At 46.6% G+C, this 121,896-nt stretch overlaps 1 protein-coding gene and 4 long non-coding RNA genes across 11 annotated transcripts; 3 read left to right on the top strand and 2 right to left on the bottom strand.

Moving 5' to 3' along the window:
- Positions 1–429: 429 nt before the first annotated feature.
- Positions 430–59,097, bottom strand: CRK (CRK proto-oncogene, adaptor protein). 5 transcript variants are annotated; one of them, XR_003996894.1, is made up of 4 exons: positions 58,011–58,367; positions 26,728–27,263; positions 4,290–4,607; positions 430–514 (listed from the first exon to the last, which is right to left on the bottom strand). XR_003996894.1 is itself a non-coding variant. In XM_030536358.1 (3 exons), exons 1-3 carry the CDS (start codon positions 58,456–58,458, stop codon positions 4,470–4,472), a joined length of 759 nt encoding a protein of 252 aa, XP_030392218.1. In that variant the 5' UTR covers positions 58,459–59,097; the 3' UTR covers positions 1,221–4,469. The 5 variants fall into 5 exon arrangements, 4 of the variants coding, with proteins under 4 accessions (XP_030392218.1, XP_030392216.1, XP_030392219.1 ...); XM_030536358.1 differs by lacking the exons at positions 430–514; positions 58,011–58,367 and adding an exon at positions 58,374–59,097 and having other exon boundaries at positions 1,221–4,607; XM_030536356.1 differs by lacking the exon at positions 430–514 and having other exon boundaries at positions 1,221–4,607.
- Positions 58,769–85,034, top strand: LOC115636370. Of its 3 annotated transcripts, none has more exons than XR_003996897.1 (6): positions 58,769–58,851; positions 66,462–66,637; positions 73,753–73,879; positions 74,182–74,529; positions 76,949–77,085; positions 77,385–80,725. It is a non-coding gene; the product is annotated as an uncharacterized LOC115636370 (long non-coding RNA). The 3 variants fall into 3 exon arrangements; XR_003996896.1 differs by lacking the exons at positions 58,769–58,851; positions 66,462–66,637 and adding exons at positions 72,468–72,628; positions 84,910–85,034 and having other exon boundaries at positions 77,385–79,966; XR_003996895.1 differs by lacking the exons at positions 58,769–58,851; positions 66,462–66,637 and adding an exon at positions 72,466–72,628.
- LOC115636371 lies at positions 66,521–72,453 on the bottom strand. The gene is made up of 3 exons (XR_003996898.1): positions 72,374–72,453; positions 70,080–70,122; positions 66,521–66,566 (listed from the first exon to the last, which is right to left on the bottom strand). It is a non-coding gene; the product is annotated as an uncharacterized LOC115636371 (long non-coding RNA).
- An 18,820-nt stretch (positions 85,035–103,854) lies between the features above and the next one.
- Positions 103,855–105,338, top strand: LOC115636600. The gene is made up of 3 exons (XR_003996999.1): positions 103,855–104,017; positions 104,399–104,535; positions 104,835–105,338. It is a non-coding gene; the product is annotated as an uncharacterized LOC115636600 (long non-coding RNA).
- Position 105,339: 1 nt separating this feature from the next.
- LOC115636601 lies at positions 105,340–112,430 on the top strand. Its single transcript, XR_003997000.1, has 3 exons — positions 105,340–105,628; positions 106,333–107,409; positions 112,352–112,430. It is a non-coding gene; the product is annotated as an uncharacterized LOC115636601 (long non-coding RNA).
- Positions 112,431–121,896: the final 9,466 nt, after the last annotated feature.

Genomic DNA, 121,896 nt, shown 5'->3' with positions numbered 1-121,896 from the left:
CAACAAACCAGCTTTGTACTCACAACTTGGAAACAGAAGATTAGAAAGCAGGAAATAGAAAAAATCCTTCTCATAGCTGAGAGAGCATACAGGCAGAAAACCAAGAACAAAGGACTCCCACACAAACTTCCCTCCACCCAGAGTTGAAAAAATCCTGTTTCCTGATTGGTCCTCTGGTCAGGTGTTTCAGATACTTCTTTCCAGGTGAAAGAGACGTTAACCCTTAGCTATCTGTTTATGACAGTGATTATGATGGAATGGCCACATCTAACCCATGAGTATACTCTCCGGAACAGTGGATGCCCACTATGAACTATATGGCCACAGAAATTCCCACAAACTTAGCTTGTAGACTTTAAAATTTAATTAAGAAAAATTTCTCTCACTAATTACCGTGGCTGTGAAAATAATCTTGAAACTGTGTGCAGACTCATGGTCTCAGGATGATGCATTGTGTTCAGGAGCTCATAGGTACAAGACTGCCCATTAATCTCTGAGGTTTTAACTGTGACACCTAAAAATAATTTAAATGTGAATATTGTAAAATGTAATTGACAATCATTCTAGTAGAAACATTCAGCTAAAACGTCTCCCATAATCCACCATTGACCTTTACCCAGATTCCCCATACAACTTTGATAGTTTTAAAAGTCTGAAGATGAAAGCATGGGACCAAGGTAGAATTAAATTTAATATGCAAAAAACCAAGGACTACACTGTACTGCCTATATTTGTTTCACAATTTCTAAAAGTAAATTAAAGGGTCTGAATTTTCCTAGTGATCCTATTCAGATTGCTAAATTATTTATTTGCAAGACTGAGAATTATTGCTAGAATATTATATCTAAGAATTGTAAAAGTGTTTTTATTATGGGGGAAATTTTGTATGTGATTTTAATTTCTGCATGGAAAATAAGCATTCATATTTTTCAGTAAGAGTTAAGACTACATTCATGGTTTTTTAAATGATTCAAATCACCATTTTTTCAGAGGCCTAAGTATTACTTTTCTTGTTAGTTAAGTTTACTCAAAGCTGACATTTATCAACTTCTCCCAAATGTAATGTTTAATAGCCTCTTTTGGGTGAGGACATAACTGAGTAAACCATTACTGTAGAGACAATCATATTGCGCCCTTGCAAATTTATATTTACACATTAGAAAATAAATGAAAAACTTCCAAAGACAGCTGCTCCAAAATTATACCAACCCAATATTTTGACTATATTTTTTATTTATTTCACATACTATGAACATATACATTACATGCTACAAAAAATAAAAAAGTAGATTTTAACTGTCAAGAAAGTGTATAGTGTTATAATACAATGGCACGTTCATATATTTTTACTTCAAATTGGTTTGTTTAGCATCTTTCCCCCCAAACCATTAAGAACATGAAGTGTTTTTACTCAAATGATTAGAAATATTTGCATTAACAAATACAATTGAAACAGATTAACCAGGTCATATATTAGTATAAAAGTCTGGGTTTTACAGAAATGAAATATACATTAAAAAAACATAGCAGCCAAGTTGTACTTCGTTTAGTGTGATATAACATGTAAATGCACTAGGAGAACACGGTGTAGTTGAGCGTACTACTTTTCATGGTGTATTTCTAGAAACCATTAGTATTCTCGTTCTAGCACCTGCCTATGCACAATAAACCCAAACACTGACAAAACAACTAAAACTTGTATGACTTCTAACATTCTTACTAATGAGTCTGGGTTTTTGGAGAGTAGGGGGGTGTGCAAAAGAGGGAACAAAGGCCACAAGACGATTCCATCTACATATTTATGAATTATTTAGTTTTATCTATCCTGCTTTAAGACATTGATGAGATAGGTTGAATCAGTATCTTGTACAAATGCCGTCGTATCCTGTAGGCCTATATCTGATGAACAAACATATTTCATCTGAAAATTTAGTAATTAGTATAGTGGGGGCTGAGAAAATCTGTTTCACAAGAACTTATGCTTCTAGAATAACAGCAGGTATTAAGACTTTTGTAGGGATGATTGTTTTTCTGCTCTGTCAAAGTCTATAATAAAAGTAAAGTATTTGCAATTATATGGTCTTCACAAAAACACAGCTACATAATAATACATTTGTATTTTTAGTTTAAATGAGTGTATAGGGCATTTATTTAGCAATTAAAATTTCCTTATATCCCCTCCATATTAAAAAATAACTTGCATACCAAAAATCACATTTTCTTAAAGGAACCTTACCTACAAAAGTTGGGGAATGGAATCTTGTAGACATGACTATGGATATGCAGGATGATTTAATTACGATTGGAAGAATCAGCTGAAGTTGACTAAATTGTATTGCCTTACTGAGAATATTGAACATGTCTCTCCTTTATTTATGCTTCTTTTGCGATATGTGAAGAAAAATATATGCATCTATCAGCAATTAATCTATATGTATAGATATCGTATTTAGAGACTACTTGTATCAAGTATTCAATTCCTTTAGGTAGCAAGGTCCGGGAAAAAAGTATGAATTAGCTGTAAAGAAACTAACATTTTACCAGCCCATTATTAGTTTATCTTTAAGCATTTTTAAGCACATTCAGCACTAACTTAGAAGCACAGTATCAATTCAAATTAGATTAGAAATGCAGTCACTTAATTACTTCTGTCCGTCAAGTAATTAGCACAAAAATAGATGAGTTGTAAGTTTTCTACAGAGGGTTTAGTAGTACTTTTTAAAAAAATCATTGTTAGGATTTCTCTATGGTAATCTGTCCCCACTACCTGAAAATTGAACAGACATACTGATCAATTAGTTCTAACATAAAGCAACTATGTAACCGATAAAGGAAAAGTATTACTGTTTCCAGTATGTAATAGTTTTGAGGTAAAATTTAATAATATCCTATTTTATGGAAACCATGCCTCTCAGCAGTAGCCTGTGTGGTGGAAACTAGCCCTTGAAGCATTTACAACTGTTCAGAGACATTCTAGTGGTATTTAACTACTTGTACATGTCCAAGATGTTTCAATTTTATACCATTTAGAAAAATCCTGTTTACAATGTAGCCACAAATGATACAAAATAACTTTGAATATATTGGTCACAAGACTGCTGTATTTGGAGAACTGAATTTAAGATACAGTCAAGGGATAGTTACATCACTGTTTTAATTTACAAACCTTACTGTATCCATTCTGATTTTAATGTTAAAGACAATCAGATAAGGATTAGTAGAAAAAGTTGAACATTCAAATAGTGCATAATATAACCTAGCCAATGCACTGATTTTTATCATTTGCTATGAAGTAGTATACTCTATTATGCCTTTTTATAATCAGTCCAGAAGCACACAAGTATTTCTATTAGTTTATTACAAATAAAATCTTCTCATTAATTCACTATCAAATGCTTTACAGATGGAAACAAGCAGAGCAGTCCCAAAAGTTATTTTAAAATAAAGGTAATGTTTAGTTTTGTTCGTTCAAGATATTTGACACTGATTTACTTTAGCCAATGACTAAGATTATTCACTAAGGATAAAGGAGTTATGAAACTGTCCCAATGTAATTTAATTTTCTCTTTTACAACTGGCTAATGTGCTCTGTGTCACTTTTTCAGAGCAATGCTGCATATTTTATTACACTTATGAATCAAATACTACCTTGAAGCTATGAATTAATGAAAAAAGTGCTATGCACACATTTGTCAGCACTGGTATGGGGGTCTACAATTCCTTAAAACACGTATTTGTGGGTAAAAAATATCAGGATGTGTTAATATAACATCTCAACTTGAAGTTAAATTAGCTACTAGCAAAGTTTGAAGCAACAGTACTGAAGAAACCAATCTCTAGTGTCCTCAAACTCATCTGAAGACGTGGAGGAGGATCTGATTTCTTATTTACTATTGAAGTGTTAGATATCTGTAAGTCATAAAGCTATCCCAATGTATATTCTACATCTAAAAAGATTATTTGCATGGTGCAAAACATTATGTAGACTTGTTAGGGCAAAGAAAGTTAGAACGAAAACAAAGGCAAAAGCTCCAGAATTAACTGTTTGTGAAATTCCTACCCATATGTTGAATTTTCTAAGGTTGATTTGCATTGCCCGTGGAAGCAGCAACATAAGCAATGAGACTGGAGAAACCTAAAAACTCTAATCAACAGATGTATTGCTGCTTTCTCCACCTGCTGCTGCAGGTAAGGTACGGTATGCTTTGCACATGAACATATGCAGGCATTACAACCTACAGTCATGTACTAGTTCTGCCACTTGACACACAGGTTATCTAGTTTCGTACCCTGAATAACACGAGTCTTGATTAAGGAAAGGTGGTGTTCAGTCCCAGGGGGTTGCAGGTATCAGAATGCTTGTATAAGCAATACTCCTTTCGACATCTGTAGGAACACAGTCTAAATGGCAGCTGCAGTGAAACACAGACAGACTGTTCCCATCTGTAAGCAAAACTGTTGAGCCACACTCAGCTGAAGTCCTCATCAGGATTCTGTTGGTCCAGCAGGCGGACATGCGTGAATGGAAAGTGACCACGTTTACCATTACACTCTCCTTCCCATTGACCACTCACATTAATCTTTGTGACCTTGACCAGCTCACCGACCTGCAGGACAGGAACAAGTAAATGGTTATTACATAGTGCAGAAGAGTATTTAATTCCTTGTTAGCCTCATTTTGTTAATGTTTACACTTGTACTTTTCAATTAAAAATGCTTACTTGCTGTCTCAAATAGTCAGTCTTTGGTAGAACAGCCTAATCCAAATTATTAAACTCTGGAAGAAAGCGGAAGAGCAGAGAGAGAAATGCAGCAATGTGTGGATAGAAGACTACCTACAATATAGAGTCTGCAACCCTGCACCAGTCTCTTTCAGTGTGTTCTTGTGGCTTGACAAAGAAGCCCTTCTCTTGTGGTAAATTAATTATGGCTGAACTAACACTAGATGCTTGTGTTTCTCCTGGGTGGGACCAATAACTGAACATAAGAGGGAAGACAGTTTGCAGGTGCATAAAGGAAATACATTACTATGTTGGAAACATAACAGCTGTTTAAAAGAGAGACATCTCAAATACAACTGAAAGGTTGAGCAAAATATTTAAAGAAATAATAGGTCAGATACAACAGCCCTGCTCAGCGTCAACAATTCTTCAAAGGAGTGTTGCAAGACCCTGAGCACAGAAATAGGTGATAATGGTAGCTATAAGAGTATAGTAGTGAAATTCTCTGGTTTGGGAGAGCAAGTTAAAGGTATTACATGTTAGTAATAGTAGTGATAAACAGCAGCATTTAGAGCATCTTCCATATGACTAAGCATTTCACAAACATTAAGACTTGATCAGTTGTATGGCAAGCATTATCCCCATTTGACAGACAGGAAAAATACTGAGACCTATTAGGTGACTTGCCCAAAGTCATACAGTAAGTTGGTATAAATGTCAGACTACATTCTAGGTCTATATTTTACCACATTCCAAAATTAATCACACTTTAAAAAGTTCAGTTTCTGAACAAGTTATTTCCTTAGTATTTTACTTTAAGTGTTGCTCAATTAATATTAGAGAGAAAAGGTGAGTGAGATAATATCTTTTACTGAACCAACTTCTTTGTGACCTTTACCAGCTCACCAACCTGCAGGACAAGAACAAGTAAATTGTTATCACATAGTGCAGAAAAGTATCTGATTCCTTGTTACGCTCGTTTTGGTACTGTTCATGTTGGTACTTTTCTATTAAAAGTACTTACTTGCAGTCTCAAACAGCTCTAAAGCGTGTCTTTCTCACCAACAGAAGTTGTTCTTTGTGTCTCTAATATCCCGGGAGCGACACGGTTACACCTACACTGCTGATCAATTAATATAGCAGATACTTGATTACATAGAAAAATCTATAATTAGAAGAACGTTGGTTGCAAAGTCAAACCCTCAAGAGTTAGGTAACGCCAAATGTAAGGCTGCTTGTGGAACTTTATTTCTGTTCACTTGTGCATAGACATTATGACAGTCTTTTAAATTAAATGATTGCCAGCACATAATTTTTTTCTCAGTACTCACCTAATTCAGTACACTGGATGGATGATTCTCAGAGCATGGGGTAGATGTTTAAGACAAGAAGGAACCTTTACAATTATCCAGTCTGACTGCTACATGCGGACCTATGTCCTATTTATTGCATATCATCCAAATGCCACACTGAATATGTTGTTATTAATTGACTCATGGGCTCATATATGGTGCTTATTATCATATCTGAGTGTCACAAACAATAATTAATTTATCTTCATAACTGCTCTGTCAATATTCCCATTTGAGAGACAAGAAATCAAGGTACAGGGAGATAAAGACAAGAATTTGCAAGTCTCCACTAATTTTTTGTGTCCTGGTAATTAGGGACGATTTTTTTAGAGTAATTGGAATTGTTATAATAGCTTATATGTTCAGAACACTGTACGGATATTAACTAATTAATAGGGCTGTCAAGCGATTAAAAAAATAATCTCAATTGCACTGTTAAACAATAATAGAATACCATTTATTTAAATGTTTTTGGATGTTTCTACATTTTCAAATATATTAATTTCAATTACAACACAGAATACAAAGTGTACAGTGCTCACTTTATATTTATTTTTATTACAAATATTTGCACTGTAAAAAACAAAAGAAATAGTACATTTCAATTGATCTGATACAAATACGGTAGTGAAATCTCTTTATCATGGAAGTTGAACTTACAAATGTAGAATTATGTACAAAAAATAAACTGCATTAAAAAAAAAAACAACATAAAACTTTAGAACCTACAAGTCCACTCAGTCCCACTTCAGCAAATAGCTCAGACAAACAGGTTTGGTTACAATTTGCAGGAGATAATGCTGCATACGTCTTGTTTACAATGTCACCTGAAAGTGAGAACAGGTCTTCGCATGGCATTGTTATAGCTGGCAACACAAGATATTTATGTGCCAGATGCGCTATCCCCATTTTACAGATGGGAAAATAGAGAGAAAAAGACAAACAACCTTGACCAAGGTGTCTCAGTGATAATAGTGGCAGAGACAGAGGACCTCCTCTATCTGAGGGGTAGCCGTGTTAGTCTGGATCTGTAAAAGCAGCAAAGAATTCTGTGGCACCTTATAGACTAACAGACGTTTTGGAGCATGAGCTTTCGTGGGTGAATACCCAGTTCATCAGATGCATGTAGTGGAAATTTCCAGGGGCAGGTATATATATGCAGGCAAGCTAGAGATAATGAGGTTAGTTCAATCAGGGAGGATGAGGGCCTCTTCTATCAGTTGAAGTGTGAAAACCAAGGGAGGAGAAACTGGTTTTGTAGTTGGCAAGCCATTCACAGTCTTTGTTTAATCCTGAGCTGATGGTGTCAAATTTGCAGATGAACTGAAGCTCAGCAGTTTCTCTTTGAAGTCTGGTCCTGAAGTTTTTTTGCTGCAGGATGGCCACCTTAAGGTCTGCTATAGTGTGGCCAGGGAGGTTGAAGTGTTCTCCTACAGGTTTTTGTATATTGCCATTCCTAATATCTGATTTGTGTCCGTTTATCCTTTTCCGTAGCGACTGTCCAGTTTGGCCGATGTACATAGCAGAGGGGCATTGCTGGCATATAATGGCGTATATTACATTGGTGGACGTGCAGGTGAATGAACCGGTGATGGTGTGGCTGATCTAGTTAGGTCCTGTGATGGTGTCGCTGGTGTAGATATGTGGGCAGAGTTGGCATCGAGGTTTGTTGCATGGATTGCTTCCTGAGCTAGAGTTACTATGGTGCGGTGTGTAGTCACTGGTGAGAATATGTTTCAGGTTGGCAGGTTGCCTGTGGGCAAGGACTGGCCTGCCACCCAAGGCCTGTGAAAGTGTGGGATCATTGTCCAGGATGGGTTGTAGATCCCTGACGATGCATTGGGGAGGTTTTAGCTTGGGACTGTATGTGATGGCCAGTGGAGTCCTGTTGGTTTCTTTCTTGGGTTTGTCTTGCAGTAGGAGGCTTCTAGGTACACGTCTGGTTCTGTTGATCTGGACGTGTTAGTCTATAAGGTGCCACAGGATTCTTTGCTGCTTTTACAGATCCAGACTAACACGGCTACCCCTCTGATACTTGACACCATGCAAGGCACAACTTTTTTAAGAGCAAGTGAAACTGGGAGCCATGTGCAACAGGCTATACAACTCTACGTAATTACCTCAGCACTGCCCAGACAACCTGAAGTCTGTCATTTCCTAGTAACAGTGCTTGACTTTGCAACCTAAACAATTTTAATCTGATTTTTTGTATGGGATTTCTTAGATTTTGTTTTGGCCATTCTTCTTTTTTTAAAAAAGGGCATAACCAAGTTCTATTATATGCAACTGTCATAAATCCTACCCCCAAATCCCCAAAAAATATCATGCATCAGCAGTAGGGTTTGAGCACAAAGACTTCATCACTGTTGCACATGCTTTACAAATGCTAGATTAGTGCTATTTAACAGTTTAGCCAAGCAATAATATTTGGCACACTGACAGACAGTGTCAGTAAATGGCCGAAATTTGGGTCTGGTTTCTACTTGCACCTGTGTAGTCTGTGGGTATATCTACACAGCATTTTGGAGCCTGCCCACACAACAAAGCCTCCCAACCTGGGTTGACAGATTTGGGTGAGCAGGGCTCATGACAGCACTCTGAAACTAGCTGTATAGACAGCACTTTGAAGTTGCAGCTCAGGCTCTGAACCCTAGGGAGGGAATGGGCTGAAGAGACCAACCCACAATTAAAAAGTGCTGTCTATACAGTTAGTTTTAGAACACTAAGTCAACCCAGACTGAGAGGCTCACTCTCATGGGCAGGGTTCCAGAATCCTATGTAGACATATCCTGTAAGGGTTTGCTCAATAAAAAAAGGTTGTGAAGGACACAGCATTGTTACTGCCAGTTGGTAGAAATTAGATTAGCATTAATGGTCTTCTGATTCCCTGTACAGTTTGTTTTCCCGTGAGCCAGAGGTAATATGACTGTGTAAGTACAGAAGCCATAGCAGTATGTAGACAGACATGGATGATCCACTTGGCTGTGTTCCATCCAGAGTTTTTATTCTGTGTGTGCACTACTAATGTGAAAAACCAGGACAGTGCATCCACAGTGACATGTGAGTTGAAGGAGTTTAGCAGCAAATCAAAAACAAGCTGTACCTTGTGAAGCACAGACAGGCAATGGCCAGTTTTCAACAGTTTATAAGTCTGTCTAATGTGAACAGATTTTCATGAGGCCAGCAAAAGCCATCTCCTTACCCCCAAGACTATCTTCCAGCCAAATTTAAGTTTGCTGCAACCCATGGCTGTATTAGAGTTCTTTAGAGAAAAACTGTAAGATTATTATTTTTACATCATGGAAAGCTTTAGGCACCCTACAAAAAGGGTTGCTGCTGCTTCCCCTATAACCAACCCTGGATATTTTTCTATTTCATATAATTAGTGACAGAATACCTATGTTTGGGAGTTCAAATACTCCTGAACAGCCAAAGGTGGTAAATATTTTTTCCCTTCAATCTTTCATCAATTATATGCTAATAAATTATTAAGCTATGAATACTTAACTAACAGCTTACAAATTTCTTGACCTAGAGGAATATATCTTGGCAAAGTTTACTAGCTCTGTAGGTAAGCCAAAATTCAGTGAGCCAGTCACTCTGAATCTGTGAGAACAGATTTGGATTCATGATATCTGCAAAAGCTGTCTACCATTAAGGCTGATTTAAAGTGATGCTTTGTCATCACAGCCATGACAAAGGAGACTGAATTCTCCATTGAAATTACCTTGCCATAGGTACTTTTTATTTAAGGCAAGTTTATTTAAGCTCTCCTAATGGCAATCCTTATCAAAACTAGTCCCAGGACTAACAGTAAATAGGAAGTTGTTTCTAGACCAAGCCAATTTTGAAATAGTACTTATTAATTTTTTTTTTATACAAGTCAGAAATTAAACTATCCCCTTTTTCAAAGTCCAGCTTCTACAAATTTCCTTGTCTGATTGAACTGTCTACAGGACAACTGAACCATCAAGTAAGTCAGACAAAATTTATTGCTCTTTAGGGAATGCCGAGGGCACAGCAGATGCAACAGTGCTAGATTTTGTATTACTTAACATTGTGCCACATATGCACATGGTGCTTTATAGAAGAGATAAACATGGAATTCCTGCCTCCCGTGGAGATTACAATCTATATTTAAATTAAAATTAGATCAGAGGAAAAGGACTAGAAGTGCATGAACAGAAATAATATGACGATTTGGCCACAGACGCACCTTGAGGATTTTGTTGTTGTTTTATTTTTGTAATGTGACTAATAAAGAAGTTTCTATGAAAAGCACATTTGGAAAAAATCCACTAATCTATTTGCCACAGGCAAACAGGAAGCTTTCCATGACCAATCAGGGCTCCTAACTCAACTGCTGAAGAATTTAAATTTAAGAATTATATATGTCTCTTTGCTGCTTCTATAGTAGTCAAGGCACTAGAACTGTGGTACCTGGACTTGCTGGTGGCCCACCTTCAACTCTTTAGTAGCAGCCTCTTGCTGTTAGGTATCTGATGTTTTTCAAGCGCTAGATGTAATTGTAAGGCTTTAGTTACATTGTCTTGGCTAAGAACACTCAGGTGAATTAAAATGGGCTTAAAAGACTTGACAATGAAAAGCACTGAATTGGGACATGGGAAACAGAAGAGAGTGTGCGTCTAGTGAGACGCCATACTGATCAAAATTAGAATTGGATTTATTTAACTACTTAATTAAATGACCCGGAAGAGGAGGTAAACAGCATACTGCTGCAATTTAAAGATATGAAATTGAAAGGAGTTGAACACCAGAGAGGTCAGAGAATAATAAGGGATCTAGTGATTAGAAACAGGGTAAAAACAAAAAGATTAATTTTGAAAAAATGCAGTTAGGGGAAAAAAATCTGAACCGCTAATTAGCAGAAAACTAGAAAAACAATAATATTGACCAACACCAAGAAATGACAGTGGATAGCAAATTGCACAAGGGTTTACAGTGTAATATGGCTGGGAGAGGGGGGGGAAGAGTCCAGAGGAATGAGCCAAAGATATTGAGCATGTGGAAACATTGATCCAATTTGCTTGCCCTCCACATAGATCAACACAGTTCACTTACAACTTTTGTCAGACGAAGTGCATATGCAGGCAAACAGAGTACTGATACTAAGAAATCCACTTTGAATCCATCCATTAACAGCACAAAGACTTCTCACAATAAAAGTAGAGAACATATTCCTCCATCATCACCACAGCATAAACCATGGCCAGCAGAGCTATCCTGTAGAGTGAATTGCCTAATTACCCAGACTGAATAATCCAAACATCAAAGGAAAGAGCACTGATCCTACTTTACAGAAAAAAGCAACCAAATATGAGAGGAATTCATTATTAAAGAAGAAAACTTTAAACCAAACCAGAGTGTATTAGTCATTTAACCATCTGTGTGGAGTATGATCAAAACCTGAGAAATATGTGAGCCACCAGTATAAAACAGATCCATGTCCTGCACTCCCATTCTGCCTAGTGAATGCAATAAAGAATGCTGCCCACTTCTAATGAAAATCAAAATGCACTTTCCACAGAAAAGCAAGCCTACCAACATTCCTGAAAAATGAAATATTCTGCCTAACCCTCAGGAAGCTAATACTATTAATATGTATTATTTGTATTGCAAAAGTGTCATAAATCACAATCCCATTGTGTTAGGTCATGTAGAAACACTAAGTTTATAATCTAGGTATAAAATGAGACAATAGCTGGTTCCATAATAGTAGATGAAGGAAACCTCTCAATTTCTAGTCAAAATCATGAAGAGATAAGACAACTGAACTCCAACAATATGCAATAAAGTCAACATCCAGGATGCCTTGCACACATGCCATCTCTGGATCCACATGCTGAACCTGATTGTTAGCTTAGAAGTGGGCATGGTACATAAATGGTTTTGCTTTCCTGTTCTTACTGCCAGCATCTCCTAAAAAGGCAAAACAAGGCTGATGAGATACTAGAACAGTATAACAACTTGTTGACCAAAACAGATAATATGTTGGTCCCAATTTGGCAAGCATGAGACAACAGGTGGATGCAACAATGCCAGACACAGAAAATCTCAACTGCTAGTAAAAATCATTGATCGATTAGACACAACCAGACTCCAAGAGCATGCAACATCTGCCAACATCCTGGATTCATTGCAGTTAGGCTTCAGACTAGGATACAGCCCTAATAGCATTAAATTATGACCTATGACAATGAGTACAGGGGGAGATTTTCAAAGGCACAAATGGTGATTGGGGGTCAGATTTACAAAGGTCTTTAGGCACCTAACATTGCAGACAGGCATCTAGTGGGATTTATTGGAGTGTCTAGTCATATTAAGCAACCAACCTCAGTATTCTAAATCCTACTAGATGCCTGTCTGCATTATTAGGTGCCTAAATACCTTTGTAAATCTGGCCTTAGGTGGCCTAACTTCAAATGACTTTGAATAGGAGTTAGGGATCTAACTTTTATGTGTGCCTTTGAAACTCTCCTCCAGAGACCATAGGTCAACATTCATATACTTAGTCTTTAATGCATCTTTCAGGACAGTTGACCATAAGGTGGTAGTGACCACCATGCATGGTGGCAGACAGTACAGAATTACATATTCTCTAACAGGACCCAGAGTAGTAATGCCAAAACCTTCACCTCATGAGGCCCACAAGGATCTTGCCTCTCCTCTCTCCCCAAGGATTTAGCCTCTCTTCCCACCCAATATCTACATAAGAGTTGATGAGGCAAGATATCATGTGCCTCATTACCAGCAATATGCTGGTGACATTCAGCTGTATGTCATTTTCCACAGAAGCAGCCAATGCTATGACTAGGATATCATAACATTTTCAAGAGATCAGTTTACGGTGGTCTTGCCTGAGTTTAGTTTAAGCAATAGTAGTTAGGGAAAGGGGAAAATATTTCAGAGAACTAACCAAGACGCTGATCTTCCCCTTCCACAGAAAGCATCTAACCCCTATTCATCAAAATGGTACAAAGCCTCAAGTCCTCATCAGCTCATCACTAGCTCAAGATACCCATGTGGTATCAGTGGTGAAATATGCCCATTTCTACCTTTTAGCTGGCTAGTAGAACTTCACACTTACCTCCTAGATGATGATCTGGCCAAAATGATCCATGTATTCATCACCTCCAGACTGAAATGCCACAACACACACTGAGGCAGATACAGTGTGTTAACACTGCTTTCATTAGCAAATGACATTTTTCCAGAACAGCTGTTGAGAGCTTTAAAGCTCTTTTGCCATCTAATGCTGCCATTCCATCTAGGAAATTTCAAGTTATTTTATGTATAACTTTGTCTGGGAATAGTGTTCCACCACTTATAAGCCTTGATACCAAACAGTTCTACCAGTCTTTCACCATTCTGATTTTAGAAACCAAGTTCAAGCTTGCCCATTGCTTTATCCACTCTGTCATCATCACCCCAATGTTGTCACTAAAATCCACCATTATTAAGCAAATGTCATGCTTGGGAATATTGTCAAAGTTTGTTGGCAACTGTAGAAATGATCACTGATCATACTGTAGTTGTCTGTTGGTGCATAACTCTGTATAATTGTCATACTCGTATCATGTTTGAAACAATCTGCTGTTAATCAGCTCCCACTCTCTCTGTGATTCTTCTGCTTTGAAAGTCATAGTTAATACTATTCCTGAGCGCTAACCATCTTGCCTTCCTAATTACACTGACATTTTAAAAAATGTTTTTTTTTTATCAGCCCTTGGCCATTGACATTAATTTGCTTCAAGAATTTCAAAATTGCGTCCCCCCATTTCTTTCATCGCCTGCACAGCTTCTGTTGTTTCATCCATTGTTGTAATGTTCCAGAAACCTACTTTGTTTATTTTGCCTTTAATATAACAAAGGTTTTACCAATGTGTTATAACCAAGTTTTTCCATAGATTAAAATATTTTCTCTGATAAGGTTAAATCTTTTGTTTTAGATGTGACAGTGTGTGCAAATTTTGAAAGGGATAATTGGAAATGAAGTGAGAGTGCTGAAGAGGGACAATTCAGAGCCCACCACACAGGAACAGTGGAACAGAGGTGGTTTGCATCTCTTCTATCCTGGGACTGCAGGTTAGGGTAGCCCAGTGGTTCTCAACCAGGAGTAAGCATACCTGGTGGGGTACACAGAGGTATTCCAGGAGAAACATCAACTCTTCTAGATATTTGCCTAGTTTTACAACAGATTACATAAAAAGCACTAGAGAAGACAGTACAAACTAAAATTTCATAAAGAGAAAATGAGAAAGTAAGTAATTTTTCAGTAATGGTGTGCTGTAACCCTTTCATATTGTTATATCTGCTTTTGTAACTCAGCAGGATTTAGGTGAAGTGAAACTTAGCCTATGTCCACACTACAGCTTTAAATCAATATTAGTAAAATCGATTTTATAAAACCTGTTTTATAAAATCGATTTTACGCGTCCATACTAGGGCACATTACTTCGGTGGTGTGCGTCCATGGTCCCAGGGTACCATCGATTTCCGGAGCGGTGCACTCTGGGTAGCTCAGTAAAAGAATAGGACCAATAACTTCGATATCCGTCCACACTAACCCTAAATCGATTTAGTAATATCGATTTTAGGGTTACTCCTTTCGTTTAGCTGGAGTACAGAAATCGATTTTAAGACCCCTTAAAATCGATTTTAAGTGCCTTGTAGTGTGGACGGTTACAGCATTAAATCGATTTAACGCTGTTTAAATCAATTTAACGCTGTAGTGTGGACCTGGCCTTAGGGTGCGCAGGACAAATCAGACTCCTGAAAGGGGTACAGTAGTCTGGAAAGGTTGAGAACCACTGGTGTAGCCTTGAAGACATTGCAGCACCTGGTGGTGAATGAAGGACTAGCAGCACCGGGAAACAGATGGAGCAAAGGGCCACCCTCAGCCATTCCCCCCACTTTGACTTCCTGCCACTACTAGTGCACTCTCTGCACTGGGGGAGGCATGGAGACAACGGAGCCAGCTCTGAGCTTGTCAGAGTCCCACTGCACTGGAAGTATTCTCAAGGGGCTTTATGGCTGCTTTGCAATCCCTCTGTGATGGCATAACCTGAAAAAAGGGGCTGTGGGACACCAGTAAATACGGATCAATAATTAAATTCTAGGTAAAATATACTACAAAACAGATAATTTGGTTTGTAAGTTCTTTTTATATTATAAATCTTGTAGAATAACTAGCAACTTATCTTGGCACTCCCCCAGCCACTCCCAGAAGTCTCCCCTGGCCCATTCCTCCCAAGATTGTACAATACATGAAAATGAAAAAGCCTCTTTAGTGCATTATTATATATTTAAAAAAGCAACCAGAGTCTGTAAAGTAAGAATTATGGTTCCCAAAGCAAATTTAACTTGGAGTACTACTGTACACAGTTAAGAAAAATAGTTGTTCTAGTTTAGAGACCTTCAATGAAGGTTATCAAAAGGGGAGATTTCTATATTTTAGTATTCTTTGTCACTGTTTCACTATCTCCATTTAGTGAATGGAGCTGTCTCTCATTTGGATGTGACCTGTCAGTAATACTTCCAATCTCTTTAGATTGATAAAGCAAAGTAAGATTGAAAAAAATCTTCACCTTATTGGAAAACAGGTATAATCAGTTTCCAAGGTATTACAATAGCTTTTAATTTTTTTTTAAGTTAACAATTTAACTCTCAACCAATCAAAGTTAGAGCTTCTTAAATCAGTTTCAAAACTTGGCATTCCAATGCTTTGTTTCAAACATATGACAGAGTCTGGTAATGCACAAAATAAGACAAGTTAATTTAAATGCTCTGTTTTGCTCAGACGCCCTTAAAGAACGGTTTTACAGAGAGTTTATCTATCCCGTTTGTGGAGAATTGGGAAACATTTATTTTTATGAAAGAATATGTGCAACTCAGTTTTCCCTCTCACCTTGTATTGTTCACTGCTGGGTGTAAAGAGGTTAATTTCCTTCTTGAAACAAGACAATCAATGCAGTAACTGAAGGGAAGCCACTGAACAGGAATGAACTATTAGGAACCTATGTCTCTAAGGGTAATTACTACACATCTCTAGACAGGTAAACAAGTTTGCAGAAGTCCTGCACCTTGGGGGAAACTGCATATACTGGTTTTGACCCAGTTCAAGAGGCCCAGAAGACAAAGAAATGAGAACTGTATTTAGTGGTCAGTCTGCTATGAGTGGGCGGCAGGAGGTATCACTCACTGGATCCGAGATCTAACATGAAACTGTAACCAACTGGGGCAAAGCTTGCTGAAATGGTTTGATGGGTTTTGAAACATACCAGGGTCCCCATGTGGCAGACTGCTAACACCTAGTAAGACTGGAATATATATAAACTGTTTTTTGTTTTCGAGACATGTTTTCTCTAAATAAATACTTTGCTTCATGAAGTCTGGTTGGCCACTGGTTAACCCTGTCACAGCCAATGGGAGGTAGCAGGAAAGTAGTTGCTGAACTTAAGTCAGACTTGCTAAAGCAGTGGTTCTCGAACTTTTATACTGGTGCAAGCCTCTGAGTGCGATGCCCCCTTATAAATTAAAAACACTTTTTAATATATTTATCACCATTATAAATGCTAGAGGCAAAACAGGGTTTGGGGTGGAGGCTGACAGCTTGCGACCTCCCCATGTAATAACCTTGCGATTCCCCTAATGGGTCCCGATCCTCAGTTTGAGAACCACTGTGCTAAAGTGATCATAGTGAGCTGTAGGAGGAAATTGCAGCCTAAATCTCTTGTCTGGAGGGAGAAGAATGCAGATGTCTGCTGCAAAAAAGGTAATGACTAGAGGCCTGAGAATAGTATCCTCAAGGAGGCCACAAGGTCAGAAGTGCAGTTACCCCAGAACTTTAACACCATCTTCATTACACCAGCTGTAGCTGTTACATTTTTACAGCAAAACCCAGGCATTTACCACATAATGATCTCCACTGACCCAAATATAATGAGTTACACAGAGTCCCACTAGTGCCGCATACAGGATCTATACAAGGCACACCCTTTGTAACAAAGTAATGATGAAGAGGGAATGAAGGTATTTCAGGATCATTTACATTCTTAGTGAGATTCTAAACCTTCATTTCCTTAACTATGTTTGAAAGTGAACATTTATGTATATCAACATAGCTTTAATTTTACAACATCTGATACGTATACTAGATCTTTTGTCCAATATTCAGTATATGCTTTGTCAGGGTATCATTTCCTCCGGAAAGCACCTCTTTTCTTGGGCTTTTCTAAAATACATTATTTTTAATCTTATGGAGGCAGTAAAAAAGTGCTACTCATAGTCTGTATCACAAATAGAGGGCTTGAAAAAGCCACTTGCCTGGGGCAAGCAGAAAATTTTCCCAGGCAGCACAGTCAACCTCTGCAGAATCAAAGCTTTCATTAAAAAAATTAGTCTCTTGCCCTTACGGCTATGGGGAATTTTTTTTAAACATTAATTGAATATAAGTCAATGGAGTGCACAGGTAGGTGCATGACCAGGGTAGGGTACAGATGCACAAATAGTGTACAGTGTATACTGTAGAGAAAAGAGAAAGATTTAAGGAAATGAGAGGAATATGGTACTAAAAGACAGAAGGGGGAAGAGATCAAGACAAATATCTGGGAGGAAGTAGAGTGCACAGGGTATAGGGAAAAGAAACACACAGTGGAGACAACTGAGTAAGATACACACTGATCTATTTGAGACAAAAAAACATTGTATGGAGTGAAGCCAGGAAGGGGGCGGGGGAAGATCTACCAGAGCAAAAGAAATGTAAGGGCAATTTTTTAAAAATCTGAATTGCCAATAATAGAGAGGGAACAAGAACCATTACTATTTTTATTTCTTTAAATTGTGAGGGAAATGGCAGAATTGGTATTTTGCACCCTCATTGGTAGGGTCAGCCCTTGGGCTAGTAGATGTTTCACAAAATTTTCAAGCCCTACACACGATAGTTCAAATGTAAATAAAATAAGCAAACTAGATGAAGGTACTATAAAATGGATGCACAACTGGTTGAAAAACCATATTCAAAGAATAGCGATCAATGATTTGCTGTCAAACTGGGAGGTTGCACCTAGTGGGGTCCCACAGGGGTTTGTCCTGGGTCCAATACTATTCAATATCCTCATTAATGACTTGGATAATGAAGTGAGAATATGCTTATAAAATTTGCCAATGACACCAAGCTGGGAGAGGTTGGAACTTGGAAGTACTTTGGAGGACAGGATTATAATTCAAAATGACCATGACAAATTGGAGAATTGGTCTGAAATCAACATGATGATATTCCGTATAGATAAATGCAAAGTACTACACTGAGGAAGTAAAAAATTAATGCACAAATACAAAATGGGGAACAACTGGCTAGTCAACAGTATTGCTGAAAAGGATCTGGAGGTTAAAATGGATTACAAATTGAATATGAGCCAACAATGTGATGAAAATTCTGGGGTGTATTAACAAAAGAGTTGTATATAAGACGTGGGAAGTATTTGTCCTACTACACTCAGCACAGGTGAGGGCTCCGATGGAGTACTGTGTCCAGTTTTAGGTACTATGTTTGAGGAAAGGTGTGCACAAACTGGAGAGAGTCTAGAGGAGAACTTCAAATATAATCAAAGGTTTTAAAAACCTGACCTATGAGGAAAGGATAAAAAACTGGGCATGTGTTAGTCTCGAGAAAAGACAACTGAGAAAGGACACGTCTTCAAATATGTCAAGGGCTGCTCTAATGAGGACAGTGATCAATTGTTTTCCATGTCCACTGAAAGGTAGTAGGACAACAAGTAACAGGCTTAATTTGCAGCAATGAAGATTTAGATCAGATATTAGGAAAAGCTTTCTAAATATAAGGACAGTTAAGCACTGGAATAGGTTACCAAGGGTGGTTGTGCAATTCCCACCATTCAAGGTTTTTAAGAACAGGTTAGAAAAACCCATCAGGGATGGTCTAGGTATACTTAGTCCTGGCTCAGCATGTGCGCAGACTAGATGATCTCTGGAGATCGCTTCCAGCTCTACATTTCTAGGAGTCTATGAAAAAGGGAAAAGGGAATCTAATCTTAATTAAATCCTTAACTTGTTAAGCACAATCAGTGTAATCCCCACCCCCCATTTTAAACAGCTGAGTCTCTATGGGTACCTACTTGAATGGGGTACTCACCCATGCTTGCCTGGAAGGGGTCAATGTAGGATAAAAAGGGGGCCAATTAACCAGACAGGCCACAGCTGAGGGGAATCAGGCGTTTTAGTAATCCCCTGACTCATGGGTGCTGGAACTAGGGGTGTTGGGGGTGCTGCTGCATCCCCTGGCTTGATGTAGTTTTCATTATATACTGGGTTTACAGTTTGGTTCAGTGGCTCTCAGCACTCTCACTATACAAATTGTTCCAACACCCCTACATTGACTGAATAATGAGGGAGCTCAGCTGAGGAGGAATGAGTGGTCTGGGTTTATAAAGTTGGCAGCCGAGGGGGGCTGCAGGGAAGTAGCCTACAGTCACTCCATGGGAGGAAGGAGCTTTGGGGCTGACAAACCCAGAGGAAGGAGAGCCAGAAGGTTAGGAAAGGCCCAGGGAAGAAGCAGTAAGGTCCAGAAAGGAACAGACCTTACCTGGTGATTAGAGGATCTCCGAGCTGGAACTTGGATTAGGGGGGCAGACCCAAGTTCCCCTACCAGCTACTGGGGAAGTGGCACTGGCTGGGCAGTGAATGGGAAGACTGCCTATGCCCATTCACAAGAAGAGACTTTGATAATCCAGAAGGGGAGGGGACATCTGACTTGGCCAGAGGGCTGAGCCATGAACATAAATCATCTTGCCTTGCTGAGAGCCAGGAAGAGAAGGCAGGGTGTGTGGTGAGAGATGGAAAAGAGGCACTGGACCTGGAAATCAGCTAATCCCCAGAGTGACCCAGAGGAGGCACAGTAGCGATGGGCAGACCCTGTAACACTACGACTTCATGGCTTCAGTTAGGAAAGAAGATTGCAGCAGTTCTCAAACTTTAGGTCGGGACTCCAAAGTGGGTTGCCAGGGCTGGTTTTAGACATACTGGCCAAAGCCAAAGCCCAAGCCACACCGCCCAGGGCCAAAGCCCAAGCCCAAAGGCTTCAGCTCCAGGTGGTTGGGCTTAGGTTACATGCCCCCCCCCCCCCGCCTGAGGCCCTTGGGCTTCAGCTTTGCCCCCCGCCCAAGGCAGTGGGGCTCAGGCGAGCTCAGGCTTCAATCCTCTCTTCTGGGGTCATTTAGTAATTTTTGTTGTCAGAAGGGGGTCGCAGTGCAATGAAGTTCGAGAACCCCTGTGCTAGTAGTATTCTCTAAATTCATTTGGAACAGGGGAGAAAAGGTCTCAGCGGAATTTCACTTCCTTACAAACTGTGGCAGACTGACAGGTCATTTATCATGAAGGGATGAGTGTCCAATCCCATGAATTCAACTACTGGAAGACCTGGCCAATGCACCTTCAGATAATTGGCCCCTTATAAATGGACTGCACAAGACAACCTACATTTCCAATGCTTTCTAAGGGAAAATAAATACTTTCAATCCCAGTTTGTATCACCCATCAACACAGCAGCTTTCTGTTAACATACATTTAATTATAACATACATTTTCTTAATTCTTTATAAAGGTTACTTACAAGCTCTAACTTTGCACTGGAATTTTCTGTTAAATGTGAACGAAACCTAAAGAGGGAAGTCAGGAAATGTGTGCCAACTATACCCACTAATAAGGCTGCTAGAGATATTGGAGGATATAGTGTCACTCAATGCATAATTTAAAATTTCACTGAACTTTGGGAAAAAAACCAACAGCTGCTCTTTTTGGTTTGCTAGAGATGCCACAACATCAATATTGGAGCTCGTGTACATCTGGTACCTATGATATCCCATAATGCATCATTCTGGACCATCTCCAGTAAACCTAGAAAAGTAAACAATTTTAGGGCTTTATGAAATTCTAAAGAATAAAAACTATGTGCTGAGTATCCCTCAAAAGCCTGGAAAAAATGTTTGTGTGTTAGTTCTAGGGCACATTTCTTGATTTACTCAAATTTTTATTTTAGCTTTCCATTTCACCTTTAAAGCATAAATGCAATAGCATATATAGTAACAAGTTACGTGTGCACTCTGGTTACAATATCTTTAGGAAACAAAGTTTTGGATTTTCCAGGTTATGCATCTATCATCTGATTAACACTACATTACTTCTGATGTTGCTATGACAGCCTTATTAATAATGTTGTAATTATGTATAGTGTCCACATCACTGAGGTATTTAGGTACATTAAAACAAGATAAAACTAATCATCACAAGAATGGGGAGCGCTTCCTATGTGCCTTCTCACAGAAACTGTCTCAGAGTATGTCTACACTACGGGATTATTCCGATTTTATATAAACCGGTTTTGTAAAACAGATTGTATAAAGTAGAGTGCACGCGGCCACACTAGGCACATTAATTCGGTGGTGTCCGTCCATGGTCCGAGACTAGCGTTGATTTCTGGAGCATTGCACTGTGGGTAGCTATCCCGTAGATATCCCATAGTTCCTGCAGTCTCCCCCACCCCTTGGAATTCTGGATTGAGATCCCAGTGCCTGATGGGGCAAAAATCATTGTCGCAGGTGGTTCTGGGTACAGCCTCACCCCTCCCTCCGAGAAAGCAGCAGACAACCACTTCGCGCCTTTTTTCCTGGCTGAACTGTGCAGATGCCATAGCACAGCAAGCACGGACTCTGCTGAGATCAATACCGCAATTGTGGACGTTGTAAACACCTCGCGCATTCTTGTGCAGTCTATGCTGAACCAGGACCTGCAAAGCCAGGCAAGGAGGCAGCGGCTACGGCAGCACGGTGACAAGAGTGATGAGGACATGGACAGAGAATTCTCTCAAACCGCGGGCCCCTGCGCTTTGGAGATCCTGCTGTTAATAGGACAGGTTCTAGCCATTGAACGCCGATTTTGGGCCTGGGAAACAAGCACAGACTGGTGGGACTGCATAGTTTTGCAGGTGTGGAACGATTCGCAGTGGCTGCGAAACTTTCCCATGCATAAGGGCACTTTCATGGAACTTTGTGACTTGCTTTCCCCTGCCCTGAAATGCCAGAATACCAAGATGAGAGCAGCCCTCACAGTGGAGAAGCAAGCGGCAATAGCCCTCTGGAAGCTTGCAACGCCAGACAGCTACCGGTCAGTCGGGAATCAATTTGGAGTGGGAAAATCTACTGTGGGGGCTGCTGTGATGCAAGTAGCCAAAGCAATCACTAAGCTGCTGCTGTGAAAGTCTGTGACTCTGGGAAATGTGCAGGTCATAGTGGATGACTTTGCTGCAATGAGATTCCCTAACTGTGTGTGTGTGTGGGGGGGCGATAGATGGAACCCATATCCCTATCTTGGCACTGCATCACCCAGTACATAAACCGCAAGGGGTACTTTTCCATGGTGCTGCAAGCACTGGTGGATCACAAGGGACGTTTCATCAACATCCACGTGGGATGGCCAGGAAGGGTTCATGACGCTCGCGTTTTCAGGAACACTACTCTGTTTAAACAGCTGCAGCAAGGGAATTACTTCCCAGACCAGAAAATAACAGTTGGGGATGTTGAAATGCCTGTAGTTATCCTGGGTGACCCAGCCTACCCCTTGATGCCATGGCTCATGAAGCCATACAGAGGAAGCCTGGACAGTAGTCAGGAGTTGTTCAACTACAGGCTGAGCAAATGCAGAATGGTGGTAGAATGTGCATTTGGACGTTTAAAGGCGCGCTGGCGCACATTACTGACTCGCTCAGACCTCAGCCAAACCAATGTCCCCTTTGTTATTGCTGCTTGCTGTGTGCTCCACAATCTCTGTGAGAGTAAGGGGGAGACCTTTATGGCGGGGTGGGAGGCTGAGGCAAATCACCTGGCTGCTGATTATGCGCAGCCAGACACCAGGGCGATTAGAAGAGCACACCAGGAAGCAGTACGCATCAGAGAAGCTTTGAAAACGAGTTTCATTACGGGCCAGGGTACGGTGTAACTGTTGTGTTTGTTTCCCCTTGATGAATCCCCCTCCCCTTGATTGACTCATTCCCTGTAAGCAACCCATCCTCCCCCTTCGATTACAGCTTGCTTAAGGAAATAAAGTCACTATCGTTTAAAAATAATGTATTCTTTATTAAAAAGTCATTATAAAAAGAGGGATAGAACTGACAATGTATCCTGGGTGTGGTTTGGGAGGAGGATAGGAGGGAAGGAAAAGGCCATTAAAAACATTTCAATGTAATGACAGCCTTTTGGTTGGGCTATCCACGGGGGTGGAGTGGGCAGGTGCACGAAGCCTTCCCCCACGCGTTCTTATATGTCTGGGTGAGGAAGACATGGAACATGGTGAGTGGTGAGGGTGGTTACAAAGGGGCTGCAGCAGCACTCTGTGACCCTGCTGCTCTTCCTGAAGCTCCACCAGACGTCGGAGGATGTCAGTTTGATCACGCAGCAGCCCCAGCTTTGCATCCCGCCACCGCTGATCTTCCTGCCTACACCGCTGATCTTCCTGCCGCCACCTCTCATCTCGAGCATCTCTCCAATCCTCACGTTCGTCCCTCCTATCCTCACGTTCATTGGCATCTTTCCTGTAATTTGATACCACGTCCTTCCACTTATTCAGATGAGCTCTTTCATTGTGGGTCACTTCCCTGATTTCCAAGAACATTTCGTCTTGCATCTTCTTTTTCCTCCGCCTTATCTGAGATAGCCTTCAGGATGGAGTAGGGAGGCTTGAAAAATGTGCAGCTGCATGAGGGAGGGAAAAAAGGGAGAGAAGTATTTTAAAAGATACATTTTACAGAACAATGCTTATACTCTTTCACAGTGAACAACACTATTTACCTTACATAGCACATGTGATTTCACTACAAGGTCGCATTTTGCATCTTAATATTGAGTGCCTGCGGCTCTGGTGTTACAGATCTCACAGACGCAGGCCCGGGCATCAGAATTCAGCTTGCATGCGGCCATGGTAAGCCACTGTCTTTCGGTTTCTGCAGCCTTCATATACACAGTGCCCTCTTTTCCCAAATACCAAGCAAATCCCATTCAGTGATGCTTCTTTCCTGTTAATATGCAGCAGCAGAAGCCACCCCCTCCTCCAATTCTGTGGGATGATCGCTTTACCCCTCCCCCCACTGCATGGCTGGTATCATGGAAGATCACTGCTAATCACCCCCCTTCCTCCCCCACCGCGTGACTGGTAGCAGGGAAGATCCCTGATAGCCAAACGCAAAAAAGCTCAGCGCTATTCCCCTCCTCCCCCGGCTACGTGCAAGGAAGGATTTCTTTTAAGTAACAGGCAAACAGCCCAGTAGGAATGGCCATCTCTGTCCCCTTACTTAAATTCCTGAATTTCAACCAGGTTACCATGAACGATATCACTCTCCTGAGGATAACACAGCGAGATAAAGAACGGATGTTTCTTGAATGCCAGCAATCACCAGGACCATATGCAGCTAGGCTTTGTCATGCAATGCTACCCGATTACTTGCTACATGCATGGCGTGGTAAAGTGTCCTACCATGGTGGACGGAATAAGGCTGCCTTGCCCAGAAACCTTCTGCAAAGGATTTTGGAGTACCTCCAGGAGCGCTTCATGGAGATGTCCCTGGAGGATTTCCACTCCATCCCCAGACATGTTAACAAACTTTTCCAATAACTGTACTGGCCGCGAATGCATCCCACGTCCTCAGGGCAAATCAATCATTCAAAAACACTTGCTTTTAAACCATGTTTTGTATTTACAAAAAGATACTCACCAGAAGTCGCTTCCATGGCTTCACTGTCTGGGCTAGTGGCTTGGGAGGGCAATTCCATCTGGGTGAGAAAAAGCTCCTGGCTGTTGGGGCTAATGGAGTGCTGTGTGCTCTCTGCAAGCTCGTCCTCCTCTTCCTCCTCATCATCTTCCCCGTCCACAGAATCCTCAGCCATGGCTGAGGTTACCACCCCCACCTCAGAATCCAGGGACGGGTGGGGTAGGGGTGGCAGATCCCCTTAGAATTGCATGCAGCTCAGCGTAGAAGCAGCATGTTTTCGCCCCTGCCTCAGACCTTCCGTTTGCTTCTTTGGTTTTCTGGTAGGCTTGTCTGAGCTCCTTAACTTTCACTCTGCACTGCACTGAGTCCCTGGTGTGGCCTTTCTCCATCATGGCCTTGGAAATTTTTTCAAATATTTTTTCATTTCGTCTTTTGGAACAGAGTTCTGTTAGCACAGAATCCTCTCCCCATATAGCGATCAGATCCAGTACCTCCCGTGTGGTCCATGCTGGAGCTCTTTTTCGATTCTCAGGAGACTGCATTGTTATCTGTGCTGATGAGCTCTGCGTGGTCACCTGTGCTGATCAGAGCTCCACGCTGGCCAAACAGGAAATGAAATTCAAAAGTTCGCGGGGCTTTTCCTGTATACCTGGCCAGTGCATCCGAGTTCAGATTGCTGTCCAGAGCAGTCACAGTGGTGCACTGTGGGATACCGCCCAGAGGCCAATACTGTCGATTTGCGGCCACACTAGCCCTAATCCAATATGGTAATACCAATTTTAGCACTACTCCTCCCGTTGGGAGCCTTGTTGTGTGGACGAGTACAGCGTTAAATCAGTTTAACGCTGCTAACATTGGTTTAAACGCGTACTGTAGACCAGGCCTCAGCTTCCCTGAAAGAACCCAAGATGGTGGACAACAGGAAGCAGATTAAATAAAGAAAATCCAGAAATTGTAGTTAAAGGAAAGCCAGGATAAAGAGATCCATTTTACATCCCATCCTGAGAGGAGAGCCTACCACTGAGAATGCCCTGCTCCCAATTCCCTCAAGCTTCACTTTAAGGATATCTAGTTGACGTGTGCTATAGAGTACTCCTATTTCCTTGGCATCTCATTTTAAAAGAAAAAAGAAAAGAATGCATGTATGACTATTTGAATGTACAATCAAAAAATGATTCCGCCCTTCAAGGAAAAGTGGTGATGCATCAAGAAGCATCCTACATCCACTCGTCCCAATGCTTTCCACATGTAGAGTTACCAGACCACATGAAACACAGGGAGGTGTTGAAAGAGCAATCACCTAAAAGGTGCCATTATTTCAGTGTGTGATGTTCCAGATAAACCACATGCATGCATGATCAGCACCATCTCAGTGTGTTATTAAAGGAGATCATACATGAATCCTGCCATAGAACCATTTGTGTTATTAAACTGGAGATGTGGGAGAGAAGTCAGCATGCCCACTTCGGAATGGAAAGAGACTGTGCCCAATTAGTCAAACTAACCAGTTTATGAACTCTTAACTTTGTTATTGGAAAAAAACCTCAGGAGCATGAAGTGAATAAAAAGAATGTGGATCGGGAAGCGTTGCTATATTAGTAATGCTTGAAGTGAAATAGGTTATTTGTTCAGTGAATACAGTATCCTAAACATTTTATAATATAAATTATCAGAACCTTCTCTAGTCTAATAGGTTTAAAATAAAGTCTCCACCCAAATCATTAAACTAGTTATTAGTTTTACATCAAGAGTAATATTACAATGCTTTCTCCCACTCAGCATTCCTACAAAGGCTATGTGTTTGAAAGGGAAATCCCTTGAACAAATCTCTTCTTTCTAATTTTTGCCCATTATGTACCTCCAAAGCCAAGGCTGTCTTGTCGTAGGCATTAGGGACTCGCTTCTGGATAACCCGGGCATAAATAGGGCCATTCTGAAGGTTAGGGAGCGGAGTGTTGATGCTGGGTTGGGCATAGGGCCCTGGCTCCGGCCCTCCCAGTGGCTGTGGGTGGGAACTATCCTGGTTACCTCCAATCAGAGTAGATACTGAAGCAGAGGAAGGTCTATACTTCTCCACGTAAGGAACAGGTATCATTCCCCTCTTTCCATCGCTGTCTTCTGCATTCCACCATTGCTCTTCAGGCTTATCCCGGATTCTCAGTATGTCTCCTTTCTTAAATGGAAGATCTTCCTCATCATTTCCATTAAAGTCAAAGAGAGCTCGCACATATTCAGCTTCTTCCTGCCTCAATATAACTCCACTATTCTGCTTGGATTTGGAAACAGGTTCTATCAAGGTTGTAGTGTCCAAATAATGTATTTTGTAGAATTCCAGTAAAGATGGTAATGAATCAAACTCTTGGTCACCTATTCGGAATCTGGAGGGATTCAACCCTAAAAGAAAAATGGCAGCACATTATTAAAGAGAATATAATAAAAATGTGACAAGTGGAAATTTAATCTCAGCGAAAATTATTGAAGTTTACAGATGAATAATTTGATGCAGAATTAGGCACTATACTTCAGGGTAATGTTGTTCATTGTATCTAACCTTTGTACATAGTTAGTGATTTGTATATATGCATACATGGAAGAAAACTGAAGTTTGAAGTTTGATTTGTTAGAATAGTGAAGTGAACAGTATCCTGTAACTTCCAGAATGGGGAGGTAGAGTGTGTGGATTTTATTCAGATGGAATGGGATCTTATTTTTAGAAGTGAAGTTTGCCAAATTAGGAAGGTGGGATTAGGCAGACTAGAACAAGATTATAGCAGTGAGCCAGTTATGCTATAGTTAAGATTAAGACCAGTTTTCTGTCAAAGCTCAACTCTAAGTGCTTGACTCCTGTAAAATTTAATGACCACTTAACACAGTTTTATACCACCTAAACGCTTGCACGCAGGATGCCACGTAAACCTATACTTTCCCTTACCCATCTTTAAATCCACAGACGGCTCTCATAATCCTTCTTACTATTGACCATACCCAGGGGAAGTGAATCCCATAGCCCTGCCACTGACATACCCTACACACCTCTCCATTGAAATGATGCAGACTGGAATCTCAAATTAAACATTCACCTCTTTCATTTGATCCTACGCATGGGGGCATAGAGCCAGATACCCACATATCAAAATCACACCTCTGCATTCCTCAAACAAATCCACAGATCTCCTTATATCACAAACGCACTTCTAACAATCGGCCCCACCTATTGCTTCCACTATTCAGTACCTCTATACCTAAAACACGAAAGCAACTAGCCTGCATGTAGACAATTGCCAAGGGCTCTTTCCAGCTCCAGAGGGGCAGAGGTACGGTTGCATGGGCACTTACCTTAACTTTGTATTTCCTTGTTTTCACAAGTTTGAGTTTTGCTGAACTTGATGTTCTGTGTTAATGAAGATTTTTACTATTTAATAAGTATCTGATTTTCACTCCCAAGTTTATTCTGAAGGAAGTGAAGGAGTTTTGTTTCTTGTGTGTGTCTTCGACCTACCACATCTATAAACTCAGCCACATTCAGCTTTTCACTTGGGACGGTACAGGATTTTAATTCCCAAAGTATAAGACATCTGTGTATTTCATATAGAATGCATTTTAGGTACAAGCCCAAGATAAAGAAGGAACAGTGCAGCTTTTTTAGCCCTCTACTTTTTACAGCATCACTGTCCTGAATGTTAAATCAAGAGAGAAACGTCGCAGTTCCAGTTAGTTACTAGTAGCTGGTCAAAAAACACACTAAGGCCTTGTCTACACTGCCACTTTACAGTGCTGCAACTTTCTCACTCAGGGGTGTGAAAAAAACCTACCCCCCGAGCGCTACAAATTTCAGCGCTGTACAGTGGCAGCGGCGACAAGGCCTTAGTGTGTTTTTTTTATAGTGCTAGGAGAGCTCTTTCCCAGCTCTGGTACCGTGACTACACAGCCACATTAAAGCACTGTCGCAACAGCCCTTTAACATTGCTAGCAAAGACATGTGAAGATGGTATTTGAAGACAGATAACACTACAATGAGTTTTTAGCAGCTTGGCTTTGGAGCCAACACAAATGAGGCTATTCTTCCTTTAAGTGTAGTTTTTTATGAAAGTCATAAACACTTATACAAATCAATGTAGCAATATACATTTCCAAAACATGTGCAACAAGTGCATTAACCTTTTACTTCTAATTTCTCTTAGCATAAGTCACCTTCTTCATATTTGTCAAATGGCAGGTGAGTCATAAACCATCATATCAAATGCATCAACAGATATTCAACTAAATAAATCATATCCCACAATACTATACATTATGAATGATATACAAGTGATGAATTGCCAATCTTGGTTTCAGTTGTCCAGCTGTCTATTTCTCTTTTTTCCTGGTTTTATGTTCTTCAATTTATTTGGAAAACAATAAGTCTGATATTCCATATATTGTATAACCAGGCGTTGTGGGAGAAATGGAGACAAAGAGATTCACACTTCAACAAGTAATGATGATGGGTAACGAAGGAGAAACAGTCATACTTCAAGCTCTTAGTCTAGTCCATTTTCCTTCTATCAAAAAAGAGTTGCTTACCTTGTATCTGTTTCTCCAAAGAGGATCTCTAACAGAACTTTTGCTCCTGGGTCTCAGTTCTTTAGTGCAAGGCTAGAAGAACTCCCTCTAACTCTTACCACATTTTTGACTATCAAGGGCAGCATTACCAGGGTGGATCATTGGCTCAGGCTGACTTCCTGAATATTCCAAGTAGTTCCTTCAACTGAGCAGGAGATAATGCTCCCAGAAAGAAAAGCTGATTCAAGATGATCAACTAGCAAAAAATACTATCAGAGAAAAAGTATATAATAAAATACCTCTCAGAATTATGGGATGGGGTGTTTGTGATGAGAGGATTCACTTAGATAATGTCTTCAGAGAAGCAAAATTATAAGGTACACTCAGTCAGTCCAGGGTTCACATTCCAGCAGACTAAGAAGCCCAAGAGGTGTCCACAAAGAAATGTACGCAAATGAGCAAAAACAACATGACCAATGCCAATAGGGCAGAGAAAGAGGAAAGAACGAATTAAGATACCTCTCAGAACGCCTACATTATAGTATATAATCGTAAGTATAAATTAGCTAACTGAAAGTAAGGAACATCCTATAACAAAACAAACTTTTTTTGGTGGGGTGGGTGGTGAGAGTTTAGCCTCCCTTACCTTATAATGGGGGAAAGAGAGGGACACACATGACTTTTTGGCCTGAGGGTCACATCTGGGTGCAGAAATTGTATGCAGGGCCATGAATATAGGGCTGGGGCAGGGGGTTGGGAGGGATTTTGTTCGGTGTGAAGGAAGGAGCTCAGGGCAAGGGGTTGGGGTGCAGGAGAGGTGAGGCAGGGAGCTCAAGGCAGGGGATTAGGGGGCTCAGGAAAGGGGGTTGGGGTGCAGAAGGGGTTTGGGGTGTGGGCTCCAGCCTAGGGCACTTACCTCGAGTGGCTCCGGGGTGCCAGCGGCGCGCAGCAAGACTAAGGTAGGCTACCTGCCCTGGCCCTGTGCCACTCTCAGAAGTGGCCAGTATGTCTGGCAGTGGCTCCTGAGGGCAGGGTGGGGCAGGCGGCTCCGCTGCGCACTGCCCTTGCCTGCAGGTACCACCTGTGAAGCTCCCATTGGCCGTGGTTCCCCATTCCCGGCCAATAGGAGCCGCAGGGGGTGGTGCCTGCAGATGAGGACAGCGCAGAGCCCTCTGCCCCTCTCTCCCTCTGGGGACGCAGGGACATGGTGCTAGCCACTTCTGGGAGCTGCACGGGGCCAGGGCAGACAGGAAGCCTGCCTTGCCCCCACTGTGCCACAGGGCTGGCAATCCTGCGGACCAGATTGAAAACCCTGAGGGGCCAGATCCGATACACAGGCCATAGTTTTCCCTCCCTGCCTTATAAACAAGGTCCGGAAAATAAAGAACCAAAAAAAAGGATTCCTTCTTGTGGCCACATCCAAGCAACAATGTTTTGTAAATGTGAGGAGAGAGGGCCATGTAGCTGCTTTGCAGATGTCTGTGATAATTTTTTTTAAATCTCCCTAGCAAGCTGTGATGGGAGCCCAGATATGCCATTTTAATTTCAGGCCAACCAGGTCACAGCAGTATGAAGTACAAGCAGGCATCCACTTAGACATGATCCTCTACAGTGTTGGTACCAAATGAAGCAAAAATTGTGTTGATTTTCTTATGGTTTTAGTCCTCCCAGGGACATTTTAAGATCAAACATATGGAGAAAGGTCTCTGTGGCATGGGCAGGCAGGTGTGGGAAGAATGTTGGCAGGCCAATAGGATCATTAGTGTGGAACTCCAATACCATACTGGAGAGAACTCTAACTCTGCAGCAACACTTTATCTCAGGAAAGACCGGTATAAGATAACTTGGTCATTAGACCAAAGTCATTGCCCCAAGCAAAATGACTGCATGTAAAGAACTTCAGCTCATAGGAAATAAGTGATTCTAAAGAAACTTTGATAAGCTTTGTCAGGGCCACATTAATATCCCATGACCAAGGGCTTTTTAATGGGGGTGGTGTTGAGAGACTTCTACTAAGGGAAAATAAACTGAAATAGATGTGACAGATTGACAATAATTGATAATGTGACTACATTATCCTGAACAAACCTTATAGAATTAAGATGAAATCTATTAAATTAAGTTAAACCTCACTGAATTACAGTTAATACCTTTGGGGGACATTGTACTAAAAATGTGTTGTTAGGACATTGTACGTACCTTCTCTAGCAGGGAGTGGGGATGCTAATGTACTTTCCCTACATCAGCAGCTTTGGAAGCCATCCACCCGGACAGATATGCGTACAGTAGTTTAAACTGGGACCAACAAAAAAGGGTTTGGAGATAGCCTGTTTTTTAAACTGGCTCATGGGCTTTTTCCTGATCCAGCAAATGGACAGGACCCCTGGTCCACAGAGGGCTCCAATCCTTACGGCAGGGTTGGAAGGTCTGTACCTGCCAGACTTCATGTTAGAGTTGTGTAGGTGTCTTTATAATTATTAATGTTTTCTCCTTAAGAATAAAGTAGGTTTGCATAGAAAGAACTGTGTAGAACTTATAACTAAGGCTGTCAATTAATCGTAATTAACTCTCATAATTAATTCAAAAAATTAATCACAATTTAAAAAAATTAATCGCGCTTAATCGCAGTTTTAATCACATTGTTAAGCAATAGAACACCAAGTTAAATTTATTACATTTTTTAAATGTTTTTCTACATTTTCAAATATATTGATTTGAATTACAACACAGAATACGAAGCGTACGATGCTCACTTTATATTATTTTTATTACTAATATTTGCACTCTAAAAATGATAAACAAAAGTTAGTATTTTTCAATTCACCTCACACAAGTACTGTAGTGCAATCTATTGTGAAAGTGCAAGTTACAAATGTAAAATTTTTTTGTTACGTAACTTCATTCAAAAACAAAACAATGTAAAACTTTAGTACCCATGAATCCAGTCAGTCCTACTTCTAGTTCAGCCAATCATAAAGACAAAAGTTTGTTTACATATGTCATGGTATAATTCCCCACTCTGAACCTTAGTGTCCAAAAGATGGGGTACCAGCATGAATTCCTCTAAGCTTAATTACCAGCTTAGAACCTGTAGCGCTGCCACCAACCAGGAATTCCAGTGCCTGGTACACTCTGGTCCCCCCAAAACCTGGCCCAGGAACCCCCAAGACCCAGACCCTCTGGATCTTAACACAAGGAAAGTAAACCCTTTCCTTCACTGTTGCCTCTCCCAGACTTCCCCTCCCTGGATTACCCTAGAAGATCACTGTGATTCAAACCCCTTGAATCCTGAAACAGAGAGGAAAATGCACCTTCCCCCCTCCTTCTCTCTTCCCCTTCCAGATTCTCCCTGAGAGAGACATTAATCCTAACACAGGGCTTGTCTACATCAGAAAGTTGCAGCGCTGGTGAGGGAGTTACAGCGCTGCAACTTTGAAGGTGTACACATCTGCAGGGCACCACCAGCGCTGCAACTCCCTGTTTGCAGCGCTGGCCGTACTCCCGTTTTGTCTCGGGTGTAGAGGATCCAGCGCTGGTAATCCAATGTAGACAGTTACCAGCGCTTTTCTTGACCTCCGTGGAAGGAGGAAGCCTCTGGTAATCAAGCTGGTTTCCTTTCCCGGTTTGCTCTCTCGGTCCCGGAGCCACCCAGCAAACCGCAGGGAAGGAGACCTGCTTGCTCGGGGTTCCGGGACCGAGAGAGCAAACCGGGAAAGGAGACCAGCTTCGCCGCGGTTTGCTCTCGCGTTCCCAGAGCCAGCCAGCAAACCGCAGGGAAGGAGACCTGCTTGCTCGGGGTTCCGGGACCGAGAGAGCAAACCGGGAACGCCGCGGTTTGCTCTCTCGGTCCCGGAGCCAGCCAGCAAACCGCAGGGAAGGAGACCGGCTTGCTCGGGGTTCCGGGACCGAGAGAGCAAACCGCGGCGAAGCTGGTTTCCTTTCCCGGTTTGCTCTCTCGGTCCCGGAGCCACCCAGCAAACCGCAGGGAAGGAGACCTGCTTGCTCGGGGTTCCGGGACCGAGAGAGCAAACCGGGAAAGGAAACCAGCTTCGCCGCGGTTTGCTCTCTCGGTCCCGGAACCCCGAGCAAGCAGGTCTCCTTCCCTGCGGTTTGCTGGCTGGCTCCGGGACCGAGAGAGCAAACCGCGGCGTTCCCGGTTTGCTCTCTCGGTCCCGGAACCCCGAGCAAGCAGGTCTCCTTCACTGCGGTTTGCTGGCTGGCTCCGGGACCGAGAGAGCAAACCGCGGCGTTCCCGGTTTGCTCTCTCGGTCCCGGAACCCCGAGCAAGCAGGTCTCCTTCCCTGCGGTTTGCTGGCTGGCTCCGGGACCGAGAGAGCAAACCGCGGCGTTCCCGGTTTGCTCTCTCGGTCCCGGAACCCCGAGCAAGCAGGTCTCCTTCCCTGCGGTTTGCTGGCTGGCTCCGGGACCGAGAGAGCAAACCGCGGCGTTCCCGGTTTGCTCTCTCGGTCCCGGAACCCCCCTTGAAGCCGCCCAACAGCACTGCAGTGTGGCCACATCTAACACCACTTGCAGCGCTGGTTGCTGTAAGTGTGGCCACTCTGCAGCGCTGGCCCTATACAGCTGTACTAATACAGCTGTAACAACCAGCGCTGCAAAATTTTAGATGTAGACATGGCCACAGAGAGAATTTAGCCTCTCTCTCCCCCCTCTCAAGTCATGGTTCCTGTTTTCTTGTGGAAATATGCAGCTGAGGGAGGCCTTGAAAGAGCACATTTAACAATTAGCCACAGTAAGATGATATGGGCGAATGTGCTCTATCTGCCCTGGAGTTCTGGTGGCTATTAGGAATTGTGTGGTGCTTGTTGTACATTTATGAATATAACACTGTTTGTTAATGGGCCTATTAATTTTCCAGTGCTGCTTCTACATTTACAATTATTACACTGTGTTTTGTCACTGATCCTATAAGTTTTGTCCACCTATACAACAAGTAGTCAGTGCTTTCAGTAGTGCTAGGCATTCTGCAGCATATGTTGTGAAGTAATAAACATTAATTTACCAAAAAATGTTTTTTATTGAGAACCAAAACCAGTGTAAAAAAACCCAGGGTACAATTAAAAAAACAAATACAATAAAAACTTCTGAAATAAATTAACAAAACTTAACAAGGAGACAGAAAATTCATGTCCTTTTCAGTTTATTTTGGCTACACATGCCACAATAGCGACTCTCATGCATCAGTGTATGTGAAGCTATGGTTCTCCTAACTGACCACCATCGTGGAGTGGTAGGGGATATGGATGCATCCCTGATGCTGTGTGGAAAGTTGGTGGGGGAAGGTGTAGAAAGGTGCTAAAATGGAGTTCTCCACAGACTGCAAAGGGAAGTGAACCCGTGATTGTTGAACCTCTAAGTCAACAAGAGTCTGCAGCAGTGTTCTCTCTAATTTTTCCCACACATGTACAGAATAAATGTTATGTGAGACACATCACCTTCATATTGGTGCACATAACAAAATTCATGTGAGTGGGGCCAAGGGGTTCAGAGTGTGGGAGGAGGCTCAGGGCTGGAGCAGAGTGGAGCAGGGCTGGGTGCAGGGGTGTGAGGGCTCCAGCTGGGGCTACAGGCTCTGAGGTGGGGCTCAGGGCTGGAGCAGAGGGTTGGGGGGGGGGTGAAGACTTCAGCTGGGGGTGCGGGCTCTGGGGTGGGGCTGAGGAGCTCAGGGCTGGGGGTTGGGGTGCATAGGGTGAGGGCTCCAGGATGGGGCCAGGGATAAGGGGTTTAGGGTGCAGGAGGGTGTTCTGGGGCGATGGCAGGGAGAGAGGACTCCCCCCAGCTCTCTCTCCCCACAGCAGCTCCTGGGCCGGTGGGGGGGCGGGTAGGGGAGAGGCACCTCTCCCCACCGCAGCATCTCAGGGGCTGGGGCCGTGGGATAGGCACCCCTCCCCCGGCAGATCTGGGCTGGGGCTGAGTTGGGGGAGGGGCGCCCTGCTTATGGCAGATCCATGGCTCAGTTGAGATCGGGGGAGGGAGACACAGAGAAAATTAGCAGGTGCTGCTCAGCAGCACCCACCAGCAGCCAACCTACCCCCCCAGCACCTTTCTCCTGCCAGAAGCCCTGCTGACCAACTCCTCCCTCCCAGCACCTCCCACCCCTGCAGACAGCTGTTTCACAGCATGTAGGAAGCTCCAGGAGGCAGAGAGAAGAGCGGGGACGGGGCACTCTCAGAGTAGGAGGTAGGGAAGAGGAGGAGGGAAGAGGAGGGACAGGGGTGGGGACTTGGGGGAAAGAATGGATTAGGGGCAGGGCCCAGGGCGGAAGTGGGGGTCGAGTACCCCCCGCGGTTACAAGGGAAGTCAGCGTCTATGGTGCACCCCTCCCCTGGCCGTGGCAGGTCAGCTGGGCAGCGCTAAACAGGCTGCTGCATGGCCACGCAGCTTACAGGGAACTTATGTCTGCAGCATTTGTGTTTGCTGATGAAGAAGGCCCATTATGTCCTGGTACATTTCCTTCTCCTATCCACTCTTTCCCTCTCCATACTGTCTGCAACATTCACCCTCCAGGCCCTCTTTTTATGATCCAATGCAGCATTAGCTTGCAGGATCTCTCTGCACATATCCTCTTCTTTCTCCTCCTTATCATGGTCTGACATTCCATGGGTGTGTAGGGGGGAACCTCTCAACACAACAGCAGCAGCTACAGACAAAAAATACAGAGGTATTCTATGTATAGCACAAGGAAAAGTGAAAGTTAAGTTTCATAACTCCCTTCCCTTGGCTCCCCTAAAGTTTTAAACGAGACACGGTTATTGACACTTCAGCCTGGGAATGCCTGTGCACAACATCACTCACCAGCCCCAGCCATGGAGAGCATGCCCAAGCAGAGGCATTGGAGGGGAAGGGAATTCAGTTGTACAAAACAAAATTTCAGCTTCTGTTGCCCTACACTTATGTCCATGGAAAAGACATTCAACACTGGCACTATTTTCCACAGACAGTGGTAATTTTAGCTGATATCTCACTCCTGAGGGTAACATAGGCACAGACAACACAGCTGCTGCTGGTGTACTGAAGCCACCTGTCCCCACATACACTAGCCTTTGCTGCAATGGTGATTGCCAAAGTCATCGCGGACTGGTATGGGAAAGTATCTTACCATAAGGAGTCCTGTGACATCTTATAGACCAGGGGTGGGCAACCTTTCAGAAGTGTGCCGAGTCTTCACTTACTCACTCTAATTTAAGGTTTCGTGTGCCAGTAATACATTTTAATATTTTTAGATCTTTCTAGAAGTCTATAATATATAACTAAACTATTGTTGTACGTAAAGTAAAGAAGGTTTTTAAAATGTGTAGGAAGTTTAATTTAAAATTAAATTAAAATGCAGAGCCCCCCCAGACTGGTGGCCAGGACCCAGGCAGCGTGAGTGCCACTGGAAGTCAGTTCGCTTGCCATCTTCGGCACGCGTGCCATAGGTTGCCTACCCCTGTTATAGACTAACAGATGTATTGGAGCATAGATGCATATGCCTGCCTCATAATCTAAGACATGCAGAACGCAATGCCATCCACAGCGTCAGAAACCACTCTGACATTATAATCAAAGAGGCTGACAAAGGAGATGCTGTTGTCATCATGAACAGGTCTGACTACCAAAAGGAGGCTGCCAGACAACTCTCCAATAACAAATTCTACAGGCCACTTTCCGCAGATCCCACTGAGGAATATACTAAGAAAATGCACCATCTACTCAGGACACTCCCTACACTAACACAGGAACAAATCAACACACCCTTAGAGCCCCAACCAGGGTTATTCTATCTACTACCCAAGATCCACAAACCTGGAAATCCTGGACGCCCCATCATCTCTGGAATTGGCACTCTCACTGAAGGACTATCCTGATATGTGGACTCTCTATTCAGACCCTATGCCACCAGCACTCCCAGCTATCTCTGTGATATCACTGATTTCTGGAGAAAACTACAATGCATTGGTGATCTTCCAGAAAACACCATCCTAGCCACCATGGATATGGAGGCTCTCTACACAAACATCCCACACACAGATGGAATACAAGCTGTCAGGAACAGTATACCTGACGATGACACAGCATAACTGGTTGCTGAGCTCTGTGACTTTATCCTCACGTACAATTATTTCAAATTTCGTGACAATATATACCTCCAGACCAGCGGTATCGCTATAGGCACCCGCATGGCCCCACAATATGCCAACATTTTTATGACTGACCTGGAACAACGCTTCCTCAGCTCTTGTCCACTCATGCCCTTTCTCTACTTAATGCTACATTGATGACATCTTCATCATTTGGACCCATGGGAAGGAGATTCTGGAAGAATTCCACCACAATTTCAACAGCTTCCACCCCACCATCAACCTCAGCCTGGACCAATCTACACGGGAGGTCCACTTCCTAGCCCACCACAGTACAAATGAGTGACTGTCATGTTAACACCACCCTATACCAAAACCCCACCGACTGCTATGCCTACCTTCATGCCTCCAGCTTCCATCCCGGACACACCACGTGATCCATTGTCTATAGCCAAGCACTGAGGTACAACCGCATTTGCTCCAACCCCTCAGACAGAGACCAACACCTACAAGATCTTCTCCAAGCATTCTCAAAACTATGATACCCACATGAGGAAATAAGGAAACAAATCAACAGAGCCAGATGTGTACCCAGAAGCCTCCTGCTGGAAGACAAACCCAAGAAAGAAACCAACAGAACTCCACTGGCCATCACCTACAGTCCTCAGCGTAAACCTCTCCAACGCATCATCAGTGATCTACAACCCATCCTGGACAATGGTCCCTCGTTTTCACAGACCCTGGGAGGCAGGCCAGTCCTCGCTCACAGACAACCCGCCAACCTTAAGCATATTCTCACCAGCAACCACACACCGCACCATAGCAACTCTAACTCAGGAACCAATCCATGCAACAAACCTCGATGCCAACTCTGTTCACATATCTACACCAGCGACACCATCACAGGACCTAACCAGATCAGCTACATCATCACCGGTTCATTCACCTGCACGTTCACCAATGTTATATATGCCATCATGAGCCAGCAATACCCCTCTACTATGTACAGCGGCCAAACTGGACAGTCCCTACATAAAAGTATAAATGGACACAAGTCAGATATTAGGAATGGCAATATACAAAAACCTGTAGGAGAACACTTGAACCTTCCTGGCCAAACAACAACAGATTTTAAGGTAGCCATCCTACAGCAAAAAAAACTTCAGGTCAAGACTTCAAAGAGAAACTGCTAAGCTTCAGTTCATTTGCAAATTTGACACCATCAGCTCAGGATTAAACAAAGACTGTGAATGGCTAGCCAGCTACAGAAGCAGTTTTTCTCCTCCCTTGGTGTTCACACCTCAACTGCTAGAAGAGGGCTTCATCCTCCCTGATTGAACTAACCTCGTTATCTCCAGACTGATTCTGGCCTGCATATTTATACTTGCCTCTGGAAATTTCCATTACATGTGTCTGACGAAGTGGGTATTGGACAGATCCAGGCCAGTGGGGTACAGGAGTCTGTTAGAGGGCAAATATACTGGTCACTGGATGAGTAGTTTTCTGTTCCCTGAGTGACCACAGCTGGGGCTGCACTAGAATAATCAGGAACCTGCTAGAACCAATTAAGGCAGATAGGCTGACTAGAACACCTGCAGCCAATCAAGGCAGGCTAATCAGGGCACCTGGGTTTAAAAAGGAGCTCACTCCAGTCAGGGAGGAAGGAGCCAGAGGAGAGGAAGTGTGTGTGAGGAGCTGGGAGCAAGAGGCGTAAGGAGCTGAGAGTGAGAGGGTGTGTTGCTGGAGGACTAAGGAGTACAAGCGTTATCAGACGCCAGGAGGAAGGTCCTGTGGTGAAGATAAAGAAGGTGTTTGGAGGAGGCCATGGGGAAGTAGCCCAGGGAGTTGTAGCTGTCATGCAGCTGTTACAGGAGGCACTGTAGACAGCTGTGATTCACAGGGCCCTGGGCTGGAACCCAGAGTAGAGGGCGGGCCCGGGTTCCCCCCAAACCTCCCCACTCCTGATCAGACACAGGAGAAGTTGACCTGGACTGTGGGGAAGATCACTGAGGTGAGCAAATCTGCCAAATAAGCACAGGACCCACCCAGGTAGAGGAGGAACTTTGTCACAGTATTCACCCACGAAAGCTTATGCTCCAATACATCTGTTAGTGTATAAGGTGCCACAGGACTCTCTGTTGCTTTTTACAGATCCAGACTAACATGGCTACCCCTCTGATACTATCTTACCACAGAGGAAGAAATAAGGCTGACATCCCTAGAAACCTTCAGGACAGGATTGCTGAGTACCCCTACAAAAGTTTAATTGAAATCTCTCTGGAGAATTCCAGGAACGTCTGTTTACATAAACTGCTCCACATGCCACCCCCTGTTAAATCTATGGGGCAATAAACAGCAGATAACTCTACCTTTCTTTTTTTTGGACAGTTACCACTTCCAGTATGAGTAAATTAATTAAATGTCACTACTTGGGTCCTGGTAAGTTGGGATGGGGCACCATTTGTATATTTAAATATTGTAATTGGAAATGCATTCACACACTTACCTGAGGTTCCTTCCCCTGCATTTGACTCACCTGTGCACAGCTGCTGGGACTGACTAGACTGCAGTCGAGTCTCCTACAGATCCTGGCTTGAGGCTTAGCTCAACCTTCAGGATACATGTCCCTCATCCTCCTCACTGTTCACAGCAGGGGTCTGTCTCTCTGGTTCCACCAAGGTATCCACGGTGCTCTGCAGTGTGCTGATGAGGTCTCCACCAAGTCTCACATGAAGCTCATTGTATAAGCGGCAGATCTGCACCTTGGCACCAAATCAACTGTAGGCCTTCCTGACCTTCTGATATGCCTGCTGCAGTTTCTTGGCTTTCACGTGACACTGCTGTACCCCTTCTCTTGCATCCCACATGCAATCTGCTCATAGATGTCCACATTTCTACATCTGCTCCATAGCTGTGCCTGCACAGCCTCTTCTCCCCACTGGCCAAAAAGATCCAATACCTCCTGTCTACTTCAGGCAGGAACACATCTGGAGCATGTAGCCAGTGTGGTCAGTTGGGCAGCGGCACACAACAAGGGAGGGCTGCAAGGTGTGTTTGCCAAGCTGGGCAATCAGGAAAATGAATTTAAAAAATATGCCAGGTGGCTTCCATTCTCTGTATCTCCTGGGCAGTGGAGTTCACAACTGTGACCAGAGGGGGTCAGTGTCAGGCATCGTGGGACAGTTGCTAGAGGACAGTTTACACTTGCAGTACATCAACCACAGTATGTCAACCATGGCTTAATACTGTTCAGGGAGGCGGTTTTACTGCATCGCTGTATTGGGGCATATACTTTGCAGGAAACAAATTTAAGCATAGACACATGGACTGGTAGGTTGACACTAGGCTGCTTACATTGACTTAACTTTGTAGTGTAGACCCGCCCTCTCTCACACTGAGTAACACCTAATTCCATGAGTGGCCCCCCTGAAATCAGTGCAGGAGTAGAAGGTGGAAGAACTGTATCCTGGAGAGCAGTGATTCTAAGGGCGTGTCTTCACAGCAGTTAGCTCAAATTATAAATCTAGTGTTACCCCTAACTCCTGTCCACACAAAAAAATTTCTAACTCGCGTTGTTAAGTGGTGCTTTAAACTCCAGCTAGAAAGCCTTTGGGGATGTGTTAATGCTCTGGTGATGCTGATGCTGGAACTAGTAATGCAGTGGGGATGCAACAGCCTCAGTTACAACAATTCATCAGCCGCTAATCCAACAACTGTGCTGCTAAATAATCACTCTGTGTAACTCCAGTACTGTTTTGAAGCGTGTCTGCAATAACTCAAATAGTACTAACTCAAGAAAACTGTTGATGTGAAGACAAACCCTAGGAGGATATAAAGGTTATTTTAGATAACCAAGAAAACATTAGCTCCCAGTAAAATACGGGTCTAACATGATCTTTGGACAATTAGAAGAGAAGTGATAATACCTTAGTATACAACACTACTGAAAAACCTACCAGAATATTGTATCCTTTTCTAGCACATGTACTTTCAAAATTATGTCAAAAAACTGGAGAAAGATCAGAGGAGAGCTACCAAAAACAACAAAAAAAAGTGACTCTGGAAAACACTCTTTGCAATGAAAAACTTAAGCAGTTCAGGCTATTTAGCTTATCAAAGAATAGGAATCCTCTAGTTCAACCACAAGTTATTGAGCTTGACAGAGTTTACTTACATGCCAGGGAAGAATAATTCTCTTCACTAATAGGTATTATTAGGTCAAGTTCTATGGCCCATTTGATACAGGAAGTAAGATTAGATTAACATATAGTCCCTCTCTGGCCTTAAAAACCTATTAAACTTTTAAAGTGTTTACTACACTTAAATACCTCACAGAGGTTGTACTGAGGATTAATTGATGTGTGAGGTAGTCTGATATTATCACAAGGAACAAGAACACCAAAGGAAACATTTGTTTGCAGAGGTAAAACAATTATCTTCTGGGTCTGTTCCTGCAGAAGTCAGTTCCAGTAGCACACTGCCCTCATCTTCTGGTGGAACAATACTCAGGGAGGGAATAATGTGGAGGATCGGGTGTCAAGCTACCAAGGTAAGCTTGCTGCCAAAGGAGATAGCTCTTGGGTAAAGTTCCAGCATGAGGCTACCCAGAGAATGACTCTCTCACCTTCCTCCACCACCTCCAATCCAGTGCTACTAGGGAAAGAGTGCCACAGGACTCTCTGCTGCTTTTAGGGAAAGAGTAGTTCTCTAGCTTCCTCCTCTCACACCCTAATCAGCAGCACTGTCCCGCAACTCCTTCAGCTGACTCATTTGGTCAAGACATATAAAAGGCTGATTTTTTTCTTAACTAGTTACGGTGTCTCAACTTGGCCTCTGTCCTGTTCATGAGGTCAGAGCAGCAATCCAATTCTTTCCCTTTGATCAGGAAGTGGAGGCATGGGCTGAAGACAAAAAATGATCTAGAATTTAACAATTTATATTTTTTGTTAAAGGGATGAGAGATTATGTGGGCGAGATGTTCTAGTAATCTCAGCACAAGTCAGAGCCAGAGACCCTTCAACTCATTTCTCAGGTTGAGACAAATTCTCTTTCTGACAATGAACAAATCACTTCTGAGTCAGTTTCCCCATCTGTAAAATGGAGATAATTACTCACAGGAGCAATGTTGGAAGATTTATTTATTTATTTGGTAACACTTCCTAAATCTAGAAACCCATTCTGGGGTAAAGTACTTACCATTCTACATCATTTTCAGAGCGTAGTCAGAAGGCATAACCACCCTTAAAGCAGCCCATTCTCAGTCTCTTTAGATTTCATGTCATTCTCTTATTACAGAAGGGCCAACTCTGCTATAGATAAGATTAACAATATATTTTTGTTTAAAGAATGACAGGTTTTGATTGCTTGGACTGCCTTGAAATTTGGTGTGCCTCATGGGAGCATGGGATAGGGTTACTGATTCAAACTCAAGGTCATATGAGCAAGAGGTCCTGCGTACCCAAGGGAGCGAGGCAGGAAAGGAGGGCCAAAAAAAAAAAAAAAAACCAAATAAAAACCCAAACCAGCTTTTCCTCAAGGTTGACAGATTCTACCACTTTTTTTTTTCCCCAGAGTTGAGGATCAAGCCAGGGCTCTGCTCCTGGCACAATGGTCTCAATCACTCCACCCTTACTCCAGCTAGAGCATGGCACTCACTACCCCTCTGTGAGAACAAAATTTAAAATATTCAAGAAAAGAGTTCATCTCTCTAAATAGGTACAATCCTAATTTTCCTATAGCCTCATGCATCCAATGGACTATATTGTACATATACAGACAGAGTAATCAAGAGGCTTTCTAGTCTGCCAATTTTATCTGCAGCTCAATGGCTCAAAGGAACAAACAGCAGCCAGTGAACCTGCCCCACACCCGATTAGTCTCAGTTCAAATCTGACCTAGAGCAGAAATCTCAAAAAGGTCTGTAGGTATGTTGTTAATATCTGCCGGCCAGGGGGTTATTTTAAGGAAATGTAGTTTGAATACAGCAGATAATTCAGAAGATGCTAAAACTATTAAATAACCAAAAAAAAACAACCACCCACCAACCTAACAGCTTTGCCAATGCAGAGTTAAGTCTGTCAAGCAATAGCTCATGCCCTCCAGAATGTAGAATTCAGCAAAACCCAAACTAGTGAAAACTAAGAAATACAGTTAAGAGTTAATGTACACCCCATACAACCATAACTCTGTCGACCTGGAAAGAACCAATGGGAATTTTCTGCACAAACTCCAGCTGCATTCACTGTGTTAGATATAGCAGTATTGAATGGTGGAAGAATTAGCTGGAGTGGCTTGGAAGAGCTGGTGACCCTCTGAGGCCTTGGCTACACTAGCACTTTACAGCGCTGCAACTTTCTCGCTCAGGGGTGTGAAAAAACACACCCCTGAGCGCAGCAAGTTACAGCGCTGCAAAGCGCGCTCCCAGTGCTGCATGCTAAACCCCACGGGGAGGTGGAGTACCTGCAGTGTTGGGAGAGCTCTCTCCCAGCGCTAGCGCTGTGACCACACTCGCACTTCAAAGCGCTGCCACAGGAGTGCTCCCGCAGCAGCGCTGTATGACTGCAAGTGTAGCCATACCCTAAATGTGCGAGAGAAAGCTTCTCTCCCTGACCCCAGTGTGTGTGATCGAAGGAAAGAGGTGCATGTGTACATTGAGAGATCCAGTATCCTTCATTTCAACACTGTATTCTGTAGGTTGTGTCAGCAGTGGGGCACAGAAATCTTCTTGCTTTGCCATGGGGATTTGTCAGCAGTTCAGTGGGAGATGAGTATGGTGTGTGGGTTTAATGAAAGGTTAGTGTGTGTATAAGGATGAAGGGGTTGAAAGAACTGTAAGATTTAGTAGACATAGTGTTCTTTCTGTATATGAGTATGGGGAGCGCCTGTTCAGCACAGGACAAAGGTGTATGGGCATGTACTTTAACTCTTTATTTGTTTTCACAAGTTTGAGTTTTGCTGAACATGATGTTCTGAAAGGGCACACGGTACTGCCAAACAACCATAAATCTGTGTTAATGAAGTTTGCCATTTAAATATCCTTAATGGGGGGAGGGGAGGAGAATGACAGCGATCATTTAGACACTTTTAGTTTTCATGTAGGTGTGCAGTTCTCTGATATATTCCTGTGGACAAGTAATGAGAGCACTGAGCTCTTATAAACCATTTTTTATCAATAAATCTCAAAGAGATTGCAGAGATGGGGAAACAAACACCAAGCCGGATGAAGTGACTTGGCCAAAATCACCCAACAAGCCAGTGGCAGAACTAGGAATACAGCTCAGGTTTCTGAGTCCCAGACCACTATTCTTTTCACTAGATTACACAAATGCCATGTGATTAATAAGAGCCCCCCTACACCTCTGCAATTTTTCTGTAGTAGAATGAGGATAACAGTCATGCTTTCAAATGTCTGTAGTGAGTAGTTGCTAATGAAACCAGTAAGCAAAAACTCAAACATCTGTGAGGAAGTGGGATTGTTCTTTTCTCTGAATACTGTGTGGGGGCCTCAGTCCCTGGCTGAACCTCTGTTGCCTGTCAGCTGATGGCCAGTCCTCCCCCCCCCCCCCGCAAGAGGATGCGAAAGGTGTGGGAGAACAAAGAGGTCAGGTGACCTCCTGGCCCAGGAAAGGAACTCAGTAGAGGAGGAGGGGCTGGAGGGGCTTTCAGTCTGGAGCTGGCTGGGGACGAGGAGTGAAGTGTAGACGTGGGAGTCTGGCTCACTGCCCCCCTAGAGTGGACCCGGCCGAGGGGTCCAGTTCGCGGTACCTACAAGCTCTGTTTTAGATCGTTCCTGTCATCTAATAAACCTCGGTTTTACTGGCTGGCTGAGAGTCACGTCTGACTGCAAAGTGGGGGTGCAGGACCCTGTGGCTTCCCCAGAACCCCACTGGGGCAGGCTTGCTGTGGGAAGCGCATGGAGGGGCAGAGGATGCTGAATGCTCCAAGAAGAGACCTAGGAGGTGAAGACGTGTGAGCTTCTTGCCCTGAAAAAGTCTGCTCCAAAGAAGAGGCGGCTCCCCAAAGTCCTGACTGGACTTGTGGGGAGCAGTTCCAGAGCATCGCCCAGGGACTCCGTCACATTATCCATGTCCCAAGAACTTGACATTTTTATTATGCGGTGGTTATAGTAACTTTAAGCATAGGAGAAAAAAAAATGGTGTGTCTCTGTCCCCCACCTACTACTCCCCCACAACATATAGCCCCCCGCCACTGTTTCCAGTTCACCCTTCCCTTTCCATCCCATTAACCTATCAGTGTTTTAGAAGCTTGGTGTACACAAAAAAAGTTGTGGGGGAAGGCCTTTGTTTAAGGAACATTGCACAAATGACCCCAAATTTGGATCACTAAGTCTACCCTACATCCCAAAAAGCACAGCAGATGTCAAGAGCGATCAGCTCACATGCACATTTTGGAACATTTAGAAATGCTGTTCTTTAATTTCATAAATATTATAACAGAGTGGTAAGAGTGAGTTTTTTAGTAATCAGTGACTGCTTTTCTATCTGCATATCTCCACCACAGGATAATCCTAAAGGCATTGGAGGCTCAGAGACATCTGACATAGCCAATTCATCTTAATGTGATAGTCTCAGTTGAATGAGACCTGGTCTGCATCAAAAACTTAAGTCAACCTACTATGTTGCTCAGGGGTATGAAAAATCCACAACCCTGAGCAACGTAGTTAAGTGGCTCTAACCCCCAGTGTAGATATCCCTGGGTCAGTGGAAGATTTCGTCCATCCACCTAGCTACTGCCTCTTGGAGAGGCGGATTACATATACTAGCAGGAAAATCCCTTGCACTGGTGTAGGTAGCATCTACACTGAAGTGCAGCTGTGTCACTGTAGTGTTTCAAATGTAGACAAGACTTGAGAAAACACCCCATGAGATATGTGAACTATTCCATTAATCTCAGTGGGTGTTCTCATTCCCAGATATGCATCAAGCGTGTTCATTCTTTCCTCAGTGCCAGCAGTCTGTTTTTGGCCCATGCACCTAGTATTCCAGTTCTTAGCTCCGCACCCAGAAGGAGAGGGCTTCCCCAGATCCTGGATCACTTGGGGAGCAGGGAGAAGGGCTCAGACACCCCCAGAAGGGCAGGGAAGGGGCAGATAGAGGATCAGCCCCCCCCCCCCCCCCGAGGGGCAGCAGGTCCCCATATCCTGGTGCGCACGCACACACACACACACGTGTAGGGTGAAGAGCTCAACCTCCCTCTCTTCCCCCTCCACGCCCCCCAAGTCCTGGCACACACACAGAAAGTGAGAAGGTGGGGCTGACAGGAGTTCCTGACTCTGTTCGCCCTGCAATCTCCCTGGTGCTCATCCCCATATGCTCCCTTCTCTCTGTGTGTGTCTCTCTCTCCCTCCCTATCACCTGAGCCCCTGAACTCTACTCATCTCCCCTACACTCATCCCCAAAATCCCTGTCCCCTTTATGTAGTGCTAAACCCCTTTCACCTCTATTCCGCCCAGTTCTCCACTCTTTAAAATGTCACTCCCCTGCCAGTAACTATTTGCATATATAATTTAAAAATATATACATACTTTGATTACTGCCACCAAAAATACCCCACCCCCTCCAACCAAGAGACAGATTCAAGCAATATGCCCTCTGAGCGTTTCCAGACTTTTGCCTGCAGTGAGACTCCAACAGACAGTGGCTGGCTGGGTCTGGGTCAAAGGACTACTGCTTATTCTCAAGCCATCCAGCTGGTGTGAAACTTTCAAGGCTAAAAACCTTGTCTGCCCACACATGCTCAGTGGAATCTGTTTGATGCAATGCCACACACTTCAAATGCTGATGTGCCTCACTGAAGAACTACTCTTTGGCTAATAACATAATTTGATTTCCCCCAGAAGGCTAGTGGGTGGCATGTATTCTGTTGGGGTAACCTCCAAGCATTTGAGACCCTGGTATAATAGTCTCAGCCCTGGTTTAAGCTCTAGCTATGCACAAAACTCACTGCCAAACATGTCAGCTTTAAGAGCAGCTGTTTTTTCCCCCGGGGGCTGAATCTCAGGAACCACTTGTTCAAATGGCCCCAAATTTGGTTCACCGACCAAGCTCCATGCCCCCATGAGGCAGACAAAATTTCAAAGCAATCTGAGAAAGTGTGTGGATTTTAGAGCATTTAGAAGGGTCTAGTCTTAAACAGACTGCTTGGTCTTCATCTTAACTATAGTGGAGTTGGTGCTCTACTATAATTTTTTAAAAGAAAATAAATACACGTGCAAATGTGTGCTGCAAGGGGGATTAGGGGGCTGCAGAGTGTTGAGAATAAGGAGCAGGGATTTGAGGTTGCAGTGAGGAGAGGGAGATAAACAGTATGGGTAGTAGGCCTGGGAAAGGGGTTGAGGGCTCAAATCAGGGGAGTGAAAAAGGTGACATGGAGATGGGTGGCAGTGTGAATAGGAAGAATTAGGGTACAGGGCATGTGGCAGCCCCACATTCTCCCCCTTCATGTACGGTCTGCAGGGTCCTTGCCCTTCGGGGAGGCAGAGGGGTGAGCCCCTCTCCTTGCCTCTTGTGCTAGGTTTGGTCATTTTACAGGTCCAAAAGTAATTGGTCAATTGACTGGTCAAACACAGGTCAATATTTAAAGCACTAATTTATTAGGACAGTTAAAAAAAAGTGTGTAAGACTTCATGGTCTCCATGATATTTATTCCTAATTACAACCAAAAAGTTACTTAAGTGAGTTATTTTAACTCCCCCCCCCAAAAAAAAAACACCACAGAATAAAATTAAGTTCTAAATAATGAAAGAATGCACCATGATGCAATCAAAACAGTCGGCCTCCACTTACATTAGGGCATTCTTGCTGGACCACTTGATGGTGTTCAAATAGCTGGTCAACAGATATTAATTGATCAGCTTGCCAAGTTAGTTTTGTCCTTGTGTCAGGAACTGAAGACTGTCCCTCTATGGGCTCTGAGCAACTCTCCCAGCCCCACGTGGGGAAGCCAGGATCCGGGGGGACCACAATGCCATCTAATGCTATACTTCCACGTATCCTTCTTGAAATCCACGGGCTACACATTTCCCACTTAATTGCTGACCACCACCGTGACAGGACTAGCCCTGTGCCTCACTGCTGACACAACTTACATAACGCAGCACTAAAATGAGGCCTACTGATTCTCTCTTCCACCTCTTTCTTTTGATCACACATACAGAGGTGGGGAGATGCCCCCCTCCAAGAGAAGTACATTTTCCCTCCATATTGCCTCATATCACAATCACAGCTCTGCCAAGCTGCTCCAACTAATCCTTCCACTACTCACTACAGCTATAACTATTACAGTAAATGCAGCAGGAGTGCATGCAGATGATTCCCAGTGGCTCTTGCCAGCTGCAAGGAAGGAGAGTTAAGGTTGTGCCGGCATATACTTTATCTCTCTATTTCCTGAAGTTCAGAATATTTCTTCTAGAATCTCTGTCCCATTGCTTCCATCCCTTCATCTACATTGATAAGCATTTTTTGAGCCGGAAAGGAAAGTCCTTTTGGGACCCCAATTTTTTAGTTTCACTTCCTGTCCCATTCCAAAAATGCCACCACATTCTAGTGAACTTGCCTCAGGCAAAGAAGGCTGTTTTCAGTTCCTTTCATGTTCCAACAGCCACCTTGCTATCATCCAAAAGGGATAATTGAGAGTGATGAAAGACACTTTCCTCCTGCAGGACTTGTAACCCTCGCCTGCCTAGAATCTGAGTGTTCCACAAGAATATGCATTGCAATCAAATCATATACAGTAGGCCCTTATATAACACAGTAGTTACATTCCTAGAAAACTGTGTGTTATATAAACTGAAAAATAAATGGGAAAAATAGGCTTATGTTCCCAGGCATGACAAAGCTGATTTTTTTTTTTTAATTTATTACCCTAAAACTATGAATTGGTGACTTACTGAAGACAATGATTAGGCGATGGCTGGGGAATGTTGTTACGGTGGTGAGGATGCTGCAGTAGTGGTATTTTCTGGTTCCTGCTCAGCTGATGATTGGGATGCTGAAGTTGATGTGTTTGTTGACTGGTGTGTAGAGGGCACGATATAGTCAGTGATGAGACTCCGCTTTGCCTGACTCAACACTGACTTGGTACAGCTCATGACAGGGCCATTTGCATGTTAGGCTCTTGTTTGTATTTGGATCTTTATCAAATTACTTACAACTTTTCCTATGATTTGTAAATTTTACCTTAAATACCCTGCTGTGAGTTTTTGTTCCTTTTGCTCGTCTTCACTTTCATTGTCCGTGGCCTCATGCATCTCCACTAACTCCTCCTCAGTTAGCTCCTCCTGGTGTTAGTTTAACAATTCTTCCACTTTACTTTCCTCCAGAACTGAGAATCCCTCACCCCCAACATTCCTGCCATCTGCATTATCTCCCTTACCTCCTTTTGTACTGTAGGGAAGCCAGTGAAATTATTCACCACTGATGGCCACAACTTGTTCAAACAGGCATTGATGGTAGGAACAGTGACCTCATCCTAGGACTCCTAGATCCCTTCAATTGTGTGTGTGATGTTATATGAACGCCAGAAGTCTGGTATGCCCATTTCTGAGTTTTCCTCCAATGCCTCTAGCATCTTCTTGACAGTCCACCTTGCATAACATTTAAATGTCTTGATTACGCCTTGATCTAAGGGCTGCAACAATGAGGTGGTGTTTGGTGGAAGGAAAACAACCCTGACATTTTCATTTGCACCCTGTAGAGCTTCAGCAGAGTGACATGGGGCACTGTCCAACAACAACAAAAATCTCAAAAGCTGGTTTTGTGACTTTAAATAAAGTTCTACCATAGGCATAAAGTAAACCATTCTGTAAACAGTTTAGATCTTGCCCAGGCTTTTTTGTTAAAACACCAAACCAACAAGAGAGACTTCCGCCTGCCTTTCAAGGCACAGGGTTCTCAGCACAGTAAACAAGCATTGGTTTCACGGTAGATAAAAATCAATTATTTTTTAATTTAAATCAGATTTTTTGATAAAATGCTTTTTGAGGAAAAAACCTATCTAAAGATAGTTTTATTAAGACACATTATAGCTCAAAGATCTCTCATCATGGAATAGGGATTATAAATTCTAATTCTATAGTATGAGACAATATATTCATGTAATGTTTAAGAAAAGTTTTGTAAAGGAGGTCCAATAGTTCATGGATTAGGGAACCCAGTTAGTTTTGCAGTTCTCAAACTGTGAGTTTGCATCTCCAGAGATAACATGCTTGTTAACAGCAAAAATATTTTTAAATAAATAATAGAGGTGAGAAATAACAAACCTCAACCCTATCGTCCCTCTGCAAATTTATGTACACAGAATCAAACCCTTACCTCTCTCTAAAAGTGCAAAGTTTCAAAAAGTTCAATGAACAGAAGATTGTTGAGGGTGGAACAGATCTGGACCAGGAGAAGTAGTCTGGAGATAAATGTGAGAAGGGAGGGACAGGCAGTAGAAACAAAAGTGAAAGTGTTTGAGCAGCATATTTCAGAAGTCTTGAGATCTTTCTGAGTGTAGCTTTCATTGATTTGAGAACAACCATACCATCCTCTCACTAGAAGGGAAAACCTATAATGGCAGCAGGCCTAAGAAGGACTCAGTTTGGGGATAAGTACCATTCAAGAAATATGTTTGCTGATGATGTTTTTAAGAAAGTCAAACCAGCGAACTGGCGGAAGTCACTTCAGCATGTGGAGTCAGACTGCGGAAGTGATCATCTCACTTTTAACAGAAGTAGCTTCTTCTGCTGGTGTAGAAATAATATTTTCTTCCTTTGGACTAATTCATTCCAAATTGAGAAATCGTTTGGGACCTGAAAAAGCAGGAAAGCTTGTTTTTCTTTGCCAGATTATGAACAGGAAAACGAATCACAGAATCATAGACTTTAAGATCAGAAGTGACCATTATGATCATCTAGTCTGACCTTCTGCACAATGCAGGCCACAGAATCTCACCCACCCACTCCTGTATCAAACCTGTGTCTGAGCCACTGAAGTCCTCAAATCATAGTTTAAAGACTTTAAGGTGCACAGAATCTTCAAGCAAGTGACCCGTGCCCCATCCTGCAGAGGAAGGCGAAAGCCCCCCAGGGCTTCTGCCAATCTGCCCTAGAGGAAAATTCCTTCCTGACCACAAATATGGCAATCAGTTAAACCCTGAGCATATGGGCAAGACTCACCAGCCAGACACGCAGAAAAGAATTCTAGTAACTCAGATCCCATCCCATCTAACATCCCCTCACAAGCCATTGTGCATATTTACTGCTAGTCAAAAACGAATTAATTGCCAAAATTAGGCTATTCCATCATACCATCCCCTCCATAAACTTATCAAGCTTAGTCTTGAAGCCAGATATGTATTTTGCCCCAACTACTCCACTTGGAAGGCTGTTCCAGAACTTCATTCCTCTGATAGTTAGAAACCTTCATCCAATTTCAAGTCTAAACTTCCTGATGGCCAGTTTATATCCATTTGTTTTTGTGTCCACACTGGTACAGAGCTTAAATAATTCCTCTCCATCCCTGATATTTAGCCCTCTACTATATTTATAAAGAGCAATCATATCTCCTCTCAGCTTTCTTTTGGTTAGGCTAAACAAGCCAAGCTCTTTGAGTCTCCTTTCATATGACAGGTTTTCCATTTGTCGGATCATCCTAGTAGTCCTTCTCTGAACCTGTTCCAGTTTGAATTCATTCTCCTTAAACATGGGAGACCAGAACTGCACACAGTATTCCAGCTGAGGTCTCACCAGTGCCTTGTACAACAGACTAACACCTCCTTCTCTCTAATGGGAACACCTCCCCTGATGCATCTCAAGACTGTTTTTTCACAGACATACCACACTGGTGGCTCAGTCATCCTGTGATCAACCAATAGTCCGAGGTCCTTCTCCTCCTCTGTTACAGTCAACTGATGCCTCCCCAGCTTAGAACAATAGTTCTTGTTATTAATCCCTAAATGCATGACCTTGCACTTCTCACTATTAAATTTCATCCTATTACTATTACTCCAGTTTACAAGGTCATCCAGATCTTCCTGTATGATATGAAGGTAAAGACAACTGAGTTAGTTGCAGAAGCCAGTATTTTAAGTTTCTCATGTTGACTTGGCTGACAGGCAATTTAACTTTTGGTGTTTTTGGTGTTCTTTAATATTTCATTTAACTATTTTAGTTAAAAACAATTTTAACAAAAACAAACCTGATTTTAAAAAAACTTGAATGTTTAACTACATTCAAAAATTCATATGCTTGTTTTGTTAAAATATTATATGTTTGCTGTTGAAGAAAAAAATCTAGAATACGTAACATTGTTTTAGTTAAATAAAACAATTAAAATGTCTGTCTGGTGATATTCTCCTCCTAATACAGCATGGCAAGAAAATCTTCCAAATATTAATGATTAACCTGTTGAATTGGAGATATTTATGAAGTCAGTGGGAGGTGAACTATCTGCTTCAATTACCTTTGGTAAATGAAAGAACCAAACAATCACTCATTTTCTGATATAGCTGTAAAACTAATCTGAAAAGTTTTCAAAATAAATCACTTAAAAAATGTATAGTGTGTACCTTCTAAAAATGAAACCTATATCTATCTCTGAGTTGTGAAGAATATGTACTAAGGTTATAACAACCAACAAGAATGCACTTTTATGTAGAAATCCATGATTAAATTGAGTCTTCCTGACTTGTGATTTAGCTCAAATCCACCCTGATTGCTTTACACTTACAATCCCCTGATGCACTGGCACTGATCAGCTTTAAATCCTGGTGCTGAATCCTCCTTCTGGGTGATGTAGGATGGCATTTGTTTCCAGAACAACCTTGTTTCATCAGCATTTAAAAACCTGCTGGGGCTTATAGTAATGGTCTTCAATAATTTTTGCTAACTCAGCAGGGAAGAGTTCCGCTGCTTGGTGGTCAGCAGATGCAGATTCCCCCGTAAACATCACATTATGGATGTTAAAGCACTTCCTAAAAATTATCAAGCCAGCCACTACTAAATGACATTCCTTTGAATGGTTCACCTTCCTTATCACACATGGCTGCACACAATTTCCATGCCTTCTCATGAATGACTGTCCCACAGAGTGGTGCTCGTTTCTGAGTCAGATCTTCAATCCATGTGTTCAACAAAGTCTGTTTTATTTAGCTGAACATCTGCCCTCGTCATCCTCTTGATAAGAATAGCATTACCTAAAGCCATAACATGTGTTCTAATGCCACCTTCGCCTTTCCTAATGGTGCGAATAGTAGATTAATTCACACCATACTCGTGACCAACCGCATTAACTCAGGCACCAGCACAGAGCTTGTCCAGTATCTCTATTTTCTTAGCTAAACTCATTGTTTCCTGTTTCTTCTTGTTCTCTTCTCCTCACTTTCTTTAGGACTGCTACTCCTCTTAGGTGGCATGATGAATGCAAATGATAAAGGTGGTCGTGATATAATATCCAAAAATTTGGTAAAACGCAGCATATACAACACAAAGGCCGTGGGTATAGCTGGACCGAGGAGGGAGTGGAGTTGATGGTTTTCTCACCTGACCTGAGTGGACAGGTACATGGGAGCATCGCTATATAAAAATAGGGCGCACAACATAAAAATGGGTCACTACATGAAAAACGTGTTATATCAAAAACACGCTGAATAAACGCGCGTCATATAAGGGTTTACTGTAGGTATATTTTGCTTCCTTCTACTCTTCCACGTGCTTCTTCTCTATTTCCTTCTACAACACTTCCCTATGGGTGCCAGGAGCTCGAACAAAGCAAACTCATGCAATCTTACATACAAAAGAAGGATACATTCAATTAAACTAAGGGACAGTAAGTTTACAACAAATTAAAAGAAACAGGAATGCTTCAAATGGGCATACAGATAATCACTGGATAATTATATGACCACTAGTAAATACTTATAGCTTTGCAAGCTAGAACTGTAAGGGTATATCAAATCTTTAGGGCACAGAATCTCTTCTTCCCTATTAACAGAACTGCACAAATGAACAGGCCTGGTATAGAGCTTATTCAATTGTCTTTGAAATGTGACACTGCAACTTAGGAACACAGGAAAAATATTTCCTAGGGACCCTTTTCAATTTCATAGAACATGTCCCTTGTTCTCATATTATAGGCCGGAACAAGTAATGAGTTCTTTACTAGTTTTTGCAATACCATTTGCTCTATCTCAACACATGACCCTTCTGATCCCAGTGACTCCAACAAATCAGGTTTTTGTTCTCCAGGCCTGTTTTAGATAGGTCTTAAGTCAAGGCAAACAAAATAATGTGCTTTAAGACATTTGGATCTATTGATATAAAAATATTCTCTCCACTTTTCAAAGACATCCAAGCATGTAATGTTTGCTAAAAAAGATCTCTACTATTCTGTTAGAAGTACAGCTATTGCAACATCAGAACCATTACAGCTAAAAAGAAAAGGATCAGAAATATTGGTAGCATAAACCTATTTTCTTACTCAGAAGAGATTAATACTCCTGAACAGTGTTCTAATTACACAAGAATTTGCAGGAGAGAGGAAAGACTTAGAATATGTCTACACAACAGTCAGAGGTGTGACTGCAGTACATGTAGACACAGATCAGAGCTAGATCATTTATGACTAAATGTACTGCGATCATACCTCTGACTATGATGTAGACATAAGTCTCTGACCTCCAAGACTCCAATCTTGCAAATTCCTACAAATGTACGTAGTGTCATCGAGTCAAAAGAAATTGCTCACATGTGTAATACGTCATAAGTTCCAGGCAGTGTTGTGCATGGATCCCTCTATGTAAAGGTTACTTGATTCCTGAAATTATGGTCTGGATTTTCAAAAACACCTAAGTGATTTGGGAGCACACATTGGCATCAATGTGCCTAAATCACTTGGACACACTGGAGAATCCCACCCTATATACTCTGTACCCTATCTTACTCTGCCTCTTTAGAGACAGAGAGAATCTTTGTGAAATGGGTACGTTTGCTTCCCACACTGATGAGTAACACCAGAACGGACCATTATGATAATCTATTCTGTCCTACATAACACCAACCATAACGTTTCACTCATTAATTCCTGAAACAAATCCAAAACTTGTATTCAAATTAGGGCACATCTTTTAGACTTGACATCTTCCAATCTTGACTGAACACTATCAAGTTACGGAGAATCCACCACATCCTTTGTTACATTGTTCCCAAAGTTAACTATCCGCGCATACAAAAAATTGCACATTATTTCCAGTTTAATTTGACTAACTTTCAGCCGCTAGCACTTGTTATGCCTTTGGATGTGTCTATATGGGGAAACATTCCGCTAGATCTAAGCCAGGGATAGACAAACTATGGCCCCACAGTACTCCTGGAAGCAGCCGGCACTACGTCCCTACAGGCCCGGGGGGCGGGGGTGAGGGGAGGACACATATAGACGACGGACAGAGGGCTCCGTGTGCTGCCCCCCCCGTAGCTCCCTTTGGCCAGGAATGGGGAACCACGTCCAATGGGAGCTTCGGGGGGGGGGGGGTACCCACAGGTGAGGGAAGCATGCAGAGCTCTTTGCCCCCCTACCCCTCAAGGGGCCACAGGGACATGGTGCCGGCAGCTTCTGACAGCGGAGCGGGGCCAAGGCAGGCAGGGAACCTGTCCTGGCCCTGGTGCACACCACTGCCACCCCAGAGCCACTCCAGGTAAGCAGTGCCGGGCCAGAGCCCACACCCCGAACCCCTCCTGAACCCCAACTCCCTGCCATGAGCACCATGCCACCCCCTCCTGCACCCCAACCCCTTGCCACGTCCCCTGCCACATCCCACACCCTTCCTGTACCCCAACCCCCTGCTCTGAGCCCCCTGCTGCACCTCACACACCTTCTGCACCCCAACCTCCTGCCCTGAGCCCCCTCCCGCACTCTCCCCTGCACCCCTGACCTGAGCCCCCTCTGGTACTCCACACCCCAACGCCCTTCCCTGAGCTCCCTTGTACACCCCACAGCCCTCCTCTGCCCCAAACCCTTGCACTGAGCCCCTTCTGGCACACTGCACCCCCTCCCACACCCCTGACCTACATTCATGGCCCTGCATGCAATTTCCCCACCCAGATGTGGTCCTTGGGCCAAAAAGTTTGCCCACCATGATCTATGCTAATGTAACTCCCCCACATGGACACACTGCTCTGGAAAAAATGAATGATTATCTTGCTTCCAAAGGTACTTAAATACCAGGTTCAATTCACCTTGTAACCTTCTCTTTCTTAAAATTAATTTAGAGACTTTTGAAGTCTCTTGCTGGATTTCATGTTTTCCAGACTTGAAAAGTTAGAAACAGTCAAAAAATTGGGATATTTTGAATATCCTTTTTGGAGTGTGGCCACCAGAACTAGATACATTCTATTAATGGTTTCAGTGATGCTCCATACAAAAGTAATATCGTATTGCTCAATATTTCCATTTATACATCCAAGGATCACATTATCCCTCTTAGCAACTGTGCTGCATTGGGAAGTCATGCTCATCATGACTCTTAAATTCAGAAGCACTGCTTTTGGATACAGTCCTCTATCCTGTAAGTATGACCAATGTCCTTTGATTCTAGATGTCTGACATTGTTTAACTGTATTAAAATACAGTTTGACATTTATATTTTCATATAGCAGATTTTAATCCATTCTAGAATTCATAACATTTACATATTCTCCAAGTATGAAAGGATAAAATAAGGGTATTTGCGCTTAGCATAGACTTTTAACATCTCACTTAAGAGAAATTACTCATTTATTTAAACAGTGGGAGCACTTAAGTTACTAAATTAACATATTTTGTTTTCAGACTCATCAGTCATTTGAGTTTTGAAATTAAATAATGGAAATCTTGGGTTTTCCCTCATTCAAGAGAGAATTTTAAAATGTCATTTTTCAAATCCTCCAAGTCTCTAATATGCCAATTGTCCTCAACTGTTTCGTGCAAATCCAAAGCGTAAAATAACAATCAATTTTTAACTTCCTCTGAATAGGTGGTGGCAGTTTACTCTTCCATACCTGGCTTATACATAATGATGGGAAATCTGAGCTGGAATGACTTCAGGATGGAAGTCGAGACGCTCCCCACCTTGGTCAGTGTCCATATATGCACTATTTTAATCCTCCAAATAACGTCCAACCCCATTTTAACGTAGGAATACTGCAGGTCATGTGTCAGGGGATGGGAGTCGTGGAGCCGAGCCCCAGTAACGAAGGACCCCAAAATTAGCGGTTCCTAGCGCGGAACCAAAAGACAAACACGAACGGCACAGCCGGGCCTCAGGGGACTGAAAACCAATGTGGAGTGGGCGGGGGTAGGGGCAATGTGGCTTTTTGGCTCGTGCCCGCGAGCTGCCCGCTGTTTCGGGAGAAACTGAGGCCGCGCTTTCCCCAGCGCAAAACAAAGTCGGATATAGGCCCAGGCAGCAGCAACAACCCCCGAGTCAGACAATCAAAGCAGCCCCTCTCCCTAGCCCGGCCCGGCCCGGCCCGGCTCCGCTCACTCACCTGGGGCCCCAGGGCCCTCGCCGCCAAGTCTTCGGCCTCCCGCCGGCCCCAGGCTGTTCACGATGTAGTGCGAGACCCGGGAGCTCTCGGACACCGACAGCACAAAGTCCCCGGGGATGGTGCCCGAGTCCCTCACTAGGAAGGTCCCGTGGCGCTGCCCCTGCAGTAGCGACACCGCCTCGGCCCTGCTCAGCCTCCCCCAGTACCAGCTCGCCCGGTCCTCGGAGTCGAACTGCCCGGCCATGGGGGCCGCTACCCCGTGGGCGGCACTAACTCCCCCTGCGGGCCACAACCACCCAACGCCCCCACTCCGATCCCAACCCCGCCACCCAAAATGGCGGCCTCTGTGCTGACCTCACCTACCAGACGTGACGACACGAACTGAGCCACTGCAGGAAAAAGTCGACAATCCGGAGACGTCATATTCCTGCGCAGACTGCACGGCCATTGGAGGTCATGGGGTCAAAGAGGGTGCAGAAAGGACGCGTTTTGTATTTTCATATGCCCCGTGGAGACATTTCTGCCATAAGCAGAAATTCCAGGTTACCCTGAAATGCGCGCGCGCGCGCACTGAGCAGCCATTGACCGAAGCTCATGGAATAGGCAGAATAGCGCTCCCGAGGAAGCGCCATAATGGGACGGTGAGGAATGGGGAGAGTACTGCGCTGCACAGCCGCCATTACAAGAAGGTCAGAGGCAATCGGTGGCAGTTGAAGGAAGGTCCTGAGATGTGGGCGGAGGCGTGCCCCAGTGCGGGCAGAACCGCCACTGAAGAAGGAGAGGGCCTCCCTCGGCAGCTCGACATATCTAATTGGGCTGGCGACACCGCCATTTGGAGAAGGTCAGAAACATGAAATAGTTTGTACAGCGCTGATTTGCCATTGGCTGCAAGGAAAGTGCTGCGCTTGCGCGGAAGCTTGCGTCTGCGCCCCTCCCCCAAACCGAGGGCGGGTCTTTGTCGGGTTTTGCGGCTTCCAGGCAGGGGCCCAAAGTCAGTTTCAGAGGCTACCTCCAGACTACCCGCCGTATCGGCAAGTTAAAATCGATTGCTCGGGGATCGATATATCGTGTCTCATCTAGACGCGATATATCGATCCCCGAGCGCGCTTATATCGATTCCGGAACTCCATCAGTCCCAACGGAGTTGTGGAATCGACAGGGAGCGCCGCGAACATCGATCCCGCGCGGTGAGGACGGGTGAGTAATCCGGTCTTAGATATTCGACTTCAGCTACGTTATTCACGTAGCTAAGTTGCGTATCTAAGATCGATTTCCCCTCGTAGTGTGGACCAGCCCAGATTCCGCTCCTCCCCGGTAACTACCGTGTGTGTGGCACGACTTGTTCACCAGCATTGCAGGAGCAGGGCCCAGCCCTTGGGCTGGTCTGTAGAGGACAAGGACAGATTTTTTGCCTTTATAGTCAGTGTCCTTTGGAATCACAGAACAGTCTGTGCAGGGTTAACAAGTTTTCAATAAACTGTTAATTAGCATTGGTTTCGGAGTAGGATCCCTGTCAGTCTGTAGCCCCAAAAAGAACAGGAGTACTTGTGGCACCTTAGGGCTTGGCTACACTGGAGAGGTGTAGTGCTGTTGGTGACATTACAGTGCTACAACTTACCGTCTACACTTGCAAGGCACATACAGCGCTGTATCTCCCTGCCTACAGTGCTGCATGTACTCCACCTTGGCCTGGGGAATAACGACCGTAGCACTGGTGATGCAGCGCTTCTCCGCCAGTATGGCCACCAAAAGCGCTGTTATTGGCCTCCACAGGTATTCGGAGGTATCCCAGAATGCCTGTTCAGCCACTCTGCTCATCAGTTTGAACTGTACTGCTCTGGCCTCAGGTGACCCGCCCTTTAAATGCCCTGGGAATTTTAAAAATCCCCTTCATGTTTGCTCAGCCAGGTGTGGAGTGCAATCAGTAAATCTTTCCAGGTGACCATGCCTCCACGCGCCAAACGAGCCCCAGCATGGAGCAATGGAGAGTTGCTGGACCTCATCAGTGTTTGAGGGGAGGAAGCTGTGCAGTCGCAGCTGCGCTTCAGCCATAGGAATTATGATACCTTTGGGCAGGTATCAGAGGCCATGCTGGAAAGGGGCCATGACCAGGACACACTGCAGTGCAGGGTTAAAGTGAACGAGCTGCGGAGTGCCTATTGCAAAGCCCGCGAGGGAAACCGCCGCTCTGGCACTGCCCCCATGACCTGCTGTTTTTACAGAGAGCTGGACGCGATACTTGGGGTTGACTCCACCGCCAATCCGAGGACCGCGATGGACACTTCAGAGTGGGGGTGGGGAGGAGGAAACCAAGAGTGAGAGTACTGGGGTGGAGAGTCCCTGGAGGCATGCTGCCAGGAGCTCTTCTCAAGCCAGGAGGAAGGTAGCCAGTCGCAGCAGCTGGTACTTGGTGGAGGACAAACAGAGGAGCGGGTTCCTGGTAAGCGGCTTTTATTTTCAGGATGGAAATATTTCAGGAGAGGAGGGAGAGTTATGCATGCATGCATGCATGCATGCCTAGATGTGGAATAGCACATTGATGTGGTCTATCGCATCGCGGTAATCTGCCTCGGTAATCTCTTCAAAAGTTTCAGCCAGAGTGTGGGCAATGCGCTTGTGCAAGTTTATTGGAAGAGCCACCATGGTCCTTGTCCCAGTCAGGCTAACGCGTCCGCACCACTTTACCGCGGGGGGGACCATTGCTGCACACAGGCAAGCTGCGTAGGGGCCAGGGCAGAATCCACATTGCTGTAGAAGACCCTCCCGCTCTTCCCAGGTGACCCGCAGCAGCGAGATATCTTCCAGGATCAAGTCCTGTGGAAAATGTTGGGAGAGTGTTCAGTGTAGGTGCCCCCTGCAGCTGTTTGCTTTCCCCAATGCACAGAAACCCCAGTACAGCCCTGAAGCAATCAGTCCCCGTTACTCACCATTTCGGGGCTCCTGTGGGTTATGTACGCTCTCTTTGGTATGGGAAAATTATGCTATTGTGAAGAATGTTACTCCTTCACTGTGTCGGAATAACTGTCTGAGATATAAACAATGCTGCCTCTGTTAAGTGTTGCCTTTTTTGCCTTTCCACAAGCAATCTTGAGTTCTCGGCTGCCCGTGTTATCAACAGCTCAAAGACTCCAAAACCTCCGGAAGAAGCTGCGAAAAAGCAAAGAAGACCTGCTGCAAGCAGTTATGGATCACTCTGCCACAGAGAATCAAAAAGTGCAGGACTGGAGGGAAAGGGAAAGTGGAATCCGCCAGAAAAACGCAGCGGCCAGGAAGAAAAGCACAAAGCAGCTGATAAGCATCCTGGCATGCCAAGCAGACTCTATCCAGGCGCTCGTAACCATGCAGGCAGAGCACTACCGCACCGCCCCCCCCCCCAAAGCTCTTTCCCTTGTGCCCCAATGTCAGCTCAAAACCTCCTTACCCAGCATCCAGGTTCTTACCACCACCAGCTGCCTCCAACACCTGTACGTTCACCAACCAGCCCTGAGAACTACGACCCTTACCCTGTGCACTCAACCCCCATCACCATGCAGTATAGGCATCTTGAAGTGCAGCAGTCATTGCACAGCACTCCAGACAGGACATATTCAAACCTGTGACTGTACAGTTCCCCACCCCACCCCCCTGCCCTTTTAGGTTCCCAAAATGTTGTGTGTCTGTCAATAAAGTTATTTTCTTTTCAATAAATGAATTCTTGGCTTTGAAAACAGTCTTTATTATTGCAGAAAGTCAAAGATACCTTAGCCCAGGAAAGAAACAGGCATTGCAAATCAGCTTAGGAAAAACAGATTCCTACTAACATTGTAATCACTTCACTTCACTCCTGTGCAAGGCACCAAACATAACTGTTGGTTTTCAGCCTCAAATTCCTCCCTCAAGGCATCCCTAATCCTTGAAGCCCTGTGCTGGACCTCTCTAATAGCCCTGCTCTCTGGCTGTGCAAATTCAGCCTCCAGGCGTTGAACCACGGAGGTCCATGCCTGACTGAATCTTTCACCCTTCCCTTCCCAAATATTATGGAGGGTACAGCATGCAGATATAACCGTGGGGATGCTGCTTTCCCCTAAGTCTAGCTTCCCATACAGAGAGAGCCAGCGCCCCTTTAAACAGCCAAAAGCACACTCCACAGTCATTCGGCACCGGCTCAGCCTGTAGTTGAACCGGTCCTTGCTCCTGTCAAGCTTCCCTGTATATGGTTTCATGAGCCAAGGCATTAACGGGTAAGCGGGGTCTCCAAGGATCACAATGGGCATTTCAACATCCCCTACTGTGATCTTCTGGTCTGGGAAAAAAGTCCCTGCCTGCAGCTTCCTGAACAGGCCAGTGTTCCGAAAGATGCATGCATCGTGCACCTTTCCAGGCCAGCCTGTGTTAATTTCAATGAAACGCCCACAGTGATCCACAAGTGCCTGGAGAACCATAGAGAAATACCTCTTCCAATTAACATACTCGGATGCTAGGTGGGCTGGTGCCAGAATATGCGTCCCATCTATCGCCCCTCCACAGTTAGGGAAACCCATTTGTGCAAAGCCATCCACAATGTCCTGCACGTTCCCCAGAGTCACGGTTCTTCTTAGCAGGATGTGATTAATGGCCCTGCAAACTTGCCTCAACACAATTCTAATGGTCGACTTTCCCACTCCAAACTGGTTCCCGACCAATCGGTAGCTGTCTGGAGTTGCCAGCTTCCAGACTGCAATAGCCACACGCTTCTCCACCGTCAGGGCAGCTCTCAATCTCGTATCCTTGCTCCACGGGGTGGGGGCGAACTCAACACACAGTCCCATGAAAGTGGCTTTTCTCATCCGAAAATTCTGCAGCCACTGCTCCTCATCCCAGACTTCATGACGATGTGATCCCACCACTCAGTGCTTGTTTCCTGAGCCCAAAAGCGGCGTTCCACGATGCTGAGCATTTCCATGAATGCCAGAAGCAATTTAGTGTCATACGTGTCAGGCGACTCGCTATCGTCAGACTCCTCATCGCTTTGGATCTTAAGGAATAGCTCAACTGCCAAACGTGATGTCCTGGCGTTGGGCTCCGTTTCCCACAGAAATTGCGCTGCCCAGAAACCGTTGAGAGAGTCAAGATGGCGTCAAACGTGGACAGAAAAACAGGGATTGCTGGGATGTGAAGCGATGCATCATGGGGCGTTGAGACAGGAAGCAGAATGACCCGCCCTCTCCGCCCCCTTCCCACAACCCACTGCGCCAAAATGGGACGAGGTGCTCTGTGGAATAGCTGCCCAGAACGCACCACTCCCAACACATTTGCAAATGTGGCCACAGTGCAGCGCTGGTAGCTGTCAGTGTGGCCACACTCCAGTGCTTTCCCTACACAGTTGTACGAAGACAGCTTTAACTCCCAGCGCTGCACACCTGCAAGTGTAGCCAAACCCTCAGAGACTAAAAAATTTGTTTGAGCATAAGCTTTTGTGGGCTACAGCCCACTTCTTCAGATGCATAGAATGGAACATATAGTAAGGTGCTATATATACATACAGAACATTAAAAGGTGGAAGTAGTCATATCAGCTTAGCATTGGATGTTTCTAACTGCACCAGGACAAGAGCCAGAATAGCAAAAAGTAGTCACATAAGGAACTAGTACTGCCCATCCATGGGTTCTGGCCCATAGATGGCAAAATGACATTAGAACTATATTTAGAAAGAAAAAATCAACATGGTTGTATCACAGGTGTGAATATGGAAAGTGTGCACTGAAAATCCATCTCCTCTCCACTGTGTGCTGCTGAGACATAATGAAGAGGAGACAAAATACTTCTGTGCCCTTGCATCTTACCTGGGAAACACCAGGCTTAGCAAATTAGATCCTTGAACACAGAACACATTCCTATCATGGTGAAAATCTCTTCAAGCTTGATAGTTGTCTGATTGACAAGAAAGACAGTCTAATTGCTGGCAGCTACTTTGTACACACAGTACCTACAGTGATTTAGGTCACATGGATTAATTTCTGGCATCAGAGTAAAAACATAACTCCGCTCACTAGATAAAAATGTCCCACTCTGATTAGAAAAATATCTGCATATAGAGCTTATTCTGATGCATTTCTGCCATTGTAATAAAATATTTAAAAAACAGAAGCCAGTAATATACCAAAAAGGGACTTGATCATATGGGGCATGTGCAAATCTAGGATTCTACTGGAATGACATTACAGCATTACATTCTGTCTCCACAAACCCTAGATGATGTGGCTACAATTCTTGCCAAGCAGACTACAGGCCATATGGCAAAGGTGTTTTAACCAAATACAACTATTAGTTTCAAAACAGAAACACCATGATGTGGAATTTTCCCAAACCACCAATGAGGAAATAATGGATCCAAGGCACACAAGTACTCTCCTGTTTGGAGATGTTCTACTAGAAAGAAAAACAACTAAAATCTCTGACCAAATCTGTTCTGCACACTTTGGCTATTTGAAAGCATTTTAACCTTGAAGGTCCAAAGACAAAATCAATGACTTTCAGATCACTGAGATCAGCATAAGGATTAATAAATGAAGTACAGCTGGCAATTTACTCATGCTGAGATATTCCCAACCTGTCCCTCTCTCACAGCTCTGATTTTACTGCTCCTGTTGTTTCTGCATGTTCAGATTTATACATTAAATTTCAGAATTAAACAAACTAGAAGCTGAAAGAATGCACAGGACAGCAGAGCTTAGTCACCCTAAATCTCTGATACTATTTTTGGGCATGTCTTTGTTTTTGTGGAACTGAGCTCATTTTAATTAAGAGCTGTTTACGTTCAAAGGCCTCCATATCACTCAGATTAACATAAGAAAACATGCAAGAACCACATTAGACAAATCAACCCAAACCCAGCTCAGTGCTATAAATGCTGTTTAGACTTGGCTTCTTGAATTATAACCAGTTTCAAGTATTTCTCAAGGTGTCTTAACACCAAATCTCTTTGCTCAGGGAATCAAACTGTTTTCTGAGCCCCTCTTCGCTCCCTTAGCACTGAGGATTGTCTCATCCCATTTCATCTTGTTTGTCAGCTATTGAGTGCACAGGTCTGGTCCTGTCCACCCAAGCGAGACTACCTCATTGCCCAGATGTAGTGGTGTCACGTTTGAGGCATTTGTTGACAGTGTATGGTTTAAAGCTGTAATTAAGGGAATTGAAATGACAGTGTCCCCGTTGGATAGAAGTTAATGATTTGGAGAAACTTTGTCAATGCTGCTTTCTACATGGACTCTTCATGCTAGTCGGGAAAGGTCAAATATTTTCCTTCAGCAATAAATTTACAAATCCTGTCAGACTCAGACCACTACAATACATTTGCTCTAAGGTTCCCTCACACTTGCAGATCAGTGCAGGTTTCTTGGTATATTGGAAACCGGCAGTCTGTCCAGATATTGCATCCCACCCCCACCCATTGACTGCCTTTTGCCCGTTACTGCACATGATCAGCCCACTCAGCAGCAAAGTAATAGATTCTGATGAGGAGTGTTTTATAACACTAAACACACAAGTCATGCTTTGACTTCCATTATCCTAAGCTACCACATGCAGGGTAACCCAACACACTCCCTATCCTTGATTTAACCCCCAAAATGTGTTGTGTACTGTTTAGTCCTCCCCTGGACCATCCAGATCTATTAGATCCATTGCACCTCTAAGAGGTCAATATACAAAAAATTGCCACTTTAAATGGAATTATCCACACGGTTCACAACACTGGACTGGTTTGATTAAAGAATAAAACAAGTTTATTTAACTACACAGAGAGAGGTTTTAAATGAGTAAAGTAATGAGGCATTAAAGTAAGAAATGGTTACCAGAAAAATAAAGATAATTTTTTTTCTAAACGTAACTAGGCTTATGAAGTCCCTTCCCACAAGTACCAGTAACATTGCTGCCCACACTCTCAGGTCAAGATCTGCTTCCATAGTCCAACAGCTGTTTTCTTATAATCTTAGGTGAAAGAGAGAGATGAGTAGGAGAGAATTTGGCATGGTTTTGCCCCTCACTTTTATAGTTATCACCCTTTGAAAAGTGTTTGCTCAAGCTTGACCCTTAGGTAAAGTTCTTTCTTTCTGAGAGCAAGGAGACATGGAGTCTGATGTAGGAAGGAGGCTTTGTGCTGTTTTTTTTTCACCTGGGGATGCTGAAATTCTTCTTTCTTCCCCCTCTTGTCCTCTGTGGCCTTTGTTTACAGATGATATGCTATTTGAGGAAACATGACAGGCCTGCTTGGCCAGCGCTACTTAATCAGGGCTACGTGAATTGGAACATGTGCCTTTAACACCCTACAGGGGGATTTCATAACTTTACACAGAATGTTGCTACGTAAATTTCAATATGATAGTGTTGATCAGTGAATTATTACTTTTCAGCAGTTCTGTCACAAAGCATATCTGTCTGTGTTGCACACAGCTGTGGTGGCCTAGCTTATAAGTATTCTCGTTCTCTTTTCAGTTCCTATTAACTCTGGGTAGATGAGAGAATGGCCAGCCTTCCGGCAGAGACCAAAAGGAGCTGCCACCCTGAGACCATCCAGGGAAATGGAAACCAGACAGTTACCTGTGGAGTAAGAGCAAATAGAAGTTTGCTAAATATTGAGGGATGGCTGCAAAGACTCTTGTCAGCATGAGGTGGGTCTCTGAGAACAGTCCTTTGCATCTATGTGAGGCATGATAAGCTTGGGGGAGTCCTTTGTCCCCTCTCAAGAAGCCTATGGAGTCTTCCTGAAGTATGATAACTATGTGAAGAGCAACTTAACTAACCAGACATGCCTTAGTCCTCAACTCTCTTCCTTCTACATCACTGGGTGAGCATCCCTGGTCATACCACTCTAGTCCTCCTCTCTACCAACTCTGGCTTGCTTCAGAGGATGTGAACAGGGGGACCCGAGAGTAGCCCTTGGCCCGTGTGTCTGCTCACCAGGGTGCACCACTCAGGGCAGGTGGAGGGTCCAGGGCTGATGTGCTCTGTCCTGGGTCCTGCTCCCTGAGGTCTGTGCTGGCCTCATACCTGGACCCCGCAACCTGGGAGGCTCTTATGGACTGTGAACAGTCAAAGGGTAGTAGGGAGCTGAGGGGCAGCTGGAGACCTGCGACCCCAAGCAGCAGAAAGGCAAGATGCAGACGCTCTGTGGCTGCCTGTACCATGACATCAGCTAGGGCAGCAGTCACTTCACCTTGCCTGACTCTGGCTTTTGGCCTCTGACATGACCATGGGCCAGGGCCCTGGAGGAGAGGAGGCAGGGCTGGCAGTTCACTGAGGAGGAGCAGGGGGTAGAGCCACAGCGAGGGGCAGGGCCTCATGGCAAGGGGGGTTGCAGCTGGCATCATTTACTGTCTCATCCCTCCCCACCAGAAATGGCTGGCTGTGCCCACTGCTGACCACCTGGTGTTACTGTTTTTTTTCTGAGAAACACTGTGTGCATTACTTTGACTGGCCACTTGGTGTCACCGCTGCTCCATGGAAGAGACAGTTAATGCATTACCCCAGACTAGCCTACAGTGTCTCTGCTGCTCCTAAGTAAACAGTCTGTGCATGACTCTGACTGGGGACCCACGGGTGTGTCCGCTGCTCCAGGCAGATGCAGTCTGTGATTTACCTTGACTGGCCACTGGGTGTCACTGCTGCTCCAGGGAACACTACCAGTGCATTACCTTGACTGGCCTCTAAGGGTTTGGCTACATTTGCAGCTGTACAGCGCTGGGAGTTAAAGGTGTCTTCGTACAGCTGTGTAGGGAAAGTGCTTCAGTGTGGCCACACTGACAGCAACCAGTGCTGCAGTGTGGCCACATTTGCAGCAGTGTTGGGAGTGGTGCATTATGGGCAGCTATCCCAGCATTCAAGTGGCTGCAGGGCCGGTGCAACCATTTAGGCGACCTAGGCGGTCGCCTAGGACACTGGGATTTGAGGGGCGCCATTTTCTTCGGCAGTGACCGTGGTGGCCGGATCTTCGGCCGCCCAGGTCCCCACCGGCATTTAGGCGGAGGGAGCTGGGGCAGGGGGGCACGGGGAGGGCCACCTGCAGCAAGTAAGGTGGGGGTGTGGCACTCAGTGGAACTCCCTGCCCGAGCTCACCCCTGCTCCGCCTCCTCCTTGAGCATGCCGTGGTTGCTTCACTTCTCCCGCCTCCCAGGCTTGCGGCGCCTAAGCTGATTGGCACTACAAGCCTGGGAGGCAGGAGAAGTGAAGCAGCCATGGCATGCTCGGGGAAGAGGTGAAGCAGGGGTGAGCTGCTTCACTTCTCCTGCCTCCCAGGCTTGTGGCGCCAATCAGCTTAGGCGCCGCAAGCCTGGGAGGCAGGAGAAATGAAGCAGCCATGGCATGCTCGGGGAAGAGGTGAAGCAGGGGTGAGCTGCTTCACTTCTCCTGCCTCCCAGGCTTGTGGTGCCAATCAGCTTAGGCGCCGCAAGCCTGGGAGACAGGAGAAGTGAAGCAGCCACGGTGTGCTCAGGGTGCTCATGCACGGAGCAGGGTGAGCTGGGGTGTGCCTCCGGGTGCGGGGTGGGGAGCTGCCGCAAGGGGGGCACCTCTGGGCGGGGTGGGGGAGCTGCTGTGCAGAGAGGGGCACATGTGCCTCAGGGCAGCGGCGCAGGGGGGGCGCAGGGTGGAAGTTTTGCCTAGCGTGCTTTTCAAAAGAGGGGGGTGGTGTGGAGTGTGACAGGGAGCGTGGGGGAGAGAGAGAGTGGATTTTTGGAGCCGACACTGCGTCAGCTCCCTGCCTTGCAAATCCCAACCACTTCCCCCACCCCTCTCTCATTCACTCTTAGGCCTTGTCCACACTACGCTGTTAAACCGATTTTAACAGCGTTAAATTGATTTAACACTGCACCCGTCCACACTACACTGCTCTTTATATCGATTTAAAGGGCTCTTTAAATCGATTTCTGTACTCCTACAAAACGAGAGGAGTAACGCTAAAATTGATATTACTGTATCAATTTAGGATTAGTGTGGACGCAAATCGACGTTATTGGCCTCATTATTTTACAGTAGCTACCCACAGTGCACTGCTCCAGAAATCGACACTAGCCTTGGACCACGGATGCACACCACCGAATTAATGTGCCTCGTGTGGACGCGCACAATCGACTTTATACTATCTGTTTTATAAAATCGGTTTAAGCTAATTCGAATTTATCCTGTAGTGTAGACGTACCTTTAAATGCAAACAGCCTTCAGAACAGATAAGCAGCTGCTCTGACGGACTCCCTCCCTCCCCGCCCCCACAGTGCTGTTTCTCTCCTCAAGCAAACACTAGCTGTGGACATTCCCTGTCTGCCTCTGCTCCAGCAAACAATTTCTGTGTTTGTTTTTTAGATAAGCAGCTCCGGGAGCCCCAAGTTCACAACAAAACAGAGTTCTTTAGTTAAAAGCATTATGGGAAAATTCCGGAGGTCAGTTACAGTATAGTAAGATTAATCACTGTTTACACTGGCACTCCAGCGCTGCTGCACCAGCGCTGTTCTCTTTATTCTTCTCGTCCATGTGGAGTACAACCAGTGCTGTAGCTAGGGAGATACAGCGCTGTATGTGCCTTGCCAGTGTGGACGGGGAGTAAGTTACGGCACTGTAAAGCCACCACCAGTGCTCTAACTCTCAAGTGTAGCCAAGACCTAAGATAAATGTCTGGTAAAGGCTGAGTACAGACTCCTGCTTCCCTCTAGCTGCAGCTTGGTTTCTGATAATAGGTTTCCTGCTCATTCTGGATGCAGGGGGAGAATTTCCCCATCTTAGGAGTAGCTGATCTCCCAGGGCAGGGTGCAGGGTGCAGCATGTTCTCCTGAGCAGAGGCCAGGAAGGTGACTACAAGTGCTGAATTTGTTCTTCCTTCATGACTTCTAATGTGTTGGCCAACATACTCTCTCTCTTTGCCTGTTGGTCTACAGCCTCCCTTCATAGACATGTTCACCTGCATGTGTCCAGTGGTGATTGAGACATAGATGTCTTCAGCTCTCTGTGCAGATCTGCTGGGGGGGTGGGGACCACAAAGAGGACTTAAAGTTGCTGCTGTTGCTTCTCACGAGTGCTTTAGTGCAGTGTGCCTTGATGCAGCAGGGAATTGTAGTCTCTTACCTTTGTTTGCAGAATGTGGTGTCCCATCTGGTAGTTGGTGCAGCTGGAGGTGTGATTAAAAATACATAAATACATCATATTGACAAGTTAGCAAAGACCCACTTAGGTGTTGAAAATGTATTCCCCAGAATGCCCCCCTTCCCCTGTATCTTCCACTATCCCACCCCTACGGTGTTATGCTTATAAGAAGCACACAGGATCTTTTTCAGGGGAAAAGGCAATATGCCACATTTATTGGAGATACAACAATTAGCATATGCATGCAATCACACACACACTGTCCCACCAGTAGATGTTGTAGTTACCAGTACAGAGTCTGAAGCAACCTAGTGGCCAGCTAGGTTGATCATGGATAGGGAGGAGCCAGGTTCTGTCGGTTGTGACACGATGCTCTGGGGAAGTCTTGGCAAGATGAACCCAAAATTTAATGGCAAAACATCCTGTTTATATAGTGATCTAACTTAATTGGGACCAATGAGTTTTGCATTGTCATGCTGTAATCAATTGTCATTTGATGAATGCTTGTTTTCTAAAATTGTTCTTATTTCTTATTTTATTCCTTCATCAGTCTCTTGGGGAGTTACCCCATGCTGGTTTTGATCACAACTGTCTTGTCCCAGTTGATAGGTGTTTGCCTTATTTTTTAAAATCATCAATCTGCGCTCCTTTGACATCTCAATAGGGGCACGTTGTAATCTCCTGGCACCTTTATGTCTGTCCTCCCTAGAACATTTGGTCTGGTGATGGCCTTCACATTTATTTTCTAACACACACACTCCTCATTCATGCACAAAACAGGATTGCTTTACACAGAATATTTGAACAGGAACATCAAATTGCAATGCATTCTTTTACTTATTTCAAAATGCTAATTTTAAACCTGCAACAAAGCGGTGACCCTAAAGGTCTATTACTGCCTTGAAATCAGCTTCAGACACAAGATTCTGGCTGGAAGGAGGAGGAGGATGTAATCCTTAACCTTCTACAGATGGGGAAACAAGCACTGTTTCTATATTCTGTGGTGTGAACCATCACACCACAGAATATAGAAAATTTTAACAACATATAACTCTGAGTTCTTTAGTATCTCAGTCATGCTTATCACACTGGCAGCCTACTCTAAGGAGTAAGGATGTATTCTGATAGGTTGGTAGTGTTTTTTTAAATAAAAATGTGTGGTGGTAAACTATGCATTCTAGCATCTCTAACTCCAACACACCTTTGCATAACAATGCAACTTAATCTCTGTAATAATGTATAGAAAGGTCTGTTTCTCCATTTGTACCGTCACAGCAGGTTTTTTTACATCACAAACTACTAAACATGTGGGAGGAGGGAGCAGGCTACTCCCCTCTCCCTTCACTCTGGACCACATGTGCCATGCTGGAGGAAAGATATCCCAGGATTTTTGCAGGTACTTTGCCCCATCTCTCTGTTGATATGGCACAGCACGGCCAAAGCACTAAGCAGGGGGTTGGATCAAGGAGAAAAAGGTAGGGAGGTGGCATGGGAGATGGGAGTGTCTTGTGCTTTCTCCCACCGTGGAGTGAGGAGCCAGAAATTTCTAGCTGCCAGGGGGTGGTGAGAAGCACAAGCTGCTATGAGATGTGCCCTCTATATGTGCAACAGCGAGTCACAGAGGGAGCATCCCTGAATTGTGCTGCCAGTGGGAGCAGCCAACCTCACAATGAGGGGTATCGGTGACACCTCCCATGACTGGGGACAGCAGGTTATAGTGGAGCACCCTTAGCCATCCTCCTCCCCCCATCAACTTTGCTTTCCCTCCTTTGCTTATGTGCCTCAGTTTCCTCCTCTGAAACCACTCTCTCTTGCTCTTACCCACTACCCAGCACTCTTACCCTCCTCCACTCACCTAAAGCCCCCTAATCCTTCTCATTCCCTCCCCCTGGGGCACCTGCAGCCCAATCCTCCGCATCCAAAATCGTCTACTCTCTCCTATCCCCTCTGCTTCTGCCCACTCCCATGCCCCCTGACCGGGTACTAAAGCAACCTGTCCCCACTTCAACTGAGATGGGCCTAGCCACAACCAGACACCCCAAAACTGCCAGAAGCCCCGAATCCCTCTGCTTATCCCCCATCTCCCACCTGCCCCCACCCATTGCCCCTCAGCCTCAATCTTGCTCAGGACTCCACTCCCATAAGACCCTCGGCGCACAGCCACAGCCCCCACTATAGCCATGTGCCCAGCTGGGGGGGAGGAGGCGGAGGGAAGGAATGAAACAGAGGCTTATGGGAGTTGTAGTGTGCGTCGGCCTACAACTCCCATCAGCTACCGCGGAATCAGCGGCACCGTAGGAGAGGCGGGGTCCGGTGCCCGCTACTCGCAGCGGCTAGGGCGGGAGGCGCTTTCGGCATTACAGCTTCCGTTTGCAGAACGGGGCCGGAAACGGAAGTTGTTGGAAGAGGAATGATATCGGCTGTCTGGACGCCAACCAGGGAACTCGGCTTCGTTCTGCGTGAGTCGCTCCCATCGTGAGCGACGTATCCTGGGAGTTGTGGTTTTCAAAGTGCTGCTGCCGCCGCCTTGGGTGTGTTTGGCACCGGTGTAACCGGCACGCCCAGCCTGCCATGGGCCGCCCCCGTCCCCCCGCATCTCCCAGCCCGCACGGACCCACGTTCCCCTGCGCCCTCAGCGCGACGCGACCTTCCCCAGCCCCCCCACACCTCGGCCCCCAACCCACCACGCGCCCCCTGTCCCCCCTGCACCTCCCGTCTGCTGTGACCTTCCCCGGGCCGCCCCACAGCCTTCCGCAGACCACCCCGCGCACCCCTAGGGCGCCGCGACGTTCCCCAACTGCCCCCCCATACACCGAGCCCACCACAACCTTCCTTATCCCCCCCACACCCAACCTTCCCCAACCCGCATCCCCAGTCCCCAACCCCCCCCAACCTACAACCTTCTCCAACCCGCACCCCCATTCTTTTAGCCCAAACCAACCCGCCCCCGTCTATTTCTCCATCCTTTGGGCACCTCAATCCTCCTTTCTTGTCCCTCCAACACCTCCCAGGCCACCCCAACTTGCACCCCATCCCTACCTTTCCTCCATGTATGCCTCTTCCCATAGCAACCCCTCAGCCCCCATTTCTTACCAACACCCTCCAGCCTGCAACAACCTTCCCCAACCCACAAGCCCTGTATCCCTCAGTTCATTCCTCCACTCATGGGACTCCATAGCCACAGTCTATCTCCAACATCCTCCCAGCTCACAACAACCTGTGCCTCTATCCATGCCTGCCTCCCAACACTCCCAGCCCAACACAACCTGCACCCCACTCTGTCCCTAGATCTGTGGGCCCCCAGTGCCCTTTTGTCCTTTCTCCAACATGCATCCCTATCCCTACCTTATTCCCCCCCTCCCTCCCTCCATCCATGGGGCCCCTCAGCCCTTCTCTCTCCTTCCTCCACAACACAAACCCTTCATAGGACATGGGCAGGGATGCTAGGTGTACATCCCCACAGGCCAGGTCTCGGGAGCCATGGAGAAGTAGGAGTGGACGAAAAACATGCGGAGTAGTGGATGGTAAAGTGGAGTGGTGACTGGGATCAGTCTCTGTTCATTGAGTGGGACTGGAGAGGGAGGCAGGAATGAGGGCAAGATTAAAGGCACCAGTAGAGCTCTGTATAATGATAGTTCTTGTTTGGCTTTATTAGTTTGCAGAGGAATCGTCCAGGAGCTCTAGCCAGATAAGAATATGGCAGAAATGGACCTGAGCAGCCTGGACATCCTTCTAAGGATACATAAACAGTCCTCATATTTCTGCCTTCTGCATCGCTGGCTGTGAGTCAGTGCTTTCGATTCCTCATCTATGCTCACTGTGGTACTCTTCAAAGGCCATGTGCTTCCTCGGGTGCGGGGCTCTGTTAGATTACGGTTAGGGTGGGGCCAGAGTCTGCTGTACAGAGTGATTATTTTGGGTGCAGTTGCAAGGAGTGCTTTTTAGTTGTAGTGTTCAAGGGCAAATGGGGGGGGGGAAGGTTCGGGGCGGAACCCTGCTGTGTGGGAGGGGTGAAAAGAATAGCCTAAGCGAAGTTGTCCACTGAGATAACTTTCTTTGTTTTTCCTCCTTGTGCTGGGTTTAGTACCAAGGGAAAAGAAATCAAACATCAGAGTTTACTTTCCTCATCGGATGGAAAGCGAGCGAGAGCAGTGAGCCCGCGAGCATTGTTGATGCAAGTGAAGAGCCGTCCGGTTGGCAGTTGCTACTGTCAGTGAGATACATGTCTGGTTTCGAGAGGGCTCTGCTCATGACCCGCCTGGCTCCAGATAGGGCCGCCCCATTGACTGGGGCTGGGTTTGTGAGAAATGCTTCCTGACCAGCTGTGCTTACGAGAGAGACAAGATCCCCATTTTCAGGGGCTGCTCAGTTCTCTGGCCAGAAGCGGTGTGTCCTCCACAGCAGAAGGTTGCATCTAGGAGGATGACTCCAGGTAGTGAATTGCTTTCCTTCCTCCCACCTCTCTCTCTTTCTCTCCCCGCCCCTCCACAGTGTGTTGGCCAACTTTCTCACTCTCTTCCCTCTCCTCTTCTCATGCCGTTTCCCTTCGTAAGACATGGGCAGGTGTGCTAGGTGTGCATTCCTACAGGCTAGGTCTCGGGATCCATGGAGAAGTAGAAGCTGACAATAATCATGCATAGCAGTGGCTGTTGGTGTTAACTCGGTCTCTGTTGATGGAGTGGGGCCGAGGTAGATGGGATTGGAGAGGGAGGCTGGGATGAGGGCACCAAGATTCGAAGCACCAATAGAGCTTTGTGTAGTGATGGCTCATGCTTGGGTTTGCAGCTGTGTTTCCAGAGGAATCTTCCAGGAGCCCTAGACCAAGGAGAAAGTGGCAGAAGTGGACATGAACAGACTAGACATCCTTCTAAGGACACATGAACAGTTCTCATCTTTCTGACTCCCGCGTAACTGGCTGTGAGTAAGCGGTCAGTGGTCTGAATTCCTCATCTGCGCTCACTGTAGTACTCTTCACAGGCCTTGTGCTTCCTCGCTGGGTGCAGGACTCTGTGAGATTACGTCTGGGGAGGGGCCAGAGTCTGCTGTGCAGAGTGATTATTTTGGGTGCTGTTGCAAGGGGTGCTTTTTGGTTGTAATGCTAAAGGTGTGATGGGGAGGGCGGAGCTCGGTCGTGTGGGTGAGACAAAAAGAAGAGGCTATGAGACGTTGCCTACTGAGATGGTAACATGCTTGTTTTTTCCCCGCTTGTGCCGGGTTTAGTACCAAGGAGAAAAAAGTCAAGTGTCACAGTCTACTGCCCTCGTGCAATGTAAAGTGAGCGAGAGCAGCGAGCCTGTGAGCGCTGTTGATGCCAGGCAAGATCTGAGCAGATGCCACTCTCAATGAGATAAGTGTCTGTCATAACTCTCCTACTCAGATCTGAACCTTAGAGTTCAGAACATGAGAAGCTAGCATGAAACCTCCAAACTTAATTACCAGCTTGGATCTGATATCGCTGCCACCAGCCAGAATTCCAGTGTCTGGCTCACTCTGGTCTCCCCAAAACCTTCCCTGGGGAACCCCCAAGACTCAGATGCCCTGAGTCTCACCACAAAGGGAAATAACCCACTTCCCTTCCCCCTCTTTACCTCCTCCCAGATTTCCCCGCCCTGGGTACTCTAGGAATTCCCTGCTTCAAGTCCTTGAAACACAAGTACCGAGAGATCAATCTCTCTCTCCCCTCACCGAGAGGGTATGCAAAGTCAGGCTTAGTAAATCTAACACAAAGAGATTCTCTCTTCCCCCCTGTCTTCTTCCTCCCACCAATTCCCTGGTGAGCTGCAGACACAATCCCCTTGAGCCCCCACTAAAAAAAAAAATCCACAGGTCTTAAAAAGAAAGCTTTATATAAAAAGGAAGAAAAAGACATAAAATGGTCTCTGTATCAAGGTGACAATATACAGGGTCAATTGCTTAAAAGAAAAAAATGAATAAATAGCCTTATCCAAACAGAATACAATTTAATACATTCCAGCAACTACACACATGTAAATGCAAAAAAACAATATAAACCTATTGTCTTTCTATCTTTGTACTTACAACTTGGAAACAGAAAATTAGAAAGCCTGGAGATAGAAAGATCACTCTCAGAGCCCAGAAAAAGAAGAGACCAAGAACAAAGGACTCACACCCAAAACTTCCCTCCACCCAGATTTGAAAAAGTCTTGTTTCCTGATTGGTCCTCTGGTCAGGTGTTTGGTTCCCTTTGTTAACCCTTCGCAGGTAAAAGATCATTAACCCTTAGCTATCTGTTTATGACAGTGTCTTGTTTGGTGATCGCTGTGCTTGTGGCCCACCTCGGTCCTGCTAGGGCCGCCCCATTGGCTGGGGCTGGGTTTGTAAGAAATGCTTCCTGACCAGCTGTGCTTACGAGAGAGACAAGGTCCCCGTTTTCAGGGGCTGCTCATTTCTCTGGCCCAGAGCAGTGTGTCCTCCACAGCAGAAGGTTGCATCTAGGAGGATGACTCCAGGTGGTGAGTTGCTTGCCTTCCTCCCTCCTTTTTCTCTCTCTCTCTTCTCTTCTCTAGTACGTTGGCCAACACACACCCTCTATCTCTCTGTGTCTGTCCTTTCCTTTCCTTGTGCTGTCTCCCTTTGTAAGACACGGGCAGGCATGCTAGGTTTGCATCCCCAGAGGCCAGATCTCGGGAGCCATGGAGAGGTAGGAGCGGATGAAAAGCATGCGGGGCAGCGGACGCTAAAGTGGAGCTGTGACTGTCTGTGTTTATTCGGTCTCCATTCGTCGAGTGAGGCTGATGTAGATGGGACTGGAGCGGGAGGCTGGGATGAGGGCAAGATTTAACGCACCGGTAGATCTCTGTGTAGTGATCGTTCTTGCTTGGCTTTATTAGTTTGCAGAGGAATCATCCAGGAGCCCAACCGGACAAGAATATGGCAGAAGTGGACCTGAGCAGCCTGGACATCCTTCTAAGGAGACACGAATAGTCCTCATGTTTCCGCTTTCTGCATCACGGGCTATGAGTAAGAGGTCAGTGCTTTGAATTCCTGATCTGTAGTCGCTGTAGTTTTCTTCACAGGCCATGTCCTTCCTCGTTGGGTACGAGGCTCCTGGATTAAGGCTGGAGAAGGCACAAGAGTCTCTGAGGAAAGTGAGTATTTTGGGTGCCGTTACAATGGGTGCCTTCTTGTTGCAGTTGTAACGTAGTAATGGGAGATGGGTTGAGGGCTGAGCGGTGGGATATGGGAGATGTGAAATGAAGAGGCTGGGTGACATTGCAGACAGAGATGCTAATTTGTTTTTGTTTTTCCCCCGTCTGCTGCATTTAGTACCAAGGAAAATGAAGTCGCGCATCAAAGTCTACTGCTCTGATGCGATGGAAAGCGAGCAAGAGCGTCGAGACTCTGACCATTGTTGATGCCACGCAAAAGCTGTCCATCTGGAAGCCGAGGAGATGCTGCTGTCAGCGAGATAAGTGTCTGGTTTGGGGAGGGCTCTGCTCACGCCCAACCCGAGTCCAGGTAGGGAAGCCCAGTACGGTAAGGCTGGGTTTGTATGAAAAGGTTCCTGACTAGCTGTGGTCACGAGGGAGAAAAGGTCCCTGTTTTCAGAGGTTGCTCATTTTTCGGGTCAGGAACAGTGTCTCCTGCACAGGGGGAGGTTGGATCCAGGAGGATGACTCAGGTGGTGAGTTGCTTGCTTTCCTCCCATTTGTCTCTCCCTTCTCTAGTGTGTTGGCCAACTTTCTCACTCTCTTCCCTCTCCTCTCCTCGTGTCGTCTCACTTCCTAAGACACGGGCAGACATGTTAGGTGCGCATCCCTACAGGCTAGGTCTCGGGATCCATGGAGTAGCGGGAGCTGACGAAAATCATGCGTAGCAGTGGCTGTTGGTGTTAACTCTGTCTCTGTTGATGGAGTGGGGCTGAGGTAGATTGGGTTGGAGAGGGATGCCAGGTTGAGGGCAAGATTCGAAGCACCAGTAGAGCTTTGTGTAGTGATGGCTCATGCTTGGCTTTTGCAGCTGCTCTTCCAAAGCAATTTTCCAGGAGTCCTAGACTGAGGAGAAAGTGGCAGAAGTGGACATGAACAATCCTCAGCTTTCTGACTCCCGCACAACTGGCTGTGAGTAAGCAGTCAGTGGTCTGAATTCCTCATCTGTGCTCGCTGTAGTACTCATCTCAGGCCTTGTGCTTCCTCGTTCAGTGCGAGGCTCTGTCAGATTACGCTGGCGAGGGGCCAGAGTCTGCTGTGCAGAGTGATTATTTCGGGTGCCGTTGGAAGGGGTGCTTTTTAGTTGTTGTGCTAAAGGCGTAATGGGGGGGAGGGTTTGGGGCGGAGTACTGCCGCGTGGGAGAGGTGAATAGAACGTTTCCCACTCTGATGATAACTGTGATTAATGTGCATAAATATTTGTTAGGCCTCAACCTTCTGGAAATTGTGTGAAGCGAGTACAGATGAATCCTGCAAGAATAGGTGTAATCTAACTAGGAAGCTTTGTAGAGTAAAAAGGAAACTCTGTAAAGGTAGATACAGACCTGTGGTTACTATGCTCTGCAACCAAATACCTCTTGAATCTCATTTGAGCATTTTTGAGTCTAGAAAATTAAACACTATTAGCCCCATAGAAAAGAGATGACCTGAGCACAGGTGCACAGTTCATAAGATCAAGACAACTGCACATACCACACGGAAACATTTGGCCGCCTTCATTGATTGATGTGTTTTGAAACATGGCCAGCAAATACCATATAAATAAGATGCAGGGGCGCAAGTGTGTTTGTGTGTGTGTGTGTGTGTGTGTGCGTTGGCCTAAAAGAGGTCACTCTTTGTCAGGCTCATATACACCCCTTGAACCAAAGGGACTTGCTCTTCACTGACTGACTATGCCTGGCAGTGCAGGAAATGGTCAACTGAAGGTAATGTATCTTTGGAAGAACTCAGGGTAAGTTTTTAAAGTGAAGAGGTCTGGTTATGCTCGTGCTGGTTAATCTTAAGTCTGTATTAATACTGTAGTTTAGTTATATTAGTAAATTGTTGAAGTTGTTTAAAGATTGTAATAGTCAATAGTTGATCAATATATAATAACTGTATATGTTTTTGTGCCTTGCTGGGAATGGGTACAGTGCTGGTGAACCTAGTAGCTTTGCATGTCGCTGTGCCTGTCTTTTATATAAGTTACCATCATAAAAGTCAATAAATGCTTATGAGTTGTTATACAAAGTTATAGGTAGGTTAAGGTTAGTAAAATATAGTTAGTCCATGTATTAATATTGCATATAGAATTGTATTTGTTGGGGTGGGTGCAGTACATGTAAGGTTACTAGGCAATCAGTAATAGTAGCATTGCATGCGCTTGTAACTATTTTCAATATTATTTACCTTTTATATGTGCACTTATAGGAATAGGCAGTTATTGCATAATATTACTTGTACTTGTGCTTGTCTCCAGTATAATTTGCCATTTGTATTAATCCTCACTCAGTGCTGGTCTTTAATTCTGTTTTTCTTATTCTATCTGTGTTGCCTTTATAGTCATAAGTCATTAAAAACCTTTCTGGAGGAATAATTAATTGCTTAGTTTCTGTTTTGCAGACACTATTCAGCCTCTTTACATCTGTGTTGGGTGGTGGGAAGTAGCGATCACCCAGAGCCCCACTAGGACCCTGACGTGAGCCCCCCTAGGGCTCTGACATCTGCCTCCTCCTTCCATTAATCTCCACAATAACTTTGTTTTTCCTTCTTGTGCTGGGTTTAGTACCCAGGGAAAAGAAATCAAACGTCAGTCTACTGCCCTCGTGCGATGTAAAGCGAGTGAGAGCAGTGAGCCCACGAGCATGGTTGATGCACGTGAGGAGCCATCCAGTTGGCAGTGGAGCAGTTGCTGTGTCTGTGAGATGAGTGTCTGGTTTGGTGAGTGCTCTGCTCAGGGCCCCCCTGGCTCCAGGTAGGGTTGCCCCATTAGCTGGGCCTGGGTTTGTAAGAAATGGTTCTTGACCAGCCATGCTTACAAGAAAGACAAGTCCCCATTTTCAGGGGATGCTCATTTCTCTGGCCAGGAGCGGTGTGTCTTCCGCAGCAGAAGTTTGCATCTAGGAGGATGACTCCTGGTGATGAGTTGCTTGCCTTCCTCCCACTTCTTTCTCTCTGTCTCTCGTTCTCTTTTCTAGTGCATTGGCCAGCTTTCTCACTCTCTTTCCTCTCCTCTCGCCATCTCCCTTTGTAAGACACGGGTAGGCTTGCTAGGTGTGCATCCCCAGAGTCCAGGTCTTGGGAACCATAGAGAAGTAGGAGCAGACGAAAAGCATGCGAGGCAGTGGGTGCTAAAGTGGAACTGTGACTATCTGCATTTACTTGGTCTCTGTTCATCGAGTAGGGCTGATGTAGACTGGACTGGAGAGGGCAGCAGGGATGAGGGCAAGATTTGCTTCCTCATTGGGTACGGGGCTCTGTGAGATTACGGCTGGGGAGGGGCCAGAGTCTGCTGTGCAGAGTGATAATTTTGGGTGCTGTTGTAAGGAGTGCTTTTTGGTTGTAATGCTAATGGTGTAATGGAGAGTGTTGAGGGCGGAGAACTGCCATGTCACCATTTGCTACACCCACAATTTCCCATCCCTGGATCAATGGGAGAGGGAGTTGTGACAGATGGCTTGGACTTTGTCAGAGTTTCAACCGGTGTTCCCTCTAATTTTTCCACTCATGTGGAAGGAATTTTGTTATGTGCACCAATATGGAGGTGATGTCAGACATCACCTCCATATTGGTGCACATAACAAAATTCATGTGGCAGGGTGGGGCCAAGGGGTTCAGAGTGTGGGACGGGGCTCAGGGCTGGGGCAGAGTATTGGGGTGTGGGGGAGTGAGGGATACAGCTGGGGATGCAGGCTCTGGGGTGGGGCTGGGGATGAGGGACTCAGGGCTGGGGTGCAGGGGGTGAGGGCTCCATCTTGGGGTGTGGTCTCTGGGCTAGGGATGAGGGGTTTGTGGCCAGGCTGCCCTGGGACTACAGGAAGGGGGGGAGAGGACTCCCCGCAGCTCTCTCTCTCCGCAGCAGCACCTGGGCTGGGGGGAGAGGCACCTCTCCCTAACGCGGCAGCTCCAGGGCTGGGGCCACAGGATAGGTGCTTCTTCCCTGGCTGCAGCAGATCCGGGGCTGGGAGAGAGAGGCGTATCTCCCTGCTGCAGCCCTGAGTGCCTGCACAGTGCTTAATATGCTGCTGCGCAGCTTAGAGGGAACTTAGGTTCAGCTTGTGGGAAATCACTATCTTAAATGGTGACATTCATAAAATTTAGATTTTTCTAATTTAATGCACTTTTCATCTAAATTAGCAAAATCTTGTTTTACTTGTGTGTAAATTTTAAAAAGAGGTTCCACAGGAGCAATGGCCATCTGCCCCTCCTCTGGTCTAGAGGTAGAGATTCTGGCCCACCAGCAATTCTAGCACCAATGAAGTCATGTGATCATAAAAATAGACTTGATAATGTTTTGTTTTTAATAATGTATTAGATATGGTAAATGAGGGTCACAGTAAAACCCTAGGAAGTGTTATAAGAAGATATGAAGGGTTTCAGAGTAGTAGCTACGTTAGTTAGTTTCCGCAAAAAGAACAGGAGTACTTGTGGCACCTTAGAGACTAAGACATTTATTGTAGTATAAGCTTTCATGGGCTACAGCCCGCTTAATCGGATATGAAGGTTTCTTGAGAATTAAAGAATTAAAAGGTATGAAACTCCCTTTCCTGGAGGTGGCCAGTTCAGGCAAGTGGAACAGCTGAGCAAACCAATTAGTGAACACCTCTGTGCAGATGTGTCACTTGTATGTACACACCTGAATGGAGGCTGTGAGTATTTAAAGAGCAGGGTGTATTGTGGGGGAGCGGGAAGGTGTCAGAAACTCATTATATCATTTCAGAGAGGGAAGAGCAGCCTTGTCTAGACCTTCCCCACCCTCCAGCCTTCCTTTTGCCCCTGTTACTGTACGTGATCAGCTTGCTCCAGCACCCTCAACAGGAAAGTAACAGGTTCTACTGGGGAACGTTTTATAACGCTACAGCAGCTGGGGGGCTCTTGCTGTGGCCCAGGTATGATGTTCCAGGCTGCAATCCTGTCTAGTGCGGGGCTGTGTCACCTGACCTGCAATGGGGGGTGTGCCTCACAAGGCCGGCGCTAGGGGTTTGAGCGCCCTAGGCGCATGGTAATTTCGCCGCCCCACGCGCTGGTCTCACGGCTCCGGTGGAGCTGCCGCAGTCGTGGCTGCAGGCGGTTGGCTGCTCTGCAGCTCTGGTGGAGCTGCCGCAGTCGTGCCTGCGGGAGGTCCACTGGAGCCACGCGAGCAGCCGACCGTCCGCAGGCACGACTGCGGCAGCTCCACCGGAGCCGCCTGCCGCCCCCTCTGGCAAAACGCCGCCCACCAATAATCCTGGCGCCCTAGGCAATTGCCTAGGCCGCCTAAATGAAAGCGCCGGCCCTGGTGCCTCACCATGCTGCTCTGTTATAGCGCTGACTTGGGAGCTCACAAATAGGCTGTTGGCGTGCTGCTCCCCCCTCTCCTCCCAAGTGTCTGTGCATGGCTACAACTCTGATCCCAGAGCTTGTCAGCACTCACTAGTCACACTTTGCTTCCATCAGACCTGGGCTACCACATGCAGAGTGACCCCAACACACTCCCTGTCCTGAACTTTACGTCAAAAACGTGTTGTGCACTGTCCAGCCCTCTCTGGGACAGGCCAGATAGATTAGGTCTGTTGTACCTCTAGGAGGTCAATGTACAAAAATCTGCCACCTTGTGGATTATTCCATTTACAGTTCACAACACTGGATTAGTTTTGGTTCAAGAATAAACAAGTTTATTTAACTACATAGAGAGGTTTTAAGTGAACACAAGTAATAAGGCATTAAAGAAGAAATGGTTACAAGAAAAAATAAAGATTAAATGTTTTCTAAACTTAACAAACTAGGCTTGTGAAGTCCCTTCTTACAGGTTCCAGTAATTATTGCTGCCCAAACTCTCAGGCCAGGATCTGCTTCCAGGATCTAGCAGCTGTTTCTCTGGTCATAGGTGAAAGGAAGATGAGGAGGGAGAGAGAACTTGGATGTTTTGCCCTTCACTTTTATAGCTCAGTCACCCTTTGAAAAACATTTTCCTGAGTGTTCACGTTAGGTGAAGTTCTTTCTTGCTGAGAGCAAGGAGACATGGATTTTGGTGGAAGAAGGAGGCTTTGTGCTGTTTCTGTTCATCCGTGTATGCTGCTTCTTTCTTCCCCCGCTTGTCCTCTGTGGAATCTGTTTACAGCTGAAATGCAAATTGAGGCAAACACACATCCCTTTCTTTAGGACAGGTGTGCTTGACCAGTTCCACCTAATCAGGCTACGTGAATTGGAACTTGTGCTTTTAATACCCTCTAGGTGGAATTTCATAACTTTACATAGACTGTAGCTACAGCCATTTTACCAAGATAGTACTGATCACTGAGTTTCAAATGCTTCCTCAGAGGCATATTTTGTCCAAAGATTGTTACAATAGTGTGTAGGGTGTGAATACAGGGGTGCATTTGGTCACAGCGGGCTGGGAATTATCCATTTGTGGAGGGCTCTCTAACCATACCCTTCCCTGGAAATTGCCAGACAATGAAGGGAAGGAGAGAATTCTTGCTCCAATTCCGAATTGCTGGAAATCCCAGGCTCGCTGGAATTTATCTGCTTCACCACAGCCCCTCGCTAGGTTCTCTAGGTGGCGTCTCATTGCTTCACATTAAAGCTGCTGCCCTTTGAGTCTTTATGTTCTGGGGTGTTTGTTGTCATGAGTGATTGCACCGGCTTGGGCAAGTGCTGGGCAAGGTGAGGGTTATAAAGTTCTGATGAAGTAAATAAAATTACTCTGTGACAAACAGTGGCATTTGTCCCTTAAAGTGTGAAATAGCAACCAGGGGTCACTGCTCAAATGCGGGGGAGGGGGATGGATGGACACACATGGCACTGTCCCACCTGCGACACCCCAGCATCTTGAGTCCCCAAATCCTTGTAGCTGCCATCACTCATTAACAGTGCCTCCTTCCACTCCTTACAGCAGTCCAGGCTGCAGAAAGTTGATGTGCAGGAGATCACAATATAGCGCATGGAGAGCCTGCAACAGAGCAACACCCTGGATAATGACTCCCTGGCCTCTCGTAGTCTCCCATGGGCTGGGGAGGATCCATCTTGGGGGAGGGTCTGTCTGCCCAAATGCAACCCAGAGGGAGGGTCTACACCTCCTATCAGGCTCAGTGAGATGCACTATCTTGCCCCCCCTGTGGTCTTCTATGAGTCATACAGGATCTGTCTGCCTCAGGCATGGTCCATGCCATGCTGAGGAGAGTTCATGCTGCCTGCCAGGCTCAAGGTGTCACTCCTCCCACATCTTCATGGGGAGTTTGGGGAGATTCTTGTTGCTGTAATGGGATCACAGAGCACGAGTGGCTGGTTGAGTATCTTCAGGGCTATGGGATCTGGACCCGAGAGGTGTGAACTTAGAGTCATGGCTTTGGATTCAAGAGAAAAGGGGCTGAGACTAGAGATGCCCAGAGATGCACTGTCACCCTACAGCTCCAGTACTGCAGCACCCAAAAGTCTCACTCAGGTCTGGGCCTCATTGTGTTGGGTGCTGCATGGAAAATCGGAGAGAAACAGATGTCTGGAGATGGATAGATGAGCATCTCTGGCATACAGAGGAGAGATGGAGAGGGGTGTGGGGGGGGCATATGGAGGACAGGTGGTGATGCTGCAGGCTGACAGGTTTGTGGGTGTGGCTGATTGCCACAGCAGCTCCTGCCGCCATGTGCTGTGCTGTGCTGTTTCTGATGCTGCTCTATCTCTTGCAGCCGGCACCAAGCAGAACCTGGCCACAGAGCAGCACTACAGCCATGGCTACAGCAGGTGTCCTATATGCCTCAGCTGCTCAGGGACGAAAAAGCATGTGGGCTCCTGGCTGCTGAACAACCTGCCCCACATCTCACCGTCTCCTGTTCCCAGAGTAGTCTGCTCACAACAGAAACGAAGACCAGCCCCCAACTGGCCTGGCGCCCACTGCCCCTAATGTGGAAAGCCTGATGTCTGATGGGGGAAACATCCCAGCATCTCAGCTGTAGTGTCAGGACTTACTATTACAAACGTCTCTCTGTCCCAGTTTCCAACCTGTTGCGGTTACTGACACCTATATGGCAAGCTTTTGCTGTCCTGCTGCAATTTGCTACCCCCACAATTCAGCAGGCCTGGGTCTAGGAGTAGCGATTTGTGACAGATGGGGTAGGTCTTGTTGCAATGTACTACTTCTGGGAAATCTCTATTTGAAATTGGGACACTCATGAAATTAGTTTTCTAACTGAATACATTTTTCTAAATTAGAAAACATTTGTGTTATTGATATCCAAATTTAATATAGAGATTTCATGGAGTAGGAAACTGACAGGGCAGACGCCATCTGTCACCCATTGCTACTCCTGGACCAGGGCTGAGGCAACCAAGGAACTCAGGCACCATTGAAGTTATATGATCACAAATAATAGCCTGACATTAAAAAACAAACAAAAAAAAATATTAAAATCTGTAATTTACTATGTCACAATAAAAACATAGGGGATGTTGTTATAATAATGAAACTAATGCTTTTGAAAAGTCAGTAAAAGGAATTAAACTACATTTACAGGAAATTATGATACACAATGGTCAACTCAAGCAATTAGAACAGCAAAAAAGACAAACCCTGAGCTGTCACCTGCTAACCCTAATTCCAAACCCTAACTCCTGTTCTCCTAACCTTTGACCCTAGCCCACACCACAACCAACCCTGACCCCTCCCTTCACGCTAGGCAACCCAACCCTGCACCCTAACCCTTCAACTAACCCTGATCCCCGATCATCACCCTATTATATCATAACACCCACCCTGCCCATAACCCTAACCCCTTAACTCTAACCCACCTTTGAACCCAAACTCTTACACAACCTAATCCCTATAGCTAATCCTAACCCTTGCATTAAGCAGAACCCTCTAACCTGCCTCCAAGAATCCAAACCCCTCGCCTCCCCATAATCCAAATCTCCCTCTCAACCCCTAACCCTTTCCAAACCTAATCCACACACTAAACTTAACTCCCCCTTACCCTCACCCTAATCCAACCCCTAGACCCTGACCCTGTAATCCCAACCCTCAACCACCAATTTCCCCCCTCCGTGGATGGCACCGTACTCTTCCCAGTGGGGGGGCTGACTTAGGCTAGAGAGAAAATTGGGGGCCTGCACTCCCCCTTGCCACAAGGCCCCACCCATCTCTATGACTGCTTCCTGCTGCTCTTAAGTGCCAGCGCTGCCTCGCCCTCTGCATTGCCCTCCTCATGGCCAGGTGGTGGCTAGAGCCGGCCATTGGGGAGTGACTGATGTGCTGGCTGGTGCCAGGAGATGGGCAGCTGGGCTGCTCCTGTCATCTTCTCCTGCTGCTGCTCTTGGCCCCTGGGGCTGCGGCTGATCCTCAGCTTCCCGCCGCCCTTTGACTGCTTGCAGCCCCCAAGAGCTGCCCGAATAGGGGAACTTGGCTCTGGCAGAGCCCTCAGGGAGCATCAACCACAGGCGGCAGGCCCAGGAGCCTGGGGCAGAGTGGGTCTGTTTGGGTTGCTGTGGGGCACCCTGAACCCACCGCATGCTCTGGGCTGCACATAGTTAAGTGGGGACTTCTGCACTGCTGCTGGTGGCAGCCCTGTGATCAGAGCTGGGTGGCCAGAGGGCGAACCAGGTTGGCTACTGAAAAGTGTCTCCCCCGTGGAGGAGCAGTGACACCCGGCGGCTAGTCAAGGTACTGCACAGTGTGGTGGTGTCCATGGAGCAGCGGTGACACCAGGTGGCCAGTTGGGGTAATGCACAGACGGTGTTTCCGTTGCAGCGACAGTGACACCCGGTGGTCAGTCAGGGTAATGCATAGAGCATGTTCCCCTTGGCACAGCAGTGACAGCCGGTGGCCAGTCGAGATAATGCACAGAATATCTCCCATGAAGCAGCAGTGACACCGAGTGGCTAGTTAGGGTAATGCAGCGAGTATGTCTCCCTTGGAGGAGCAGGGACATCTGGTAGTCAGTCAGGGTAATGCACGAAGCACATTTCTTTGGCGCAGCAGTGCTATCTCGTGGTCACTCAGGATAATGCGCAGATGTGTTCCCTTGGACCAGTAGTGACACCTAGTGGCCAGTCAGGATGATGCACAGACAGTGGGTCCCTAGGAGGAGCAGTGAAACCCAGTGGCCAAGTGGGATATGCCACAGAGCGTTTCCCATGGAGGAACAGTGACACCCAGTGGCCAATCTGGGTAATGCACAGAGCATGTTTTCTTGGCACAGCAGTGACACCCAGTGGCTTGTTGGGGTAATGCACAGAGTGGGTTTCTGTTGCAGCTATAGAGACACCCGGTGGTCAGTCGGGGTATTGCACAGAAGGTGTTTTGCTTGCACAGCACTGACACCCGGTGGTCAGTCAAGGTAATGCATCGGGGGGGGGTCTCCCATGGAGTAGCAGTTGCACCCAGTGGCTAGTCAGGGTAATGCAGAATGGCCATCAGGTGCGGCATCAGTCTCTTGCCATTTGCTGGGGTGGGGGAGGTGAGGTGGGCTGGAGAAAAAATTGAGGGGCTGTGCCCTCCTCATCACCTGGCTTCACCCACTTTGGGGCCATGCCTCTGCTCCTCAGTTAAAGGCCAGGCTCAGCTCCTCTCCCCCTGGTCAGGATTTACAGCAATATCACTCATTTAAAATAAAATAGTAAATGGGATTTAGTCCAAGTCCATATAAATAATCTAAATCTGCCCAAGTTTTAGTATTAAATCCCAAATCCTCTTAGCCCATCTGAAACCAAAAATCTAAAGCAAAATTTGAAACTGCAACCAATGCTTAATTTAAAACCCAAACATAAAGAAAACCTGATTTTGTTTTTAAAAATAAAAAAATAACAAATATCATAAAGTATCATAAAAAAGTGCTACAGCAGGATGCTAAAATAACATAAAATAAATAAGCCCTACTATTAAAACCACCTATAAAGCAATTGAATAGCTGAATACTGGCCAAATCTGTATAAAAATATGCAGAACTAGGTCAAAACCGGTATTGCATGTCAGACATTTCAATCCCGCAAACGTCAATTAAAAGCTCCACCTCAACTTTAAAAAAAAACAATAAACCAAAACAGTCAGCCTTAAACAAACCCGTACAGAAGAGAAATTGAAGCTGTACCAACACTGGAAAAACTAAGTAATTTTCTAATTCTAACTTCTTGTTTCACTCAGGAGGGAAAGTGTTTTGTAGCCCCAGTAACCGTGCTGTCACGCTAGCCTTTCTTTCACTAAATAAGGTTTTTACTAAATATGAGTTGCCCTTAAAATTGTCTAACAGAAATTCTAATTGTATCTTTGCAATAATATCCCAAGTATGCAAGTACGTCCCCTCAGAGCAACACCACATTCCTCAACTGCTAACGCAAGTGAGTTAAGTGGTAGTCTGCTAGAATCCCAAGTTGTTTATGCATTTGTGAATCCTGGGGCCTGAAGCTGACACCAGAAAGGTAAGTGAGAAAGCTTGGAGCTCTCCAACGTCACTTGCTGGAGAGGAGAGGGAATTGAGCGAGTGATGTACTAGCTAATTTAAATATCAACATTGTTCTCTGGCGGCAGCTTCCACTGGAGAGCAAGGGGAGTTGACTGAGCGCGACAGTGTCTTATATGCATATTAAAAGCCAGAAGTTTGGGGCCATTGGGGTAAAATTTGAGTAAGTTTTGGGGTTGGGATGCATATTTTTAGTGTAGCTTAATGGGAGCCTGCCTGGGCAGAGCCTGCCACTGACTGGGTGTGAGTCACCCTGAGCTGAAAGCCTGGTGCCCAACATGGAGAAGGAGCACTGAGCATGTCAAATCCCCAGCACTGTGTTTTTAGATGGCTTTGCAAGTAGAGTTTTGATCTGATCTTTTCTTGTGTCGTAAATGAGCTGTTGAGCCGTGTTAGTACCCATGTCCTGGGTGTGTTGGTGTGACCGCTGCTCTGGGTAAGTGATGGAAGAGTGGCAGAGATGGGGTGGACAGATGGTCAGATTTGAAGAGGACAGTCCTGATTTTTAGGTGGTTTTTTTATATAGGCTCCTATTACTGCCAATTCTGTCCCAATTTTTCACACTTGTTGTCTGGTCACCCTAGTGGGGGAGCAGTTGCGGTGCCTAGCAGGGCTAGGTGGGGCTGGTTAGTGCCCACTGGGGAGTGTGAGACATGCTGCTCTGTTACGGGGGTGGAGGGGTGCTGACAGGCTGGCCACTTGAGAAGACCAGAGCTGCGGTGCTGGCCTGCCCGGCGTTTTCTGAAAGCTGATCTCCCATTGGGTCCTCACTAAGTGATGTTTTCTCACAGCTAATCTCCCATTAGGCTGTGCCTGGGTGACGCTTTCTGAAAGCAAAGCTGGGCGCAGCCGTCAGGCCCTTGTGCAGTCAGCGCTCAGCGCAGGCCTGCGAGAAGCAGATTGAGGCCGAGTGGTGTCGATTCCGGCTGCCCGGGCGGAGGAACGGAGACCCCCAGCAGCGGGCGCTGCCATCCTCACTTGCGAAGCCGCAGAGCTCAGGGAGTTCACTGGTTGCACCTGCTTGTGTGCTAGTGTTTTCTGGCAGCCAATGGGCTGTCGCTAGGAGATGTTTTATGACTGAGCTGGCAGCCAATGAGCTGTCAGTGTCACTAGGTGATGGTTTCTGACCGAGCTGGCAGCCAATGGGCTGTCACTGCCTGGGGGTGGAAATTGCTGCTGCAGGCACCTGTGGCTCAGAAACTTCTCCAAGCCCCGGGACCGTTTGCAGTCGCTGAAGGGAGGCGGGAAATCTCCAGGCTGGAGTGAAGGATCCAGTGGGCAGCGAACCTGCCACAGGCCCATGGGCACAGCCACTGCCGCGGGGAGTTGGACCAAACTCCCGGCTTTGCGCTGGGCGCTGCCAGTGAACACGTGCAATGATTGTAGCTGCAGAATCCGCTCCCGTGCGTGTGAGCGAAGTCCCTGTAGCTGGGAGGCCAGTAGGAAGCAGGATTCCTGGGGTTTTCCAGTGTGGGAGTTAGGAACTGGGCTCCGGGTTGGAGCGGTGTCGGGCTTAGGTTCGGAACTCGCAGTTAGGGTTGGGAGGAGGATTGGGCACAGTTTGGGTTAAGGGGTTTAGGGTTGGGGACCAGGTTATAGGGTGAGCAATTTTTCGTTCAATATGGGTTCCGGAAGGGGTGTGTGTTAAAACTTTGTGTTGGGGGTTAGATTTTGGCGGGAGGATTTGGCCAACAGCAGCAGCATAGAAGTGTCCCAAAGACGTGGAGCGGAAGGACCCCCAGCTGCCAAATGCTCAAAGGAGGAGCGCTGCCACCTAGGGCAGCAAAAACCATGGCGCCACTCCTGACTATGGTGTAACAGTGCCATGGTGCTACAGAGAAGATGGTGAGACATTTCCCACTCCTGAGACACCAGGGTCCCCACCTGTTTGCGTCGCTGGCTGCCTGGCTCAGCTGGGCCCTGGGCTGCAGCTCCAGCTGGATGTGGATGGGGACAGGTGGGGTTTCTTAGCCTCCGTCTCTGTGCTTAGTAAGCTGCTTTGGGTACAGGATTTGAGGAGGTTCGAGGGACCCCGCCCCCCGGCCAGAGCATTGCGTCTCAAGAAAGATGAGACCTGTGGCAGGCTGTGGAGCAGGTGGTTAAGCAGCCGGGAGACCGCATGCTTGTACATCCCTGAGCAGCAGGGTGCGCATTGCATGTAGCACCAGTGTAGCACTGCAAGGGCAGTTTCTACTGGCTGGATGGTGCAGGAAACAGGGGTCCAGAGGTGACAGGGACAGCAGCCATGAGCTGAAGCCACCAACTTAGCAGTCTGTGACATTACCATCCATCCCTTCAGCCCTGTCCAACCCTTCAGCCATCCATGCACATGCCTTACACACTCATCTCCATGTGCATCCCTCTGTCTCTCTGATTGGCCATGCAGTCCTCAGCACAATAAGACCCGGACCTTGAATAAGGCTTTTGGGTGCTGCAGTAATGGAGCTGGACGTGATAGTATGGGTGTGGGCAGCTCTAGTACCAGCCCCATTTCTTCTAAGCCCAAAATCTCTAGAAAGATGGGGTGTGTGTGGAAAGACCAGGCCCCCCCGAGCTTGACAGGCAGGTCACAGCCTTCTCAGTACGGCAGTGTCACTGTTGCTCCATGAAGGAACTGCTCTCTGCAGTACCGCGCATGGCCACCCAGTGTCACTGCTGCTCCATGAAAGAAATTCTCTGTGCGTTATGCCGCGTGGTCACCCACTGTCACTCTTCCTGCATGCAGGAAATACTTTGTGCATTGCTTCTCTTGGCCACACAGTGTCACTGTTGCTCCATGAAGGAAATGCTCTCTGCAGTACCTCTCGTGACCACAGAGTGTCACTGTTGCTCCATGAGGGAAATGCTCTGTGCATTACCCCGTGTGGCCACCCAGTGTCACTGTTGCTCCATGAAGGAAATGCTGTGTGCATTACCCTAAGTGACCAGACAGTGTCACTATTACTCCATGAGAGAAATGCTCTCTGCATTACCGGGCATGGCCACCGAGTGTCACTGTTGCTCCATAAGGGAAATGCTTTATGCATTACCTCATGTGGCCACACAGTGTCACTCTTCATCCATGAAGGAAAAGCTCTGTATATTACCCTAAGTGGCCACACAGTGCCACTATTACTCTATGTGGGAAATGGTCTGTACATTACCCTGCGTCGCCATCCAGTGTCACTCGCTTCATGAAAGAACTACTCTGTGCATTATCCCAAGTGGCCACACAGTGTCACTATTACTCCATGAGGGAAATACTCTGTTCATTAGGCCTAATGGCCACATAGTATCACTGTTGCTCCATGAAGGAAATGCTCTGTGCATTACCCAAAGTGGCCACACAGTGTCACTATTACTCCACGAAGGAAATGCTCTGTGCATTAACCCACATGGCCACATAGTGTCACTGTTGCTCCAGGAAGGAAATACTCTGTTCATTACCCCATGCTTCCACCCACTTTCACTGTTACGCCGTGAAGGACATGCTCTTTTTATTATCTCACGTGGCCACTTCGTGTCACTGATGCTCCATGAGGGAAATGCTCTCTGCATTACCTTGCATGGCCACACAGTGTCACTATTGTTTAGTGAAGTAAATGCTCTGTGCATTACCCCACGTGGCCACCCAGTGTCACTGTTGCTCCATGAGGGAAATGCTCTCTGCATTACCCCGTGTTGCCACACAGTGTCACTATTACTCCATGCAGGAAATGCTCTGTGTATTACCCTGCGTGGCCACACAGTGTCACTGTTGCTCCATGAAGGAAATGCTCTGTGCATTACACCGTGTGACCACTATGTTTCACTGTTGTGCCACGAGGGAAATGCTATCTGCATTATCACACATGGCCACTTAGTGTCACTGTTGCTCCATGAAGGAAATTCTTTGTGCATTACCCTACATGGCCACCCAGTGTCACTGTTGCTCCATGAAGGAAATCTGTGCATTACCCCATGTGACCACCCAGTGTCACTATTACTCCCTGAGGGAAATGCTCTGTGCATTACCCCACATGGCCACCCAGTTTCACTGCTGCTCCATGAAGGAAATCCTCTGTGCATTACCCCGGATTGCACCCAGTGTCACTGTTGCTTCATGAGAGAAATTCTCTGTGCAATACCCCAAGTGGTCACACTGTGTCACTGTTGCTACTTAAAGAAATACTGTCTGCATTATACTGTATAACCTGACAGTATCACTGTTTCTCCATGAAGGAAGTGCTCTGTGCATTATGCTGCGTAGCCACCCAGTACCACTGTTGATCCATGGAGGAAATCCTGTGTGCCTTACCCCACGTGGCCACCCAGTGTCACTGTTGCTTCATTAGGGAAATGCTCTGTGCATTACCCTATGTGGCCACACAGTGTCACTATTATTCCATGAAGGAAATGCTCTCTGCATTACCGTGCATGGCCGCTGAGTGTCACTGTTGCTCCATGAGGGACATTATTTGTGCGTTACACGGCGTGGCCACCCAACGTGACTCTTGATCTATGAGGGAAATGCTCTGTACATTACTCCAAGTTGCCACACAGTGCCACTATTACTCCATGTGGGAAATGTTCTGTTCATTACCCTGCGTTGCCATCCAGTGTCACTCTTGCTGCATGAGAGAACTGCTCTGTGCATTGCCCAAGTGGCCACACAGTGTCACTCTTGCTCCTTAAAGAAATACTCTCTGCATTATGCAGCATGGCAACACAGTGTCTCTGTTGCTCCATGAAGGAAATGTTCTTTGTATTACCCTGCGTGGCCACACAGTGTCACTGCTGATCCTTGAAGGAAATCCTCTGTGCATTATCCTGCATTACCACCCAGTATCACTGTTGCTCCATGAGGGAAATGCTCTGTGCATTACCCCAAGTAGCCACACAGTGTCACTGTTGTTTAGTGAAGTGCTCTGTGCATTTCCCCATGTGGCCACACAGAGTCGCTGTTGCTCCATGAGGAAAACGCTCTCTGCATTACCTTGCATGGCCACACAGTGTCACTATTGTTTAGTGAAGTAAATGCTCTGTGTATTACCCTACGTGGCCACCCAGTGTCATTGTTGCTCCATGAGGGAAATGCTCTCTGCATTACCCCATGTGGCCACACAGTGTCACTATTACTCCATGCAGGAAATGCTCTGTGTATTACCCTGCGTGGCCACACAGTGTCACTGTTGCTCCATGAAGGAAATCCTCTGTGCATTACCCCGTCTGACCACTATGTTTCACTGTTGTATCATGAGGGAAACGCTCTGTGCATTACCCGATGTGGCCACCCAGCGTCACTGTTGCTCAATGAAGGAAATGCTGTGTGCCTTTCTCCACGTGGCCATCCAGTGTCTCTGTTGATCCATGAGGGAAATGCTGTCTGCATTACCACACATGGCCACCCAGTTTCACTGCTGCTCCATAAAGGAAATCCTCTGTGCATTATCTTGCATTGCACCCAGTGTCACTGTTGCTTCATGAGAGAAATTCTCTGTGCATTACCCCAAATGGTCGCACCATGTCACTGTTGCTCCTTAAAGAAATACTGTCTGCATTATACTGCATAGCCACACAGTATCTCTGTTTCTCCATGAAGGAAGTGCTCTGTGCATAATGCTGCGTAGCCACCCAGTGTCACTGTTCATCCATGGAGGAAATCCTGTGTGCATTACCCCATGTGGCCACCCAGTGTCACTGTTCCTCCATGAAAAATTCCTCTGTGCATCACCCTGCATTGCACCCAGTGTCAGTGTTGCTTCATGGGAGAAATTCTCTGTGCATTACCCCAGGCGGTGGCACCGTGTCACTATTACTCCATGAAAGAAATGCTGTGTGCATTACCCGGCGTGGCCACACAGTGTCACTGTTGCTCCATGAAGGAATGCTCTGTTTATTACCCCATGTTTCTACCCAGTGTCACTGTTGCGCCGTAAAGGGCATGCTCTGTTTATTATGTCGCGTGGCCACTCCGTGTTACTGTTGCGCCGTGAAAGACATGCTCTCTGCATTACCCCATGTGGCCACACAGAGTCACTGTTGCTCCATGAGGAAAACGCTCTCTGCCTTACCTTGCATGGCCACACAGTGTCACTGTTGTTTAGTGAAGGAAATGCTCTGTGCATTACCCTACGTGGCCACCCAGTGTCACTGTTGCTCCATGAGGAAAATACCCTGTGTATTTCCCCAGCTGGCTGCATAGCGTTACTCTTCTCCATGAGGGAAATGCTCACTGCATTACCGCACATGGCCACCAAATGTCACTGTTGCTCCATGAAGGAAATGCTCTCTGCATTACTGCGCATGGCCACCGAGTGTCACTATTGCTCCATGAATGAAATCGTCTGTACTTTATCCCAAGTGGCCACACAGTGTCACTATTACTACATGAGGGAAATGCTCAGTTCATTAGGCCTAATGGCCATACAGTGTCACTGTTGCTCCTTAAAGAAATACTCTCTGCATTATGCAGCATGGCCACACGGTGTCACTGTTGCTCCATGAAGGAAATGCTCTTTTCATTACCCTGTGTGGCCACACAGTGTCACTGCTGGTCCATGAAGGAAATCCTCTGTGCATTACCCTGCATTGCCACACAGTGTCACTGTTGCTTCATGAGAGAATGCTCTGTGCATTACCTCAAGTGGCCACACGGTGTCACTATTACTCCATAAAGGAAATGCTCTGTGTATTGCCCCGCGTGGGCACCCAGTGTCACTGTTGCTCCGAGAAGGAAATGCTCGGTGCATTACCACGTGTGGCCACTCTGTGTCACTGTTGCTCCATGAGGGAAATGCTCTGTGCCTTACCCCATGTGGTCACAGAGAGTCACTGTTGCTCCATGAGGAAAATGCTGTGTGCATTACCTGGTGTGGCCACACAATGTCACTTTTGTTCAATGAAGGAAATGCTCTGTGCATTTCCCTGCGTGGCCACCCAGTGTCACTGTTGCTCCATGAATGAAATCGTCTGTGCGTTACCCCAAGTGGCCACACAGTGTCACTGTTGGTCAATGAAGGAAAATGCTGTGCTTTACCCCGCGTGGCCACACAGTGTCACTGTTGCTTCATGAAGGAAATGCTCTGTGCATTTCTGGCATGGCCACACAATGTCACTGTTTCTCCATGAAGGAAATGCTCTCTGCATTACCGGGCATGCAACCGAGTGTCACTGTTGCTCCATAAGAAAAATGCTCTGTGCATTACCCCTCATGGCCATACAGTGTCACTGTTGCTCCATGAGGAAAATGCTCTGTGCATTACCTGGCGTAGTCACACTGTGTCACTGTTTTTCCATGAAGGAAATGCTCTGTTCATATCCGCACGTGGCCACCTAGTGTCACAATTACTCCATGAGGGAAATGCTCTGTGCATTACCTGCATAGCCACACAGTGTTACTGTTGCTTGATGAAGGAAATCCTCTGTGCATTATCCAAAGAGGCCACACAGTGCCACTATTACTCCATGTGGGAAATGCTCTGTGCCTTAGCCCTAATGGCCACACAGTGTCACTGTTGCTCCTTAAAGAAATACTCTCTACATTATGCTGCATGACTACCCAGTGTCACTGTTGCTTCATGAAGGAAATCCTCTGTGCCTTACCCTGTGTTGCCACCCAGTGTCACTGTCGCTTCATGAGAGAAATACTATGTGCATTACCCCAAGTGGCCACACAGTGTCACTATTACTCCATGAAGGAAATGTTCTGTGCATTACCCCGTGTGGCCACCCATTGTCACTGTTGCTACATGAGGGAAATGCTCTGTGCATTAACCCAAGTGGGCACACTGTGTCACTGTCCCTTGATGAGGGAAATGATTTGTTCATTACCTGGTGTGACAAAGTCGGACAGTCCTTAATGTTTCCTCTGACGTCTTTGTTTGTGCCTCAGTTTCCCTTATGCATTTCTTAGGTATCTAGGGGGTGAGAGTGTTGCAGAACAAAGGACCAGTGCCCTTAAATGGCGGGCATTCTATCTCCTTGCAACTAATGGCCGAGGCCATTCCCCCCTGCAAGGAGATAGCTAATGGTGTTGGAGAACAAAGGAATCAGGTGACCTCCTGGCCCAGGAAAGGAACAAAGCCCAGAGAAGGAGGGGCTGGAGGTGAATCAATTTGGAGCTGGCAGGGGACTTTGAGTGAAGTGCAGACGTGGGTGTCTGGCTCGCCATCCCCAGGATGGACATGGCTGAGGGGTCCTGTTCTCTGTACCTACAAGCTCTGCTTTAGACCACATTCCTGTCATCTAATAAACCTCTGTTTTACTGGCTGGCTAAGAGCCACGTCTGACTGTGAAGTGGGGGGTGCAGGACCCTCTGGCTTCCCCAGAACCCCAACAGGGTGGACTCGCTGTGGGAAACACACAGAGGGGCAGAGGATGCTGAATGGTCCAAGGTCAGATCCAAGAAGGTGGAAGCCATTTGAACTTCTTGCCCTGCTCACAAGGAGGAAACATCACTAGAGTCCTGACAGGCTTTGTAGGGAGCAGTTCCAGAGCATCACCCAGGAACTCCATGACACCTGGATTGGCCATCTGGTTTCACTCTTGCTCCAGGAGGGAAATACTTAGTGAAACCAGGTGGCCACTCCAGGTAATGTACACAGCATCTCCTTCAATGCATTCCAGCCTGCCCCTCACTGGGACCCAATCAACCTCCTCCAACTTGCTCCTGCGTCTCCAGGCTTGCCAGCACTCCGCTCACCCCACCCAAGCTGCCCCCTGTACGTGGACTTTCCCTTGGCCCTCCCAATCCACCCCATCTGTTCCCCAACTCAGGGTACCCGAACATCCTCCTGGACACCCCGTCCCTACACCCCAACCCCAATTGGCTCCATCCTATTTCTCCATTGCTGGGCCCCACTTTCCCAGCATTGCACTCCCCCACACCATCCACAGCCTGCCAGGTTTCCCTCTTCAATACCTGTTCCCCTTCTCAGCCACACCGGGGCCTTTCAACCCACCTCCACCCTGCCTTTACTCTCTTCTGAATTCCACATTCCCTCAGTACACCTTGGGAACCCTACACCCCTCTACCTCACTGTGCAGCCCCCACCCCCATATATCCCAGGCAGTCATTAAGACGACTAAGCCACTGATGCCTACTGAACTTATCCATAGATCAGCCCCATAGATTCTCTCTCTCCTCTCCTCATGCCGTCTCCCTTCGTAGGACAAGGGCAGGTGTGGTAGGTGTGCATCCCCACAGGCTAGGTCTCGGGAGCCATGGAGAAGTAGGAGGGGATGAAAATTATGCAGGGCAGTGGGTGCGAGAGTGGAGCACTGACTGTCGGTATTAACTCGGTCTCTGTTCATTGAGGGAGGCCGATGTAGATAGGATGGAAGAGGAAGGCAGGGATGAGGGCAAGAGCTCTGTGTAGTGATGGCTCATGCTTGGCTTTTGCAGCTGCTCTGACAGAGGAATTGTTTTTCTGGAGCCCTAGCCAGAGGAGAAGCTGGTAGAAGTGGATCTGAGCAGCCTGGACATCCTCCCAAGCAGATATGAACAGTCCTCAGCTTTCTGCCTCCCTCATAACTACACTTCACGATTTTTAGCGGTGTGGTTTAAGCATAAGATAAATGCATAGTAGAGGCTGAGTACAGACAGCTGCTTCCCTTTAGGTGATGCTTGGTTTCTCATAAAAGTTTTCCTCCTTGTTCTGGGTATGGGAGGAGAATTTCCCTATTTTGGGAGCAGCTGTGGGATTACGACCTGAGAAAGAGACAATAATCTCCTCTGTACAGTGACTGTTTTGGGTGCAGGTGCAACAGGCTCCTTAACATCAGAATGTAAGAATGGCAATACTGGGTCAGACCAAAGGTCCATCTAGCCCAGTATCCTGTCTTCCGACTGGGTAATACCAGGTTGAAGGACATAAATTCACACTGTGTAGAGGTCAAGCATAAGAGTTTATCAAACACAGTGCTGGCGGAATGCTACCTTGCTTATTAGTCTTAGAGACACTGTCAATTAATTGATTACAATAGAATATATAGATTTTCCATGGGCGGGGGAAAGTGACGGGGAAGGCAGCTCCATCCCCCGGGATAGGTTTTGCAGCAAGTCAAGATAAAGGTCTAGAGAACATGACCTATGGAGGAAGGCTGAAAGAATTGGGTTTGTTTAGTTTGGAAAAGAGAAGACAGAGGGGACATGATAGCAGTTTTCAGGTATCTCAAAGGGTGTCACAAGGAGGAGGGAGAAAACTTGTTCATCTTAGCCCCTAAGGATAGAGCAAGAAGCAATGGGCTTAAACTGCAGCAAGGGAGGTTTAGGTTGGACATTAGGAAAAAGTTCCTAACTGTCAGGGTGGTTAAACATTGGAATAAACTGCCTAGGGAGGTTGTGGAATCTCCATCTCTGGAATTATTTAAGAGTAGGTTAGATAAATGTCTATCAGGGAGGGTCTGGACCAGGGGCAGGCAACCTACGGCACAGGTGCCAAAGGCGGCATGTGAACTGATTTTCAGTGGCACTCACACTGCCTAGGTCCTGGCCAACAATCCAGGGGGCTCTGCATTTTAATTTAATTTTAAATGAAGCTTTTTAAACATTTTAAAAACCTTATTTACTTTATATACAACAATAGTTCAGTTATATATTACAGACTTATAGAATGAGACCTTCTAAAAATGTTATCATGTATTACTGGGATGCAAAACCTAAAATTAGAGCAAATAAATGAAGACTCGGCACACCACTTCTGAAAGGTTGCTGACCACTGGTCTAGACAGTATTTGGTCCTGCCATGAGGGTAGGGGACTGGACTCGATGACCCCTCAAGGTTCCTTCTAGTGATGGGACACCTGCACCCCAATCCTCCTCAGGCAAAAATCATCTACTCTCCCCTATCCCTTGCATCCCTCCTGCTCCTGCCCAGTCCCATGTCCCCTGAGCGGGTCCTCAGACAAGCTGTCCCCACTTCAACTCAGATGGGCTTAGCCACAACCTAACACCTCAGAACTGCCAGAAGCCTGGAATACCTCCGCTTATCCCCCATCTCCCACCTTCCCCCCGCCAATTCCTCTCAGCCTCAATCTTCCTGAAGACCCACCCCTGTATGACCCCCCCGACCCTCGGCTCCCAGCCCCCATTATTGCCATGTACCCAGCTACGCCCTGCTGGGGGGGACAGGGCGGAGAGAAGGAAGGAAGCAGAAGTTTCTGGGAGTTGTTGTGTGCTCCGGCCTACAACTCCCATCAGCCACCGCGGATCCAGAGGCACCGTGGGAGAGGCGGGGTCTGGTGCTGGCTTCTCGCAGCGGCCAGGGCGGGGCCCGGCGCCTTTGGTTTGGGTGGGCGGTGCTTTTGGCGGTACAGCGTCTGTTTGCGGAGCGGGGCCGGAAACGGAAGGTGGGAGAGGAAGTGATATAACCAGTTTGGACGCGAACCGCGGTAACCAGGGAATTAGTTTTGTTCTGTGCCAGTTGCATCCTGGGAGTTGTAGTTTTCAAAGTGTTGCCGCCTCGACCGTGTTTGGTACCGACACGCCCAGCCTGCCATGGGCCGCCCCCGTCCCCCCGCATCTCCCAGCCCGCACGCACCCACCTTCCCCTGCGCCCTCAGCGCGACGCGACCTTCCCCAACCCCCCCACACCTCGGCCCCCAACCCATCACGCGCCCCCTGTCCCCCCTGCACCTCCCGTCTGCTGTGACCTTCCCCGGGCCGCCCCACAGCCTTCCGCAGCCCTCCCCGCGCACCCCTAGGGCGCCGCGACGTTCCCCAACTGCCCCCCACATACACCGAGCCCACCACAACCTTCCTTATCCCCCCCACACCCAACCTTCCCCAACCCGCATGCCCAGTCCCCAACCCCCCCAACCTACAATCTTCTCCAACCCGCACCCCCATTCTTTTAGCCCAAACCAACCCGCCCCCGTCTATTTCTCCATCCTTTGGGTACCTCAATCCTCCTTTCTTGTCCCTCCAACACCTCCCAGGCCACCCCAACTTGCACCCCATCCCTACCTTTCCTCCATCTATGCCTCTTCCCATAGCAACCCCTCAGCCCCCATCTCTTACCAACACCCTCCAGCCTGCAACAACCTTCCCCAACCCACAAGCCCTGTATCCCTCAGTTCATTCCTCCACTCATGGGACTCCATAGCCACAGTCTATCTCCAACATCCTCCCAACTCACAACAACCTGTGCCTCTACCCATGCCTCCCTCCCAACACAACCTGCACCCCACTCTGTCCCTAGATATGTGGGCCCCCAGTGCCCTTTTATCCTTTCTCCAACATGCATCCCTATCCCTACCTTACTCCCCCCCTCCCTCCCTCCATCCATGGGGCCCCTCAGCCCTTCTCTCTCCTTCCTCCACAACACAAACCCTTCATAGGACATGGGCAGGGATGCTAGGTGTACATCCCCACAGGCCAGGTCTCGGGAGCCATGGAGAAGTAGGAGTGGACGAAAAACATGCGGAGTAGTGGATGGTAAAGTGGAGTGGTGACTGGGATCAGTCTCTGTTCATCGAGTGGGACTGGAGAGGGAGGCAGGAATGAGGGCAAGATTAAAGGCACCAATAGAGCTCTGTATAATGATAGTTCTTGTTTGGCTTTATTAGTTTGCAGAGGAATCGTCCAGGAGCTCTAGCCAGATAAGAATATGGCAGAAATGGACCTGAGCAGCCTGGACATCCTTCTAAGGATACATAAACAGTCCTCATGTTTCTGCCTTCTGCATCCCTGGCTGTGAGTCAGTGCTTTCGATTCCTCATCTATGCTCACTGTGGTACTCTTCAAAGGCCATGTGCTTCCTCGGGTGCGGGGCTCTGTTAGATTACGGCTAGGGTGGGGCCAGAGTCTGCTGTACAGAGTGATTATTTTGGGTGCAGTTGCAAGGAGTGCTTTTTAGTTGTAGTGCTCAAGGGCAAATGGGCGGGGGGGGAAAGGTTCGGGGCGGAACCCTGCTGTGTGGGAGGGGTGAAAAGAATAGCCTAAGCGAAGTTGTCCACTGAGATAACTTTCTTTGTTTTTCCTCCTTGTGCCGGGTTTAGTACCAAGGGAAAAGAAATCAAACATCAGAGTTTACTCTCCTCATCGGATGGAAAGCGAGCGAGAGCAGTGAGCCCGCGAGCATTGTTGATGCAAGTGAAGAGCCGTCCGGTTGGCAGTTGCTACTGTCAGTGAGATACATGTCTGGTTTCGAGAGGGCTCTGCTCATGACCCGCCTGGCTCCAGATAGGGCCGCCCCATTGGCTGGGGCTGGGTTTGTGAGAAATGCTTCCTGACCAGCTGTGCTTACGAGAGAGACAAGATCCCCATTTTCAGGGGCTGCTCAGTTCTCTGGCCAGGAGTGGTATGTCCTCCACAGCAGAAGGTTGCATCTAGGAGGTTGACTCCAGGTAGTGAATTGCTTTCCTTCCTCCCACCTCTCTCTCTTTCTCTCCCCGCCCCTCCACAGTGTGTTGGCCAACTTTCTCACTCTCTTCCCTCTCCTCTTCTCATGCCGTTTCCCTTCGTAAGACATGGGCAGGTGTGCTAGGTGTGCATTCCTACAGGCTAGGTCTCGGGATCCATGGAGAAGTAGAAGCTGACAATAAACATGCATAGCAGTGGCTGTTGGTGTTAACTCGGTCTCTGTTGATGGAGTGGGGCCGAGGTAGATGGGATTGGAGAGGGAGGCTGGGATGAGGGCACCAAGATTCGAAGCACCAATAGAGCTTTGTGTAGTGATGGCTCATGCTTGGGTTTGCAGCTGTGTTTCCAGAGGAATCTTCCAGGAGCCCTAGATAAAGGAGAAAGTGGCAGAAGTGGACATGAACAGACTAGACATCCTTCTAAGGACACATGAACAGTTCTCAGCTTTCTGACTCCCGCATAACTGGCTGTGAGTAAGCGGTCAGTGGTCTGAATTCCTCATCTGCGCTCACTGTAGTACTCTTCACAGGCCTTGTGCTTCCTCGTTGGGTGCAGGACTCTGTGAGATTACGTCTGGGGAGGGGCCAGAGTCTGCTGTGCAGAGTGATTATTTTGGGTGCTGTTGCAAGGGGTGCTTTTTGGTTGTAATGCGAAAGGTGTGATGGGGAGGGCGGAGCTCGGTCGTGTGGGTGAGACAAAAAGAAGAGCCTATGAGACGTTGCCTACTGAGATGGTAACATGCTTGTTTTTTCCCCGCTTGTGCCGGGTTTAGTACCAAGGAGAAAGAAGTCAAGTGTCACAGTCTACTGCCCTCGTGCAATGTAAAGTGAGCGAGAGCAGCGAGCCTGTGAGCACTGTTGATGCCAGGCAAGATCTGAGCAGATGCCACTCTCAATGAGATAAGTGTCTGTCATAACTCTCCTACTCAGATCTGAACCTTAGAGTTCAGAACATGAGAAGCTAGCATGAAACCTCCAAACTTAATTACCAGCTTGGATCTGATATCGCTGCCACCAGCCAGAATTCCAGTGTCTGGCTCACTCTGGTCTCCCCAAAACCTTCCCTGGGGAACCCCCAAGACTCAGATGCCCTGAGTCTCACCACAAAGGGAAATAACCCACTTTCCTTCCCCCTCTTTACCTCCTCCCAGATTTCCCCGCCCTGGGTACTCTAGGAATTCCCTGCTTCAAGTCCTTGAAACACAAGTACCGAGAGATCAATCTCTCTCTCCCCTCACCGAGAGGGTATGCAAAGTCAGGCTTAGTAAATCTAACACAAAGAGATTCTCTCTTCCCCCCTGTCTTCTTCCTCCCACCAATTCCCTGGTGAGCTGCAGACACAATCCCCTTGACCCCCACTAAAAAAAAAAAATCCACAGGTCTTAAAAAGAAAGCTTTATATAAAAAGGAAGAAAAAGACATAAAATGGTCTCTGTATCAAGGTAACAATATACAGGGTCAATTGCTTAAAAGAAAAAAATGAATAAATAGCCTTATCCAAACAGAATACAATTTAACACATTCCAGCAACTACACACATGTAAATGCAAAAAAACAATATAAACCTATTGTCTTACTATCTTTGTACTTACAACTTGGAAACAGAAGATTAGAAAGCCTGGAGATAGAAAGATCACTCTCAGAGCCCAGAAAGAGAAGAGACCAAGAACAAAGGACTCACACCCAAAACTTCCCTCTACCCAGATTTGAAAAAGTCTTGTTTCCTGATTGGTCCTCTGGTCAGGTGTTTGGTTCCCTTTGTTAACCCTTCGCAGGTAAAAGAACATTAACCCTTAGCTATCTGTTTATGACAGTGTCTTGTTTGGTGATCGCTGTGCTTGTGGCCCACCTCGGTCCTGCTGGGGCCGCCCTATTGGCTGGGGTTGGATTTGTAAGAAATGCTTCCTGACCAGCTGTGCTTACGAGAGAGACAAGGTCCCCGTTTTCAGGGGCTGCTCATTTCTCTGGCCCAGAGCAGTGTGTCCTCCACAGCAGAAGGTTGCATCTAGGAGGATGACTCCAGGTGGTGAGTTGCTTGCCTTCCTCCCTCCTTTTTCTCTCTCTCTTTTCTCTTCTCTAGTACGTTGGCCAACACACACCCTCTATCTCTCTGTGTCTGTCCTTGCCTTTCCTTGTGCTGTCTCCCTTTGTAAGACACGGGCAGGCATGCTAGGTTTGCATCCCCAGAGGCCAGATCTCGGGAGCCATGGAGAGGTAGGAGCGGATGAAAAGCATGCGGGGCAGCGGACGCTAAAGTGGAGCTGTGACTGTCTGTGTTTATTCAGTCTCCATTCGTCGAGTGGGGCTGATGTAGATGGGACTGGAGCGGGAGGCTTGGATGAGGGCAAGATTCAACGCACCGGTAGATCTCTGTGTAGTGATCGTTCTTGCTTGGCTTTATTAGTTTGCAGAGGAATCGTCCAGGAGCCCAACCGGACAAGAATATGGCAGAAGTGGACCTGAGCAGCCTGGACATCCTTCTAAGGAGACATGAATAGTCCTCATGTTTCCGCTTTCTGCATCACGGGCTATGAGTAAGAGGTCAGTGCTTTGAATTCCTGATCTGTAGTCGCTGTAGTTTTCTTCACAGGCCATGTCCTTCCTCGTTGGGTACGAGGCTCCGGGATTAAGGCTGGAGAAGGCACAAGAGTCTCTGAGGAAAGTGAGTATTTTGGGTGCCGTTACAATGGGTGCCTTCTTGTTGCAGTTGTAACGTAGTAATGGGAGATGGGTTGAGGGCTGAGCGGTGGGATATGGGAGATGTGAAATGAAGAGGCTGGGTGACATTGCAGACAGAGATGCTAATTTGTTTTTGTTTTTCCCCCGTCTGCTGCATTTAGTACCAAGGAAAATGAAGTCGCGCATCAAAGTCTACTGCTCTGATGCGATGGAAAGCGAGCAAGAGCGTCGAGACTCTGACCATTGTTGATGCCACGCAAAAGCTGTCCATCTGGAAGCCGAGGAGATGCTGCTGTCAGCGAGATAAGTGTCTGGTTTGGGGAGGGCTCTGCTCACGCCCAACACGAGTCCAGGTAGGGAAGCCCAGTACGGTAAGGCTGGGTTTGTATGAAAAGGTTCCTGACTAGCTGTGGTCACGAGGGAGAAAAGGTCCCTGTTTTCAGAGGTTGCTCATTTTTCTGGTCAGGAACAGTGTCTCCTGCACAGGGGGAGGTTGGATCCAGGAGGATGACTCAGGTGGTGAGTTGCTTGCTTTCCTCCCATTTGTCTCTCCCTTCTCTAGTGTGTTGGCCAACTTTCTCACTCTCTTCCCTCTCCTCTCCTCGTGTTGTCTCACTTCCTAAGACACGGGCAGACATGTTAGGTGTGCATCCCTACAGGCTAGGTCTCGGGATCCATGGAGTAGCGGGAGCTGATGAAAATCATGCGTAGCAGTGGCTGTTGGTATTAACTCTGTCTCTGTTGATGGAGTGGGGCTGAGGTAGATTGGGTTGGAGAGGGATGCCAGGTTGAGGGCAAGATTCGAAGCACCAGTATTGCTTTGTGTAGTGATGGCTCATGCTTGGCTTTTGCAGCTGCTCTTCCAAAGCAATTTTCCAGGAGTCCTAGACTGAGGAGAAAGTGGCAGAAGTGGACATGAACAATCCTCAGCTTTCTGACTCCCGCACAACTGGCTGTGAGTAAGCAGTCAGTGGTCTGAATTCCTCATCTGTGCTCGCTGTAGTACTCTTCTCAGGCCTTGTGCTTCCTCGTTGAGTGCGGGGCTCTGTCAGATTACGCTGGGGAGGGGCCAGAGTCTGCTGTGCAGAGTGATTATTTCGGGTGCCGTTGGAAGGGGTGCTTTTTAGTTGTTGTGCTAAAGGCATAATGGGGGGGAGGGTTTGGGGCGGAGTACTGCCGCGTGGGAGAGGTGAATAGAATGTTTCCCACTCTGATGATAACTGTGATTAATGTGCATAAATATTTGTTAGGCCTCAACCTTCTGGAAATTGTGTGAAGCGAGTACAGATGAATCCTGCAAGAATAAGTGTAATCTAACTAGGAAGCTTTGTAGAGTAAAAAGGAAACTCTGTAAAGGTAGATACAGACCTGTGGTTACTATGCTCTGCAACCAAATATCTCTTGAATCTCATTTGAGTCTAGAGTCTTGAGTCTAGAAAATTAAACACTATTAGCCCCATAGAAAAGAGATGACCTGAGCACAGGTGCACAGTTCATAAGATCAAGACAACTGCACATACCACACGGAAACATTTGGCCGCCTTCATTGGTTGATGTGTTTTGAAACATGGCCAGCAAATACCATATAAATAAGATGCAGAGGCGCAAGTGTGTTTGTGTGTGTGTGTGTGTGTGTGTGTGTGTGTCACTCTTTGTCAGGCTCATATACACCCCTTGAACCAAAGGGACTTGCTCTTCACTGACTGACTATGCCTGGCAGTGCAGGAAATGGTCAACTGAAGGTAATGTATCTTTGGAAGAACTCAGGGTAAGTTTTTAAAGTGAAGAGGTCTGGTTATGCTCGTGCTGGTTAATCTTAAGTCTGTATTAATACTGTAGTTTAGTTATATTAGTAAATTGTTGAAGTTGTTTAAAGATTGTAATAGTCAATAGTTGATCAATATATAATAACTGTATATGTTTTTGTGCCTTGCTGGGAATGGGTACAGTGCTGGTGAACCTAGTAGCTTTGCATGTCGCTGTGCCTGTCTTTTATATAAGTTACCATCATAAAAGTCAATAAATGCTTATGAGTTGTTATACAAAGTTATAGGTAGGTTAAGGTTAGTAAAATATAGTTAGTCCATGTATTAATATTGCATATAGAATTGTATTTGTTGGGGTGGGTGCAGTACATGTAAGGTTACTAGGCAATCAGTAATAGTAGCATTGCATGCGCTTGTAACTATTTTCAATATTATTTACCTTTTATATGTGCACTTATAGGAATAGGCAGTTATTGCATAATATTACTTGTACTTGTGCTTGTCTCCAGTATAATTTGCCATTTGTATTAATCCTCACTCAGTGCTGGTCTTTAATTCTGTTTTTCTTATTCTATCTGTGTTGCCTTTATAGTCATAAGTCATTAAAAACCTTTCTGGAGGAATAATTAATTGCTTAGTTTCTGTTTTGCAGACACTATTCAGCCTCTTTACATCTGTGTTGGGTGGTGGGAAGTAGCAATCACCCAGAGCCCCACTAGGACCCTGACGTGAGCCCCCCTAGGGCTCTGACATCTGCCTCCTCCTTCCATTAATCTCCACAATAACTTTGTTTTTCCTTCTTGTGCTGGGTTTAGTACCCAGGGAAAAGAAATCAAACGTCAGTCTACTGCCCTCGTGCGATGTAAAGCGAGTGAGAGCAGTGAGCCCACGAGCATGGTTGATGCACGTGAGGAGCCATCCAGTTGGCAGTGGAGCAGTTGCTGTGTCTGTGAGATGAGTGTCTGGTTTGGTGAGTGCTCTGCTCAGGGCCCCCCTGGCTCCAGGTAGGGTTGCCCCATTAGCTGGGCCTGGGTTTGTAAGAAATGGTTCTTGACCAGCCATGCTTACAAGACAGACAAGTCCCCATTTTCAGGGGATGCTCATTTCTCTGGCCAGGAGCGGTGTGTCTTCCGCAGCAGAAGTTTGCATCTAGGAGGATGACTCCAGGTGATGAGTTGCTTGCCTTCCTCCCACTTCTTTCTCTCTGTCTCTCGTTCTCTTTTCTAGTGCATTGGCCAGCTTTCTCACTTTCTTTCCTCTCCTCTCCTCTCCTCGTGCCATCTCCCTTTGTAAGACACGGGTAGGCTAGCTAGGTGTGCATCCCCAGAGTCCAGGTCTTGGGAACATAGAGAAGTAGGAGCAGACGAAAAGCATGCGAGGCAGTGGGTGCTAAAGTGGAACTGTGACTATCTGCATTTACTTGGTCTCTGTTCATCGAGTGGGGCTGATGTAGACTGGACTGGAGAGGGCAGCAGGGATGAGGGCAAGATTTGCTTCCTCGTTGGGTACGGGGCTCTGTGAGATTACGGCTGGGGAGGGGCCAGAGTATGCTGTGCAGAGTGATAATTTTGGGTGCTGTTGTAAGGATTGCTTTTTGGTTGTAATGCTAATGGTGTAATGGAGAGGGTTGAGGGCGGAGAACTGCCGTGTCACCATTTGCTACACCCACAATTTCCCATCCCTGGATCAATGGGAGAGGGAGTTGTGACAGATGGCTTGGACTTTGTCAGAGTTTCAACCGGTGTTCCCTCTAATTTTTCCCACTCATGTGGAAGGAATTTTGTTATGTGCACCAATATGGAGGTGATGTCAGACATCACCTCCATATTGGTGCACATAACAAAATTCATGTGGCAGGGTGGGGCCAAGGGGTTCAGAGTGTGGGACGGGGCTCAGGGCTGGGGCAGAGTATTGGGGTGTGGGGGAGTGAGGGATACAGCTGGGGATGCAGGCTCTGGGGTGGGGCTGGGGATGAGGGACTCAGGGCTGGGGTGCAGGGGGTGAGGGCTCCATCTTGGGGTGTGGTCTCTGGGCTAGGGATGAGGGGTTTGTGGCCAGGCTGCCCTGGGACTACAGGAAGGGGGGGAGAGGACTCCCCGCAGCTCTCTCTCTCCGCAGCAGCACCTGGGCTGGGGGGAGAGGCACCTCTCCCTAACGCGGCAGCTCCAGGGCTGGGGCCACAGGATAGGTGCTTCTTCCCTGGCTGCAGCAGATCCGGGGCTGGGAGAGAGGCGTATCTCCCTGCTGCAGCCCTGAGTGCCTGTACAGTGCTTAATATGCTGCTGCGCAGCTTAGAGGGAACTTAGGTTCAGCTTGTGGGAAATCACTATCTTAAATGGTGACATTCATAAAATTTAGATTTTTCTAATTTAATGCACTTTTCATCTAAATTAGCAAAATCTTGTTTTACCTGTGTGTAAATTTTAAAAAGAGGTTCCACAGGAGCAATGGCCATCTGCCCCTCCTCTGGTCTAGAGGTAGAGATTCTGGCCCACCAGCAATTCTAGCACCAATGAAGTCATGTGATCATAAAAACAGACTTGATAATGTTTTGTTTTTAATAATGTATTAAATATGGTAAATGAGAGTCACAGTAAAACCCTAGGAAGTGTTATAAGAAGATATGAAGGGTTTCAGAGTAGTAGCTACGTTAGTTTGTTTCCGCAAAAAGAACAGGAGTACTTGTGGCACCTTAGAGACTAAGACATTTATTGTAGTATAAGCTTTCATGGGCTACAGCCCGCTTAATCGGATATGAAGGTTTCTTGAGAATTAAAGAATTAAAAGGTATGAAACTCCCTTTCCTGGAGGTGGCCAGTTCAGGCAAGTGGAACAGCTGAGCAAACCAATTAGTGAACACCTCTGTGCAGATGTGTCACTTGTATGTACACACCTGAATGGAGACTGTGAGTATTTAAAGAGCAGGGTGTATTGTGGGGGAGCGGGAAGGTGTCAGAAACTCATTATATCATTTCAGAGAGGGAAGAGCAGCCTTGTCTAGACCTTCCCCACCCCCCAGCCTTCCTTTTGCCCCTGTTACTGTACGTGATCAGCTTGCTCCAGCACCCTCAACAGGAAAGTAACAGGTTCTACTGGGGAACGTTTTATAACGCTACAGCAGCCGGGGGGCTCTTGCTGTGGCCCAGGTATGATGTTCCAGGCTGCAATCCTGTCTAGTGCGGGGCTGTGTCACCTGACCTGCAATGGGGGGTGTACCTCACAAGACCGGCGCTAGGGGTTTGAGCGCCCTAGGCGCATGGTAATTTCGCCGCCCCACGCGCTGGTCTCACGGCTCCAGTGGAGCTGCCGCAGTCGTGGCTGCAGGCGGTTGGCTGCTCCGCAGCTCTGGTGGAGCTGCCTCAGTCGTGCCTGCGGGAGGTCCACTGGAGCCACGCGAGCAGCCGACCGTCCGCAGGCACGACTGCGGCAGCTCCACCGGAGCCGCCTGCCGCCCCCTCTGGCAAAACGCCGCCCACCAATAATCCTGGCGCCCTAGGCAATTGCCTAGGCCGCCTAAATGAAAGCGCCGGCCCTGGTGCCTCACCATGCTGCTCTGTTATAGCGCTGACTTGGGAGCTCACAAATAGCCTGTTGGCGTGCTGCTCCCCCCTCTCCTCCCAAGTGTCTGTGCATGGCTACAACTCTGATCCCAGAGCTTGTCAGCACTCACTAGTCACACTTTGCTTCCATCAGACCTGGGCTACCACATGCAGAGTGACCCCAACACACTCCCTGTCCTGAACTTTACGTCAAAAACGTGTTGTGCACTGTCCAGCCCTCTCTGGGACAGGCCAGATAGATTAGGTCTGTTGTACCTCTAGGAGGTCAATGTACAAAAATCTGCCACCTTGTGGATTATTCCATTTACAGTTCACAATACTGGATTAGTTTTGGTTCAAGAATAAACAAGTTTATTTAACTACATAGAGAGGTTTTAAGTGAACACAAGTAATAAGGCATTAAAGAAGAAATGGTTACAAGAAAAAATAAAGATTAAATGTTTTCTAAACTTAACAAACTAGGCTTGTGAAGTCCCTTCTTACAGGTTCCAGTAATTATTGCTGTCCAAACTCTCAGGCCAGAATCTGCTTCCAGGATCCAGCAGCTGTTTCTCTGGTCATAGGTGAAAGGAAGATGAGGAGGGAGAGAGAACTTGGATGTTTTGCCCTTCACTTTTATAGCTCAGTCACCCTTTGAAAAACATTTTCCTGAGTGTTCACGTTAGGTGAAGTTCTTTCTTGCTGAGAGCAAGGAGACATGGATTTTGGTGGAAGAAGGAGGCTTTGTGCTGTTTCTGTTCATCTGTGTATGCTGCTTCTTTCTTCCCCCGCTTGTCCTCTGTGGAATCTGTTTACAGCTGAAATGCAAATTGAGGCAAACACACATCCCTTTCTTTAGGACAGGTGTGCTTGACCAGTTCCACCTAATCAGGCTACGTGAATTGGAACTTGTGCTTTTAATACCCTCTAGGTGGAATTTCATAACTTTACATAGACTGTAGCTACAGCCATTTTACCAAGATAGTACTGATCACTGAGTTTCAAATGCTTCCTCAGAGGCATATTTTGTCCAAAGATTGTTACAATAGTGTGTAGGGTGTGAATACAGGGGTGCATTTGGTCACAGCGGGCTGGGAATTATCCATTTGTGGAGGGCTCTCTAACCATACCCTTCCCTGGAAATTGCCAGACAATGAAGGGAAGGAGAGAATTCTTGCTCCGATTCCGAATTGCTGGAAATCCCAGGCTCGCTGGAATTTATCTGCTTCACCACAGCCCCTCGCTAGGTTCTCTAGGTGGCGTCTCATTGCTTCACATTAAAGCTGCTGCCCTTTGAGTCTTTATGTTCTGGGGTGTTTGCTGTCATGAGTGATTGCACCGGCTTGGGCAGGTGCTGGGCAAGGTGAGGGTTATAAAGTTCTGATGAAGTAAATAAAATTACTCTGTGACAAACAGTGGCATTTGTCCCTTAAAGTGTGAAATAGCAACCAGGGGTCACTGCCCAAATGCGGGGGAGGGGGATGGATGGACACACATGGCACTGTCCCACCTGCGACACCCCAGCATCTTGAGTCCCCAAATCCTTGTACCTGCCATCACTCATTAACAGTGCCTCCTTCCACTCCTTACAGCAGTCCAGGCTGCAGAAAGTTGATGTGCGGGAGATCACAATATAGCGCATGGAGAGTCTGCAACAGAGCAACACCCTGGATAATGACTCCCTGGCCCCTCATAGTCTTCCATTGGCTGGGGAGGATCCATCTTGGGGGAGGGTCTGTCTGCCCAAATGCAACCCAGAGGGAGGGTCTACACCTCCTATCAGGCTCAGTGAGATGCACTCTCTTGCCCCCCCCCGTGGTCTTCTATGAGTCATACAGGATCTGTCTGCCCCAGGCATGGTCCATGCCATGCTGAGGAGAGTTCATGCTGCCTGCCAGGCTCAAGGTGTCACTCCTCCCACATCTTCATGGGGAGTTTGGGGAGATTCTTGTTGCTGTAACGGGATCACAGAGCACGAGTGGCTGGTTGAGTATCTTCAGGGCTATGGGATCTGGACCCGAGAGTCTTGGCTTTGGATTCAAGAGAAAAGGGGCTGAGACTAGAGATGCCCAGAGACGCACTGTCACCCTACAGCTCCAGTACTGCAGCACCCAAAAGTCTCACTCAGGTCTGGGCCTCATTGTGTTGGGCGCTGCATGGAAAATCGGAGAGAAACAGATGTCTGGAGATGGATAGATGAGCATCTCTGGCATACAAAGGAGAGATGGAGAGGGGTGTGTGGGGGGGGCATATGGAGGACAGATGGTGATGCTGCAGGCTGACAGGTTTGTGGGTTTGGCTGGTGGCTGATTGCCACAGCAGCTCCTGCCGCCATATGCTGTGCTGTTTCTGATGCTGCTCTATCTCTTGCAGCCGGCACCAAGCAGAACCTGGCCACAGAGCACCACTACAGCGATGGCTACAGCAGGTGTCCTATATGCCAGAGCTGCTCAGGGACGAAAAAGCATGTGGGCTCCTGGCTACTGAACAACCTGCCCCACATCTCACCCTCTCCTGTTCCCAGAGTAGTCTGCTCACAACAGAAACAAAGACCAGCCCCCAACTGGCCTGGCGCCCACTGCCCCTAATGTGGAAAGCCTGATGTCTGGTGGGGGAAACATCCCAGCATCTCAGCTGTAGTGTCAGGACTTACTATTACAAACGTCTCTCTGTCCCAGTTTCCAACCTGTTGCGGTTACTGACACCTACATGGCAAGTTTTTGCTGTCCTGCTGCAATTTGCTACCCCCACAATTCAGCGGGCCTGGGTCTAGGAGTAGCGATTTGTGACAGATGGGGTAGGTCTTGTTGCAATGTACTACTTCTGGGAAATCTCTATTTGAAATTGGGACACTCATGAAATTAGTTTTCTAACTGAATACATTTTTCTAAATTAGAAAACATTTGTGTTATTGATATCCAAATTTAATATAGAGATTTCATGGAGTAGGAAACTGACAGGGCAGACGCCATCCGTCACCCATTGCTACTCCTGGACCAGGGCTGAGGCAACCAAGGAACTCAGGCACCATTGAAGTTATATGATCACAAATAATAGCCTGACATTAAAAAACAAAAAAAAAAAAGTATTAAAATCTGTAATTTACTATGTCACAATAAAAACATAGGGGATGTTGTTATAATAATGACATTAATGCTTTTGAAAAGTCAGTAAAAGGAATTAAACTACATTTACAGGAAATTATGATACACAATGGTCAACTCAAGCAATTAGAACAGCAAAAAAGACAAACCCTGAGCTGTCACCTGCTAACCCTAATTCCAAACCCTAACTCCTGTTCCCCTAACCTTTGATCCTAGCCCACACCACAACCAACCAACCCTGACCCCTCCCTTCACGCTAGGCAACCCAACCCTGCACCCTAACCCTTCAACTAACCCTGATCCCCGATCATCACCCTATTATATCATAACACCCACCCTGCCCATAATCCTAACCCCTTAACTCTAACCCACCTTTGAACCCAAACTCTTACACAACCTAATCCCTAAAGCTAATCCTAACCCTTGCATTAAGCACAACCCTCTAACCTGCCTCAAGAATCCAAACCCCTTGCCTCCGCATAATCCAAATCTCCCTCTCAACCCCTAACCCTTTCCAAACCTAATCCACACACTAAACTTAACTCCCCCTTACCCTCACCCTAATCCAACCCCTAGACCCTGACCCTGTAATCCCAACCCTCAACCCCCAATTTTCCCCCTCCGTGGATGGCACCGTACTCTTCCCAGTGGGGGGGCTGACTTAGGCTAGAGAGAAAATTGGGGGCCTGCACTCCCCCTTGCCACAAGGCCCCACCCATCTCTATGACTCTGCTTCCTGCTGCTCTTAAGTGCCAGCGCTGCCCCGCCCTCTGCATTGCCCTCCTCATGGCCAGGTGGTGGCTAGAGCCAGCCATTGGGGAGTGACTGATGTGCTGGCTGGTGCCAGGAGATGGGCAGCTGGGCTGCTCCTGTCATCTTCTCCTGCTGCTGCTCTTGGCTCCTGGGGCTGCGGCTGATCCTCAGCTTCCCGCCGCCTTTTGACTGCTTGCAGCCCCCAAGAGCTGCCCGAGTAGGGGAACTTGGCTCTGGCAGAGCCCTCAGGGAGCATCAACCACAGGCGGCAGGCCCAGGAGCCTGGGGCAGAGTGGGTTTGTTTGGGTTGCTGTGGGGCACCCTGAACCCACCGCATGCTCTGGGCTGCACATAGTTAAGTGGGGACTTCTGCACTGCTGCTGGTGGCAGCCCTGTGATCAGAGCTGGGTGGCCAGAGGGTTGGCTACTGAACCAGGTTGGCTACTGAAAAGTGTCTCCCCCATTGAGGAGCAGTGACACCCGGCGGCCAGTCAAGGTACTGCACAGTGTGGTGTTGTCCATGGAGCAGCGGTGACACCAGGTGGCCAGTTGGGGTAATGCACAGACGGTGTTTCCGTTGCAGCGACAGTGACACCCGGTGGTCAGTCAGGGTATTGCATAGAAGGTATTTCCCTTGGCACAGCAGTGACAGCCAGTGGCCAGTCGAGATAATGCACAGAATATCTCCCATGAAGCAGCAGCGACACCCGGTGGCTAGTCAGGGTAATGCAGAGAGTATGTTCCCCTTGGCATAGCATTGACACCTGGTGGTCAGTTGGGGTAATGCACAGGTGGTGTTTCTATTGGAGCAGCAGTGACAGCCCGTGGCCAGTCCCGGTAATGCCTAGAGTATGTCTCCTTGGAGCAGCAGTGGCACCCGGTGGTCAGTCAGGGTAATGCACTGAGCACATTTAGTTGGCGCAGCAGTGACATGCAGTGGGCACTTGGGGTAATGCACAAGGGTTCCCTTGTACTAGTAGTGACACCTAGTGACCAATAGGGATGATGCACAGACAGGGGTTCTCTTAGAGGAGCAGTGACACCCGGTGGCCAGTGAGGGTAATGCACAGAGCATGCTTCCCTTGGCATAGCAGTGATACCTGGTGGCCAGTCAGGGTAATGCACAAAAGGCGTTTCCCTTGGCACAGCAGTGACAGCAGGTGACCAGTCAAGGTAATGCACCCATGAAGCAGCAGTGACATCCAGTTAAGAACATAAGAATGCATGATACGCCCACATCTCGAATACTGTGTACAGATGTGGTCTCCTCACTTCAAAAAAGATATTCTAGCACTAGAAAAGGGTCAGAAAAGGGCAACTAAAATGATTAGGGGGTTGGAGATGGTCCCATATGAGGAAATATTAAAGAGGCTAGGCCTCTTCAGCTTGGAAAAGAGGAGACTAAGGGGGGATATGATAGATGTATATAAAATCATGAGTGATGTGGAGAAAGTGGATAAGGAAAAGTTATTTACTTATTCCCATAATATACAAGAACTAGGGGTCACCAAATGAAATTAATAGGTAGCAGGATTAAAACAAATAAAAGGAAGTTCTTCTTCAAACAGCACACAGTCAACTTGTGGGACTCCTTACCTGAGGAGGTTGTGAAGGCTGGGATTATAACAATGTTTAAAAGGGAACTGGATAAATTCATGGTGGCTACATCCACAAATGGCTATTAGCCAGGAAGGGTAAAGAATGGTGTCCCTAGTCTCTGTTCATCAGAGAATGGAGATGGATGGCAGGAGAGAGATCACTTGATCATTGCCTGTTAGCATCACTCCCTCTGGGGCACCTGGCATTGACCACTGTTGGTAGACAGATACCAGGCTAGATGGACCTTTGGTCTGACCCGGTATGGCCGTTCTTATGTAGGGTAATGTAGAGAGTATGTTCCCCTTGGCACCACAGTGACAGCCGGTGGCCAGTCAAGGTAATGCATGGGGGGAGGTCTCCCATGGGGCAGCCGTGACACCCAGTAACCAGTTGGGGTAATGCAGGGGGCCAGCAGATGTAGTATCAGCCTCTTGCCATTTGCTGGGGTGGGGGAGCGGGTGAGGGGGGGCTGGAGAAAAAAATTGAGAGACTGCAACCCCCTCATCACCTGGCTTCACCTGCATGGGGGGTATGCCTCTGCTCCTCAGTTAAAGGCCAGGCTCATCTCCTCTCCCCCTGGCCAGGATTTGCAGCAATATCATTTTTATTAAAATAAAATAGGAAATGGGATTTAATTCAAGTCCATACAAATAATCTAAATCTGTCCAAGTTTTAGTATTAAATCCCAAATCCTCTTAAATAGCCCATCAGAAATCAAAATTTGGAACTGTAAACAATGCTTAATTTAAAACATAAACATTAAGAAAAACTATTTTGTTTTTAAAAACAAAATTTAATAAATGTTATAAATTATCAAAAAAGACTGCTACTACGGGATGATAAAATAAATAATCCCTACAATTAAAACCACCTATAAATCAATTGAATAGCTGAATACTGGCCAAATCTTTATAAAAATATGCAGAACTAGGTCAAAACCAGTATTGCATGTCAGATATTCCAATCCAGCAAACATCAATTAAAAGCTCCATCTCAATTTACAAAAAAAAGCCAGTAAACCAAAACAGTCAGCCTTAAACAAACCCGCACATAAGTGAATTTAAAGCTGTACCAACATTGGAACAAACTATGTAATTTTCTAATTCTAACGTCTTGTTTCACCCAGGAGGGAAAGTGTTTTGTAGCCCCAGTAACCGTGCTGTCACGCCAGCATTTCTTTCACTCAATAAAGTTTTTACCAAATATAAGTTGCCCTTAACGTTGTCTAACAGAAATTCTAATTGTATCTTTGCAATAATATCCCAAGTATGCAAGTACGTCCCCTCAGAGCAGCACCACATTCCTCAACTGCTAACGCAAGTGACTAAGTGATACTCTTCTGCTAGAATTCTAGAGATGCATTTGCAAACCCTGGGGCCTGAAGCTAATGGGAGAAAGGTCAGTGAGCGAGCTTGGAGCTCTCCGACGCCACCTGCTGGATAGCAGAGGGAATTGACCGAGTGATGTACTAGCTAATTTAAATATCAACGTTGTTTTCTGGTGTCAGGCTTCCACTGCTGGAGATCAAGGGGAGTGACTGAGGGTGGCATATCTTATTTCAGTATTAAGAAGTGGCAGTTTGGGGACAATTTGGGGTAAGTTTTGGGGTTGGGACCCATATTTTTAGTGTAGCTCATTAGGAGGGTGCCACTGACTGAGGGTGTGGTCACCCTGAACTGGAAGCCTGTAGTTTGACGTGGTGAAGGCGCGCTGGGCGCTTTGAATAAACTAAAGAAGAGACATTACATAAAATTACAGAAAACCGGTGTTGTGCCAAAACAATGTTTCCTGGTGGTTCTGGGGCTAAACCTCTGGTTTGTTACCTGGCTGTGTTGGGGGGTGTTAGTGCCCACGGCTTAGGCACGCTACGTGAGGGTGGCTCTGGGTGACTGACCGCAGAACGGAGGAGCGTGAGGGAGCGCTTGAGGTGCGCGGCAGAACCTGGACTGGAAGGCAGCGTGGGGCCGGTTAGTGCCCGCTGGGGAGTGTGAGACATGCTGCTCTGTTACGGGGGTGGAGGGGTGCTGACAGGCTGGCCACTTGAGAAGACCAGAGCTGCGGTGCTGGCTTGCCCGGCGTTTTCTGAAAGCTGATCTCCCATTGGGTCCTCACTAAGTGATGTTTTCTCACAGCTAATCTCCCATTGGGTCCTCACTAAGTGATGTTTTCTCACAGCTAATCTCCCATTGGTCTGTGCCTGGGTGACGCTTTCTGAAAGCAAAGCTGGGCGCAGCCGTCAGGCCCTTGTGCAGTCAGCGCTCAGCGCAGGCCTGCGAGAAGCAGATAGAGGCCGAGTGGTGTCGATTCCGGCTGCCCGGGCGGAGGAACGGAGACCCCCAGCAGCGGGCGCTGCCGTCCTCACTTGCGAAGCCGCAGAGCTCAGGGAGTTCACTGGTTGCACCTGCTTGTGTGCTAGTGTTTTCTGGCAGCCAATGGGCTGTCGCTAGGAGATGTTTTATGACTGAGCTGGCAGCCAATGAGCTGTCAGTGTCACTAGGTGATGGTTTCTGACCGAGCTGGCAGCCAATGGGCTGTCACTGCCTGGGGGTGGAAATTGCTGCTGCAGACACCTGTTGCTCAGAAACTTCTCCAAGCCCCGGGACCGTTTGCAGTCGCTGAAGGGAGGCGGGAAATCTCCAGGCTGGAGTGAAGGATCCAGTGGGCAGCGAACCCGCCACAGGCCCATGGGCACAGCCACTGCCGCGGGGAGTTGGACCAAACTCCCTGCTTTGCGCTAGGCGCTGCCAGTGAACACGTGCAATGATTGTAGCTGCAGAATCCGCTCCCGTGCGTGTGAGCGAAGTCCCTGTAGCTGGGAGGCCAGTGGAAGCAGGATTCCTGGGGTTTTCCAGTGTGGGAGTTGGGAACTGGGCTCCGGGTTGGAGCGGTGTCGGGCTTAGGTTCGGAGCTCGCAGTTAGGGTTGGGAGGAGGATTGGGCACAGTTTGGGTTAAGGGGTTTAGGGTTGGGGACCAGGTTATAGGGTGAGCAATTTTTGGTTCAATATGGGTTCCGGAAGAGGAGTGTGTTAAAAATTTGTGTTGGGGGTTAGATTTTGGCGGGAGGATTTGGCCAACAGCAGCAGCATAGAAGTGTCCCAAAGACGTGGAGCGGAAGGACCCCCAGCCGCCGAATGCTCAGAGGAGGAGCGCTGCCACCTAGGGCAGCAAAAACCATGGCGCCACTCCTGACTATGGTGTAACAGTGCCATGGTGCTAGAGAGAATATGATGAGACATTTCCCACTCCTGAGACACCAGGGTCCCCACCTGTTTGCGTCGCTGGCTGCCTGGCTCAGCTGGGCCCTGGGCTGCAGCTCCAGCTGGATGTGGGTGGGGACAAGTGGGGTTTCTTAGCCTCAGTCTCTGTGCTTAGTAAGCTGCTTTGGGTACAGGATTTGAGGAGGTTCGAGGGACCCCGCCCCCTGGCCAGAGCATTGCGTCTCAAGAAAGATGAGACCTGTGGAGGCTGTGGAGCAGGTGGTTAAGCAGCCGGGAGACCGCATGCTTGTACATCCCTGAGCAGCAGGGTGTGCATTGCATGTAGCACGAGTGTAGCACTGCGAGGGCAGTTTCTGCTGGCTGGATGGTGCAGAAAACGGGTCCAGAGGTGACACGGCCAGCAGCCATGAGCTGAAGCTACCAACTTAGCAGTCTGTGACATTACCATCCATCCCTTCAGCCCTGTCCAACCCTTCAGCCATCCATGCATCCTCCTGTATGCCATATACATTGCTCCATCCATCCACATGCCTTACACACTCATCTCCATGTGCATCCCTCTGTCTCTCTGATTGGCCATGCAGTCCTCAGCACAATAAGACCCGGACCTTGAATAAGGCTTTTGGGTGCTGCAGTAATGGAGCTGGACGTGATAGTATGGGTGTGGGCAGCTCTAGTACCAGCCCCACTTCTTCTACGCCCAAAATCTCTAGAAAGATGCTGTGTGTGTGGAAAGACCAGCCCCCCCTGAGCCTGACAGGCAGGTCACAGCCTTCTCAGTACAGCACTGTCACTGTTGGTCCATGGAGGAAATGCTCTGTGCATTACCCCACGTGGCCACTCAGTGTCACTGTTGTTCCATGAAGGAAATGCTCTGTGCATTATCCGAAGAGGCCACACAGTGCCACTATTACTCCATGTGGGAAATGCTCTGTGCCTTAGCCCTAATGGCCACACAGTGTCACTGTTGCTCCTTAAAGAAATACTCTCTACATTATGCTGCATGACTACCCAGTGTCACTGTTGCTTCATGAAGGAAATCCTCTGTGCCTTACCCTGTGTTGCCACCCAGTGTCACTGTTGCTTCATGAGAGAAATACTATGTGCATTACCCCAAGTGACCACCGAGTGTCACCGTTGCTCCATGAAGGAAATTCTCTGTGCGTTACCCCGCATGGTCACCCAGTGTCACTGTTGCTGCATGCAGGAAAAGCTCTCTACAGTACCTCTCGTGACCACAGAGTGTCACTGTTGCTCCATGAGGGAAATGCTCTGTTCATTATCTGGCATGGCCACCCAGTGTCATTCTTGCGCTATGAGGGATATGCTCTGTGCACTACTGCGCATGGCCACCCAGTGTCACTGTTACTACATGAAGGAAATGCTCTGTACATTACCTGGCGTGGCCACCCAGTGTCACTGTTGCTGCATGAAGGAAATGCTCTATGCATTACCCTAAGTGACCACACAGTGTCACTATTACTCCATGAGGGAAATGCTCTCTGCATTACCGCACATGGCCACCGAGTGTCACTGTTTCTCCATGAGGGAAATGCTCTATGCATTACCTCACGTGGCCACACAGTGTCACTCTTCATCCATGAAGGAAATGCTCTGTACATTACCTGGCGTGGCCACCCAGTGTCACTGTTGCTGCATGAAGGAAATGCTCTATGCATTACCCTAAGTGACCACACAGTGTCACTATTACTCCATGAGGGAAATGCTCTCTGCATTACCGCACATGGCCACCGAGTGTCACTGTTTCTCCATGAGGGAAATGCTCTCTGCGTTACCCCGTGTGGCCACACAGTGTCACTCTTCATCCATGAAGGAAATGTTCTGTACATTACTCCAAGTGGCCACACAGTTTCACCATTACTCTATGTGGGATATGGTCTGTGCATTACCCTGTGTTAACATCCAGTGTCACTCTTGCTTCATGAGAGAACTGCTCTGTGCATTATCCCAAGTGGCCACACAGTGTCACTATTACTCCATGAGGGAAATGCTCTGTTAATTAGGTCTAATGGCCACACAGTGTCACTGTTGCTCCTTAAAGAAATCCTCTGTGCATCACACTGCATGGCCACACAGTGTCACTGCTGATCCATGAAGGAAATCCTCTGTGCATTACCCTGCGTTGCCACCCAGTGTCACTGTTGCTTCATGAGGGAAATGCTCTGTGCATTACCCCTTGTAGCGACACAGTGTCACTGTTGCACCATGAAGAAAATGCTCTGTGCATTACCCCGTGTGGCCACAGAGTGTCAGTGTTGCTTCATGAAGGAAATCCTCTACGCATTACCCGTATGGATACCTAGTGTCACTATTACTCCAGGAGGGAAATGCTCTGTGCATTTCCCGACATGGCCACCTAGTCTCAGTGTTGCTTCATGAGGGAAATGCTCTCTGCATTACCGTGCATGGCCACCAAGTGTCACTATTGCTCCATGAATAAAATTCTTTGTACGATACGCCACGTGGCCACCCAGTGTCACTGTTGCTACATGAAGGAAATCCTCTGTGCATTACCTGGCGTGGCCACACAGTGTCACTGTTGATCCATGAAGGATAAGCTCTGTGCATTTCCACACATGGCCACAGAGTGTCATTGTTGCTTCATGAAGGAAATCTTCTGTGCATTACCCCATGTTGCCACCCAGTGTCACTAGTACTCCATTAGGGAAATGCTCTGTGTATTACCCCCTGTGGCCACACCGTGTCACTGTTGCTCCTTAAAGAAATACTCTCTGCATTATACTGCATAGCCACAAGGTATCACTGTTTCTCCATGAAGAGAATGCTCTGTGCATTATGCTGCATGGGCACCCAGTGTCACTGTTGATCCATGTAGGAAATTTTCTATGCATTACCCCACGTGGCCACCCAGTATCACTGTTGCTTCATTAGGGAAATGCTCTGTGCATTACCCTATGTGGCCACACAGTGTCACTATTGCTCCATGAAGGAAAGGCTCTCTGCATTACTGCGCATGGCCACCGAGTGTCACTGTTGCTCCATGAAGGTAATTATTTGTGCGCTACGCTGCGTGGCCACCCAATGTCACTCTTGATCCATTAAGGAAATGCTCTGTACATTACCCCAAGTGGCCACACAGTGCCGCTATTACTCCATGTGGGAAATGCTCTGTGCATTAGACCTAATGGCCACACAGTGTCAGTGTTGATCCATGAAGGATAAGCTCTATGCATGACACTGCATGGCCACAGAGTGTCACTG

Source organism: Gopherus evgoodei, chromosome 17 (genome assembly GCF_007399415.2).
Source record: "Gopherus evgoodei ecotype Sinaloan lineage chromosome 17, rGopEvg1_v1.p, whole genome shotgun sequence".
NCBI lineage: Eukaryota > Metazoa > Chordata > Testudines > Testudinidae > Gopherus > Gopherus evgoodei.
This window is presented reverse-complemented; position numbering and strand designations above follow the sequence as displayed.

What these genes read in the sequence shown, in the direction of transcription:
- CRK (XM_030536356.1), bottom strand. Translation starts at nt 58,254, where the DNA reads ATGGCCGGGCAGTTCGACTCCGAGGACCGGGCGAGCTGGTACTGGGGG. An exon ending in CGAGGGCCCTGGGGCCCCAG is followed by an intron (nt 27,264 to 58,010) that starts GTGAGTGAGCGG and finishes TTTTTCTTTTAG; the next exon opens with GGTTGAATCCCTCCAGATTC. An exon ending in AGACAGCCTTGGCTTTGGAG is followed by an intron (nt 4,608 to 26,727) that starts GTACATAATGGG and finishes CCTGTCCTGCAG; the next exon opens with GTCGGTGAGCTGGTCAAGGT.